The 137,398-nt window shown below is 47.5% G+C and overlaps 4 protein-coding genes and 1 long non-coding RNA gene across 15 annotated transcripts; 2 read left to right on the top strand and 3 right to left on the bottom strand.

Annotated features, from left to right (window-relative positions):
• Positions 1–25,172: 25,172 nt before the first annotated feature.
• Positions 25,173–31,691, bottom strand: SLC35B1 (solute carrier family 35 member B1). The gene is made up of 9 exons (XM_075911547.2): positions 31,462–31,691; positions 29,745–29,848; positions 28,950–29,080; positions 28,296–28,326; positions 27,914–28,074; positions 27,395–27,521; positions 26,339–26,445; positions 25,888–26,041; positions 25,173–25,516 (listed from the first exon to the last, which is right to left on the bottom strand). Exons 1-9 carry the CDS (start codon positions 31,647–31,649, stop codon positions 25,464–25,466), a joined length of 1,056 nt encoding a protein of 351 aa, XP_075767662.1. The 5' UTR covers positions 31,650–31,691; the 3' UTR covers positions 25,173–25,463.
• A 1,001-nt stretch (positions 31,692–32,692) lies between these two features.
• Positions 32,693–65,565, top strand: LOC106731804 (uncharacterized). Of its 2 annotated transcripts, XR_016348043.1 has the most exons (5): positions 32,693–33,068; positions 34,253–34,354; positions 42,839–47,676; positions 48,746–48,950; positions 61,134–65,565. It is a non-coding gene; the product is annotated as an uncharacterized LOC106731804 (long non-coding RNA). The 2 variants fall into 2 exon arrangements; XR_016348042.1 differs by having other exon boundaries at positions 34,253–47,676.
• FAM117A (family with sequence similarity 117 member A) lies at positions 37,261–95,071 on the bottom strand. 5 transcript variants are annotated; one of them, XM_089773979.1, is made up of 10 exons: positions 94,932–95,071; positions 88,825–88,911; positions 74,325–77,353; positions 48,244–48,407; positions 43,791–43,886; positions 43,130–43,234; positions 42,628–42,762; positions 40,252–40,477; positions 39,810–39,960; positions 37,261–38,936 (listed from the first exon to the last, which is right to left on the bottom strand). In XM_089773979.1, the coding sequence occupies exons 4-10, from the start codon at positions 48,262–48,264 to the stop codon at positions 38,594–38,596; spliced, it is 1,077 nt and encodes a 358-aa protein (XP_089630105.1). In that variant the 5' UTR covers positions 48,265–48,407; positions 74,325–77,353; positions 88,825–88,911; positions 94,932–95,071; the 3' UTR covers positions 37,261–38,593. The 5 variants fall into 5 exon arrangements, with proteins under 5 accessions (XP_089630105.1, XP_089630104.1, XP_075767436.2 ...); XM_089773978.1 differs by lacking the exon at positions 94,932–95,071 and adding an exon at positions 94,663–94,827; XM_075911321.2 differs by lacking the exons at positions 74,325–77,353; positions 88,825–88,911; positions 94,932–95,071 and adding an exon at positions 94,663–94,838.
• A 29-nt stretch (positions 95,072–95,100) lies between these two features.
• Positions 95,101–121,456, top strand: KAT7 (lysine acetyltransferase 7). Of its 4 annotated transcripts, none has more exons than XM_025183263.3 (15): positions 95,101–95,233; positions 97,563–97,710; positions 99,716–99,892; positions 100,127–100,366; positions 101,479–101,561; positions 102,015–102,104; positions 104,655–104,753; positions 104,915–105,025; positions 106,081–106,272; positions 107,195–107,284; positions 108,407–108,547; positions 110,991–111,084; positions 111,876–112,022; positions 115,744–115,850; positions 121,305–121,456. In XM_025183263.3, exons 1-15 carry the CDS (start codon positions 95,219–95,221, stop codon positions 121,308–121,310), a joined length of 1,740 nt encoding a protein of 579 aa, XP_025039048.3. In that variant the 5' UTR covers positions 95,101–95,218; the 3' UTR covers positions 121,311–121,456. The 4 variants fall into 4 exon arrangements, with proteins under 4 accessions (XP_025039048.3, XP_006120492.3, XP_025039047.3 ...); XM_006120430.3 differs by lacking the exon at positions 121,305–121,456 and adding an exon at positions 116,429–117,697; XM_025183262.3 differs by lacking the exons at positions 107,195–107,284; positions 121,305–121,456 and adding an exon at positions 116,429–117,697.
• Positions 120,237–130,762, bottom strand: TAC4 (tachykinin precursor 4). Of its 3 annotated transcripts, none has more exons than XM_006120429.5 (5): positions 130,555–130,762; positions 129,042–129,091; positions 127,051–127,150; positions 124,350–124,403; positions 120,237–121,661 (listed from the first exon to the last, which is right to left on the bottom strand). In XM_006120429.5, exons 2-5 carry the CDS (start codon positions 129,084–129,086, stop codon positions 121,609–121,611), a joined length of 252 nt encoding a protein of 83 aa, XP_006120491.1. In that variant the 5' UTR covers positions 129,087–129,091; positions 130,555–130,762; the 3' UTR covers positions 120,237–121,608. The 3 variants fall into 3 exon arrangements, with proteins under 3 accessions (XP_006120491.1, XP_075767442.1, XP_075767441.1); XM_075911327.2 differs by lacking the exon at positions 130,555–130,762 and adding an exon at positions 129,248–129,366; XM_075911326.2 differs by lacking the exon at positions 130,555–130,762 and having other exon boundaries at positions 129,042–129,344.
• Between the last annotated feature and the right edge of the window lie 6,636 nt (positions 130,763–137,398).

The raw sequence follows: 137,398 nt of genomic DNA, 5'->3' as shown, positions 1-137,398 counted from the left end.
AAGAAATAGCCCCTGAGGTTGATGTATTGGGCAGCTTGATGATGTGGTGCACGGATTTGGAATATGGGTTCCATCGATGGCCTCTTCGCAGTTGGGGAATCCCAGGGTGGCAAATCCAGTGACAATAGGGTCCAGGTCTCCAAGGTGGATGACCCTGTGCAGCAGGACAGAGTTGATGGCCCTCACCACCTGCAGAAGGAGACAAAGAAAGACACAAAACAGAGACTCAGAGGGAGACCCTGAGCTCTTGGGAAGTGCCCGCCCCCTTCCCTTCCCAAACACCCCAAGGGTCACCCCCTATGAGGCGGCCCCCACCCCACCCCGTGAGGGCGGGACGGTAGACGCCCCTGGGGATGGAGCTTCCACCCCACTCCTGTATCCCCCACTCCTCTTTCCCGAGGTCCCCCTTTCCAGGGCACTCCCCCACCCCTCCAGGGCCTGCAGCCCAAGAGTGCCTTACCTCCGTGAGGAGGGCCCCAACAGTGGACTTTCCCACGCCAAACTGGTTGCCCATGGGCTGGTAACTGTCTGGGGTGACCCACTTCTCCAGGGGGATGGCGGGGCCACGTCTGGGTGTCCCGTCATTGGAGGGCAGGGGCAAGCCAGGCACACAACGCCATAAAGGTGGCCTTCTACATTTGGAAGTTTTGGAGCCAGTGCTGGTCGTCCCACTGCTCCATCACCAGCCGGTCCCACCAGTTAGAACTGGTGTCCAGCCTCCAGAGCCGTCTCACCACTGTGGGGTGCAGTTGCAAGGGCCTTGCTCCCACACACAGGGAGAGGGGCTCAACGATGAGCTTGGTGTCAAGCTTGTGCAGGGCCATGAAGGCAGCCTGCAGAAACTGCAGCATGGCCGCGTGGGGCCATTGCACGCCCCCAGGCAGCTCCAACTCCAGGGCAAGGCGTATGCTGTGGAGTCCAAAAGCTGGGCAACCAGAGCACGCACTGCAAAAGCTTTGCTGTCCGTCTCAGAGGTAGGCAAGCACGCAGAAGAAGCAGAAAAATGGCTGTCCACGGGGATCTCTTTAAGCACGTGTCTCATCTAGCCTTAGGCAACAGCACCCAGAAGCAACTGCTGACCTAATGCCCTGCCTGAACTGGTTCCAGGTGGTCTTAAATGGAAGATAGTGTCCAATCAGTGTGGACGCTATCTTTTGAAAAAGCACATCGCTTTTTCGTTATGCTTTTGCCATCTGGAGGTTTTCTTTCAAAATAAGCTTTTCCAGAAGATCTCTTCTGGAAAAGCTTATTTTGAAAGAAGCTTGCAGCCTAGACGTAGCCTTAGGCTGCGACTAGACTGGCATGATTTTGCGCAAATACTTTTAATGGAAAAGTTTTTCCGTTAAAAGTATTTGCACAAGAGAGCGTCTATACTGGCATGTGCCTTTGCACAAAAGCATCTATGCCAGTGTAGATGCTCTCTTGCGCAAGAAAGCTCCGATGGCCATGTTAGCCATCGGGCTTTCTTGCGCAAGAAATTAATGTTGCTGTCTACACTGGCCTCTTGCACAAGAATACTTGCACAAGAGGGCTTATCCCTGAGCGGGAGCGTCAGAGTATTTGCGCAAGAACCACAGATTTTGTACATTACAAAGTCAGTGTTCTTGCACAAATACTCGCGGCCAGTGTAGACAGGTGGCAAGATTTTGTGCAAAAGCGACTGCTTTTGTGCAAAATCATGCCAGTTTAGATGCAGCCTTAGAGTTTAAGGCCAGAAGAAATCATTAGATCATCTAATCTGAGTTCCTGCATATTAAATACCCTCTAAATACCTATATAGGTCATTAAATATCCTCCAAATACCTCTATATTGAGCCTGGTGACTTTAATTAGACCAAAAGCATTTCAGTTCTGAAGAGACTAAGCTGTTTTGTGAGTTCCATGCAGTGAGCAGGAGAGACAAAACTGCTACCAGTGCCTGAGGCCCATGTACAGATAGGGAATTGATTAAGTGAGATGTGTTCAGATGATCCTAGCAGGTAAACAATAGCCCATGCTGCCAAGGAAGTTGAAGCCACTTTCCCCAGGGTCCCTGTCAGTTTTCTCTGGGAAAGGATTCCTTACAAACCCTAATTCTGGCAATCAGTATAATCTGGAGTATGTGACCAAGATGCATCTGCCAGGCATCTAAGAAAGGAGATTCAATGTATCACCGAAGAACACGCATCCTACTCATCAGGTGTCTTGTCCCCAGCTGCGGTCAGTATCAGATGCTTCAGAGGAAGGAGGGTGGAAAAAAAACAATGCATTTGTCCCAATACTGACAATTGTTCTTTTCTGATCCCTGTAGATGACTGACTGATGCATGAGATTTAATTATAGGTTATGTCTATGCTTCCATCAAAAGTGTGACTGCAGCCTGTGTAGAGCAAGCTAACTTTCATCTTGGTAGCTTGAAAACAATTGCAGTGAATATAGTTTTATCATATGCAAAGGACTGATACCTGACTTCTTTTTCCTCATATGTCCAGAAATGCTGGCTATCTAGTGTTGATCTCAATTTCTTGTAGTTGAAGTGCTGGAAAAACTAAAATATTAATTTTGGAGAATATTACTTCTTGGGCTCAGCATATTAGATAAGATGGATGAGATATCTTTTTTCAGAAGTAGCTGTGGTAGTCTGTTTCAACAAACACGAGGGCTGTGTCTACATTGGCAAGATTTTGCGCAAAAGCAAGCGCTTTTGCATAAAATCTTGCCACCTGTCTACACTGGCCGTGAGTATTTGCGCAAGAACACTGACATTGTAATGTACAAAATCAGTGCTTCTTGCGCAAATACTCTGACGCTCCCGCTCAGGGATAAGTTCTCTTGCGCAAGTGTTCTTGCGCAAGAGGCCAGTGTAGACAGGTAACATCAATTTCTTGCGCAAGAAAGCCCGATGGCTAACATGGCCATGGAGCTTTCTTGTGCAAGAGAGCATCTATGCTGGCACGGATGCTTTTGTGCAAAAGCAAATCTTTTGTGCAAAGGCACATGCCAGTATAGACGCTCTCTTGCGTAAATACTTTTAATGGAAAAACTCTTCCGTTAAAAGTATTTGCGCAAAATCATGCCAGTGTAGACGCAGCCTAAGGTGTTTGGTGGCACCGTAAACACTTAAAAATTGTTTGTCTTTCAGATGCTTCTAGACTTCTCGTTATAATATCCTTTATTAGACCAACTTCTGGTGATAAAAGAGACAAACTTTTCAAGCTTACACAGAGCCGAAGAAGAGCTCTGTGTAGGCTCAAAAATCTTGTCTTTCAATTCTAGTGGAAGCTAACAGAGATGTTCCTTTCGGTTTGCTAATTGAGCAGCTGCATTTGGATCTGAGGGTTTCTGGTTAGATCAAGCACAGATGGATTTCTTACACTTTCAAGATTATCCATATGTCATTGAGATAGATGTTCCTTTTTTATATTGCTTAAGAAATGTTTGACCATGTAAATCCATGTTTCCTAACACATTTGAAATACCAATTTTTTACAGTTGGAAATTAAATCTGGTCGAATTATGACTAGAAATGTAAAATCCTGTTTAATCAATCAACCAGTTATACATTATGTTTAACCAGTTAACTGTTTAAATGGGGGCAGGCAGTAGTCCTGGCCTGGCTGAAGCAGCCCCCACCTCCATGTTGGGCAGAGGGCTTATCCATCTCAGCTGGGCTGCCAGTTAACCATAACCAGTAAGCATCACCCATTAAGGGTGATGCTTACCAGTTAACCATTCACATCCCTAATCACGAAAAAGATGGAATTCCCTCTATCCTTCAAATGAAACGTAACTTGAGGTTAGTCCTTCCCTCTGCTGTGACTATACATGTGGAAGTGAAATGTACTGAGAATGCTGGACAATTCCCAGATGGAGGAAACTGCTCAGAGCTTGAGAAGTTGAACACTGGTACACTCACGTGAGTTTTGACAGTGTACACATGGGAGTACTGAACCCTTCAGAGAGCAAGTGTGAGGTATACATTCCCAATGATTGTCTGAATGATATGAAACAGATTGTTTATGTTTTCTGCATGAAAAGATGCAGCAAATGCTAATGTAGAAATGGCTTTGGAGGTGTTATTTCTATAGCCTTTGTGTAGATAGATGTTTGGTTTTATGTGAAGCTGATTAAACTGATGTCCTTGAAACAGTTGCATCTAAGAATTTTAAACAGCTTCGGCTTTTTAATATTCACTTCCTCTTTGGTTTTAATTATTGTGTTCCTATATTTTCCCTTTCAATTTACTAAAATGTAGAAATGTAATTAGAGAGAGGCTAGACTCAGAAAAAGCTGCCAGTGTTTCTACATCATGATTAAATAGATCTGCCATCCCTTTTGTGAGAGACTAAAAAACTGGATTCTCATAATTATCTGCATGTTATCCAGGAAAGAATCTGTAACACGTACAGATACAAACTTATTGAAAATGCAGCACTAATTAAACTCATATAGGCTCCTGATGATCAGAAGGGTATGAAAACAGTTATTTCCTCTATTTGCTGTCTTTGTTACAAAAACAAACAAAACCTATCTCCAGTCACTGGAGAGATTTAATGAGGCTTTTATCTATGCAACAGTCAAATACAATGGAAGTTATTTCATTCACTTCTCCTTATGCCGGGGGAAATCTGCACAATTTATTTTCCAAATGTAATCCCAAAGGAATGCTGCAGTGTATTCATGAGCAATAATGGACTCGTTCCTTGCTCTGAACATGCAGTTATTGTTTGCTTTTTATGGTAAAGATTTTTTTAAATGAATTTTGATATTACTAGTGTGTGGTTTCACCACAACATTTTGGTAATAGTAACAGAATCATAGCTTTTTAATGTAATATTCATGAGAGTGTCCACTTCTGAAAATGCAGGCTCCTTTCTTACACCTAGACAAAGAGCTTACACAATACAATTTTGAACAAGTAATTAGCTTTAGTGCACCAAGATGTGCAAATATTGGCACAATCTGTGATATAAGAAAGAGCAGCTGAGATTCTGGTTGTCCCAAGCAAGCCTGTAGCTTTTACAGACAAAATTTTCAAAAGAGAGTTAACTGGTGTAGTCTTTCTTCCATAGCCCTCCTTCCCCTAACTGAATGCATGCGAGTGTAGTTGATAGTGAGGTAGAAGGGTTCCTATATTCCAACATTTCCTTCATGGGAAGCTGAATAGTAATTAGCATTTGTATTTTCAGAATGCTGTGTAACTTTTAACTAATCCTCAGTGTTCCATGAAGCAGGGAGTTAAATATTACCATCTTTCTTTTAAAGTTGAACCACTGAAAGATTCAGAAGCTTATTCACGGCCAACAGCAAGTCATTAGCAGACTCAGGATAACTTTAGAATGTAGACAGTTTTGGTAGTTAGCTGTGTACACGGACCATTAGATTACATTTTATGGGTTATGGTCATCTGGGATTCTAGATGTACAAAGAAGAGGTTTGTGTGGTTTCATATGCATGAAGAGATAGTCAGCATTAGCGATTGTAGCTCCCGGTGTGGTGCTCAATTCTTAGGTTTTGTTGTCACGTCTTCTGCCAACTTGCTCTGTGATTTTGAGCAAGTCATTTAACCGCTCTCGTTTCAGTTTACTTATCTCTAATATGGGGTTATTAGCTGTCTTACAAGATTGTAGTGATTTATTAACTGATTCCAATATGCTTTGAAAGTATCTGATGAAAAGCATAATATAATGACAAAATATTATAGTATGTGGTGTATTGCAGCAGCTTACTTTGCAATAAACAGAACTGCTAATACCTCTGTTGCAAAAGATGCATTTAAAATATAAACCCAAAGGATTCTGATTCTGATGTATGACACAAACTGTAAAGCCAAGATTCATTCTCTTAGATCAGAGTGTAATACAGCCTCTCTCCGCCTTACAAACCGGTTACAGACCAAGCAATTTGTACTAACTCGGTTTGTTCATAAGTCGGACCCCATAGAGTTACCACGCGACCGCGCTGTTCATAAGCACAAATCGCGTTTGTAACTCGGGGTCATAAATGTTGTAAATGGCGGACCAACTGCAAATGGTCATAAGTCGACCATTCACGACTCGGGGACCGGCTGTAGTGGGATCCCTTTGTCAAATTCTGTGCCCAGATCTTAATGCACTAATGCTTCTCAGGATTCACCTTTCCAGCTGCAGGACACCACAGGGTATAGAAGCCAGTGGAAGAGTGTTATCTTTCCAAGCTGTAGCCTTATTTGTGAAAGGGCTAATCTTGTTAGACAGCGCTGGTCTCCTTTCGAGAAAAATCTGATTTGGGGATTTTAATTGCAGGCAGCCAGTTTCTGGTTCTATTTTTACACCTATTGGAAAAGTATCAAAGTTAATTTCTTAGTGGAGGAAATCATACTTTAAAATGTGCCATTATGAGGAAATGACTCCCTGATGTCTTTGAGTCAGTGCTTTGTTTCTTGTTAGAAGCATCTTCTGTCTTCCCTGATGAGCCTGGCTCTTGTTTTCAGCGACTGGTTTACTTTAAGATGCTTTTGATCCTGTATTCATTAAAACTTGATTCTGCTGCTTCCCACCAGCCCTAATGGTCTGTGAAATTATTTCTGTTTCTCTAAGCTGCTGTTAACTCTGCCATCACTACAGAGCAGAGGAACTCAAAACATTGTCAAAAGTCCTCCAATTTATTCAAACCCATTTCTCTCCACAAACAAAAATTAATCTTCAATGTTATCACAGCAATCAGTTTTAGTGGAGAAGTGGAACTGGGTGGAGAAAAGTCTAATAGGTTTTTATCTCTACTGTTTTCCCCTGTGCAGGTAGAGGAGGAGAATTGGACAAAGGACTAGGAAACAGAGAATGATTTAGCTGGGGCAGGAAGACTTGAATGAGAAAGAGAGAAGAGGGGCTTAAACGGAAAGCCATTAAACAGGATTAAAAACAGAAGAGGGTAAGAGAAAAAAAGTGAATGAAGAATGAGATGAGAAGGGAGTAGGGGACATTGAAGGGAGAGGATCTAGGAAAGTAATAATGTTTATTTAAAATTTCACCTGGGTTCAGGAGGAGGTGGAGGAGAGTGAAGGTAACTAAGGAAAGAGATAAGTATCAGAGGGGTAGCTGTGTTAGTCTGAATCTGCAAGAACAACAAGAAATCCTGTGGCACCTTATAGACTAATATTTATTGGAGCATAAGTTTTCATGGGCAAAGACCCACTTCGTCAGATGCATGGAGTGGAAATTCCAGATGCAGGTATAAATATATAGGCACAAGGAAAGAGTTCCAATCAAGAGCAAGGCTAGAGATAAGGATGTCAATTCAGTCAGGCAGCATGAGGCCCACTTCTTGCAGCTGATGTGGAGGTGTGAACACCAAGAGAGGAGAAACTGCTTTTGTAGTTAGCCAGCCATTCACAGTCTGGTTTTAATCCTAAAATGATAGTGTCAAATCGGTAGCTCTGCAGTTTCTCTTTGGAGTCTGTTTTTGAAGTTTTTTGTTGCAGAATGGCTACTTTTAAATCTGCTGCTGTGTGTCTAAGGAAAGAGAGAAATGAACTTGTCATCTTGCAGGGAAAGGGGGCAAAAAAGAGAAAGAACAAGGGGATGAAAAAAGACGACATGGATTCCACAACCTACTCAGCTTGGTTTTAAACTCCTAAACTGAAGGTGCTAAGGTACACGGGGGCGGCCCATGTGCCTAGGCAAACTAGGCAGTTGCCTAGGGAGTCGGTGGCCCGGGTGCCCCGTGATTACATCACGGCCATTGACGGCTGTGCAGGCGGGAGCGCTGATCATGCCTTCCGCCTGGGGCGCCAGCTGCCGCAGCCGGCCTCGGGCAGCTCCTGAAGGTACACAGCTTTGCAAGGAGCACAACTTAGTTAGGTCCCACTTTCTTTTTCACTAATGGAAAACCCTCATGTATGTAAATATACACCTTTTAAATAGAGAATAAAACAAAATTCATATCTGTTCCCACTTACACAGATTATAACGAGCATAGTGAATTCCAGCATCCATCTTAAAGAATTTGAAGAGGATTCTATTTTGTCCTTGTTCAGCTAATCAGTTGCTTTTTATTGTTTTGTTTCCTCAGTAACAATGTCTTACAATAGGTCAAGAATGGCATTGGGTTGTTCTAATCAAAAGCTGGCGATCTAACATTCAGATGCTTAGCTATATTTGATAAAGGTGACAAACTGTACCTTTAGGAAAGGGTAAGTTCCTGCAGTACAGAATGCAGTTCATTAATAGAGAGCTTGAGATATTTGGGATGTCATAGCATGCCATTTAATAATGATGTTAAAAGAAAATTAAGGTTGCAAAGTCAAGCACTCAAAAGATAGGAAATGCCAGAATTAAATTTCTCCAGGCAATTTCAGTTTGGCCGTTGTGCACATATACACTTTCATAGAAGATGTGAATGACTTTGAATGATAGTCTTTAATTACACAATCACATGTTATTTTGCCCCATGAGTACCCAATCTCTTTTAGTGAACTAGTAGTTGTTTAATACTTCTATTTAGCATTCACTTTGAATGTGTGCCTCTAGACTTTAACACATACCAGGCATACTTTTCACTGAATAAAAAATTAATTTCCTTCTGGGCATTTGTTTGGTGGGCTGACCACAGTGGCTGCGCTATTCACAAATATTAATGAGTTTATCTTCACAGTACCCACATGAGATGAGGTAATAATACTATTCCCAATTGACAGCTGGGAAATTTGAAGCACAGGGACAGATTACACGTTGAACAGTTTTTGGCTTTACACTAGTTTTGGGTAGCCAGTTTGAAACACAGAGCAGGGCTGGGCATGATGTGATCCGGGGCCAGATCCGGCTTGCGGACGGCATCTGGCCACTTTCTGTTTATACCCTGCTGCCTGTGCCACCAAATCGTACACAGCAGGATCCTATTTAAATGCTCCTGGCTCCTGGCCACAGCACTGCTCTGGCAGGGGCTAGAGCTGCCTGCCTTTTAAATTGCTGCAGCTGCCAGGCAACACATTGGTGGTGGGGCAGGAAGCCGTGAGCCCTTTGCTGTGTTTTTAATTCAAACCCTCCAGCCCCAGACAACTTGAGGGTGGGGGTATTGAGGCTACCGGGCCTGTGTCTACACTGGCAGGTTATTGCACAAGAGCATCGTGCGTAAGAACAGGTCCACACTGCCATGTGCGAAAAGTGCTTTTGCGCAAGAGCATCCATGGCAGTGTGGAACTGTTCTTACGCACGATGCTCTTGTGCAATAACCTCTCTTGCACAAGAAAGCTCTGATGGCCATGGTAGCCATAGGGCTTCCTTGCGCAAGAAACCCCTGTCGCGTGTCCACACTGCCCTCTTCGCAAGAGGACTTACACCTGTTAGAAAAGAGCGTAGCTCTTGCGCAGGAAGCCTCTCTTACCACGCTGTTCTGTAAATCTTCTTGCGCAAGAGCGAGTGGGCAGTGTGTACGCGTTGCAGAAGAATGGCTGTTCTTGTGCAATAACCCACCAGTACAGACATAGCCCAAGGGCTGCCAGGTGTCCGGTATTGGCCCAGACAGTCCAGTACTTTCGGCTTCTGTCTGGTAAAAAAACAGAAAATACCGACATGTAAAATGTCTGGTATTTTCTGTTTTTGTCAGATGGAAGGCCGTTTGGGACATTCTTCCCCTGCTGTATCTGGTGTGGTGGGGAGTGTGGGATTTAATGGTGCTGTGACATTTGGGGGGGGGGCATGGGGTTTTTTTGCTCAACAACTTTGGTCCCCACCATATTCAGTATTTTTTGTGAAACTATCTGGCAACCCTAGCTAGACCCAACCTCACCCCTTCCACCCCAGGGGGTGGAGCCAGCCCTTGACTATGTACCAAAATTCATTAAGTGGCCCCCTTGTGAAAATGATTGCCCACCTCTGATGAAGAGCCTTATTTTCAAGAATACAGATATTTCATACTTGGCTCCCATCGATTGCAGTTGCAAAAAATTCGGAATGTTCACAACTTCAGCTCTACACTAGGGGGTCTCTCAGGAGGCACCCATAAAATGAGCACACCCGTGAAAATTTTGGTTTAAAGTGATTTGTCCAGCATCTGAAGAACACCGTGGCACAAGCAGGAATCAAATCCAGTTCTCTAGGGTGGCTTTTGAATGCCTTGACTATGAGGCTCTGCCCTCTCTTCCTTGCCTTATTCATATAACAGGCTCTCTGAACCAGGATGAACCTCCATTCTGTGCACCAAATGAGGAAGGGTCAAATGGAACAAATAATATGAGCTCACGTAATTAAACGCCCATAACGCAGATTTCTATTCTACTAGAAGATTTACCTGGCGTTGCTCAGGCCCTTGACTCAATTTTTGTTTCATGTGAAACATTGCTGTGGAACTGGGCTAGGGATGAGGGGCTCAGGATGCAGGCTGCCCTGGGGGACTACCCCAGCCCTCTCTCATTGCAGCAGCTTGAGGGCCAGGTGAGAAGCACTTCTCCATAGTTGCTGCAGCATCATTGGGCACGGCTGGGGAGGGGTGCATATCTCTTGGCTGGGGCAGGTCCAGGTGAGGAATGCAGCTAACTGTGTACTTCCCCTTACTCCCTGACGATGGGGAACAGCCAGCAATGTTAGCTGGGGAGCTTCAGACCTTCCCTCCCTGAAGGGCATGTGGGGAGCGGGAAGCAGGGGCAGTCCTGGATGGAAGAGGAGGGCATACTCCCACCCAGCCCTTTTCACCTTTCTGGTGATTATACGGAAGAGAGACAGTTAAGAAAAGCAATCCGATTCCAGGCACATCCCATTTTTCTAGCACAACCAAACCCTTACCTTGCTCTGAGTTAGGCCAAGAGGAAACTGCAACCGAATTCAGTGGTCCTAGGTCTTACTGCTTAGGAGGACTTCTTGACTGAACAGACAGACCAGCTCTCTAAAATATATCGTAGAGATATGAGCTGCATCAGTTGACAGCAGAAGGCGTCCTATGCAGGAGTAGCTCAGGGGTCTCCAACCTTTTTAACCACAAGGTCACTTTTTTCAATTTAAGTGCAAATGTAACATCTCCCTCAAACCCAAATACCCTTGCGCTGCTTCCTTCTTGCCCTTTCTCCGAGGCCCCGCCCCTGCTCCGCCCCTTCTCCAAGGCCCCGCCCCGATCCACCCCATCTCCGAGGCCCCGCCCCTGGTCCGCTCCTTCTCCGAGGCCCCGCCCCGGTCCGCCCCTTCTCCGAGGCCCCGTCCCTGGTCCGCTCCTTCTCCGAGGCCCCGCCCCTAGTCCGCTCCTTCTCCGAGGCCTCACCCTGCTCACTCCAGCTCTCTTCCTCCCTCATAGGGTGGCAAGGTGTCCGGTAAAAAAAAAAACCCAGAAAATACCGGACATGTAAAATGTCTGGTATTTCCTTTTCCCCCACCTCAGATGAAAGGCCACTTGGCGGGGGCAGGGGGAGCATGGAGCATGGGGATTTAAAGGCACAGTGACTTTTCTTTTTGCGCGGAGGTTTGTTTATTTATTTTGCTCAACCAACTTTTTCCCACCACGTTTGGTATTTTTTGTGAAAGTATCTGGCAACCCTATGGGTACATCTAGACTACATGCCTTTGGCGACAGAGGCATGTAGATTAGGCTACCCGGCATAGGAAAATGAAGCGGCGATGTAAATAATCACCGCTTCATTTAAATTTAAATGGCTGCCACGCTGAGCTGATCAGCTGTTTGTCGGCTCAGGGCGCTAGTCTGGACACTCCGCGGTCGACATCACAGGCATTTTTCGACCTCCCAGGTAAACCTCATCCCAGGAGGAATACCTGGGAGGTCGACAAATGCCTTTGATGTCGACCACGGAGCGTCCAGACTACCGTGCTGAGCTGACAAGCAGCTGATCGGTTCAGTGCAGCAGCCATTTAAATCGCCGCTTCATTTTCCTATGCCGGGTAGCCTAATCTACGTGCCTCTGTCGCCAGAGGCATGTAGTCTAGACGAACCCTATGAGTCCCCCATCCTCACTCACTTGCACCAGACTGTGATAGGAGCTTGGGGTGCAGGCTCTGGTCTTGGGCCAAGGGATTTGGAGTTTGGGAGGGGCTCCGAGCTTAGCCCAGGGTGGGGGTACAAGCTCTGGGAAGGAGCGTGGATATAGGGAGACTCATATCTGGGGTAGGAAGTTGGGTGCCGGAGGGGGTTCAGGGCTGGGACGGGTTCAGGAAGCAGGCTCTGGCTGGGCATCATTGAACTGCGATGGCTTCCGGGTGCTGGAGCAGCGAGGTTAAGGCAGCTCACCCCTGTCCTGGCCCTGCACCGCTCTTGAAAGCGGCGGCCTTTCCAACAATGGCTCCATGTGCTGCCCCTCATCTACAGGCACTGAGCCCACAGCTTCTACTGGCCACGGTTCCCCATTACTGACAATGGGAGCTGCAGGAGCAGTATCTGCAGGCAAGGACAGCGTGTGGAGAGCCCCTGCTCCGCCTCTCTCAGGGGCTGCAGGGACACGCCAGCCACGGCCAGGAGCAGCGGTTACCACGGGGATGATTACTGCAGCCACGCCAGGTTAGGCACGTTAGAATGAAATGTAAGTGAGAGAGGAATGAAAATGATGAAATGCACAGGCCAGTCAAACACACCACCCTTTGCAAGCAGTCAAAGTAGTAACAACAACTCCTGTATGTGATGGGTCCGGAGATGTGAGTGAAGGACAGTGTGTGTTTGTGAGAATGGCGCGCACACACACACACACACACAGTGTGAGTGTGACACAGATTGGCATTGACAAGTTCCCTCCATCCCTTCTCGCTGTGTGGAGATAGGGTACAGAAGTGGGGGGAGAAGGGACACCCTGACATCAGTGCCCCCCTCCAACTCGCTGCAAGCCGGAGGCTCCGAGGAAGGCAGTTCCAAGGCAGAGGGCAGGGGCAGCATGACAGTAGGTGGAGGGCAACTGAAGTTCCAGCTCTTGATAACTTCCCTGGCCGAACCAGTCAGGATCACCTGTCAGAGGCTCCAAGATCGGCTGGTAGATCCCGATCTCGAGGTTGGTGACCACTGGACTAGCTTCTATCAAAGTTAGCCATTTGACAGCTCTCCTCTCACCTGCACGCCATATAGCTGAGTTCATCCCCCCCCCCCCCATTGTTCCACAGATGGGAAAAGTTAAATGACATGCTTTGACATCCAGAATAAATATGTTCAAAGAACGTTAGGGTTGCGAAGTCGAGCACTCAATGGGTAGGAAGTGGTAGAGTTAAATTTCTTCAGGCAACTTCAATTTGGCCTTTCAGTCTATTAGGGTGCTTGTATATGTGGCTATTTGTGCACTAGGAACTGAAGAGAAAACTTTTTCACGCAGGCCACCAAAGAGCAATTCAACAGCACTAGCCATTATCAGCCTGAGCAGGAACCATCACATTGCAGAACTCCTAGTGGCTAATACGGGGCATTACCCGGGAAGCACATTGTCTCCAAAAGCTCTAAACATTCGTAGAAGATTAGGGTTGGATGCGAAGGCTACACAATCACGCAAGTTCAGAGCCCAGTCTGTCTTTCTGCATTTCTGGAGTAGTAGGGTGAGGTAATGAACTCAGCTGTTAGGAGCGCAGGCGAGAGGATAAAGTGTAAGTGCATTGCTGCTAAATGACTAATGTAATAGATGTTAGTTCTGCATAGGATTGCTTTCTGCTGTCAGCTGGTGCTCCCACAGTCTGGCCCCAACTGCAAGACTGAGGCGAACCTCCATCAGAGAGATCTCCTCTTACAGCAGAACACACAAAATGAAAGTTGTGATTTTTAGAAAGACTTCCCAATGCAGGAGGACACCTGGGCTGTGTCTAGACTGGCCAGTTTTTCCCGGAAAATCAGCCGCTTTTCCGGAAAAACTTGCCAGCTGTCTACACTGGCCGCTTGAATTTCCGCAAAAGCACTGACTTCCTACTGTCTGAAATCCGTGCTTTTTGCGGAAATACTATGCTGCTCCCGTTCAGGCAAAAGTCCCTTTTGCGCAAAAGGGCCAGTGTAGACAGCTGAGATTTGCTTTCCACAAAAAAGCTCCGATCGCGAAAATGGCGATTGGGGCTTTTTTGCGCAAAAGCGCGTCTAGATTGGCCACGGACGCTTTTCTGCAAAAAGTTCTTTTGTGGAAAAGCATCCGTGCCAATCTAGATGCTCTGTTCCGAAAATGCTTTTAACGGAAAACTTTTCTGTTAAAAGCATTTCCGGAAAATCATGCCAGTCTAGACGTAGCCCTGGTTTCTATACAAAACCCTCCCTTTCCCCACAACTCTTCACTGTGACTGTTCTATAAACTCATCAGCACACTTATGGAAATCGGCTCTCGGCTTATTTTCCACAGACCTTGCCACCTTGACTAACCAACACATTTCTCTAATCATCACTCTCCAGTGAAGGAATGCCTCCCGCTAAGATGTGGTTGGACAGAGCTCATTATCAGTATTGCCGGCAGAACTGTCCCTGTGATGCATCTCATGTGAGACACTGTATTTTTGTACAGTGCTTAGCAAACTAGATTCTGGTCTATGACAGACGTCTAGGCACCAAGGGGAAATAAGTAATAAATAAGAATAGATGTGTTTTTCCCTGCAGACTATCTTATACCTTTGTTCTGGCTAAGGTGAATTGATATTAAAAAGTTATGTATATTTATACTGCATGTGGAAAACATACTGTAAAGTGTTCTTTTAAATGACCATTGTGAACCAAATACAACGTCCAACAAATTTCTATGAGAACATGTACATGTAGAAATAATTAAACTAGACTAAGAATAAAAACTACAGGATTGTATACACGTAGGTATACGCTTACAGTGAACCCTCCCCAGGACAGTGTGGGGAAAACAGAAAAAAGATGTTTTCTTAATTATGAGATGTTTCACATAGATTGATTTCACTTTTTACAATATTTATAACCTTTAATATCTCACCTGTGACATCCAGCTGTCTCCGTCTCAGTGTGATGTAATTTTCTTTGAGACACCTATTTTAAATGCTCATTATTTCTTATTTGAATCATATTTTAGTTTGCATTCTATAAATCCAGGCACAAAACCGCTCCAACTGAGTGTGTCTCCATCCCAGTAGTTGCTGAGAGTTGTCCAGGACTCCCTATCACAAGGAATAGGGACTCACAGTTTGAGGTTAGACTCTCAATCTTGCCTCCCCTGGGAACTAGTAGGGTTTTTAATTTATCCCTTTCCTTTTCGTGCTGTTTTGAAGTTCTCATCTACATCCTTATGACCTATGAGGAGAGGCTGAGGGACTTGGGTCTGTTTAGTCTGCAGAAGCGAAGAGTGAGGGGGGATTTGAGAGCAGCCTTCAACTTCCTAAAGGGAGGTTCCAAAGAGGCTGGAGAGAGGCTGTTCTCAGTAGTGACAGATGGCAGAACAAGGAGCAATGGTCTCAAGTTGAGGTGGGAGAGGTCCAGGTTGGATATTAGGAAAAACTATTTCACTAGGAGGGTAGTGAAGCACTGGGATGGGTTACCTAGGGAAGTAATGGAGTCTCCATCCCTAGAGGTGTTTAAGTCTCGGCTTGACAAAGCCCTGGCCGAGTTGATTTAGTTGGAATTGGTCCTGCCTAGAGCAGGGGCTGGACTTGACCTTCTGAGGTCTCTTCCGGTTCTATGGTTCTATGATTCTGTCCTGCATTTTGTGGAAATAAATAGGAATTTTTTAAACATACTCTGCTGTTCTGCAGAGCCATATGGGAGAACTAGCTTTGGTAGCAGTTCCCAGTCTCCTATTTCTTGGGTCAGCAATTCATTTACACCGTCTGAGGAAGAGGCACTTTGCATCACATTGCTCTTAAGCGTCAACACAGAGAGTCCAAAGGGAGTTGTTCCTTCCAGTCTCCCAGTAGCAAGGTAGTGAGGAAACTCATAGAACAATGGAACCAACACAAAACTTCAGTTGTTTAACTGTCAAGCCACTAGGCAGCTGCCTGCAAAGCCAACCTGAGATGGGGAAACCCTCCAGTCAGATATAAACCAGGCTTTTTAGCCTCTCGCTAGCAGTGTTCCCTCTAAGCTGCTCCGCGGCACAGCTTCCCAGGTGAGTAATCAGCCTTGCCCAGCCTGATTGACTAGGCAGGCTGATGAGCCACCTGTGAAGCTGCACTGCAGCGCAGCTTGGAGGGGACACTGCTCACTAAAACAAAAGGAGCTGAAATACATTCAAAAGAAACTTGGTAAGTTCTCTGCACCCTTGGTCTTGTGTGTCAGGTTTTTAGTCTCTCTCACTGCTGCTCCTCTTAGAGATGCAGAATTTTGCCCATGCTGGATGCCCCAAGGGTTGTGGAATAAGCCCCAGTGAAATTCAGATGTGATCTGTTGGGAATGGAAAGCGAGTGTGCACACCCCACTCCATTGCTACTAGAAAGGGAGATCGCGGATGACAAGGGCAGTCCCTCACCCGAAGTGCTGTGTCAAAGCTCCTGTTTAAATGAGGTGGATCCTGCACTTCCAGGCAGATTTGCTTGCCTCGGAGGCTCACAGCAGCCCTCAATTTTAGGCACCACACCTAGGGCATCTGTGAGGGGGCGTGAGGGGGTCACTCACCACCGTAGCGGGCGTCCGTCGTCTGTCCCCGGAATCAGTCCATTCCGTCTGGCCAGGCCTCCACTCACGGGCGTTTCCCCTCTGGACCCCTTCCAGTCACGTAGTTCTCTTTGCCACACTGCCCTCCGGCAGTGCCCAAGTCACTCGCTCTGAGCCCTCCTTCCGGGGGTTGGTGTCTCTCCAGCAGGCCTTGCCGCAGGCCTAGCAGGCTGGCCGGCTGGCCGAGCGCCCTGGCCCAGCCTGGCTCTCTAGCCCTGCCCTAGCTCCAGGGAGCATCCTGCTCCCTCGGCAGCCAGGCTCACACTGCCTGTGCTGAAGCAGCCCTTCCCCTTTATAGCTCCCAGCTGGGCCTTAATTGGCCAATGCCGCCCAGCTGGGCTGAATTCCCCGGGCCTGCTCCAGGCCAGGGTTTGGCTCTTAAAGGGCCAGTGCAGGGCAGCTGCCCTGTTACAGCATCAGTTTGTTGAGCTCTTTTCATCAGTGGCCAGCATATGATATAAGGGGAAAACAACCTCCACAGCCTCTTCCCCAAGTGGGTATTGTGAGAAACCCAGGCCCACCCTCTACTCTGGGTTCCGCCCCATGGTTCTGTAATAGCAGCTGCCTTGTGAGTCCCTAACACCTGCTGCAAGACCCCAGGCTAGTTCCCCAGACCTTCCTTTTCTCTGGTTTGTCCTCTTAGTGTTCACTTGCTGCCTGTCTTCCTCCTGTTCCTAGCAGTGCTTTCTTCCACCCTCTCAGCTATACACACCCACCAACTGCAGGAAAACTCCTTTTCAGCTGGGTCCCTAATTAGCCCCAGGTGTCCTAATCAGTCCAGGCTGCCTAATTCTGCAAGCCTGGTCAATTAGCCCCAGGTGTTCAACGGCCCCAGATTGCCTCTGCTGGTTCTAGACCGGCCCCTCCCTCTTACTCTGGGAACAGAGATCTCCTCAGTCTGAGGTGGCAAAGTCTGCAGACGCTATTAAACTGCTCAAGGAAGTTAAGACCAAAGCAGACTGTGAAGAACTTCAAAAAGATCTCACCAAACTAAGTGATTGGGCAACAAAATGGCAAATGAAATGTAATGTGGATAAATGTAAAGTAATGCACATCGGGAAAAATAACCCCAACTAGACATATAATATGATGGGGGCTAATTTAGCTACAACTAATCAGGAAAGAGATCTTGGAGTCATTGTGGATAGTTCTCTAAAGATGTCCAGGCAGTGTGCAGCAGCAGTCAAAAAAGCAAACAGGGTGTTAGGAATCATTAAAAAAAAGAGAGAGAGAATAAGACGGAGAATATCTTATTGCCCTTATATAAATCTATGGGACGCCCACATCTTGAATACTGTGTACTGATGTGGTCTCCTCATCTCAAAAAAGATATACTGGCATTAGAAAAGGTTCAGAGAAGGGCAACTAAAATGCTGAGAGGTTTGGAACGGATCCCATATGAGGAGAGATTAAAGAGACAGGGACTTTTCAGCTTGGAAAAGAGGATACTAAGGGGGGATAGGAGAGAGGTCTATAAAATCATGAGTGGTGTGGAGAAAGTGAATAAGGAAAAGTTATTTACTTGTTCCCATAATATAAGAACTAGGGGCCACCAAATGAAACTAATGGGCAGCAGGTTTAAAACAAATAAAAGGAAATTCTTCACACAGCACATAGTCAACCTGTGGAACTCCTTGCCTGAGGAGGTTGTGAAGGCTAGGACTGTAACAGGGTTTAAAAGAGAACTAGATAAATTCATGGCGGTTAAGTCCATCAATAGCTATTAGCCAGGATGAGTAAGGAGCGGTGTCCTTAGCCTCTGTTTGTCAGAGGGTAGAGATGGATGTCAGGAGAGAGATCGCTTGATCATTCCCTGTTTGATTCACTGCCTCTGGGACAGCTGACATTGGCCACTGTCTGCAGACGGGGTACTTGGCTGGATGGACCTTTGGTCTGACCCAGTCTGGCCGTTCTTCTGTTCTTAATATACCTCCCCTCCATTACTTTTTTGTAACCTGATCTGACCCTGTCACAGCACCTAAAATGGGTCCTGTTTATAGGTGGCCCAGCAGTAAGATTGTGGAGGCAAGGATTTCCTTTTTGTTTTGTGTTTGTATGTCACACAACACAATAGGCTCCTAGTCCACAACTGGGGATGTAAACACTGAGTCTCTTGAACGAGAAAGGGTTAAAAAGTCAGCTCCTTGGGGGCAAAAGATCGACAGTATAGGGACAGGATGAGAGTCCTACTATGGAAAGAACAATTTTAGCAGAGAATGCACAAGGCTCTAACCAGTGGGAGCCTCAATGGGTTGAAACTGCTGCTATGGACCACAAATAGTCTGATTTGAGTCCCAGCTGCTGTAGTTTGTGTGCACACTTGATGGGGAGGAGGGAGGAGTGCAGAGAAGGAACTCATCCAATTCTCTAAATTCACTATTTTGTCTGATCACCAAATGGCTCACAAAAGGAAATATGTTTGTGCACATGTAATCGATACAAGGACTCACACTAGCATTCTCTTCCACCTAGCCTATCTCCTAGAATTGGAAGGGACTGTGAGAGGTCATTGAGTCCAGTCCCCTGCCCTCACAGCAGGACTAAGTGCCTCCCTGACAGATTTGTCCCAGATCCCTAAATTACCCCCTCAAGGATCGAGCTCACAACCCTGGGTTTAGCCAGCCAATGCTAAACCCACTGAACTACCCTTGCCCTCACCTACTACAGAAGCCCTGAAAGGGCCACCCTGTCTGTGCTGGCCCTCTCGGTCACTACTAGTCTTGGCTCCATCTCAGCTTTATGTAATTTACTTGAATATGATTCCAAGTAGAAGCACATAAATCCCCAAATCATTAGTCACTTTTGAAAAATGGTGACCATAAATAATCAGTGGCAAAGATCACTTTGCTGTCCGTTCAAAAGTTGTCATTGGCTATCTAATGTACTGTATCATGCCTAGAAAAGGATCCATCCTATAAAGCCAGGTGTATCCTTCATTGACTGTATAGTCATACAATAGCACATTGTTTGGAGAGAGTTTAAAGCCATAACTATTTAAACACAAGGCTGATGGAGTTGCAGGGGGGACTAAAGAATAAAAGGATGAAAAGGAAAGCTGCCAAGCTGTTCCCCCTTGTGGATGCTATGTTTCAGTCAGCTTTAAAATAAAACTTCACCTTTCTTAGCTCACATCAACCAGTTCCTCCCAGAGGGACCATGCACACAAACACTCCAGCAATGTAACCGGCTGTTTATTCTGTGTATGTGCATGGCTCGTCTCAGCTCCCAAGAACTGACAAGGCTCCTAAGAGGATCCTGCTAGAAGTGCTTTTAAAAACAATGCCTGTGGCTTCTGCTGTGAATGAAGCCAGCTGATTACCTTATACAATGACAAGAGAATAGGCAGGTGTGTGTGTATATATATATATATATATATATATGCACACATACAACAGAATGGATCTCATCCTGGAAATATAGTGAAGAATCAGTATTTGGTCTTCATGACATTTTCACTAGTGCATCTCAGGGAGAGTCGAGACTATGTACACACAATAACGGAGGAAGACCTAGATTCCCAAATTTTAGTTCTCCTGTGAGCCCATAGACTTTAGAAATAAAAGTATATTAACCAGAGACCCTGGGTGCGTCTAGACTGGCAAGTTTTTCCGCAAAATCAGCTGCTTTTGCGGAAAAACTTGCCAGCTGTCTACACTGGCCGCTTGAATTTCCACAAGAGCACTGACTTCCTACTGTCTGAAATCAGTGCTTCTTGCGGAAATACTATGCTGCTCCCGTTCGGGCAAAAGTCCCTTTTGCGTAAAACTTTTGTGCAAAAGGGGCCAGTGTAGACAGCTGAGATTTATTTTGCACAAAAAAGCCCCGATTGAGAAAATGGTGATCAGGGCTTTTTTGTGGAAAAGCGCGTCTAGATTGGCATGGATGCTTTTTCGCAAAAAGCGTCCGTGCCAATCTAGATGCTCTTTTCCGAAAATGCTTTTAATGGAAAACTTTTCTGTTAAAAGCATTTGCGGAAAATCCTGCCAGTGTAGACACAGCCTGTGTGTTCATATGTAATACTGACATGCTTGAAAGAAGACTGCCCCTTACTGGTGATTTACTAGTTGTCCACAAAAAACCCACCTCTCAGGGATGGGCAAGAATACAGTGGCATTAGCGGTTCGCTGGGGTTAGCGCCTGCCGCTATATTTACATGCATGGCCGAAGGCACCGGTGATTGTAGCTTTCATTGGCTGTGGGTTGCCATTGATAACAGCAGGAAGTGGCACGGACTCAGCTACTGCTTCCCACGGCTCCCATTTGCTGGGAACAGTGATCTGTAGCCAACAGGCACTGCGGTCCCCAGAACCTGTGGCTGTGCAGGTAAATAGAACAGTGGGGTCTGACCTGGTGAACCGGGTTTAGCCTACAGGCCGGTATTTGCCCTCCACTACTCTAGAGGGGGCTCTTCGTGACCTACCGGATTGATTGGCAGGGATTGATCCAGCAGAGGTTGATTTATCATGTCCAGGATAGATATGAAATCAACTGCTGAGGACTCGCCCATCCACTCTGGTGTGCCCCGAAACGAGAAGAGTAGGCAGAGTCAGCGGGAGAGCGCGAGCTGGCGACTTACCGCTGTAGAGATGCCATGGTCAGCAGACCTAACTGTGTCAGCTTCCGCTGTGCTAGTCACATAGCTGAAGTTGAGAGTCAGGTCAATGACCCACCATAATATGGACAAAGCCTAGCATGATACTCAGAAGAGAGGGCAGTAAAATGGGGATTTGCTAACTTGTCATCTTGATAGCGAGAGCATCCAGTGTGCTCTGCACTTGCTGTTGGCTTCCAGTCTAAATCATGCACTTGTCAGCACCTCTGCCAACTCACTTATTAAAATCCATTTCCAGCCCCTTCCAGCTGTCTAGCTCCACACATATAGTGAAGGCAGCTGAGTTTAGGCACGTCTTCTGTGCCTCTCCTTCAGCAAACACAGTCACTCAACAGATAATACCTTACCTGTGACCAGACTCCACTGCCAAACCCTGCAGCCAGCCTACTGCTTATTGAAGGGTTGTTTTTAAAAGATATTCTGTTATCCCAACAACATAATGGTATCTAGTTGGCTAGTTTTCCTGGGAATTGCAGCGTGTACCTGGCAAACTCAACAGGAGCCTGAATCTTATGTACCTTAAAAATGTGCCAGTTTGTCTGATGGAGCAGCAGCCCTGGCTCTACGGAGCTTGTTGGCTGGGGAGCAAGCAACACTACAGTGTATGCTGTTGGGTAGGTGCTTGTACCGCTATTGGTGCCTGAACCCCCTGGCTACGTCTAGACTGGCAGGATTTTCCAGAAAAGTTTTCCCTTAAAAGCATTTGCGGAAAAGAGCATCTAGATTGGCAGGACGCTCTTCCGCAAAAGCACTTTTTGCAGAAAAGCGTCCGTGCCAATCTAGACGCGGTTTTGTGCAAGAAAGCGCCGATCGCCATTTTCGCCATTGGGGCTTTTTTGCACAAAATACCACGTTGTCTACACTGGCCCTCTTGTGCAAAAGCATTTGTGCAAAAGGGCGTTTGCCCGAATGGGAGCAGCATAGTATTTCCGCAAGAACAATGACAATCTTACATTAGATCGTCAGTGTTCTTGCGCAAATTCAAGCGGCGAGTGTAGACAGCTGGCAAGTTTTTCTGCAAAAGTTGCTTTTGCGGAAAAACTTGCCAGTCTAGATGCAGCCCCTGTGTAAACGGCTTATTCTCACAGAGCTCAAGGGCCAGTCTACACAACAGTAGTTTTAAAGGGAAAGTGCCAGAAACTGTAGCAGAACATGGAGCCAACCTAGAAAAATTTTACTGCTGCTCCAGGTTCCTCCAGCATAAATGTCTGGAGTCTTACCTCCATGTTTCTTCAAGGGGCATAGGCCTACTCCACCTCCCTCCACCTGTGTGAGTTTTTTTCCTTGAAAGGAGGAAGGATGTCCTTGTAATTAAGGGGGGACATGATAGCGGTTTCCAAATATCTTAAAGGGTGTTGCAAGGAGGAAGGAGAAAATTTGTTCCTCTTGGTTTCTGAGGACAGGACAAGGAGTAATGGGCTTAAAGTGCAGCAGGGGAGGTTTAGATTGGACATTAGGAAAAAATTCCTAACTGTCAGGGTGGTCAAATATTGGAATAAATTGCCAAGGGAGGTGGTGGAATCTTCCTCTCTGGAGATATTTAAGAACAGGTTAGATAGACATCTGTCAGGGATGGTGTAGACGGAGCTTGGTCCTGCCTTGAGGGCGGGGGGCTGGACTCGATGACCTCTCGAGGTCCCTTCCAGTCCTATGATTCTATGAAGTGATAGAAACATAGCCGTGTTAGTCTGGTGTAGCTGAAACAAAAAACTGCTACATAGTCCTGTTTCTTGTAATTAAGGTATTGGAATGGAAATCAAGAGAGCCAACTCCCGCTTTTTAGCTCTGGCATAGGCTCCTTATATGGGCTGAAAGTCGGTTTCTCTATGGCTCTCCTCATGAGCCGGTGTGGGCAATAATTTTTAATGGGGGCTGAGGGAGAGAAGAACACGCTCCAAGATTTTGGCAAGTGGTCATGGGCAGCATTTTTCTATGGGGGGTTGCAGGGTCTGGGATAGAGGCTGGGTGCAGAAGCAGCTCAGGGTAGTGGATTAGGATGCAGGAGAGGGTGTGAGCAGATAGATGAAGGAGAGGGTTGTGACTTGGGGCAGAGGATTGGAGTGCAGGGTCCTGGAGAGTTGGGGTGCAAGAGTGGAGTTTGACCTGGGGGAAGGGGCACAGGAGAGGGGGAAGGGTCTGGGAGCGAACTGGGGCAGGGTGTGTGTATGTGAGCAGAGTGCTTGGGGAGCAGAAGGTGGGGTACCAGAAGTCCAGGAAATGCTTACCATAGGCAGCTCTCAGCCACCAGCTTAACAGGGACCAAGGCAGGCTCCATTTGCCACAGCCTCAAGCTGTTCTAGAGCAGCTGGGGGCTCCCTCCTTGTGCCGCTCTGCACCACCTGCCCCTGGCTGTGGGGAGGAGGGGACCACTTCAGAAGCTACCTCTTTCACCAGGCTAATCACCACAGCTCCCATTGGCCAGTGCGGCACCGAGTGAGCAACCTGGGGCTGTAGCAGGCAGAGGAACCTGCCTTGGGGTCTTGTCAGAGCAGGTGACAAGGCTGGTGGCTGTATCTGCCCACCCCGTCCTGAGCTGTAGAAATGGGGTGTTGAGAGGATAAAGCTGTACTTCATGGGGGTATGCACAGAGGGACTTAGGACCAGACACCAGCATATCAAGTTCAGCAAAGCTACATTTCACGGTGAACACAAGACTGTGGCTATGTCTACACTACAAGGTTTTTGTGCAAAAACCTACGGAGTGTCCACACCTCAAGCGTGTTTTTGTGCAAAAAATACACCCCCCCCCCCCACAGTAAATGGGCAGGACAGAGGGCTTTTGTCGATAGTTACTCCTCTCCCCACACGCAATAACTCCTTTTTGACCTACAGCTCTTGTGCAAAAAGGCAGGTGTGGACTCTCTGAGGGGGTTTCTGTGAATGGCCATCAGAGCTTTCTTGCGCAAGTGTCCATGCAGTGTGGACGCCCTCTTGCTCAAGAGCACATCACGTTTGCCATGTGCTTTTGAGGTGTGGACGTGCTTTGGCGCAAGATGTTTTTGCGGACGATTTCTTCCGCGAAAAGCTTCTTGCGCAAAAACCCTGCAGTGTAGACAAAGCCTTGGAGTTAAACAGCAAGATTCTCCACTTCCGAGAACGTTTGCTCTTAATCAGTTGACAGTTGAGAAAATAGCGAGCCAGTGAGGAGGAGCTGGTGACAGAGAAAAATTGTCCAGATGAATTTTAATCTTTGCCTAAAAAGTTCAATTTTGAAAGAAACCGGCCCTTTGGGAAGAGCAGTGGGACATTAGAGAGATTAATGAAAGTCAATCTGGGGCCAGGACATGTGGGGAAGAGCAGCACTGCAGCAGTCGCTCAGGAAGGCGATCACGATCCCAGCTGGAGGGGCAAGAGGCCAAAGCCACAGAACAGATGGAGATGAAGCAACAGCTGGTGGAAACGCGCTTTCATGTGTAAAGTTTGCTCTTTGGAGAATTTTGCTCTCCAACTTTGAAGGGATCGTTATGCTAATAGCCCCTCCCCCTACAACACTGGGGAGACAGCCTGTGCACTCAAGGGCAGGCGTTCCACAGCTCTCAGAGATGCTGGTTAATTAACAAGGGCACTTTCAACATTTAGAAGCTTCTGTCACAAAACCTTGGCATGATTTTAGCAGCAGAGGGTCTTGTTTCTTCAACAGCAGAGGGGGTGGGATGAAAGAGAATTAATTTGGCCCCAAGTGGTTAAGCAGATGGGATGAAAACTGCAGAGCCCAGGACTTTGTTACAGATACCAAAGTTGCTCTATTTTAAATAGTGCTGATGGAGAGAAGATTACAAGCTGCGTAAGCTGAGTTTATGAACAAAAACTAGCTTCACCTGCCATATTGCAGAGACCCATTTTAGGAGGCAATGGGATTTCTCTTCAGCATTGTCTCTTGATCCTGGGGCTTTGCGACCCTGTGCCAACCTGAGACCCAAGCCTTTCTGAGACTGAGGAACCAAAGGCCAACCCTTTCCTTTGGAATATGGTGGAGGAGGAATGCTGCTTGTAGTACCTGTACACTCAGAACGCAACTTGCCAAGAGCAATCAAAAACTGCTTTGAAACCAAGGTCAGAAAAGTGATAGTTCTTCCTGTTCTTTAATAAAGTTCTGAAGTGTTTCTCCCATTAAGACTCTAATTGCTCCCTGCTATGGGGTCCCATGAATGCAGCTTTGATTACGGGAGGGGAAAGGCTAAACTCCTGATTAAAATGTACACTTTTAAAAACTTCATAATTAAAAAAAACCCAAGCCCATTCCCTTCCTCAGCCACCCATCCTGAGTCCAGGTTCATGACAGATGCTGAGGTACAAGACAATAAGTTAAGAGTTCATTCCAATTGTACAGAGTTCAAAAGTCTTTCTAATGTGTTGTCTTCTTTGATCCCTTTCCAAATTTCGCATCAAGTCCAAGACCTGCAGAAAAAGGAGAAAAATTATTATGTAAAAGCAAGCCCAAGGTCTTCCGTAAACAAGTGCAGTCAGGTCTTTCTATAGCAGTATGTTAAGGGTGCTAAATTATTTGAGAGACAGCGGCCACCTGTGAAACTTTTTCAAGAGCCTAAAAAGTCTCCCAAATCACTTGGATTTGCCTTCCATAGCAACTGCCTCAAAGAGCTCTCCATCCATCCCGCTTGCCTTCCCCAAAACACTGCAATAGAGGTTTTGCCAGCAAGCTGGTCTAAGAAACTCCATTCTCCAAAATCCTGTCAATCATCCCCCATTTATACTTCACCACTCTAATGGAGAAGAGAAAGGTTTCAAAATGCCAGGCTCCCAGGACTTACCCATGAATACCAGGACAGTTCCCACCCATTGCATCATGCTGATCGGGTTAGCAAACAGAATGACAGATGCTAAAATGGTGAAGAATTTGCGGGTTGTAGTGATGATTGAACAAGTCAAGGGTCCAAAGTACACCACAGTCATGAAGATAAAACTCTTGAGAGAGGGAGGGGGAGAGAGAGATTCAGTCTGGTTGAGAAGGCAAGATCTCCAACATGAAGATCCATTTTATACAGTTTAAGAGACTCTTTTGGCAAAGAACAAATCCCAGCCATAACCTGAAGACAACTCTTCACAACCATCGAGCTGAAAATGCTGACTGAACAGCGAGCAAAGAGCAATCAAATAAGGCAGGGAGACCAGACAACTTCTGTCCCACAGGTAAACAACGGCTGGGACATTAAGCGTTCCTTGGTCAAGTGCCTGAGGAAAAGGAAGCAGAGACGTACGTACCTGCCCCAGAGCACTTGTCAGGCCAAACAACAGGATGTTGTAGAGGATGCTGGGGTAGCGTTCAGCAAAACTCAGGAATTCCCAGAGCTCCCCAGTGAAGAAGACACCTGCAGAAAGTGCAAAGGAGCAGGATGAACTCAAGCCAGAGAGCCTGGGCAGCCAGAGCTGGAGCATTCATACTTCTAGCTTTTGTTCCCTATGGCCAGATAAGAGCCTAGGCTAAGCTCCACCCAGAGATACCACTGGCAGAGAACTTCCAGTCACTGCACCATGCAAGAGACCTTCCTTGGCAAGAGAAAACAGCAAGTTGGCTATCCCCTCAGGACTGAAACAAGTAACATCCAGGAGTCGAGGTCCCTTTGCTGCCTCAGTTTTGCAGCTCTGGGCACTCTTGCTGCCCTCCTGTACCCACTTAGCCTGAACTCGTTGAATCTGCAGCCCACAGAAGGGATGCCAGGAGGTCAACGAGAGGGATCAGGCGCTGCAGCAGGATGTAAGAATGTCATCTTTGCAAGGCGCAGGCCCTTCACATTCCAGCTCATCAACACTTTTGAACAGACTCGCCTCTGAATGGAACAGGGGTAACACGCCACGGCCAGTTTTACTCTCATGACAAGGCTACACCTTTCACTATGGATCCCAATTCTCAAAAGACAGCAGCCAACAATCTGTCTCCCACACACTCTGCAATCCCCCACCCCACCCCTTAAACAGAACAAGGAGGCTTTGGGTTAGAAGTCTGATGCGATCTCATTCTTCGCCAAAACAAGAGAGCCTAGGAAGCAACAACCTATGCTAGGGAGTCAGGCTGAAAAGCAAGAACTTTCCAGGCATGCGAATGCAGTATTAGCAATGGAGCTTTATGAAAAGCAGCGCCCCCTGGCGGACATTTAAGAAACTACAGTAAATGTTCCACAGATCGGGTTTAGACCCAAACAAACAGCTCTGCAACACACACTGGGCCCTTTTCAGAACAGGAGGCAAGGCTCCGGACTAGAGGGTCTTACAAATCAGTCCTCGTGCCAGGTTGCTCTGGCTTCCTCAGATGTTCCTTACCAGCCCCCAGGAACAAGGTGGACCACAGATTAACGTTTAGCATCATGTGATTGGAACCAGTTTGGTAATGAGCTCTCATGTGGTCCTGAGACACTCCTGTCAGGCCATCCAACGTCAGTGACAGCAGCTAAGGGGAAAGAAATAGAAGTTGGAGACTAGAAAATAACTCCAGTAGCTCTTCCCTCCCTGGAGCATGCATCTCAATGCTGTAGGCCTCTCACTTCCACCAGTTTAAATAAGCATTGGTCAGAGGGCATTGTGGGGAGGTGCCAGACATGGCTATGCCAGCGCTTCGTCCCACACCACCATGTGGTAGGAAACGTGTGAACACCGCTCTCTGAACCCGAGGGAAGATCACTACCCAAGCGTTCTTATTCTGGCTTTGTGAATCCCGAACGACGGGCAGATCCAGGCAGAAGCCTGCACCACTAAACTCCCCCCTCCCCCACCACCACCCTTTTTACCTCTCACCAACACAAAGCCTTGGAATTACTGATGCTTCAACAGCTCAGTACTCACCAGGAGGAGTTCTCCATAGCCAAAGATGTGGTCGTCAGCATCATCACCTCCCTTTTTAGGTTTGTACATGAACAGGGCCACGCCTGTGACTATCAGCAGGACACACAGATATTTGGCTAGTGGGTATTTCTTCCTCAGCATAGTCACCCCCAAGAGCATGACTGAAAAGAAAAGATGAGTTAAAGTGCTCTCAAAACCCTTCTGCTAAGAATCTAATGATACTGTGTCCAGTTCTGGATCTAACTGGGGAGTGCATAGATCATTCTCTGCACTAGTGGGAGCAGGGCTATTGCGAAAGCAGCTGAACTTTTTCTGGGAATGCAATCCACAGATTGCTCATGGCATGAGAAACACTCAAAGCTGTAAATTAGTAGCTGCTCACCTGGAATGGGCTTACAAGACTTCCCAAGGACCTGTAAAGAGAAAAACTACCTTAACTAGCTGCATGCTGCAGCCTTCCCCCACACCAGGCAAGACAACTACAGGAATTGCCAGACTGGATCAGACCCAAGGTCCATCTAATTCGATGTCCTGTCTGACAGTGGCCAGCACCAGATCCTTCAAAAGATCCAAGAAACCCTGCAGTAAGCAGATGGGGGATCATCCACCTCCCTCCCCCCAGTCCATGTTTCTGCCACTGGTTTAAACCCTGAAACATGAGGATTTTTTCTTCTTCCAGATTTGATTAAGCAGCATTTCATATTGTGACTGGATTGTGTTACCCATCCTGAGGGCTAATCCCCTTTAGAATTACTAACTTCATCACCACTTGCTTGTAGGGGACAGAGTGTAAAGAAAAGCAATGGAAGCCATTCTCCTCATTAACACTCTTAACGGCAGAAATGCAGCATCCTCCACAGTCAATCTTTTTCAGCAACTGACTCTACTTCCCATCATAGTGCCTGGATGGGTCATGTGAGCATCCCACATGGCAGAAATGAAATTTGCAAAACTCCTGAGTGGGGAAAGGGCAAATCTGTAAAGGGAATTTTTACAATGCAGCCTTCTCCCTAACAGACTGCCTGCTTTTCTTCACCTGAGTCGGATAGTTGACAAACTGTAATGCTGAGTTGCTGGAAACCATAGCACCCAGATAGGAAAGTGAGCAAGCTGCATACAACCAGTTCTGGGTCCGATCCACCCTGGCGGAATCAAAAAACTGGATCACTGTGGAAAAGACAAAATGTACAAGAAACACCCATGGGCTGATGTGACTGGGCACTTGCATCATAAGGGTATTTCTCCATGTCAGAGGTACAAAAGGCACATTCCTATCTACTGGAGAGGGGAGATAAGCTCTCTAGATCTCCAAGATCACTAGATCTTTCAAGCTCATGTGCTCGCTGAGGTAAAGAAGTTATACTGAATTCCTAGAGCACAAGGAAGATTTAAAACAAACAAAAAATACCACCAAGAAAAGACATACAGACCTCTTGTAGAAACTAAAAACTCAAGATAGCCTAGTCATCAACTCTTACCCTCCCCAACAATAAAACCAGCTTGAATGAAAAGAATTTAGAACCTGGTTTTATGCAGTGTCTTAATAAAGAATGCTATGAATGACAATCAGTTTAGCCAGCGTCTGTGCAGACAAACGGAAAGGTCACTGTGCTCAGCAAAAGCTCACAGTCCCTGGACGCTGTAACCGAGGCAAGCATTGGCATTGGGAGGGTGATCTGCAGTAGACGCGATCACTGCTCGGGCCCCACGCTTCAGGAGGCGTGTCACAGCCCAGCCCAGAGGAGAAGGAAGTGGCATAGCAGTAAGGTTCAAAGAGGTCCTGATGCGAAAAAGCAAGGGGTGACACAGTGGTTGGTTCTGGAACACTTACCTAGCCTGGCAAAGATGGCATTGATCACACACTGAATGAAGACCAAGGACAAAGCATATCTGAACTTTTCCTGCTTGGCACCTTCTCCATATTTACCTCTAGTTCTGTAAGAACAAATGGGATTGAAAGGTGAGGGGCACACGGGGAGACTGCAGCAAAAGTGTAGCTGTATCTGCTGGTCCCCCAACCCCACAACCTTCCAGTCAGCTGTGCTTGTGCCAAGCCTGCAATGGAATGAAGTTTCAGATCAGTCACACAGCTGGCAAACACCTCTCAGAGGATCCTGAGGGTTCTCCTGTGGAGATATTGAGCTTTCCTAGGATACCAGGAGAGGTGATGTGTCCAGGTTCTGCCATTCTGCAGAAAGTGGGGGAGGTCCCCAAACTGGAAGAGGGAGACTCCACATGGGAAGGGCGCAACTTACATGCCCTCCTGTATGACCCAGGGGATTGTGGGGCGGATGTGTCCATGGGAGGGGCCCGGGGCTGGGCGGTAGTGGTACGTGGGGTGGAGCGGGAACCAGCTTGGGGGAGGGTGGGTGGATGCGGGAGGGATGCGGGGGGGCTCGTGGCGTGGGAGGGACAATGCAGAGGGGAGCATGTAGGGTGGGGACTGGGTGGGGGCTGGCTCGTGGGGGTACGGGGCAGGGAGAGGCAGGAGGAACTGTGCGGGGGGGGAGGGGGGCTGTGGGAGCTCAGGGCAGGGCTTGTGGGGAGTTTGTGAGGGGGTGTCTGTGTGTGGGAGAGGATTGCCTGTGGGGGAGGTGCGGGGGAGCGCCCGTGCAGAAGGGCCCCCCCCCACGGGGGTTGCAGTGGGAGGGTTGCCCATGCGGGGAGGGATTCGGGGGGTGTTGTGCGGGGAGTTGCGGGGGGGGGGTGGCCTGTGGGGGGGTGCCCATGAGGGCTTGCGGGGAGGTGGCGGGGGGCACTGTCCGCGGGGGGAAGCAGTGGGGGGGGGGGTTGCCGGTGAGGGGTTGCAGGGGAGTGGTGGGGGGGCTGCCCGCGGGGAGGGTTGTGGGGGGGGGGCCTCGCGTGGTGGGTCTCAGGGGGAGCAGTTGGGGGTGGGGGGGTCCCGCAGGGGGTGGGGGGGCTCGCGGGGGGTGCAGTTGGGTGTCTCATGGGGGTCCCGGGGGGGGGGGGTCTCAGAGGGGCAGTAGGGTCCCCGGGGGGGTCCCGGGTGGCGGCGGGGGGTCTCAGGGGGAGCGGCGGGGGAGTCCCGGGGGGGGTCCCGTGGGGGGGTCTGGGGGGGTCCCGGGGGGGGTCTGGGGAGGGTCCCGGGGGGTCCCGGGGGGGGTCTGGGGAGGGTCCCAGGGGGTGTCTGGGGGGGGCCCCGGGGGGGTCTCAGGGGGGTCTGGGGAGGGTCCCGGGGGGGTCCAGGGGGGGGCGGGGGGGGGTCTCGGGGGGGGCCCCGGGGGTCTCAGGGGAGGGTCCCGGGGGGGGGGGGGTCTGGGGAGGGTCCCAGGGGGGTCTGGGGGGCCCCGGGGGGTCTCAGGGGGGTCTGGGGAGGGTCCCAGGGGGTGTCTGGGGGGGGCCCCGGGGGGTCTCAGGGGGGTCTGGGGAGGGTCCCAGGGGGTCCCGGGGGGTCCCGCGGGGGGTCTCAGGGGGGGGGCGGCGGGGGGGTCTCGGGGGGGGCCCCGGGGGTCTCAGGGGAGGTCCCGGGGGGGGTCTGGGGGGGGTCCCGGGGGGGGCGGCGGGGGGGTCCCGGGGGGGTCTCTCACATGCTCTCCTGCAGGAGCCCGTAGTAGAAGTAGCAGGCGAAGACGCCCAGGAAACAGACCGGCAGCCGGAGCCGCTCGGGCAGCGCCCCCCCCCCGCTCGCCCCCATGGCCGCGCTCGGGGCCGGCGGCAGCAGCAGGCGCACGTCGCGCAGCGGGGCCGGCGGCCGGGGCGGCGCGGGGGGCCTCATGAGCAGCCAGCGGCCGCCTCGCTGCCCTCACGCGCCGGGTCGGGGGCGGGGCTGCCCGCGGCGCTGCCGGAGCCGGCGCGGCGGGGGCGGGAGTCGCAGGGGCCGGGGGGGGCGCGGGCCGGGCCGAGCTCGTCCCACCGGGCCCCGCGGGCTGGGCCCGGCCCTCGCTGCCGCCTGCGCCCCGCGGCCGAGCCCCGACGCGGCGGGTCCCGGCTCAGGCACCGCCCGGGCCCCACAAAGCTCGGGGCCTCCCCTGGCGCGGGCGCTCTGTGGTGACGTAGCCCAATGTGGAGCGCGTGGGTTGGCCGCGCGGCCCGAAGGGGGAGCCAGGGCCTCGGTTTCCCGCTTGGTCCTAGCGCCCGTCGGCTTCGCGGCGCACAGAGCACTGCGTGCCCCGCCTCCGGCGCATGCGCCCAGTGGCTGCGTGGAAAGCTGTAGAAAGGGGAGGGGCGGGGCCAGGGGCGGGGGCAGCCCGGCTGCTGCAGCGACTCGGCCCCGCCCCGCCCCGCCCCCTGGCAAGGAGCCAAGCACCCGCCCCCTGCCTGCAGTATTGAGGGGCGGGGCCCTGCGCCCTCAGCCGGGGGGAGGGGCGCCGCTCTCTGCAGCCCCCCCCCCCCCCCATAGACAGTGCCCCGGGCCTGAGCCCCTCGCTCTGCAGCCGGCGGCAGCCCCGGGGGGTGGGTGTGTGGGGGGAGGGGTATGTATGTGTGTGTGTGTGGGGGGGGGTGAGGGGTGTGTGAGGGGGGGTATGTGTGTGGGGGGGGGGGGTGAGGGGTGTGGGGGGGTGAGGGGTGTATGTATGTGTGTGGGGGGGGTGAGGGGTGTATGTGTGTGTGGGGGGGGTGAGGGGTGTGGGGGGGTGAGGGGGGTATGTATGTGTGTGTGTGGGGGGGGTGAGGGGTGTGGGGGGGGTGAGGGGGGTATGTATGTGTGTGTGGGGGGGTGAGGGGGGTGTGGGGGGGGGTGAGGGGGGTATGTATGTGTGTGTGGGGGGGTGAGGGGTGTGGGGGGGGCGAGGGGGGTATGTATGTGTGTGTGGGGGGGAGTGCGCTTTGAGCCAGAAGTGGAAGCGCGTCAAGCCTGCGGCGTGAACCACCCCACACGGGGGGAGTCGGACCTTCCCCAGCCTGGCCCGCATGCCGGCTCTTCTGCAGCCAGAGCCCTGGCCCGTGAGAGAAGCCCCCGCCCAGAGCCCAGTGTTGCCCGTCGTTCTCCCCTTTCAGGAAGCTGCACGGAATAACGTAACCTGCTGAACTCAGTGAAGCGTCGCTGACGTTGGAACCGAACCCGGTCACGTGAAATTCAGTCCATGGCACAATCCTTGTGTTGCTAGGGCCACAGCCCACTTCTCCTCACACTGCTGGCACTAAAGGCAAATATTCAAGGTGGAAGCGGTCTGGCTGATTCCATCTAGCCGTGGTATGTATTAATAGAGCCCTGCAAATCCACAGCTAGCTGCAGCTCATTTTTGCAGATACAAATGTTGTATCTAGAACCCTGCGATTTGACAGATATCCACCGAGGTCAGTGCAGACACAGATGCAAATTTGGTACCCGTGTAGGCTCTACCTACTAACGTAGTCAACTCAAACCTTGTCCAGAAGCCAAAAGTGGCAAATCCTAACCCTGGGCTTTAAAGCCCTGCACATCTGAAGATCGATATCAAGCAGAAGGGATTTCCAGGGTCTGTGGTCACAAGACAGGCATAAGGCAGCCCTAGGAAACAGCCCTTGTAAAGATGAGCCTGATGTGGCCTATTCTGAACCCCTGTTCGTAGATGTGGCTGTTGGAGGCCTGCTCTCAGGAAAGGATTTACCAGACCTCTTCCCCAGCAGCTCATAGGGATAAATGCAGGGGCCGGGGGTACAAGTGAGCACAGCTCTGAAAGCTCCCTTAGAACATAAGAATGTCCAGACTGGGTCAGACCAAAGGTCCATCCAGCCCAGCATCCTGTCGGCCAACAGTGGTCAATGCCAGGTGTCCCAGAGGAGTGAATCGAACAGGTAATGATCAAGCGATCTCTCTCCTGCCATCCATCCCACCCTCTGACAGAGGCTGGGGACACCATTCCTTACCCATCCTGGCTAATAGCTATTGGAGGACTTAACCTCCATGAATTTATCTAGTTCTCTTTTAAACCCTGTTATAGTCCTAGCCTTCACAGTCTCCTCAGGCAAGGAGTTCCACAGATTGACTACGCACTGTGTGAAGAACTTCCTTTTGTTTTAAAGCTGCTGCCCATTAATTTCATTTGGTGGCCCCTAGTTCTTATATTTTGGGAACAAGTAAATAATTTTTCCTTATTCACTTTTTCCACACCACTCATGATTTTATAGACCTCTATCATATCCCTGCTTAGTCTTGTCCAAGCTGAAAAGTACTGGTCTATTTAATCTCTCCCCCATGGGACCCCCTTCCAAACCTCTAATCATTTAGTTGCCCTTCTCTAAATCTTTTCTAATGCCAGTATGTCTTTTTTGAGATGAGACCACATCTGCATGCAGTATTCCAGATGTGGGTGTATCATGGATTTGTATAAGGGCAATAAGATATTCTCCGTCCTATTCTCTTTTTAATGATTCCTAACATTGTTTGCTTTTTAGACTGTCACTGCACATGGCATGGACGTCTTCAGAGAACTATCCAGCGTGACTCCACGATCTCTTTCCTGATCAGTTGGGAGCTAAATTAGCCCCCACCATATTGTACGTACAGTTGGGGTTATTTTTTCTCTTGGCCTTTATGGGGATGTAGTTGCCCCAGGCTAGGCAAGCACAGCCACTTTCCCCACCCTGAGCCCTTGCATAAGGCTCAGCACATGCCCATCGCTGAATCACTTCTCTCCCACCACCCATACTCTACCACGAATGCACTACAATGCATGGCAGGTTCTCGGGCTGCTGGTTTTTAAAAAGGAGCATCTGCCTGTGGCTCAGCTCGCAGGCGCTAGCACAAGGAATGTTCTCTCCACCCAGCCGCCCTCTCCCTTTCATAAGAAAAATCTTTACTCCAGCAGGCACGTTTCCCCAGCCCTGGCGCCTGCATGGTGTTCAGTGTAGGGACCACACCCTGCACGGAGGAGCACAGGAAAGTCAGCTGGCTCATCTTCAAACTAAATCCAGCACTTTGGGCCATACCTATGTAGAAGCGCAGTGCACCTGTAGAAAGCAGGATGTGGGTGGGGTTCTGCAGAGATTCAGCTCCAAGATAAACATTCAGAAACCATTTCTGTTGAGATTAGCATTCTGCCAGCTTGCACAAACAGCTGGGCTGTGATTACCCTTGAGAAACCTCTAGTCTGCAGCTGTTCTTAGCACCTAGTGAGAATTGCTATCACCTGCCAACACCACCGCATCTGCAAAAGTCTTTATTTTTAAACAGCCTACAGCTGAGGACAGGTTTGACTTCAGACTAGTCACACCTGAGTGGGAGTGTGGACGTGGCATTGCCTCTGGCTGGTGCCACGTGTGGGAGAGGTACGGTACTTTCCTAGATTTACAAGTGTTAGAAGGGGCTCCCACAAAAAGCTCCTCTTTACACATTCCTGTCTTCCACCCATCAGTGTAGCACGGTGCTTCTAGCCAACAGCCAGCCAAACTGACTCACGTAGTGGCAGGATCTCAGCTGACTGGGGCAATAAGAGTGAGGGGAGGAATATTGATCAAGTTTATTTATTCCTCCCTGCATCTGGATCCGTGCAGTAGGGGGTCCCTAGTCAAATAAGCCCAGATTGACTGAACTGCTGACGGCCGGCCACGAGGAGTACGCTAGCAGGGCACTAGGCTCAAGCTGCAAGTGCCCAGGGGAGGAGAGGGCTGGTATGGCATTCAGGCTGCAGGGAAGTGAAAGCAGTAGCAAAGGGAGCAGCCTAGCGTTCCATGAGGCAGCCAGCTTTCCTTCCATCCTGCGTCTCCATGGCCTGGTCTTGTTGCACAATTCAAAGAGCTCGTTATGAGCCAAGTGCAGCAGGGCCCTTGTCATCTCTTGAAACCAGGGCACCACCTGATAGAGGTTACTATGAGCAGGACTACACCAGGCCCCACAGATTAACAAAACTGCTATTCCCAGGACAGCGCATCTGCAGCCAAGCTCCCTGAACACAGGGCTACGCAACACTGGAAGCCCCCCGAGCCACAGTGACACTCACAGTACATGCTGAGGGCTACAACTTAAGGATGGTTGCATGTATGTATGCAAATAGCTTTTCCCACAATGCCCCAGCGCTCCCGGCCCTGGGGGCTAGAAATGCCAACACCCTGTACCTATCTGTTCCAGCCTGCCTGTCTGCTCACGTCTTTCATGCTCACCCCACCCAGGAGACACCTTACCGTGTGTAGCATGTTCCCAATGGAGGCCCTGTCCACAGGATCCCTCCCCTGGGCTGAATGTTGAGTAGCCCTGCTCTAATCTTTTCCATCCATGCATGGAATAACTGTGCACCAAAGCATGTGAGAATGTGCACCACCAGTATAAACAAAGCCTGGCTGTGGAAGCTCTGCTAATCAGCAGGCTGTCATGGGAGTTGCTGGAGCAGCTGCACAGATGCATAACAGAGCACCGATGGCCAGGTGAGTCCCTGGTGCCCAGTTACTCTTCCCACACAGCTCAGCTTGGCTGACCCCCCTTCCTCCGGAGGCTGCAGCAGGGCAAGTGTGCAGCCGAGGGTGGTATGTGGGCAGGCTGCAGCTGGGGTCAGGCAGTGGTGGTGTGAATGCAGGTGTCTAAGCCAGCAGAAGTGCATGCTTAAGGCTACTTGGCACTTGAGTTTACAGATTGCCCCTCGGCCCCCCCAACACAGGGTTTTGGTATTGCCCCAGAAGACGCAGGAGCTGGAATTCATTGTGATGGTCCCCCCAATATTAATCCTGATGTAAGGAACAGCTGGGCTGAGGGGCTCAGGCGTCCCGGGAAGCATGGGGCCTTGTTCACTGCCCTTTCCACTAAAGTCTGACGCGCTCCGAGCTGAGGTACAGGAGCCTGCTTGGCTCCCAGGCTCTGCGCTCCCAGCTCACTGGGAAAATGGCTACCTGGCCTCCTGCGTGTCTGCTCCTGCTTTCAATAAGCTGAGCTGCCCCCAGCACCCAGGGAGCCACGACCAACTACAGGGAGTCCCCAGGAAGTAGGTTGTTGTGCAGCAGGATGAAGCAGAGTTTACGTACGTGGGCGTTTTCCTCCCAGCTGGCTGCACTTCCTCTCCACAGCCCGATTTAGAAGCTGGATTCAGATGGCTAAGATGAGCACACAACTAATATTAGAGAGAAGCAATTTTAACACTAGCAGCTGAAACAGCATGGCTAGAAACAGCACGTCCTAAGCCTCAAGGCACTGCAAGGACTACTTGAGGTGCAACACACTAGCCAGGCTCTGGCACAGCCTATGCTCAGACGTGGAGCTGTGGCACAGCTGGTTGAGTGTGGTAAATACCGAACCCCGCTTTGTGTGCCAGGATGGGGCCGGCCAACCCACATTCTAAGCTGAAGGTCCAAGTTTCAGCAGCTAGAAGCCAATAGCTGCAGAAAATGTAGTCTCAGCATCTGTTGATCCAAGCAGCCAGACACTCCGGATGAGTAGATACACTCAATCTGCACAGAAAGCAAGAAGGCGCTTTGGGTGCCTGGAATTATTATTATTTTACTGTCAACACCAAGATCTGCAAAAAACTCCGAACACAAGACAAGAAAACTCCAAAGCGAACACTCCTCCTTTAAGCTTCGCAACACATACATAAAATACAAACGTCAAACAGCTGCAAAAATAGTGTCTTTGGAAGAAAATAGAGTTTCTACATCAGATACAAGAAAATAGGGTTCTTCAGTACACCCCAGAGCCTTAGCAACAGAACAAGTCAAATACTTCCCTTTTCCAGAGCCATTACAGCTGGAGGTCTCCAGCTTCTAGTTTCACTTTATAAGGCTTTGTGCTGGGATAGCATTGCTGGGTCTCAGGATCTGACTCCTGCCCAGTTCTTACATCTATGAATAAAGTTTTTCTGCAGACACAAAAAATGGTTCTGATCCCCCAACTCCACCCCTGCACATGCAAAAATTACCAGATGCAGTCAGGTCATCCACGGCATTCGGCTGGAAAGCAGCATGTAACATCCCTACTAGCAGCAACCTTCCACAATCAGTGGAACCCTTTCATATGCAGCTCTGACTCCGATTGCCAACTCCTTCCCCTGCAAAGAGGCGGTGGTAGGAGAGGCCCTTCGCTACCTACCTACCACGCCTTGCAAACTGCTCTTCACAGCAGCTCCTCTCCCCATGGTCATCCTCGGCTGGGTAAGATGCTTCCCAGGACAGACCCTCTGCAAACAGAGGCCTCTAAAAAGGCCCGACAGGCATCAGATCTGCAGTCTAGCTTGGGACAGCAAGGCATCCCCAGGGGCTACTGAAAGCGCCACGTGGCTCTCTCAAAGGGTTACGATATCCTACGACTGGCCAGTTCCCTTCCTAACCCTCCCGTCTGGCTCATCGGTTCTGGGTGCTCCGAGCAGCTCAAGCTGCCAGCGACAGAGTGCAGATGCCTCGGCAGATGTGGCCCAGTACATTCGGGCAGCTGGAACCAGCTCTGCTGGCTTCTACCAGCTTCTCCAGGAGGCAGCCACGTGACTGGCCTCCCTCTCCCAGGAGCAGGAAGGCCACGTGGGGAGAAGTGTCCCCGGAATTCCCAGGGCAGAGCCAGGTGGCTGAGTCCCAGCTGCTGTTCGACAAACGATGACATTTCGACCCAGGAAAGTGCTGGGGCCCCGCAGGAAGGAGCCGCTCCAGCAGCAAGTCCCGTGGCACGTGGCGCTGAACGTTCTGGAGGAAACTGGCTGTGGGTTTCAATCCCAGGGCCGTCCATCCGGCCCTGAGGTCCCAAGTTACTCCAAGGCCCCACAAGCTGGGGAAGATGCACCCAAGATCCACAGATGCGCCGCCGTGCTGGGCCTCCCGCTGGCCTCAGACCACAAGGGAGCTGTGGAAGAGGACGGTCTCTTCTGTCTGGCTGCGCTTCCAGTGCTCAAAGGTCAGTGGAGGGGATTTAGAGCCCTCGCTGAAGCCGTCTACCGCCGAGTCTTTCCGCGGCCCAAGGAACGGGCCTGGGGCAGTGGACTGGCAGGAGGGGCATGTGCCCGGGGCCACAGGGCTTGGAGGAGCAGGGAAGTTCCTGAATAGGAAGCCCATGTTCGGAAAAAGGGGCTTTGCTAGACTGACTGGACAGAAGGCAGAGCCGGTCGGGTTGAAGTGGACTTTGTTCTTATCAGGACAGGAGGGCAGAAAATTCTGCTCAGAGCTGGGGGAGCTGACGGAGGGAGAGAGAAAGGAAACGGGTTAGAACAGCGCTCCGAGTTCAAGCAATTGCGGCTGTAGCAGCACATGCCGTGTGTTTGGGGGAGGCTGCCGACTGCTGGAACCCTTTGCAAGCTGACCACTGCCCGGCAGGAAAGACCTGGGACAGGCCGTTTCGTGTGCAGAAAGCCAAGGGAAGCACTCAGCCAGCAACGCCGGAGTGGCGAGGCCAGGCAGACAAGACTCTAGGGCAGGTCTATCAATAGAGATCGATTTCTCTGCATCACTCAGGGCTGCGAAAAACCCACGCCTGAGCACTGCCGTTCCGGCCTATCCCCTGGTGCAGGCAGCACTAGAAAGGGGTCTCCCCTCGACAGACTCCACTTCCACAGGAGGCGTCTGTGTAGCAGCAGCTCCACTGAGGTGTCACTGCGGTGCAGTGCTAAGCACAGGCCTGCCCCGAGAAAGGAGACCTGTGTCGCACTTGGCTTCCTGCTTGCCCTCCCTAGAGTTCTCACCTCAACCACTGAGCGGAGGCCGGCGGAAAGGAAGGAGGCTGACGGGGAACCAGCAGGCCCCCCTTCCTGCCCAGCCTGCTGGGCGTGGGGAGACTGTTTAACAGGTGTCCAGAGGGCCTGCTGGCTCCGTAAGCCAAGTGCGTGTGCGTGTGGTGGGAACCCGTCGCCCTCACAGCAGCATCCTGCCGGGCCAGCAGCATGCGGGTTCCCTGCTTCCGCACCCTTCCCAAGGGCCGCTGCCCCAGTCCCGGCCATGCTAGGTGCACTTCCTTGGCCTCCAAGCAAGGGGGCTTGAGTGGCAGCCACGCAGCTCCCCTTGCCCCGCACTGTCCCGCCACCCCTCAAGACACGGTCCTGCTCATACTTACGAAGCCTCTTCGAAGGCCCGGACTTTCTCGCAGCCCTCGGGGGGCTCCCGTTTGAACATGTAGCTGTGGTTGGGTCGAGGAGAGGAGGCAAAGGCCAGGACTGGAGAGGGGCTCCCGTCCTCTAGCAGGGCAGGAAGACTCTGAGCGTATTCTAGAAGAGCCCAACAAAGCCCCCGTAAACACAGCACAGGAGAAGCTCCCCGGGCCCAGCAGTCAGGCACCAGCAGGGAGAATTCCCTCGTGACTGAGCAAAGACCCGCCCAGCAGAGCCCTTGTAACTCCAATCGGCCCCAGCACCCACCCAGGGACACCCCTCCCCCCAGGTCCTGGGTACCTGCTGGACTCCCACAATCCCAATCCTGGAGGTGGCGGGAGCAGGGCGGCACTGACAGGGTCACTGTTCACATCGCCACCCACAGCTCCCTGGGGTGTTGCCATTTACCCTTCTCCTTGGGGTGCGGCACCGGCTCTTCCAGGGCAGAGGGCAGCTCCTCAGCAGCTGCTCTGGCCGGGGTGTGCGGAGACGAGCGGAGTGGCACCGAAGGGGACGGAGACAGAGACAGGCTGCTGCAGCTGCTACTGCCGGGCTCCAGAGTCAGCAGAGAAAGATCCTCAGAGCCTCCCTGGGGAGGGGCTGGTGCCCTGTGGCCATCTGGCACATCCAGGATCTAGAGGGAGGGACGCTCATGAGAACCCCTCGGCCCCAGCCCCCTCGCTCGCAGGCAGACATCACACCCGTGGCACTTAGATCCCAGTTGACTGACTCAACCCAACAGGCCGGGGCCGATCCTAGACCCGCTCAGAACACATGGCGGTGCCAAATTAGAGCCATTTCTCCACCAGCCTTCAGACTAGCTCCTCTTGGCCAGTTTTAAGGCCACACGCCTTAGGAAACCGTTCGCTATTTATGCTGAAGCAACATCCAGCTGTTTAGGAAGGAGCACTGCAGAAAGGAGCTGGGGGTCTTTGTTGACTCACATTTAGCTTGTGTCCAGTGAGTGACCCTGCTGCAAAAAAAGCAAACCTGTCTGAGGTGCATTGACTGGAGTGTTGCGAGCAAGACACCAGGAGTCATTCTTCCCCTCGGCTCCGCACTGATTAGGCCTCAGTGGGAGCATTGTGTCCGGTTCTGGGCATATTTCAGGAAAGACGTGGACAAGTCGGAGAGGGTCCAGAGAAGAGCAACAAGAACGATGAAAGGTCTAGAGAACACGAGCCATGTGGGAAGACAGAAAGAACTGGGCTTGTTTAGTTTGGAAGGGAGCAGACAGAGGGGACGTGATAGTGGTTTTCAAGTACCTGAAAGGGTGTTACAAGGAGGAAGGAGAAAAATTGTTCTCCCTGGCCTCTGAGTCTAGGCCAAGAAGCAATGGGCTTCAACTGCAGAAAAGGAGGTTGAGGCTGGACATTAGGAAAAACTTCCTAACTGTCAGGGTGGTTAAACACTGGAATAAATTGACAGAGGGGGGTTGTGGAATCTCCATCCCTGGAGACATTTAAGAGCAGGTTGGACAGACACCTGCCAGGGATGGCCTAGCTAGCTGATGCTTGGCCCTGCCATGAGGTCAGGGGACTGGATGCGATGACCTCTCGAGGTCCCTTCCAGCTCTAGTGTTCGAGGATTCTAATATCCTGATGGGGGCTTTGCTGGAAACAGAGCGCTGCTCTGAAGAGTTGATGTATTCTTAGACAAGCACCATGCAAATGGAGAGAGTCAGGGATGCACAGTCCCTTAGACTAGAATGGCAAATACAGTCCCTGTGATTTAAAGGGGACCAAAGAGGTCTCAATTACAGCGCTGTGCGTCTAACTTCCATGCTGAAAAGGTACTGGAACAAATTCTTACACTATCAGTTTGAGCGCCCCTAGAGGAGAAGGTTAAGAACAGAAGAGCAGCCAGACGGGGTCAGACCAAATGACATCCAGCCCGGTATCCTGTCTGCCCACAGTAGCCAATGTCAGGTGTCCCAGAGGCAGTGAATCAAACAGGGAATGATCAAGCGATCTCTCTCCTGCCATCCATCCCACCCTCTGACAAACAGGCTAGGGACACCATTCCTTACCCATACTAGCTAATAGCCATTTATGGACTTAGCCTCCATGAATTTATCTAGTTCCCTTTTAAACCCTGTTCTAGTTCTAGCATTCAGAACCTCCTCAGGCAAGGAGTTCCACAGGTTGACTATGCACTGTGTGAAGAAGAGCTTCCTTTTATTTGTTTTAAATCTGCTGCCCATTAGTTTCATTTGGTTAATGTTAAGGACCATTTGTCAAGTAAGCCAGTCTAGTTTCCTTCTGTCACAGGGTTACTGGCTCAGTGGATGGGGAGAACCTGTAGTCGTGATGTTATCTGGATTTTACAGCCCCATGTGGTGTCTCTTAAGCACACCAGGGCCATGTGCTCTGGACCTTACTGAACGTTGGGTGCATAACTGACACAGTCTGGAGTCAGAGCGGTTATCAACGCCTTGTGATCTGCTGTCAAGCTGGGAGGTTGCATGCAGTGGAGTCCCATGGGAGAGGGGCCTCAGTCCTGCACCTGGTACTAAATATTTTCATTAATAACGTGCACAGCACCAGGGGAGACACGGTTACAGAATCTGCAGGTGATGCCCTCGGATGCAGCTCCCACTGTGGAGGGTGGGTTAGAATCCCACGCCCCTCGGTGCTGGAGAGCTGGTCTAAGTAACAAGCCGGCTATTCTGCACTTGATGTTCCCCGTTTCCTTGGCCATTAGTGCAGGGGACTGCACTTCGATTCAAGTCCCTTCCAGCCCAACACTTCTGGCTCCCCCCCCCCCCCGAGGGACGTAGCTCACCCTGAGAAGCTCCTCATCTCCTTGTTCCTTCACAAACACCTCCTCCAGCTCCTGGTTTAGTCCTTCCAGGCTCTTGTGTAAGCAGGGGTTAAGCCTCAAAATGGGAGATCCAGGAGGGAGTCCAGGAGGGGAGTCCTGTGACAACACAGAGCGTGAGACTGAGGCAGTCGTCATCTGCAGCCTCACAAGCCCCCCATATCTCCCCGCACAGCTGCATCCAGCCCACAGCTCTGCACTTCCAGCCAGGATGTTCTAGGAAGCCAGCTGACAGGAGAAGGCCCGGACAGGACGGGGGATTTCAACCCCATTGACTGCAGTCCAAAGCCTTCAGAGGTGCGTGGGGAAGAAGGGGTTGGGGGGGGGAGAAGGAGGCTTAAATGCTGGGTAGTCGAATTTAAACATCCAGAGCCACTTGGAAACGGGATTTGCAATCCAGGAGCAGGGCTGGACTGTGCCCCCCGCCTCCTTAGGATACATTGCAACACGGCCTGGGAAAACATACCCTGACTGATCCCAGGAGAGCGTGGTCCCCTGGCAGCGGGGAGCTCCGGTCCTTCTCTTTGCCACTTAGCTTCGTTCTCTGGAGCTGCTGCTTCAGTTTGGCAATCTAGCAAAGGAAATCAACACGTGTTGAATTAGACGAGAAGAAAGAGCTCCCAAGCCAAAATCCGCCCTCCCCTCCCCTCCCCTCGTTCTCCCAGAGGAAGTTTCAAGACAGAGGGACAGTCAAGCTAGAACAAACCTTGGACATTTCAGAGGGCGGGGAGGAAATTACTCCTGAGGCGTAACCATGAACTCCCCCGTTCTAGAACACTGCAGACAGCTTCCCCCTGCTACAAGTCCTGGAGTATCAGCCTTCCTTTTACACCCGCAGCTTTGAACCAGAGCTCCAAGGCTGGTGCTACGGCCCGGCCGCTCCACGCCATGCACTGAGCTAGTCAGCCCTTGCACAACAGGAGCTGGCTGGAGGAGGGACTGGCAGCTGGGGTGGGAAGAGCAAGCTGACCTGCAGTTTAAGATTTATGGACACAGGAGGACTATTGACTTAGGCCATGCAGCCCTTCAAACTAAGGGATAGGGAGTGCACATGGGAGCTTAGTGTCTCAGCTTCAGCTACACCCTCTTCCCCCACCTCTGAGCCAGCCTCAGAAGGGCCTGTTTACCTCTCTGCGGTGATCCATGCTACCCCAAGACGCGGAACGCTTGTGAGTACTGGCACTGGCCTTCCCCACTTCCGCTTCGTGCCAGGACGTCGGCGTCTGAAGAGAAGAGATTTATTAGGGTTGCACCCCCAAATTTACTGTCTCCTAGGCTGGGAGAAGGCCTCCTAGAAAGAGAAGTCAGCAAGACCTGTCCAGCCACACTAGATTCCAGTGGGTCTCAGCTCTGGGTAGAGCAGTTTGGGTTACAGTACCAGGCATGGCAAGACAGATTAGAAAAGAGTTGCACTTTAAAATACTCTGACCAAGCCAATGTTTGTCTGAACTTGTGGCTCTTTCAACTCATCAGAACACAAGAGCGGCCGTACAGGGTCAGACCAAAGGTCCATCTAGCCCAGTAGCCTGTCTGCCTACAGTGGCCAGCACCAGGTGCCCCAGAGAGGGTGGACCGAAGACAATGATCAAGCGATTTGTCTCCTGCCATCCCTCTCCAGCCTCTGACAAACAGAGGCCAGGGACACCATTTCTATCCCCTGGCTAATAGCCTTTTATGGACCTAACCTCCATGAAATTATCTAGCTTCTCTTTAAACTCTGTTATAGTCCTAGCCTTCACAGCCTCCTCTGGCAAGGAGTTCCACAGGTTGACTACATGCTGTGTGAAGAAGAACTTTCTTTTATTAGTTTTAAACCTGCTACCCATTAATTTCATTTGGTGTCCTCTAGATTTTCTATTATGGGAACTAATAAATAACTTTTCTCAAGCCTTTGTCTTTATCTCCTTGTCACGTGCTTGGAGATCAGTGATGAGTAATAATGGTATGGATAGACAGAGAAAGCAGATTGTACAAACAATCTCTCCTGCCTTCCACATGGATACAGTCAGCTGTGATGATGGGAGGGATTTATTTTCCATCTCTTTCTCTAACCTACCAGCGTCAGCACAGCTCAGAGTAAATTGTTATGTCCAGATTGCTAGGCCAGATATTTCCCTCCCCAGCACACCCTCCAACTTCAATGAAGATCAAGTGGAAGTTCATGTGTGCAACCAAAAGCAGAAGTTGGCTGGAGTCTTGTATTGGTGCTGATGCATGAATGAGGCAAGAATCCAGCTGGACGCCGGTCCCTTTTGAGTCTGCAGGGTTGACAGGAAACTGAGCAAAGTTGAACTTATTGGGGGAGCAGAACTTCAGCACCATTTTACACAATGGGATTATCAAAGCAAGTCTGCCAGAAGCACAGAGGAGCCATTAGGATCAGAAAGGCGTCCCAAAGTACCTCATTTGAAATCCATCCCCAGTGGCTTTTCCCACCATCACATTAAACTCCTCATACGCTATCCATCCCAAGTCATTCCCCTCCCTGCCATCTCTGTAGGACGGTTGGATGTTACTTTCCTCCTCAGTCCTCACTGGACATGCTGCCAGGAGGTTCAAGGGCCTGAGAACAGTTGCTCTCCAAGCAACTCCACTGACCTCCCTGGAGAGGTCATTGCAAAAACAGCAGCTGTTTTAAACAGCCCCATTGAGTCACGGAGGCTGCAGAACGCTCGCTACAGAAAACTGCTTAGAAGTTGCAGTTCTAAACCAGGGAAAATGCACAAGCTATCCAGAAAGGTACCAGGTTTCCTCTGGCAGATTACGCCCCATAACTGGATGCAGCTGCTTTGCAGTACTGCTCCAACTCTCACAGACCAGCAGGAGTTGAACTGGAGCCCTCAGGACACAGTCCTCTGGCAGCTGAGCAGTCTGCTTTTCTATGGACAAGTCTGATTTCAGCCAGCTGCACCTCTTTGGGGAGGCTGCAGTCCTTCTGCCTGATGTGGCTGGCGGATAGGAAGAGCAGTCAATACACCTCAAACATAAGCAAAGTCGTCTTGTGCTGGCAGGCTGGCCCCCGCTGCCCATTTCAAATACGCAGAGTTCTCATCCCTGCAATGCCTGAAGTTTGCTGCTACTTAGTGGTTTCCACGAGTACTAGTGTCTGTCAGATCAAAGCCTGAACGGCCCTGGGCATGGGGCTGACCTAACCTCACATTCACCACCCAGGTCAGAGCAGCAGTAATTCAGCTTCTGGAAATGCCGGCCATCTCCTGTCCTCATGAACCCACGTGAGAAGCATTTTACAACCTCCACTATCCCATTGGCCTGCCGAGGTGGTGTGGGGGAGGACTCCATTCCAAAGCTGCATTTGGCTCCCTTTTTCTTCCAGTCACTGGACTTCGCTCAGGATCACCTTGGCATGCTCCAGAGATCTACCCTGTCTCTGCACTCCTAGGGCTAAAGAACCACAGCGCCAGACCATTCAGCACTGCTTAAAGGGCTCATACCAGAGGAACAGAGCCTAAAAAGGAAGAACTAACCCTGCAGGAGTGAATGCCTGAAGAAAGAGCCTGCATGTGCCTCCTACCTCTGAGACCAAGTCTGTCAGCAGAGAAGGAAATTACAGAACCTGTTGTACTAACTGTGGCCAAAACCACTTCCCCTCAAAATGAGTGGGGACAAAATGCTTTGTGCAGCAAGCAAGATGAAACCACAATCTCCAATCATGTATTTTGCTACCATCCTCGCCCCCACACTGAGCACCTGCAGCTGCATCTCACTTAACCACCTTATGCGAGCAGAGCCACGGAGTTTTGCAAACAGCTGATCTGTAGCTATTTAAAGAAAGGTGTGAACATAACCCTGTCCCCAGAAGTTCCAGGGAGTCAGCTTCATTGTGCCTCAAGACACTGAAAAATTCAGTGTGACACATTGCAGATCTGCAGCAGAGATTGTCCTGCATCTCAGCAGAAGTTTGAATGAGATGACAGATGGAAAAACATGATCTGGATAAGGCACAGGACTGGCAGCTATGAAGCTTGGGTCCCAGTTCTGCCTACGTGGGATGGTATTCACCAGAGGGGTTTTAAACAGGTAAAACTAGGATTTTTAACCACCGCACAAAAAACTAGTCAGTCCCTGTTTAAGGCATTTTCTATTTTAAATCCAGATTAATGCACCCCACCTGACACTTCATGTTAGTTACATATGCAAATTGTGGTTACCTCAGGCAGCAGATTTGTAGACTTAGAGCTGCACAAGAGAAGTCAAATGGCAGTGGGAAGAAGTTAAGTACGCAATTACAGCCCTGAGCTGCGGAACGTCTACATTTTTGTTGGGTATTTTCTCAAGGAAGTTCTACAGGTCAGGACTCATCCAGTTTTCAGTGTTTGTATAAAAACACGTTCTAAACGTTGGAGTCTGAAAAGAGCCATGCAGAGCAGTAGGCTTGACACATTAAGCAATCAGGTGCACAGAGTTGCAACCTACCAGCCCAGGCCCACTTAGCCACGCAATGTTCTGTTCCAGTTCCGAATGGACATTTCCTGAATTTAAAAAGATCCATTCTGTGCTTGCTGATCTCGCTGGACACGGATACTGCCAGCCCTGTCAGGTTCCCAACTACACAACAGAAGTGGTGATCACCTGTTTCCGGAGTGCTGGGAGCTGTGTTTACTACGGTTTGGGAAGAGCTGTACTGTTACCTCACTGCCATAACTTGCCCTAGAGACTGCACTGGTTAAATCCACACTGGGAGCAGGGGGTCAAATGACCCTACCAGCATTTCATACAGTGGAGAGGGGGGCCTGAAAGCAGATTAAATGCCTAAAAAGATTAAGCTTTTAGCTGCAGATCCTGAACACTGGAGTTAAGTTTTACTGGGGCCCATATGCGTCTCTCCTCTCCTCTCCCACCCCAAAGGGTCAAGGCAAAGGAACTCCTTCCCTGTATGTTCAGAATGCCAGCCAACCCCTGAGCTGCATGTGGCAGCAGACGCAGTGACAGGAGAGAATGCATCCGAATGTCAATGGAACTTGGAAACCAATTGAGAATTTCCTGCACAGCCCAGTAAGTAATACATTGCTGGAAAATGAACACTCCGTTAACAGACCGCTTTAATATGCTAATAAATGGCTGGTTAAGTGAATGGATGCTCTTATTCTAAATTCTTCCACCTCTCCACATGCAGAACCCGTATCTGTTGCCACACAGTAATATTTACAGGTTGCTAAGAGTTTCCTCAAAGCCTGGACCCTTTCCACACTCCGGCAGAGTGCTGTGTGGCTCACACTAAGCCAGTCCTTCTGTGGCAGCACCCTTGACTTCTTACTGTGTGGCACGGAGCCCATAAGTGTTATATAAGCATTTGGCCTAGAGCTGCAAACCAGCAAAACAAAACCAAACCCAACCCCTAACACGGAGCCAATATTGCAGCAAAAAGCCAGAGGCCATCTGCCTCCAAACAAGGCCGAGGGAATTTAATTCCATAGCCAGCCAGAGAGAAGTGAGACTGAGAAGTAAGAGGAGAAGGTCTTCCTAGAAAGTAACAGTGGAACAGCCAAAAGCTTTCTGTAAGGATCAGCAGCATTCTGTGACCCTCCCCTATTTCAGACCTTGCAAGGCTACAGTGCATACCTGGGTAGCTTTGTCATTCATGCATGAAGCAAGTGTCCCATCAGCATCCCTCGGCCACTGTCCTAGGAGGTACGATCCGAGGATGGTGTCTAGCGAAGAGGTGCGTCTCACTCGGGGGGCTCTGGTCCGGCAGGTCTTTTCACCAGCAGCACATGGAACACTCGCTAGAAGGAAAAGGTAGAAAAATTAAGTCTCTGTCCATAACTAAGTGCTTTAAATGTCTTCCATTTGATACCCTGCGACCAAGTGAAAACCCATTTCGGGGATGATTGAGCACAACCAGAATGTGCAGCTAGAGAAAGAGAAATCAGTTCAGTTACCGGAAGCAGCAAGAGAAGCCCTAATTAATCCACTGCACATACCCCATTATAGTAGCACAAATAGACTCAGACTTTAAGGTCAGAAGGGACCATTATGATCATCTAGTCTGACCCCCTGCACAGTGCAGGACACAGAATCTCACCCACCCACTGCTAGAATAATCCTCTCATCTATTTCTCAGATACTGAAGCCTTCAAATACTTTGAAGACCCCAAGATGCAGATAATCCTCCAGCTGTGATGTGATCTGTACCCCATGCTACAGAGGAAGGCGAAAAATGTTATGCTCTCCCTTGCCATCTCCCAGCCTGAATTGAGACCATGATGGAAGTCCTGTTAATCAACTGTCAGGAGTCCCAGGGTTGTTGGCTAGCTGGTCCAGAGAAGGTAAGCCTGCCTAAATGCCTCCACGATGCAGATCTATGCTAATGTTTACCAAAGTAAGATTCTTTTCCCCATGCAGGAACTTCTCTCAGTGCTGAATTAGCTACTTGAAGCTGTGGATTAGAAATGCCAATTGAATTTAAGAATTCAAGGTAGCCCCAGGTCAAGGGCATACTGAAATACTTGGCGCATCTACAATACTTTTGCATTAATGCTGTACTGTGCAAACAGCGAGTAAGCCTACATGGCAATGTTGCCTAATAGCCACAACACACAACTGAGTCAGAAAATCTGGGTTCTAATCTAAGATCGTGACACTGCACGCACGCTGGAGCCCATGCCTCAGTTTCTCTAAAGAGGAGCTAAATATTTACTTGCCTCACAGGAATGAATAGGGGCTTAATGAAAGCGGCAGGCAGCTTGGGTGAGTAATCACGAAAGGACTGAGTTCATGATTCCAAGGAATGGTAGAAAAGAGCACGGCAAAGTAAGGATGATGGATTTCAAGAAGGCAGACCGTAGTCAACTCAGAGCTGGTAGGTAAAGTCCCTTGGGAAGCAAGATTAAGTGGAAAAAAAAATCAAAGACAGTTAACAGTTTTCCCAAGGGACATTAAGGGCGTTTGAGTCCACTATTCCAGTGCAAAGGGAAGACAGGAAGTATGGCAAGAAGCCACATTGGCTTACCCAGGAGAACTCAAAGTCAAAGAGGAGTCCTACAAGAAGTGGAAACCAGGGCAAATGACAAAGGATGAATATAAACAAACACCGCAAGGATGTATGTGCAAAATTAGAAAGATGAAGGCACAAAAAGAGCTCCCTCTAGCTATAAACAAAGGGTAACAAGAAAACATTCTACAAATATATCAGAAGCGAGAGGAAGCCCAAAGACAGTATAGACCCATTACTCAATAAAGAGGGAAAAACAGAATATGTGAAAACGGAGGTGCCCAACGAGGGATGTTAAATATCAGTTAAGTAGTCGATCAACCTCATGAATTCTTATCGCCTACTTGACTATTCTACAGTCCCCAGGAGTGGGGGCAGCAGCCAGTGCGCTCCGGCCCCCCTCCCAAGGATCCCCCTTCCCCCCCCCCCCGCACACACTCCATGCTGCCACCAGAGGCAGCCGCATGGAGTGCCAAACCAGCTCCCTCTCACAGACCAGCTGCCTGTTGCCCCACAATGTTAACTGTGATCCAGACATAACAGCATGGGGTGGCAGCAGCCCCCGCCTAAGGGGACAGGTCTGAGCTCCCGGACCCGGCGTGAGCAGGAACTGAGCTAGGCTGACTGCCCACCTGGCTCCTCGTACACTTTAAAATGCAAAGGTAGGTCCCAGACCAGACACAAGCTGTGACTGAGCTGTGCTTCTGGCCAGCCTGCTAAAAAATTTACTGGTGGGAGAATGCGTGTAGTCTATAGCATTAATCTATAAGCTTTTGCTTATCAGTTAATTGACTACACAATTGCATCCCTATTAACAACATCCGTGTTTCAGTTTTCACCAAGAAGGTTGATAGCAATTAGATGCCTTAAGGGAATACTGGAGAAAGAGAGGTAGGTTCAGAAGGTAAAATAAGAAAAGTTAAATGAGTTCAAGTGACCAGGGCCTTATGAAATGCACTCTAGAAACTCAAGGAGCTGACAGTGGAATCTGAGCCTTTAGTGATCACCTTCGGGAAGTCAAGAGAGATTCCAGAAGACTGGAAAAGGGCAAATCTAGTGCCCATCTAGAGAAAGGAAATAAGAACCACTCAGGAAGCTACAGACCAGTTAGTTTAACTTCCATGCCCAGGAAGATAATGGAGCAAGCAATGAGGTAATCCATCTGCAAACACCTGGAAAATAGTAAGGTGATGGGTAACAGCCAGTATGGCTTTGGAAGGAACAAATCATGTCAAACCAACCTGAGAGCTTTCTTTGATAGGATAAGGAGCCTTGTGGATAAGGGGGAAGTGGAATATGTGGTACACCTAGACTTTAGTAAAACGTTTGATGCAGTCTCGCCCGACCTTTTCATAATTAAACTAGGGCAATACACCATGGATGGGACGACTATTCGGTGAATGCGTAACTGGCTGGATAACTCTCAGTCATGGTGGAAGGACCTAACAAGTGGGGTTCCGCAGGGATCAGTTTTGGAACCAGTTCCGTTCAGTATCTTCAGCAACGATTTAGATAACAGCACAGAGCAGAGGTGAGCGACCTGCAGCCCCCTAGGGTTCTGTACGAGGCCCATGAGACATTTTATCACTGCTCACTTGTAGGGTTGCTGGATGCTGCTGGGTTTCCTCCACAGTTTTTCCCTCCAGGTGTTACTACGGTGACACGCTTTAAGGATGTGTGAAATGCATGCTGACTGGACACGCTATAGTGAGCTGGACGCTCCCTCTGCATCCAATCGAAGCGCTGCTACAGTTCAAATGGCACATTGTGCAAATTCTAGGGACCCAAGCGCAGCGAGCACTTACCCTGGGAGGCATCATGGTTACGACAATCTTGTAGCCCACTGAGCTGGAGGAGGGCGACTCATGCGGCCCACTTGCTACCCTAGGTTGCCAGTCACTGGCAGAGAGGACACTTACAACGTTTGTGGACAATACCAAGCTGGGGGGCGTTGCAAGTGCTGTGGAGGATAGGATACCAAAAAGGGATCTAGACAAACTGGAGTAATGGCAAACAGGATGAAATTCATTAAGGACAAATGCAAAGTACTCCGCTTAGGAAGGAACAATCTGTTTCAGACAGACAAAATGAGAGGTGTCTGTCTAGGAAGGAGTACCGCACAAAGATCTAGGGGTCATAGTGGAACACAAGCTAAATGAGTCAACAGTGTGACACTTACAAAAAAAGTTCTGGGATGCATTAACAGGAGTGTTGTGAGCAAGACATGAGAAGTCATTCTTCCGCTCTACTCTGTGTGGATTAGGCCTCAACTGGAGCACTGCATTCGTTTTAGGAAATATGGAGAAACTGGAAAGGTCCAGAAAAGAGCAAACAAGTGATTTAAGTTCTAGAAAACATGCGCTATGAGGGAATTTGAAAGAACTGGGTTTGTTTAGTCAGAAAAAGACAACAGACGACATGAGGGCAGTTTTCAAGTATCTAAACAGGTCTTACAAGGAGGAGGGAGAAAAATTATTCTTCTTGACCTCTGAGGACAGGACAAGAAGCAATGGGCTTAAATTGCAGCCAGGGAGGTTTAGGTTGGACATTAGGAAAAACTTCCTGCCTGTCAGGGTGATTAAACACTGGAATAAATTGCCCAGGGAGGTTATGGAGTTCTGGAGATACTGACGAGCAGGTTGGACAGACACCTGTCAGGGATGTTCTAGCTGATGCTTGGCCCTGCCGTGAGGACAGGGGACTGGATGTGATGACCTCTCAAGGTCCTTTCCAGTTCTGGTGTTCTAGGATTGGAGGCACTTTGGTATCCTCCAATGGACGGTGTTCTGCAAGCACTAAAGGAGGTCAGTAAATACATCCCCCTATTTCGCAGACCCACTATGAAGCAGAGAGGATAAGTGATTTGGTGAGTGTCACAGGCAGAACACTCAGAAGAGCCTGGTGCTCGGTTTCATTGCTTAGCCCGCTGGAGGGCGATTCAGTATTTTCACAACTGCCGCTTTATGAACAGAAAAGCTTCTGTCAACACCAGTGCAAGTTCATGTCAGTAACTGTGTGGGCAGACGTGCTCCCATTGCGTGCCAAAAGCTACGAGGACCGAACGCCAGACTGCTCTTGGCAGTGCACTGAACAGGGGGCATGTTACAGACAACCCCACCCCCAAGCACGTTGTGTGGGTGCGCTCCATGCATTGCGTGACCAGCTAGCGTAGTCCCCCTTCTCCCTGGAACGGCAGGGCAATGACGAGCAGCAAGTGTTTACTGATGAAGGCAAACCAGCATTTTCTATTCTGTCAAGGAACATGCAAGCTCAAGCCAACGCTAGGGTTTGCTTGCAGTCAGTTTTGATTTGATTAAACATGTAAATTAATTTGCAAATTAAATTCAGCCCGAACGGCCTTGTGGCGGTGAGTCAATGAGGCCTTGGACAGCCCTCCATCAGGTGTTTTACATACCTAACTCTCCTCCTCCCCCATTCAGAACACCATGAGTAAGAAATCGTTTAGTGCTATTAGGTTTTAAAGTATAATTCAAGCCTATAAATATCTTTTAGAAACCACATGGTTCAATATACAAAGGCTTTGCTATCCTTGCCACATGGCAGTCTACGTGCTCTGAAATGGCTGCCCTCTGATTACTAGCCTTTTGGCTCCCATACAGCCGCCTATCAACTAGATTTGTATCACCTACAAATAGCTGAAGTAATAAATTGAGTTTCAGGTGAGGAGGAACGGAAACAAAAAGCAACTTGTCCTAGAGGCCGATAGTATGGCTGGAAACGATTATTTAATATTGGTGCTGCAGCCGGGCCTACAGGCGCCCCAGTGGGACTGGGGACAGCCCTGTAGAAATTTGAAGACACTGTCCTTGCTTGAAATAACTTTGTCTGAGAAAGCCATACCCTAGTTCTAGTTTAAAAACCTGCTCAAGTGGTAGCAGTTACTCTCAGGGAGAGGCTGCTAACGTGTATCTCAGCTGGTACCACACAACTGTCTCCTCTAGCCGTAGCAGAGGAGGGCTAAACACGCTACCATAACAGCCTCTTACCCCCACCCTCCACCATCCCAGATCACACTATAGCCCAGAAACTCCCTTTTACAGCACCACTGATGCCTTTCTATTTGCACACCCTCAAATGCATTGGTGGGGCTGGTCTGGCAAAGGCCAGTTCCTCTGCATGCTAATAGGAACACAAGCAATGAGCATGGGCATGAACACTTCTCTAAGATAAGATACCTCTAACACCTGTTGGAGGAATCACAAATGCACAGGCTGAAGTCATGAGGAGGGCCCGTGAGCAGCCCGACCTCCACTCCTCTCAGATGAAGCATCCTGCCACTGCAGGGGGTCAGATCTGCAAGAGGACACAGTAGTTCCCTTAGAGGCAACAGTATCCCAGATGGGGGAAGGGTGAGGGTCTGCAGGAAGTCAGAGGGCAGGGCGTGTTGGATGACAGCTGCCTCCCCTCCCCCTCCAGTTAAAGTGCCTAGGACTAAAAAAAAGCATTGGAGACAGTTAAACAACATTTCCGAGCCTGACAAAGAGGGTGCAGGAGAGAAGTCGAGGCAGGGTGGAGTGTCCTGTTTACAGCAGTTCTATTATCATCCTATTGCACTAAGTCCAAACAGCCCTGCCACCTGCCTGCAGGCTCTGGATTGGGTCCAAAGCTAATTGCACAGCTGACAAGAGTAAAGTCTGAGGGCTCGCCATTTTTATGCGACAGCAAAGCCACTCATGATAACAGAACCCTCGCTATCTCTCAGACCACTTGGTTGTCTCACTGCTGCATGAACAACTTCTGCATAAGTCCTTTTTATTCCATCAGTTCAAGTGCGACCTTAGAGGTAAGGTGTGTGCCTTTTCCATCCATTTTGTATACTGGATGTCTGGACTCTAGTCATTCGGTCACGTTAACATTGGGATCTCAGCTCATATAGCTTTCTAGGCAGATGTAGGGGAAAACCAAGTGCCCATCTCATCTGTATCTTTTGCAGAAAGATCAGATCCCAGGCAATCATTAAAATGATATCAATATGAAGAGACTCATTTGTAGCTGGAAATTTTGTATCCAGTATAGTTACAGGCAGTATCTAAGACAGAAACAGAAGTGAGCAAAATGTATTCCCAGTTTTGCATTTCATAATCCCCCCTAATTTCTCCCTTGCTGAATGAATCCTTATCAAAGGGGAGCAGAAAAATGTTTAAAAGTTCAAAGATCTACACAGTTTAATCAGGCACTGAAGTATTTCAAACATGTCAGCTCTTAAGACTAACTGTGATCCTTTAAGGGCCTAACTTAAACGAGCTTAAGATAAAAGTCAAAGTTAAGGCTGAACTATACTAAATTGATATAATTGTGCCTGGCTGTCACAGGTATATAGTAGAGACATTTCACCTGTGCGCTAGGCTATGTAGGCACATCAAGGAGTATGTTACAATTCTGAACTCACTAATTCGAGCAAGAGTATGAAAATCCACTGCAATGCATCTACATTTTAAGATGCTCATTTCATGAAAAAGAGACTCCAGTAGATAAGCAGCACCCAAGACACTCCCATTCATATGAGGATTACTAGGGTCAAGAACTAATTTATTAAATACCTTTCAGCCACACATCCCAAAGCATTCAACAGGCTTGACAAGCAACATCTGAAAAGTTCACTTGGCTCCCTTAGGCAGACCTTTTCCAAAGCATCCTGTGAACACTTTATCCAACTGAAGCTACAGGGGGAAGTTTAGGCAGACAGAAAATTCCAGCGGGGTTCTTGCATTCTAAGTGTTTTTGCAAACCACAGCACAACACTACAAGACCTCCCACAGCACTGTGAAGCCTGACATCTAGCTAAGCCATTGACTGAGTATCTAAAAAGAGTGACCCCTCTGGAGTCAGCAACAGTATCTCCATAACGGAGGTTCTTTGTGATCCCAGGAGCCATGTCCACACTGGAGATCAGTACTGCTTGAACTTGACTGGCAGACACCTGGTCAAACCTATAGGAAGGGGAATAAAAATTAGGCTTATACAGTGTTATCTGTAAGTGTGTCCACACCAGGGGTTGTGCCAATAACTATCCTGGTTAAACAAAACAAGCAAAAAATCCCACCTTCATCTACACAGTGGCACCACTAGAAAAACGGCATAAACTAGGTCTTAACAGCTCAGCTAGTAATCCGACAGGAGCCTATGGGTACAGCTGATAAATATGCTGGGATTTCTTTCAAGGAAGAGTCTACATGGAGTCTGTTTTCTGTTCTACCTACTTGCATTTTACTACAAGATACACGAAGGGTCCTAATGGACTACGTTTTAGAGAAAACATGGGAAGCCACAAATCACATTCGGGGAGAGACGTTTCATCTGACGTCACTTTAATTGAAGGCATCTGACCTCCAAATACCAGCAAGTAATATTCGCTGCCTTAGTCCTACAGAACATCAGCATCTGCCATAAAAGCACTATTTGTTTCCAGTATAACGATCAGCAGTGATAGCCTCAATTCTGACAATGGTGACCAGAGCTGAAGTTTCAGTGTTGTATCCTATTAAAGATTGTCCTCATGGAATTATTTCAGTGTCTTGCCAGACTCAGGACAACAGGGCATCAATGTAAACTGATAGAGGGCTTGGTCACTAACAAGGCTAGAACACAATAGTGAACACATGCCAGAGATTTATTCTCCATTTATATTTTTGCAGACTGGACAGGTACAAAAGAGATGCATTACCCCATTTCAAGTTCTACAGCAACACCAGTAAATTGCAGCATCTCTCAATCCTACTAGCATCATCTATCATCAGAACAAAGGCCAAACCAAACTCTCATGCCTAGATGTGCCTTCTATGACAAGGTAACTGGCTCTGGATATGGGGAAGGTGGAGGACGTGATATATCTTGACTTTAGCAAAGCTGTTGCTATCGTCTCCCACAGTATTCTTTCCAGCTAGTTAAGGAAGTAAGGATTGGGTACATGGATTGTAAGGTGGCTGGAAAGCTGGCTAGACTGTCAGGCTCAACAAGTAGTGATCAGCAGCTTGATGTCTGGCTGGCGGTCGGTTTCTAGCGGAGTGCCCCAGAGGTCGGTTCTGGGGTCTGTTTTGTTCAGCATCTTTATCAATGACCTGGATGAAGGGATGGATTGCACCCTCAGCAAGTTTGTGGGTGACACTAAGCTAGGGGGAGAGAGATACTTTGAAGGGTAGGGATAGGGTCCAGAGTGACCTAGACAAATTGGAGGACTGGACCAAATGAAATCTGATTAGGTTCAACAAGAAGTGCAGAATCCTGCACTTGGGATGGAAGAATCCCAAGCATTGTTACAGGCCAAGGACAGACTGGCTAGGCAGCAGTTTGGCAGAAAAGGACCTCGGGGTTACAGTGGATGAGAAGCTGGATATGAGTCAACAGCGTGCTCTTGTAGCAAAGAAGGCTAATGGCATATTAGGCTACGTTAGGAGCATTGCCAGCAGATTGAGAAGTGATTATTCCCCTTTATTTGGCACTGGGGAGGCCACATCTGGAGTACTGTGCCCAATTCTGGGTCCCCCATTACAGAAAGGATGTGGATGCATAGGAGAGAGTCCAGCAGATGCAATGAAAACGATTGAGGGCTGGGGCACATGATTTACATTACAAGGAGAGGCTGATGGATTTGGGCTTATTTAGTCTACAGGAGAGAAGAGCGAGGGGGGGATCTGAGAGCAACCTTCAACTTCCGGAAGGCGGTTTCCACAGAGGCTGGAGTGAGGCTGTTCTCAGTGGTGACAGATGACAGAACAAGGAGCAACTGTGTAAACTATTTTCCTAGGGGAAGGGTGAAGCACTGGAAGGCATCACTTAGGGAGGGGGTGGAATCTCCATCCCTAGAGGTTTTAGTCCCGGCCTGACAAAGCCCTGGCTGGGATGATTTACCTGGGGTTGGTCTACTCTGGGCAGGAGGTTGGACCTGATGACCTCCTGAGGTCTCTTCCAACCCATATGATTCTGAGGCTCTTTCATAATCTGGAAGTGACAGTCAGATCTACAAGAAGCTACGCTTTCCCTTAATGCCTCTCAGTAAGAATATTCCATCCTTTTCAAACCTTGCTGCCAAAGCATACCTTGAGGCCATCAAAAGCAATCATGCAATGGCTAGGTCTTTATCTGGGAGTCCTGCAAAGCAGCACATCCATTCTAACTTCGCCAGTCACAGCTACTATGAAGTCTGAAATCCTTGAGCAATACTCCTGTGTGTAGCACACAGCAAACGCTACAGAGAGGCCTAGACAACTGCACTCTGAAGCAATTAATAGGTCTTTAGGGCATAGTCAGAAGTGGAGAGTCAAGACTGGGATCAAGGCGAGATGTGCAGGCAGGCAGCATTCGGAATTAAAGCTTACGTGGATGGCCTAGAGACAGAGCGGTCTCTATGGAAGATGACAATAGGCAGGCCTGCAGAAGCGGAAGGGGCAAAAGGCAGATCTAAAACCCATACTGGAAATGAAAGGAGCATTTTTAATTGACACAAGAGAACACGATGCAGATGTTGGCATCTTGCTAAGTCACTGAAGGGCAAAGCTACTTAAGTACTAAGAAGCCCCTAATCAACACAGTATGAGAAGCCTTCAAGTACTGGAAAATAGAAATAAAAGCTGAATTGGGTATGAAGGGATCCAGAATGCAAGACAAGGAGCAGATTACCTACTGAGGAATTTCCTTGTCCCAAGAGCTGGAAACAGGAAGGCAGCACTGAATCTTTTCCCAGAATGTGTGTGTAGAAAAGGAAGACTGTATTCACCAAATATGGCGGAGGAGTCAAGTCAGGTGGCCAGGATAGCTCCTGCCAAACATACAGTAGACACGAGTACAAGAGAACAATTTGAGCGGGAAGAAAGTTCAGGTAGGAACCTTCTTCATGGTAGTGAAAGATGAAAACCCACCAAACTAAAGGGGGAGGTCGGAAGACAAGAACGCCCATGACCGATGACCCCAACAACTGGCATTAACATTTCGCTGCAGCAGAGTTACCGGAAAACTTTTACAGCTCTTGGCATACACCGTATTTTAAAATTGCGCCAAGTAAATGTCCTACACTGCCACCTTTAGCGTTATAATCCTTTACTTGTAAAGATTTACAACCAAGAGGGCAGATTCACATAGATGCAGGTTTCACATTTCAGAGCCCTTTGCTCTATTTCAGTAAACATATACAAACTGCACAGCCTTGGGAGAAATGAAACCCACGGCATCTTCCGGCGATGAGGCAGAAGCTGAGGTTAAACCATGATACTCGTCTGACTCTTGCATAATCTGCACGCACAGTTCCAAGACACCCAGCCAGCAAACCCTAACAGTTCCACGACATCCACCTCCAAAACGTAACCCTCTGGAAAACATGCAGAGCTTGTCCAGTTATCTAGCTTATTGGCTGAATTTGGAAATTAAGCCACCGTTTTGCACTGAAAGAGGTCACTCAATCACCTTCTGGAAAAAACCGTCCTTCACTCATAGCCAAAGGTAAGGGGGTTGTCCAGGACAAGAGCAGTTACCACGTTAGAGCGCTCTGGATTTGTGATGACGTAAATTAGCTTCTCCTGGGGCCACGGTTAAACTGGGCTGGAGCTTCCAGATGTGGCCTGCAAGCAAAACTAAACAAACTGGAGTCTTAGTAACCAGGTTCAAAACTTGATTAGAATGCAGCTGAGAAAAGCTGTCCGGAGGAGGGGGAGGAGGCATCTGCAAGAAGTAATGTAAGGAATTTATTCCATAAAGAATACTAAAGGTTGGACCCCTCATCTGGCCCCCTCAGTATCTGACCACTCCAGAAGGAGGGAATTTGCCAGATATGGGATGGTCCCTAGCCACCAGCCTCCCTGCAGCTGGCCCCACTCTGGCCCCAGTGCCACTGGCCTCCAGCCCGCTGGGGCTCCCCAGGGACAGATCCCCCCGCTTCGCCCCCGCCCGACCAGGAATCCCAGGAACAGGGCTTGCCAGATGCCCTTTCCCGTTGGGGCTCCCAGCAACAACCGTGGTTCCGGACCAGAGTCTGGATTTCAGAGGTGCAACCTGGAGAAGTTGAGGCTTTTTGGGGGCAACCACTCCAAGGACAATGCATTGAGGAGCAGGGTCACTGAACCCAACCGCAAATTATAGGAGCCAAAGCAGCAGCTCAGTACCCAGTTACTGGAGAAAACGAGCTGAACTTTTCACCTTTTAGCTTAATTCTCAAAAGCTCATTTTATAGTTAGAAAAACCCATCTGGAGGATTTCAGCCTCCAACTGAATCTTTGGCTTCAGTGGCCTGGTCTGAGAGTTCTCTTCAACAGGGCCTTCAAGCAAGAGGATCTCTTATCCCCAGCGCACACATGCAGCATTTCTGGGCTGGCTTTTATGCCTTGCAAGGGTAAGTAAGGGTGAGGTACAGTGACCAGGTGGGATACTGTCCCCTGGATGTACTATATAAAACAACAGGAAGTGTTACTTCAGAAACAGGTTTTTGCTTGTTTTTAACATTTGAAATGTAGGTCTTGTTTCCTTTTTTAACCTAATAGATTACAGATAACAGAAGAATTAGTAAGATTATGTCAAATACAAAGTGAAACCCTGAGTAATTGAGAGGAACCAATTTTATTCCTCATTAAAGACTCTGGTTTGTTTTTGCTAAACCTGTTTAAAAATAGAACGCCTGAGAGTGAGGAGTAGAGATCACCACCATATAACTGTCCTCAACCAAAGGATGGAGGAAACACCCACTCAACCCTCTGGGTCCTGGGGAAATATTTCAGTAAAAAAAACTGCCCAGATTTTATATTCCTAATATTTCTAACATTAAACACGGGGGGAGGGAGGGAGGAAGGGAGGGAGGGAAATATAAAAAAACCTTCCAAGCCTCAATTTGCTTCTATGTCCAAAATGAAGTATACAAGGTATAGCAGGACTCCAGTGCAAAAGCTTTTAAAAAGCAATAATTACCACATACAATGTTACCAAAATCTTATGGCTTTGCTAATTTGGAGAACAGTGTGGCCAATGAGCTCAGTTCACTGTTAAGCCTAAGTAGCTTAAACCAGGCCGATTTATTTTTGTACCCAGCAACTTGTCACAGGAAAAGTTATTTTATTACATAGGAGACACAGTGCTTAGAGGCCTCAACTGACATCAGAATACCAACAGACTAGGTGCGGTACAAATGAAAACTAAAACAATCTTTGGATTTAAGAGTTGATAGTCCCAGTCCCTGACAGATCGGAGTCTCCAGTGGTTCTGGATCTGTACCATACTCAGAGCAACATCACTGTACTACGTCGGTAGACCACCAGAAAATCCTTTGTTTAAATTCTGATGGAGAAGAAAGGATCCAGACACACAAATCCAGAAGTCCATCTCAAGGAAACTAGTGAGATAGCCCATAAAAGCCATCCCATGCCTTTAGGGCACGCTAATCTCAAATTTACCCAAGCAGCAGCATTTTAAAGAATATCTTGCATTTTTAAAGGAAGGAGCAGCTACTTTGATACAGAACTGTCAACACAAGTCAAAAATAACGACAGATGGATCACATCCCTTATTTTCCCCTTCCCAGACCTGTAAAGAGACCGGCAAGCTGAGGGCAGCCAGTTTCCAGTGAAGGTATGATCCACATTAAATGAAGACACCACTACTCTGAAGTGGCTCTGATTACCCTGCTCACGAGAAACTTGTTCTACATTAAACATTACACAGCCTGCATTTTGCATCTGGCCTCATGGCACAGCGTTATACCATATGCAGCCATATTTAATAGAAGAGAGAACTGACTGGATTGTATTTATCTAGAGCAGCAGCATGAGTATCAGCATGAGATCTTCCCATTTTCAGGCCAATCCATAAGGCATTTCCTTTCTGGACAGCTTCCTCCCAGTCCCCAACCCCTTGAATCCTGTCAATCCATACACGCTTCACAAGCCCCTAAGAGGGAAAAAACAGCAGCATGCCCCATGACTCTCAAGTTCAGTTTTATTCCTTCAGTTTGGCTGAGCAGAGTTTGTGTGCAAGTGACACAGCACAGCATAATCCAAGTTACGCTCTACTGTTGACCATTATTACCGAAGTTCATTCCATGAGCCGTGTGTCTTGAATTACCCCTCTCACAATTACCACAAAGCCATCTGACTTCCAGCTAACTGGCATTAAACTGACCAGACAACTGGCCACAGCTTATGTGAAAGAAAGAATGGCTGCAGCACACGGATTCCAGCATGCAACGCTTTATTTGCTCGAAGCAGTCACTTGTACGGAGCAAATCTTCACCAAAGTGCAGGGACATATTAAAGAGGAGTGGCAGGCTGTAGGCCGAACTCTGGCACCCCTGCATAAATGCAGCTGGGAAAGTTACAGGTGTTACTCAACAGAATAAAGGAAACCCAACAGCAGAAAAAACACCAACACCTGGGCCACTCTTTTGGTAATGAAAGCTTGTGTGTGCCCTCAGGGTGCACACTGGAACCCTGCAGCAAATATCCAGTTACTACATCAAACAGAGGCCTTCAAGTTCATGATAGAACTGCTGCGGCAGAGATAAGGAGGAAGGCAAGAAGGAGAAATATTAATGGATTCCCAGGCTCTGCTCTATCTTTACCATATAGACAAAGTACACAAGCGAATGCTTTCAAGTGGTACAGATTTTTCCTCCTATACAATGTTTTATTCTTAACTAGACTTAACTGCATATGAAACAGTACCCCAACCAGTTAAATCTACGATATTCACCAGCCATGGTTTCACACTGATACCAAATCAAGTTTTATCATGCCAATTCGCTCAGTTCTTCGCCATTTAGCGAGATCTATGCAGCCAGAAAATGATTCAGCAGCTCAACTAAGGCAAATTCAGAGAGCAAGCAACAAAATCCAGCTAGATAAGTCATATCAGTTAATAGAAATTTCCTGAAAAGTTAAAGAAACACTATCTAAATATATATTTGAGAGTGCAGTTGTCTGTTGGTAAGTCCATCTGTCTGTTAATTCAAGAACTCCTCCTAAACAGTACAAGCTAGGACCAAATTAGGTATGCAGCTGCTTCTTATCCTGACAAAGCAAGGTCAGGATATGGATGTAGCAGGACAATGGGAAATGCCTGGAATAAGACTGTCTTCCATAACATGGAAAGGGAGGGGGCTGTTCAGAGCATACCAGGAGGACAGCACTCCCACCTCGCTCCTGCCCCGAGCTTCCCACCCTCTGTTCTCACTCCAGCTCCCTCCATCCCTTTCACTATTCACCTTCACCCCTCTGCCCAGAGGCCTCCCGCACCTCCTGCCCTTTGCCCTGACTCCTGAACCTCAACCCCTTCTGAGCCCTACCCCACACCTACCAGCTTCCCTGCTTTGCACCGCCCCAAGCCCTTCCCCAATACAATCATGAAAATACAGCATGCACATTTTCCTTTTCACTTCCAAAAAACATCCCAACCATCAGTACAGTTAAGGACCCAAGCAATGCTGGGTACATCTGCTAGTAATTTTATAAGCTATAGGACAGAGGAAAGTTGTGCGTCCTGTAAAAAAAAGGGAATATTTACCAGTGAGTGATACTGTCTATAATTTCTCATGTTACCAATACTGGCTCTATTAAGCTGACAGGAGATGCGGAAACTGAAAAGTCATCCCTAATCAACGCTCTCCCTCAACCCTAGCTACATGCATGAGCAGGTTAAGACCCTCTGCATTTCTACACTATTCCCTCTCATGCACGACACTGCCACAAATACAGACTTACATTCCCACCTCTTATGCACATTGTCATACCACTCCCTATATGATAATCTCCCCTCCAGCGGGCCAATAAACACCCTCCCTTTCCTCCAAGACTCCCCTAAAAACAGTCTGTGGCCACCTGTGCACTGCTAACCAGTCATCCCTGACCTTAACAGTTTACATTACAGTACAAACAAAAACTTGTTATTTTTAACTAGAAGACTTACAGGGCACAGGGTGGGGAGGCCGGGGAGTGGCTGAGGGAGGCCACCGGCTTCTCCCTGGGGCAGTGGGAGTCATGCACCCCACCTGCTGGCTTCTCCCCAGAGCCAGGGAGAAAGGGGGGGAAGGAGACACAGACCTGCATGGCGTGCCTGTCAGTTTTCGCCGAGGGTGACAGAGGTCATGCTTGCCATCCCCCTGTGGTCATTCATGTCTCTGTGCTTGCTGCCCCCCCCCCCCCGTGATCGTGTATGAGTATAACTGTTCCTGCTATCACACCCCTCTCTCTTTCCCATTTGCTACAAAACAACTGCATACCATGCATATCCCACTACCCTGGCACAACCAAACCCTGACCTTACTTTACGTTATAAGATAAAGCTGCGGACTGAACTTGGTGGTCCTAGCTCTTACCTTTTGGAAACAGTTCCTGAACAAATGGACTCACACACGGACAGACAGACATTTCAAATACATATACAGGAAATATATCACTAGGACTACTAACATAACTATTAAGTTACTTTGTTTTTAGGGTGCCCTGCTCCATCCCCACCTTTTACCTGTGTGTTGTCTAAGGTAGACGGCAAGCTCAGCAGAAGGGTGGGTTGGTGCACTTACATGTATAAAGCACCAGGTACCCCAATGCTGCCACATACATTAAGATCCAAGCTTTCTTAAATAGTTGCCTTTGCCAATGGTCAGTCTGGCAAAGAGGAAGCTCAGAAGATCTCAACAATTTACTTTAGACAATTAGAAAGCCAAATTTAAGCCACCTGGTGCAAGATCTCCAGAAAGCCAGGACTGGCTGGTTCTCATCCCAGAAGACTGACAAGCATAAAGTATGTAGAAACGCATTCTTAGGTCCGTGTGGAGCTCAGAGTCTGGATACTGAGCAGAGACATTTTCCAGTGGGGAGCTTGGAACATACTTTGAAGGAAACAACTGGAGGGAGCTTCACACAGCGCAGCTTTGTCTACAGAGAACTGAAATAACCCTCAACATTTCCACAGCGCTGACTCCATCTTTGTGAGAACAGAGGCTCGTGACTTACTGTACCTATGGGATTTCGATAGCAACAGCTGTCTCCCAAGTCCTGTAAGCAGTGTAAAAGGAGAGAGTAGATGTGGGTCTGGCTCATATCTGAATAGGATCTTCAGACAGGGTAATAATTTACCGACCTTACCAGCATAAGCCACACCATTGAAGAGATAAGGGATAAACAAAACTACTATGGCTACCTTCACTGCCACACACTAGAAACTTCAAAGCACGAAGACTTCTAAACCCTAAACAACAAACCCTTCCCCTCTCAGAATTGTTTTCCTGGCTCCTGCACTGCAGAAGAGCTATGCAATTTAGCAGAAGCTTTTTAAGGGGCAGATTCAACAGCTGCTCCCTATTTTATTTCAGTGGGATTTTCTGTGAACAGAGCAGCTGCAGAATCAGCCTGGCTCACTAAGGTCTCTTCCCCAGCCCTACATATTGGATTGTAAATGCATCAAAGCCAAGGAAAGAGACAGCTAGGACTGGAGAAACTGCCAGGATTCAGCTTTTTAAGAGTGACCCACCTCAAAAGGCTAGCAGCCAAACCACTCATGAGCCATCCAATAAGCCAGGGCACAGGAAGGAGGAAAAAACTGATAGCAACAGATTCCAGCATGGAGATTCCAAGATTGCAGAGAGTTTTAGAATTAGGAACAGTAAAAGTTTGTAGTTAAACCACAGCCAGTAGCTCCCACACGTACGCATGGTAAACTGAGGCTTATTGCATAAACGGTGACTGGGGCATGGCAATGGAAATTTAAATGCATCTCAAATGTACATGAAATGGATTATGATCAAGAGGAAACATTCAAGCTGCTAGAGCCTGAGCTGTGAGGGCACAAAGCCAAGAAGAAATGAAGATCAGCAATTCCTGTTTTTGAACAGAATGTCAATGGATTTCCAGCCTTCTCACTTTCAGTAAACCTATCAGCATCTAATGCCATGTCACCCAGCAGTAAAGAGCCACAATGAGACTGCATAATGCATCCAGCAGCTATACCTGTCCTAACTTCCCAATAAAGTTTTGTTTTAATTTTCTATGTTTTCAGATTGCCGAATGATAAGTTGCGTATTCACAGCCGTTTCCTTTCAGTTTCAGGGTAGAGGTGGCATGGGGGGGGGATTAGTGCTCCAAGAAATGTGTCGTGTAATTCAAACTCGTTTCAAATGTAAATTGGGGAAAATACTCGAATGGCTTCTTTGATCAATAATAACAGTCACAGTGGCAGAAAAATAAATGATTGCTATAAGTCTCAAATAACGAAATGCATAACAAGTGAGGAACAATCACAAATTCTCACTTTACAGAAGTGATTGCTTCTCACCCACCCTAAAGTAGATTTAACTAGTGCATAAAACCAAATATAAAAGCATTTCAAATGGGTACTGTCTAGGTTAGTAGGCCAAAATGTGACCAATTTTCCTTGCTATTTGAAAAGTCCATGTAATCCTCTGTTTAGTCCAAAATAAGCATTATGCTGCTCATTCCATGTTCATCGAGGAAGGAAGATTCCAGCAGCAGCCCAGCATTCATGGGCAACCCTAGAAATAATCATGCAATCCAGCAATCATGAGGGAAATACATTTCCACACACTCTCAAACTCTCCAAGATTATACCAAGTGATTTTTTTAAAAAGAATGTAGAGATACCTCAGCAATGCAGCTTGGGATCTTATAATACAAATTAATTTAAATTATTGCTCCCGTATCAAGTCAAATGAACCCAGCAATAGGATGTACTGTGACTCCAGATGCATCTTTCCAGTTTAGCTTCTTTTAACTGTGATCTAAAGCCATCTTAAAAGAAGGCAACTTGTTATAATGCAAAAGTAAAGAACAAATTTCCCCTTCCTCAAACAGGCAAATGTGCAAAAAAGATCTGTTAGCCCCAAGACCCCCAAAATGAAAGCTCCTTATTTGTGCATGTAATTAGAATACCCACATGAAATTTTAAATTTACTGTATCTACCAAAATTGTTTTAATGCTGTTAAAAATACCTTCTGGATAATTTAGTTCTTGCTCTACTATACCTTTGCTTCTGGTCTCAAACCTCCCACTCCTTACACTTCAAGTGTTTTTTCCTCCATATCTCACCCATTCCAGGTTCTCATTACTCACTTCCACCCACTCAACTTGTATTTAAAAAGCATTCACAAGTAGGTTCTCATTTCATGTACTTTTCTTATATTGATAATCTGAACAGAGAACTTCCATTACTCAATCTAAATGTGCTTTACAAAGGCGAGTAAATATCCTTATTTTAGGAATATCCCTATTGTAGGAAACCATGTGATTCTCTCAAAGTCAGTTGCAGAAAACAAACCAAGTCTCAGAATGATCCCTAGCTCTAGCCAATGCTGCTTTCCCTAACACAGTACTTGGTAAGGATTCAAATTACTTCCCTTTTAAAAACAGCATGCCAAGTGCCAACATTATGTAGTGAATATCCAGGGCACAGGATAGTCGATACAAAAGACATGATATGCTATGGAAATAATGCACTTACAGGAGAAATGTCTAAAAATGTTAATCATCCCCATTGTTAATCAGTCCCAGGAACCTGCAACATCCACAAATATAGAACTTCAGTTTAAACCTGAATCAGCATCAGCCATTTGAACACTATGTTCTTGTGGATAGAGCCAAAGCCACTCTCTGCTCAGGTTGAGGATCTGGATAGAATAAAGAGACTGTAGCTGCAAGTTTCATCAGCTGTTTACACTAAGATGTGGCACTTTCTACCCATCCCTTCAGGAAAGCAGCTGATATGGTTCCGATTTAAATCTGAAACGAACTCTGAAGCTGAGAATGGAGGTTCTAGCCAAGATCACAGGAGTTTTTAATCCCTATGCTGGTGGGATCATTGTCAGTTTGTTCTCCATCTTGCCAAGTTGATAATAGCACACTTTGTAGGGTTTGCATTCTCTTTACAAACATTAAGCAACCCTACTAACCATTCCTGTAAGGGAAAGTACCTTGTTTCCTTTTTAAAGATGGGAAATTCAAGGCAAATAATTGGAGACCCCTGTAGAGTTATGTCACCATAACCAAGCCAGTGCCAGATGATAAATACAGATTAAGTATTTTATCACCGATCGCTGCCATGTTATCTAGCCACTAGAAATAAGCTAAGTATCAGAGGGGTCGCCGTGTTAGTCTGAATCTGCAAAAGCGATGAGGAGTCCTGTGGCACCTTATAGACTAACTGAAGTGTAGGAGCATAAGCTTTCATGGGCAAAGACCCACTTCACATGCATCTGACGAGTGGGTCTTTGCCCACGAAAGCTTATGCTCCTACACTTCAGTGAGTCTCTAAGGTGCCACAGGACTCCTCGCCGCTTTTGCAGAAATAAGCTACTTTCCCAGCATTACAAACCAGCTCACCTACAACTCTGTAGAACACCGTGCAAAACTCAACCTAAGCAAGCAGAGTAGAAGCCTCCGCATCCAACCTTCCGGCTAGAACTTGGGTCAACGGCGGCGGCGCTTTGCATCGCCCTGCAGGCCCGAGGGGAAGGGCTCTGCTGCCGCCTCTCGTGCACGGCTCGGCAAACGGAGCCCGCGCTGCCCGGGCTGGATTCAGCCCCACGCCCTGCGCCGCGGCCCGAAGGAAACGTCGCCCCTTGGCAAAAGCAGCGAGGAGCCCCCGGGACTCAGACCCGGCTCCCGCAGGCCCCGCCTGACCCCGGCGCGGCCCGGCTACGGGGGGGCGGGACCCCGGGCACGTGGCAGGGGGGGCGCGGACGGGCCCCCGCGGACACAGCTGGGTGGGGGGAGGGGCGGGGTCTGTCGAGCGGCGGGGCCCCCCCTCACCTGCCCCTCCCCCCCCCAGTACCTGCCCCCCCCTCACCTGCCCCTCCCCCCAGTACCTGCCCGGCCGCCGTCTCCGCCCGCCCCGCGCCGCGGCTGCAGCTGGAAGGGGACCGTGGCCCGCAGCGGCTGCAGCCCCCCCGCGCCGCCCCGGCAGCAGGAGGCCCCGGCCGCCCCCGCCATCGCCGGCCCCGCTCCGCCCGCGCGAACCAGCGCACCCCGCCTCGCGCGGCCACTTATCAGCGCTTCGGGGGCCGGCCGGCCCGACGCACCCCGCTGCCATTGGGCCGCGCCGCCGGCCGGCCCCGCCCCCGGCCAATGGCAGCCGGGCATTGGCTGCGAGGGCGGAGACCGGCGGAACGTCCCGCCCCTTGCGCACGGCCCAATCAGGAGAGAGGAAGAAATGATAACATCCCGCTCTCCGCCTATCCGCGCCGGAAAACACTTAAAGCAGCACCAGATTGGCTACCCGCCCTCCCCAGCGACCAATCCCAAACAGCGATGCCTACGGAAGGCCCGCCTCTGTTCCGAATCCAATCGGAATCTCTATAGAGCGTCCCGCCCCTCACGGCAGGCGCCAATCAGAAACGCAGCACATGTTGCCCAGTAAGCAATCAAGAACGTAGGCGATACTAAGGCCCCGCCCCCAGCCCGTGCAGCGCCAGGTGAGTCTGTAGCGTCGGGTCCCAGCCCCGGGCTCGTGCAGGGCTGAGCAGCAGCACGAGGGCAAACCACCCCTACAGCGTGCACAGCCAGGGATGATCAGCGGGGTGGGGGCTCCTGGCTTTCCTGCAGTCGAACAGCACTTCCTCAGCTGCATTAGTTCATGTACCACCACCTTAAAAAGTGTGGACAGAGGGACCAGCAAGGGCTGCGAGCTCCTGAGAGGAGTGAGAGTTTAATCACTGGTCATTTATGGCAGGACAAAGTAACAGATCTGCCAAACTGCACCCCTCACAAAAAGTTTTGGGTCTGTCTGCAAAGTAATGTAAAAGGTTTGAGCACATTTGATGCTACATGTAGTGGATTATCTTCTCTAAGTATTTAATAGAAACACCATCTGATTAGGAATTTGGGGGTATTAGACTTCTATTTTTAGTGCAACAAAATCTTTACTTGCAGTGATCCTCTTTTACAAAGAAAACATTTCATTATAAGAAGGTTGCAGTTAAAACAATCCTTTATTAGTAGTTCTTGCATGACCTTGAATAAGGAACAAAGATTGGCATAGGAAAAAGTTAATTCTGGAGTACTGTACTTTATTCACAGTACAGTTATAGCAAGCATCCCCATATACTTCCCTGCCTGTGAGCCTCACTGCCTAGCTGTCAGAAAGTACTGTCAGTCATTGCTAGGTCAAGTCTGAACACTTTGACTTAGGCTTTCATTTCTTCTACAAAGCCTCTAAATCACTCGTTCCCCAGCTACTGAGTTACCACAAAACGAAAGAGGGAAGGGTAGCTTAACAGGTTCCACTGTTAGCATGCTATTCTTAGGGGTCTTTAAAAATGAAACAAGTCTCATCAAACAATTAGAAATAACTAAATCCATTTTTCTTAATATTCCATATAACATATTGTACTTCATAGAGAAAATGCTTCAAGGAGAGCATGTTTTATACTGCTAGCACTGTGATGGAGCTGGAGAAACAACACAGTGCTGGAAGGTCCTGAACATATAGGCTGTGTCTACACTGGGCCACTTATTCCGGAAAATCAGCTGCTTTTCCGGAATAAGCTGCGAGCTGTCTACACTGGCCCTTGAATTTCCGGAAAAGCAACAATGCTCTACTGTACAAAATCAGCCGCTATTCCGGAAAAACTATTCTGCTCCCGCTCGGGCATAAGTCCTTATTCCAGAACACTGTTCCGGAAAAGGGCCAGTGTAGACAGCCCAGTAGTCCTTTCCGGAAAAAAGCCCCGATCGTGAAAATGGCGATCGGGGCTCTTTTCCGGAAAAGTGTGTCTACATTGGCCACAGACGCTTTTCCGGAAAAAGGGCTTGGCCGGAAAAGCAGCCTGCCAATGTAGACGCTCCTTTTCCGGAAAAACTGAAAACGGAATAGTATTCCGTTTTAAGCAGTTCCAGAAATTCATGCCAGTGTAGACGTAGCCATATTGTTTGATAATTAAGTAAAAGCTGTCCCAACATCAGAAATTCTAGAATAAAAGCTATCAAGGTGGGGTAGGAAAGTATTGTCTGCTAAGGAAAATATTTGAAAATTTTAGGCTATTACGTAGAAGCAGGTGATGGGTTGTTTAAAAGATACTACTTATAGGGAAAATAATTATGCAAGAACAGAAATTAAAAGGACACCCTTTCAGTCGCCTCTCAAGCAATTCTAATTGCCCTAATAATGACTGGTAAAGTAGAGAGGAGGCGGGAGTATACTAAAATACTGCTGTAGAATTTCATAACTGCATGAAATCTGCTTGGAAGAGGGTATTTTTGTATCCACTTAGGGTAACATGGTTTTTAACTGAATGGTCCATTAATAATAAACTTATGCCATCATCCATGTCAAATAACTTAGCTATTTCTAATACCAATTTCCTGAAGCGCTTACAGTATTTTCTTTGAATTGATGTGATTTGTGTGAAGAAGGCTGGACTCTTGGTGACTACAAAGCTGTTTATGAACAAATCAGTAATGAAAATACTTAGCAATTATAGTTTCAAAGCTGTGTATAAATATTTATCGTTCCAATCTCCGAGAGACACTTTCAAGGTTCTCTAACTGCAAAAGAAAAGGTAATACTTAAACCAGGAAGGAGTTTAAATGACTTGCTTGTGACCATGCAAGTTAGCAGGCAGGATTAGAACTCAGGATTCCTAATGGCTGACCTCATGTTCAGGCCATTGACCTGCAATGCATTTCAGCCTTTGAAGTGTAAGGCTGGGATTTTAAAAAGCACCCAGTTTTAGCCAAACTCTGTTCCCATTCTAGTCAGTGAAATGTGCATTCTCTGTCTTTAAACTAGCAAAAATGGATAAGGAGAGAGTTTTATTTATAACTCGAGGGATTAAAGCTTTTGCCTTCTTCCAGGTGAAATCCAGGAGTGTTCTCTCAGTGTAGCTCCTCCCTCAAATTTTTTTTAGATGTGGTGGGTTAATAACAAGGGAAAGAAAGAAAATAAAGCAGAAAAGCCAATACACTTCTGTAAATTTATTCAGCTACCACCATGATAAACACAAGTCAGAAACGCACGATAGGCAAAACCATGTTGGTTTAAGTGATAGATTAGGGTTTGTCTACATTAGCAATTTTTGCACTAGTAGATAGCACCTCTGCCTTGGGGCTTTGCAGCAGTGCAGATGCCAGCATATGGTAGGGCTTGCACTACTAGTGCAATGTTAACTGATTTTTAACATCCCTAACTGAACAGTTGTTTAATCTATAAGAATTCATGAGATTACTCTACTATTCTGTAGTCCCTGGGGATGAGTCTAGCAGTCCGTGCGCTCTGGCCCCACTCCAAATAAGCCTCCTGCCACTCTGTGCTGCTGTCTCTGGGGTGTCAGATGAGAACTAGTTTAAAAACCGTGGGATGGCAGCAGCCTGTCTGGGATGGAGCTGAACTCCCAAACCCAGCATGAGCTGGACCTGAGCTAGGCTGTCAGCTTGCCTGGCTCCTAATACACTTTAAATGCAGAGCTGCAGGGGGTAGGTCCTGGACCTGGCGCAGGCTGGGCTGCTGGCCAGCTTGCTTTAAAAAAAAAAAATATATATACTGCCAAGGGGGGGTGGGGAGAAATGCGTATAGTTTATACCATTAACAATCTTTTGCTTACTGGTTAATCGACTACACTATTACATCCCTATGCAACATGTGCTGCTTTCAAACCAGAGTAACTCATGCTTATGCTAAGTATACAAGCCTTTAGTGATGATGTTCTGTACATTCAGGATTTGAGTCCCAGTCCGGGTTTTAGGGTCTAATCCAGCTCCTGTTGCCAAAAGTTATCAGACCCTTTTTCTCTAGATCCCAATTTTCCAATCTGCAATCCCCTCAACTCAAATGGACTTTAATGGCTGCAATCTGTATTTCTGGGAGATACTGTGCTACTTCCTAATTAGATGCCTAAGAATGCATATACAGGCAGTCCCCGGGTTACGTACAAGATAGGGACTGTAGGTTTGTTCTTAAGTTGAATCTGTATGTAAGTCGGAACTCCAGATTCAGCCGCTGCTGGACAGTTTCAACAGTGGCTGAATCTGGACGCCAGTTCTGACTTACATACAGATTCAACTTAAGAACCCCAGGCATCCCCAAGTCAGCTGCTGCTGAAACTGATCAGCGGCTGATTCCAGGAAGCCCGGGGCAGGGGCTTCCTGTAGTCAGCCACTGGTCATTTTCAGCAGCTGCTGACTAGGGGACACCTGGGGCAGAGCTGCTGGGGTGCTGCTGGGTTGGTCCAGTGGCATCCAGAGCGGCGCTACGGGACCAACCGGCAGCGCCCCAGCTGCTGTACCACAGGCGTCCGGAGCAAAGCCGCGGAGCACGGGGGCAGCGGGACAGCCCAGACGCGCCGTGGCTGTTCTGCTGCCCTCCGGCTCCGTGGCTTTGCTCTGCTTTGCTCCCCGTCCCCCTGGTCTGCAGACCAGGGGGACGGGGAGCAAAGCGGCGGAACACGCGGGCAGCGGGACAGCCCAGACGCGCCGTGGCTATCCTGCTGCCCTCGGGCTCCGCGGCTTTGCTCTGCTCTGCTCCCCGTCCCCCAGGTCTGCAGACCAGGGAGAGGGGGAGCAGAGTAGAGCAGAGTAGAGCAGAGCGGCGGAACGCGCAGCCAGCTGACAGCCCAGACGCGTCTGGGCTGTCAACTGGCCGCGTGCTCCGCTCTGCTTCTCCCCCCCCCCATGGTTTGCAGACCAGGGGGAGGGGAAGCAGAGCGGAGCAGAGCAGAGCGGCAGAACGCGTGGCCAGCTGACAGCCCAGACGCATCTGGGCTGTCAGCTGGCCGCGTGCTCCGCTCTGCTCCCCCTCCCCCTGGTCGGCAGAGGGGGGGGGGGGGAGCAGAGCGGAGCCCGCGGCCAGCTGACAGCCCAGACACGTCTGGGCTGTCAGCTGGCCGCGCGTTCCGCCGCCGCTTTGCTTCCTCTCCCTGGTCTGATCGAGACCAGGGAGAGGAAGTGCCCCGTTCGTAACTGCGGATCCGACATAAGTCGGATCCGCGTAACTCGGGGACTGCCTGTACTGAAATGGCTCTAAATAAATGATGGAGCAGGTTCCAAAGACTGTCCCATCCAGTGCCCCAGTCCCTCTCTGAAGGGAAATCACTGTAGTACAGGGCTTTATTAATAATGGAGGGATTAAACATTAGGAGAAAAAACAGGAACATTAGGCTGCCTGTACAAAATAAGAGAAAATCCAAGAGGATCCAGTATGTCAGTCCATCATGTGAATACATGGTGATAATACACATAGGTCAAATCCTACTAAATAAAAAGAGACTTCAAGGTTAGGCCCCATATTATTAATATATTTTATTTTGCTATCACCTACCTGCCACAGCATTCCAAACACCTCAAAATCTACCGTTTTAAAAGAAATCACACAAAAGTCAAAAATCACATGAAATATTTAAAAGCTGTATCACAGGAACATGACGAAAGCGCTTAAATGCACTGGGTCAAATTCAGACCTAGTTTTAACTGTCAACTGCAGTGGATGAATTTGGTTCCATTCTGCTTTATACTCCCAGCTTACTCTCTTTGGATCCTCTAAGAAAAGACAGAGACAAATACACACAGGAAGTTAAGCTACATTTTAAATACATTCAATCATCATTAATGATTTGGATGAACCTCGCAAATGCCAGGAAATGCAGATGCCCCACCCCTTAATGACCATGTACAGGGGTACTACCAGAGCCAGGCAGTGAACAAACTAACACACTATTGGTACCACAAGGCAGGTTAATTACTTTATACAGTCATAGGTCAGATATGCAACACTTACATATAGTCTTGGTTTTGTGCCTGGTGCATCTTTTCTGACAAACTCTGTGTACTGCAAAACACCATCAAATGATGGCATGACAGCTTCGGCATGGGTTCTTCTGTATTTGGAGAGTTTAAGTGGAACCCTGAATATTTTAAAATAGGGAATAAGGAATTGAGACAAACAGCACATCAGCATAAACTTCTTATTAATTATACTTGATAGTTTCTTTCTCTGCTGTTAGCCTCACTTATTGTTTTAAGATTATTCATATACGCCTTCACACCAGTTTTCTACAATTTACACCATTTACAGTAATAGCTGAAATTAGCTAACTTCAAGAGTTTGGGGATATCATTTTCTTTGAAAAGACTCTATTCAGCACAAAAGTAAGTCCCAATCCTGCAAATCAGATCCATGGACAGACTTCCTGTACTCACAGGTAAATTTAAAAGGTCTGCATGGATGCAAGGGTCTGCCCACAGAAATCAGAATGCAGAAGTGATATTTAGAATGGTATTTTATTTCTGCACAACACTTGTCTGCTTCTATTCCCCTCCTTACCTCTTCCACTCAAGTAGGCCAGAGTTTTAAAGAGAACTCAGAATTCATCAGAGCCAAATTTTCACCGCTGCCCTGGATTTTGCTATATAGACTACATGCATTTCCCCCTTGCCAGTAAATGTTTTATCAGGCTGGTCAGCAGTATGGCTCAGTCCTGGTTCATGTGGCTGTGGCTCTGCATTTAAAGTGTATTAGGAGCCAGGCAGCCCAGCTCAGTTCTGACTCATGCTGGGTCTGGGAGCTCAGACCCACGTCCCCGCCCCTCGCCTCTGTATCAGTGGCAGCAGCCAGGGTATGTCTACACTACCACCCTAGTTCGAACTAGGGAGAGGTGGTTTGTTACAGAGGCACCAATGTGGAATGGCAAGGGGCTCCTCAGGAGTGAGGCCAGAGCACACTGGCTGCTGGCCCCATCGCCGGGGGACTACAGAATAGTCAAGTAACCGATAAGAATTCATGAGGTTAATCAACTGTTCAATTAATCAATATTTAACATCCTTAATCACAGCGTGAGCGATTGTGTGCTGAAAATCTAGCCCTCCAATAAGGCTGAACATGTGGAAATCTCCTGAGACATTTTGAAAATATGACTCCTAGAACTAATATACTTTCCATTTCTTCATCCCTTCAAGTGCAAGGACTTTCTTTGTCCTTTGCTTCTCCCACAATCTCAAAGAGCCTTTGACTATCTGTCTCACTCCTCCAATTTCCAATCATCATTTGAGAGCATCTCTTCTGCTCTTGCTTTCATTTGAACTTCATAGCTATATTGACTCATTTTATATAAAGCTACTAAAATATTTTTGTGTCCTAGTCTGAACTGAAAGGTATGGGATCAACCTTCAAGCTAGCAGCCAATTTGTTACAAACACTTTCCCTGCCTGTCCCACCCTGGGATCAGATTATGCCTTATGGTTTCAGATATAATTTTTCTGCTTCCCAATGGGTGCAAACAGGAGGGGATGGTTCATGAGCAGAGAGACGGGTGTGGTATACATATCTCATGCAGACGCAGCAGAAACTGGGAAGCTATGGCTTAACTAGATAAGAGAAGAGGGGAAAGAAGTGAAGTAGCAAAGTAGCCAGCGCTCCACTGCAGCCTTTCTGGAGGCAAGAAAATTTGATCTGTGGGTCGTGAATAGTTGAACTTCATTAGCAGATATCACAACAGAATAATGTTCCACAGCCTCTTCCTTGGTCTACCTAGTCACAAGGCTGACTGCTTTCATTTGCACGGGGAACACTCTGAACATCAGACTCTTGCATTGAACATAAACATCCTGTTATTTCAAGAAGAACTCTCTACAGAGAGTATGCATGTGTGCTTTGCAATACTTCAAGTTAATGAAGGAATGAGAGACACACAGAATGACTAATTAAACCACACATGAAATATCAGCTACAATTTTGTTACTAAAGTTTTTAAAATAAAAATATATCCACCCACTGCTATCCCTCTAAAACCTATGAGTCCAATCACTCCTAACTACGGGTATTATAGAATCAGACACTGTATGGGAGCTCAGATACCCTAGGCCTAGCCTCTCCTAGCACTTCATACTATAAAGAAAAGATGCAAGAGTACTGATTGTGTGGGAGCTCACATCTAGGCAGGAATGATTTAGGATCTCCATCGGCGGAAGTTCAAATCTGCCACCTTTTTGCTGTATTTGTAAAACAACTACCACTATGGGGTTGTGGTCCATCATTGAGGTTTGTAGGGGCTAGAGTAAACACAAGATAATTCATAGATAATAATACTCTCCTGTCCTCTCCTAGAGAGGACATACTATTGACCTTATTCACTGCACCATTATCTTGAAGGCAGAGGAAAAATTATATTACATATTCCTAAATGGCTCTTTTCTGCTGTATGCCGTTTCTACAGGTACTCCTCAGTTCATTGGAGATCTCAGTACCATAACTTCCTGTTATAGAGTCCAGAGCCTTTGTCAGACCACACAGAATCCTGGTCCACACCTCCAAAACATGAGTATGAAATTGAAAAAAAAAAAAAAAGTTAGAAATGGTCTCATCTGAGTTGTTTCTGCTTCTTTTGTACACAAAGCCCTTTAAGAGCAAACCATTGGCCCTGGAAATAACTACACTTTACTATCAAGTTCCATAGGGAATAGTGTTAAAGAACTGAAGATGCATGTAAGTCCGCTGGGAGTGCCAAGATACAAGAAAGAATGGAGCAGGAGCTGACGAGGGCATGTGGGTAAGAGAACAGCTCCATAATAAGACTACAGTGAAGAATGGAATTGAGAATGCTGAACAGAGGCCAACTGTGACTTGCATTCTCTTGTCACACATTTTGACTGGTAGCTTTATCCTTCTATTAATCCCTTATCATTTAATCATTCCACACCTTGTGAAAGCTCAATCTCACCTTTAAAACAGTTTTCAATTTGTGTCCAGTTGTAGAAATTATCATACTTCATGCCACTTCAGCACTGGCTTTTTTGCCCTGTCGTTTCACTCTGGCAGAATAGATGTAATACAGATGTGTCCCAGGACTTGAGGTAACCAGATCATGTGTTATAAATACAGCTGAGGTATTTGCAGACTGCAGAGGGGATGCAGTTTAATTTTGCTACTTTCAGGGGAAGCACTACCCCAGGATAGTTTCCCAATCTGATCCAGCCACCCAACCTCCCCCCCCCCCCCCAAAAAAAAAGCCCAAACAAAAAAAACACCACACACACAAAACTTGTTTCTTCCTCTCCTAGCTTCTGAGGCCTGGTCTTCACTTTAAAAAGTTAGGCTGTGCTGCTACAGCACTCAGGGATGGAAAAATCCACACCCTTGGGCACTGTAGCTACAATGAGCTAATCCCCAGTGTAGATGCAGTTAGGATGATGGAAGGCAGTTTCCTTTGACCTAGCTACTATCACTCAAGGAAATGAAGTTCCTACAGTAACAGAAAAAAATCCTTCCATCACTGTAAAGAGAGATTATACTATGAGATTATAGTGACACAGCCATAGTGCCTTACACATAAGGGTCTCCTGGAGCCATGATTTACCTTTTTTCCATCAACACCCTATGACATGTAAGGCTTTTAAGGCAGAGCTCCCCAAGAAGAGAAAAGACCTGGAAGGAAGGAAGGATGGTTAGGAAAGGGATTGAGATGATCATTAACAAGGCTGATAGTTGCAGTACTTGGCATCTTCCTAAAGCCAGGGGGTTGCAAATTACCTCATAATGGGAAAACAACTTGCTATTATCCATCAAGAGGGCGACAGCTATATTAAAATCTCTCCTCAATCTGATTGACCATCCCAGGATTGAAGTTCTGTCTCTATTGTCATAGGAGCCAACATCTACATGTTGTGCATTTTGGACAACATGTAGCCCTCTTCGAAGGCTGCTGTACTTCCAGAAGTCACTGCCACAGCTGAGTATGGCAGAGGCAAAGCAGTTATGTTTCTGATGTGCTAGATCCTGGAGGCTGCACCTAAATATAGCTAAGCAATGCAGTCATTTCTCATAAGAATGCTGTGCTATGAAACAGCAGCAGACATGATGCAGTCTTATTGTAAGTGCTGAAGGGCCATAGGTTAAGAACCCAAGTTTTGTATCTCTTGGTTTCTATTAATCCTGATGTTTCTTTAACCTTCCAATCCTTAACAGTCAAGAAGCAGAACTAATCTACTGCAGAGATCTCATACAGTCAGCCAACTGCCATTCCCCCAATTTTTCTTTTTGAAGAACCCCAGAATGCCAGCTACTTCATCAGGAAGAGCAAATGCTGCATCAGAATCTATCGAATCTGTCTGATGGTATCTGAGGCAAAGTGCTGATCTAGTCAATATTGTCTCAAAGAAAGCACCCAGTCTGTTCAGCACTATGTTCAGTATTTATAGTCCATATGTGTAGGAGTGTCTGTTTGTGTGTAACAGGTTTGTCTCCTCTCATTGCTCTGAGTCACACCCTAAAAAAAACAACTCAACATTTCCCCCTCCTTGACTCTGAGTTGGCCAGCTTCACTTGAGGGACTGACAAGCAATCTCAGACAGAACAGATCCAGCTAAAGTACCACCCTTCTTGTCTAGCACAGAAGTCCTGAGTGAGATTAAGTAAATTCCTTGTTGTTTACTATAGGTGGGAGGGAGACAAATCATAGTTTAATGTCTTGATCTGCTGAGCATAGAAGTGCAACTTCAAAGTTCATGGTTCTGTATGAACCAGGATTTTTCCTTCAGTGTCCTTGAACAGAATTCTTCTCACCCACTGTAAATTATTACATAAAATGGCTACCTGCCTACCAGCTCCATCTTCCAAAGATGGCTGCTTTTCTCTAGTTTGTACATTCACATGGTTTGAAATGAAAACCTCTATAGAATGTAAAACAGTATTACTGATGTCATTTTTTAAAATTAGAGACTTTGACAGATTATTCACCACACACCTAAGATACTTCAGTCTGATCTGGCTCATGTTGAATTTAGAGGAACCTTTGCCGTTAAGCCCTAATAAAAATGAGGTATTCTGAAACAGGTAATACACAACGTAGTACATGTTATTACATAGCAGAAAGGAAAAGAGTTAATTTAAGACAGTGGTGGGCAAGATATGGCCCATAGGCCGAATCCAGCCTGCTAAGCTGCCAGATCCAGTCTGTGAACTGTTCTGCCAGGGCCCTCAAGGTCAGGGCGAGGGGGAGACAGCTTTGTGCACTGCCACTGCTCCCAGCAAAATCTCTCAGCTCCCATTGGCCAGTTTCCAGCCAATAGGAGCTAAGAATTGTACTGGGCACAGGTGCAGCATGCAAAGCATCACCCCCTCAACCCTACTTGGGTGGCCAAACCAGAGAGCCACGAGGAACAGTCCGCCACTTTGAGCGGTCTGGGGCTGCTGGCAGTCAGGGAGCCTGTCTCAGCATCCTACAGGACTGCTGACCAGGTGCCACCTAGGCAAGCACCTCCCTACCAGTGCCTGCCTCTGGTACTACATCCCCTCCCTATACTCACTCCCTGCCCCAGGTCACCACTTAAATCCTCTGCACCCCACTCTTCTCCAGGTCACAACACCCTCCCATACCCTCCCCAACCCAGAATCCTCTCCTGCACCCATACTCTCTCCTGGAACCTGTACCCATTCCCCTGCCCCAGATGACAACTCCCTCCTTCAACCAACCAAACTCCCTCTCCTGCACCCCAGTCCCATACTCTGAGCTCCCTTCTGCATCCATCCTCTGTCCCAGATACCCCCCCCCCCATAGAAAAGCATGGCATTTGACCACTTACCAAAATCTTGGAGTAGCCCCCCCCCCCATCAAAAATTATTGCCCACTGCAGATTTAAGAGGAATCAATGTCAAACATTGCCAATTCAATAAGGGCAGCCTGTAAATGAATAAAGAATGCATCAGTGAGAAGAAGCCGGTCAAGTACTGTTGAATCAATGCCAGATGATGCATGGATTCAGAAAATAGAGGGCCTGGTTAAGGAAAAAAGTGAGGAATGCTATCCAGAGGATGAACAAGACACTAACCCAACCCAACCCGCGCCCCCCTCCACCCCCCACCTTTAGGTTCTGTTCTATGTTCTGCCACTGAATCAGAGAGAAAGTTACTGCACAATAAAATGGATACAAAAAATGACACTACCTCAGAGGCTTAACTAATGCTTTTAAAAATGCTTTGATATCCCCATGTTAGTAGTCACACAATAACGGCTTACTTAGGAGAATGAATTAAAGACAGTGTGAATAAGCATTATATTCCTGGAGTGTGCGTTTGTGGGGAGGGGAGAACATGGCTTCTGAACTAGACCCTCTGTAATAAGAGCTCTATGGACCAGTTGCAATCCACAGAGCATTAGCTGGTGGCCTGCAGACAGCTGGCTGGCCACTTGGTATTGAATTGCTTTGTTTCCAACTACTAAATTGCATTAGAATAAGTTAAACATGCATTAAATATTTTCCTAATGTTACTTTTCCCATGTAAACTGCTATATTTGGCAGGGGAGTGCTGTTTGATCACAGAGGCAAAGTAGTTCTAAGGACAGTTTTTCTATTAAGATGAGTTTCTCATTTTGAAAGAGCTTAAGACACCATGAATCAGGAAACAGATTACATAGAGATCTGAATATAGGAAGAAAAAGCAGATGCTGAAGGAAAACAACCCATTTGACTCGGTGTAACAGTCTAGGAGTTCCCATGGAAAGCAGGTTGAGGGTTGTGTTTTAGTATGAATAAACTGAAGACAGGAGTTTTCAGAGGAACTTTGAATTCAAGCAGGCATTCTGAATTCTCTCCTAAGGCAGCCATCTTGTTGAACAGGGATTCTGGCAGAGCACAAGCCCACTGGCAAGGAACTGTCATCTTGTTTCCCCATATGCTTTGTAAATAGTTTGACATAGGACATGTTATTGGCCCAACTCACCACTGCACTGGTGTAATGCATGGTAAAGTGGGCACACAACGTAAGCAGCCTTATTTGGTAACATTTTACACATACTGGTCAAGCAAAAGGCACAGAATAATGAAGAACTGGGGTCACTGTTTCAATACTGCAAACCAGATTCTGCCACCAGTTCACCCACTGACTCCAGGGAAATTGACCAGCTGTAACCAAGGGCATAATCATAAGCTTTTCTTCTTATTTTGGTGAAATTATTATCCAGATTGGTAAGAAACTAAGTCTGTGCTACTCATTATCCATATTGCCTTGCTCAATTTTAGGGGAAAATGACTGCCCACAGGACAGGGTCAGAAATGCCAAATGGGATAAACATGTTCATCGCCCTTCTCACATGTGTCAAGAGTTTCATTCCTGGTGATAAATGTTTCTTACCCATGTGAATGTTTGGACCATAGATCTTAATAAAATGAGCAGAGTTTTCCTTTAAGGAAGTGTGCAGAGGACTTGAATGATTGGGAAGCAAGTCATTAACATCAGTGCCAGGCAGTTGGAGAGCACTGCCTAGACTGGAAGGAATGTATTAAAGGAACAGATCACGAATTCTAAAGCAGCCAAGAGACTACAAAACACCCAAAGTCGGTGGGGGTGGAGTAGGAAAGGCATAAAACATCTGGCCCATCATGAAGAGTTTTGATTCTGCTTAGCAAAACATTACTTGTATTACGGGCCTACTCAAATTCAGTTATAACGCAAGAATCTGAGGTGCAGGGGGGGAAGAACCAGGAAACCTAGCTGCATGCAGCGTTCGTTGAGTGAAAACTTTGCTTTGCTGAAAGTGGAAAAGACCGAATGGCTTTCCGTTCATACTAGAAGTCAGTTAGGCCAAACTGGCCTGGACCTTGTTCCTGGATGCCAGAAAATGCTGGCTCCAAAGAACTGCCTGAATGCCAGAGCCACAGCAGAAAAAGTGATTGCAAGGGTTCTGTTGGAGTTTCCTGCAGTATCTTTGTCTACTAAAAACTATTTGTGCCCTGTAAAACTTTGAACTCAGTGAGTGGCAGATGGCCAAGACTGTCTCTTGAGTTTGAAGATTTTTTGTATCTATTGCTCACCCTACAATCCATATCCTTGCTGCATTCAAATTGGCTTGGAAAAGGCACTCCGGGTTGCCAGACAAAAGGATGCTGAGCTGCCCTCTGCTCCATGGGAGATCAGAGCAGAAAGGGAATGAAGAGACGGCATCCCGCCCATCTTCCAGCTGTTTGCTGGAAGAACTGTAGGCACACTCAGAACTAGAGCCCCCTTTGTATGCAACAGATGCTGAATATTTTAACGGCTAAATCCATGAATAAGCACGCTGTGCCAACACGGAAAGGAGTCCAACATCCTAGACTATCTTCAGGACTGCTACAGTCTGGACTATTCATAAGTGCACTCAAACTGAGGCTAGCCCTGGAAAGTGCCAAGGGCCTCTAGTGCTTGGCACTCTCAACACCAACTGGGAGGCTCAACAGCTTGCAGGCCTATTGCTGTGAAATCGCAGGTATGAATAACTAATCATAGAACCTAGGGCTGGAAGAGACCTCAGGAGGTTGCCGACACAAGGTTCAAGACAGTAGAGTATCAGGCCTAAGACTGCTAACCAGTGACATCCAGTTGGCAGCACCTAGACACCATCAGCCCCTAAAGAGAGACACCTTAGAGAAAGACAGTGACAATTTGAAGATTTCTCCAGGGACAATAAAGGAGAGTACGGAAATTGTCCTAGCATTTTATGCTTGGGGAAGAGCAGCATCAGAAAAGATGCTCAATTGACTACAACTGTTAAACTGAGACAACAGAGAGGTGGATTTAGGAGAACTCTGTGAAGTTAGAAAGAGAACTGATTGAAACCATTTGGTAAACACGGAGGAGTCTGTTAATGGGAGAAGTGGGAAGTCAGCCATCCACAGCATTAACCAAGTACCTTAAAAAGGTATTAAATAGAGATGTTAATTGGTAACTGGTTAAATGGTTACCCAGTACCTGGAAGCAGTCCTCTGTCTGCAGCCTAGCTGTGGGCTGAGGGTTACTTCAGCCCACTGGGCCCGCTGCATGGGGAGGTCATGAGCCGCAGCAGCAACCCCCACAGGGTGGGGGGAGAGTAGGGGAGCAGGAGCTGCTCTAGCCCAACCCAGTGCCCATTCCCCTTTAATGGGTTAAACAGTGAAACACAGTAGTAGCAGTGTGTTCAACCAATTAAACAGGATTTTACATCCCTAGTACTAAAATCGCTAACTTTGTTCTTGCTAAATGGTGTTACATCTCTACTGTAATCTGTTAGAGCTTGGCACCTGAATCCATAGAATCCTAGAACACTAGAACTGGAAGGGACCTCGAGAGGTCATCGAGTCCAGTCCCCTGACCTCACGGCAGGACCAAGCACCGTCTAGACCAGGGCTACTCAACTTTGGAAGCCCCAGGGGCCACAATGATACTCACAGCATATGCAGAGGGCCACAATTTAAGTGTGGTTGTATATACATGCAAATATATATGCAAATAGCATCTGTCAGACTGGCATGAACACAAAGATTAAGACAAGACTAACCACGCAGACCCCATTTAAGTCAATTCTGCTGATATTAATAAAATGCAACATTTACCTGATTTCCACCCACATGACAGCACTTTGAATGAGCAATGACAGTCCAGGAATGTAACTACTAAAACATGTATCAACAGAAGACCATTATATTGACTTGCCCTTGTGGAGCATGTTCCCAGTGGAGGCCATGTTCAAAGGATCTCACCCACGGGCCGCGTGTTGAGCCCCACGTAAACCCAAACCGCACCACAAGCCACAAACAAATGGGCCGCAGGCCACATGTTGAGTAGCCTTGGTCTAGACCAGGGGTCTCCAAACTACGGCCCGCGGGCCGGATGCGGCCCGCGAGGCCCTCTCATCCGGCCCGTGGAGACCTTTTTGTCTGGCCCCGCCTTCTTCCGCGTGCACCAACCGGAGCCAATCAGGCGGAGGGTGGCTGCGGCGGTGGAAGGAGAGAGCTTGAGTCCGAGCATTGGTGTCAGCGGGAGAAACGGATTCGCAGGCGGCTGCGCGAGGCCCCAGCGCGCGCACGGGACAGCAGGTAGCCCAGGTCAGGGACGGCTCCGCGTGCCGCTTGGCCGGGCGGGCGAAAAAGGGGAGTCTCGAAGGCGGGCTCCGGATCAGACCCGGCGGCAGAGGATCGCGGGAGGCTGGACGGAGGGGAGGAAACCCGACGGTGGTTTCTCAGGGGCTAGGAGCGAGGGGCTACTTCTCCGGGGGCGGGGCTGAGGAGCTGGTGCCCATTGCAGGAGGCGGTCTGGTTGCTGTGGCACAGCCTCTGGCTGAACATATTGCCAGGATTATGTTGCTTACAATTTTCATCACATTGCGCAGGTGGAAATGAGTTCTCAGCAGTTTCCCCGTTCTGGAGCCCCTCCTGCAGGACTAGGACAAGCACCACCCCCAATTTCAAACAGTGATTTCTAAAGCCAGAAATGTCTGCTATTTTGGCATCCAGGAAACAATTTCACCATTCACACTAATACAGGTGTTCATGTGTAGTGTATCAATGTGTTATTAAATAATAACTGAATAAAATAATATTAAATAAATAATTAAAAACAACATCCATGTTTTGATTGTTTTTTATTTGGACCTCAAGTGTGTAGTCGGCCCCCGAACTGCTGTTTGATAGTTAATGCGGCCCTCGGGCAGAAAAGTTTGGAGACCCCTGGTCTAGACCATAGGTTCCCAAACTGCCGTCCCCCTCCCCCCTCCATCATCTTCCTCTTACCGGACAGACTCCAACGTAGAAGGAAACAAGGGGAAGCTGAGGTATGGACATGTGCAACACACCTCCAAGAATAGCTACAGAACAGGTTGACAACTGTTTTTCCATCTTCCATTCCACTTCAGGCAACTCGCAATCAGTCCAATCTAGAGACTGCCCACTGAAGACCTACCTAGTCAAGCTTGGCATCATCTCTGGAATACTGAGATATAACATGAAGAATTTGTAAAGGGTGTGTATGGATGACTAAGTGGCAGTTCTAGAAGTGCGTTATGGGTACCTGAGCCCAAAAAAAAAAAAAAAAAAAAAAAAGTGCAGTGGAAGCTGTTTGAGATCTTTTAGAGTGTGCTCCAACCCTGTCTGAAGGGGGATGTTGGAGTGTCATATATCACACATATGCAGGAGGAAATCCATGACAAAATCCTCTGCATCAAGACTGGAAAGCTTTTCATCCTGACAACTGACATGAATAGCTGAGAGGATAATCTAAAACAGTGGTTCCCAACCTTTTTGATACCGGAGACTGGCAAACCCATTCACAAACTTTTGGCAGACCAGTAATGCTTTATTTGCATATTCATCATGCAAATTATGAATATGCAAATAAAACATTACCAGTCCACCAAAAGCCCAGGCCCCAGAGCCCTCAATACCAGCCCTAACCCCTTGAGCCCCCCCACCTCTCTAGTGCCAGCTACTGACCCAGAGTCCCCTGCACCCAACTCATCCAGTGCTAGCCCTCTGCCCCTTAAGAGTCCCCCACCACCAGACCCCCCCCAGCACGTGCCTCCTGTTTCCAGAGCCCCACTTTACCCAACCCTCCTAGAGCCCTCCAGTGCCAGCCCTGCCCCCATAGCCTCCCCATTACTAGCTCAGCCTCCAGAGCTCCCCCCCAGAAGTAGCTCCACCTCTGGAGCCCCCAGTGCCTGCCCCACCACCCTCACCTAGCCCTGCGCTGCTGCCTACATTGTGGCAGCTCTGGGAGCCAGAGTACACCACCCAGCGCCTCCCCTCCCACCATGGCTATTGGGAAAGGCATGTCCTGCTCCGCCTCTTGGCCAACCAGCGCTGGGCAGGGGCGGGGTCTCCTCCTAGCCACAGAGGAGCGTTTCCCTGTGTGGCAAGAGGACTTTGTGGAGGGAAGTGCTTTTCTGCAGCTGGAGGAGACACCACCCTCGCCCAGCAGTGGTTGGCTGACAGGCAGGGCAGGTCATACCTCTCTCAACAGCCACGGCGAGAGTGGCACACCTTAGCCCTGGCCCCCAGAGCCACTGCTGCCTGGCAGCGGGCCACGGCCTGGCAGCTGGAACTGCTGATCTAAAAGGCCTCATTCTGTTTAACTAAAAAGTCAATATCCTAACATCCAAGGTATGGAGCCGCTCTTCATCCTTATGAAAATTATGTTTAGGAAAGAAAGCACGTTTATTGAGGTAGAATTCTGAGAGTCAAGAATGCTGGATGCAGATGTAGGTATTAGGGATGTTAAATATCGGTTAACTGAATAGCTGAGTAACCTCCTGAAATTTTATTGGATAGTCGACTATTCTATAGTCCCCAGGGCGGGGCCAGCAGCCACTGTATCAGAGGCAGCAACACGGGGTGCCAGGCAGGAGCTGGTCCACAAGATGATCCAGTTTAAAAATCAGCTCCTCTCATGGACAGGATGCCTGTCCCCTTGTGCTGCTGCTTCTGAGAAAGAGGTAGCAGCTGGGGGTGGCAGCAGTCCCTGTATGGGTTGGGAGGTGTTATGAGCTCCTGGACCCAGCACGAGCCAGAACTGAGCTGCACTGCCCACCTGCCTGGCTCTTAATACGCTTTAAAGGTAGAGTTGCAGCCAGGGTAGGTCCCAGACCTGTCGCAAGCCAGGACTGAGCCAGGATGCTGGCCAGCCTGCTAAAAAAATGTACCAGCAGGAAGAGGGAAATACGTGTAGTCCATAGCATTAATCTATAAGTTTTTGCTTATTGGTTAATCAACTACACTATTACATCCCTATTAGGTATACCTTGTCCTTATAGGAAAAACCCCACACAGCTGTGTAAGGAAGGTTAGCTACCAATGCTTGCAACTGTCATTTTCTCATGCATGTAATAGTTACCAAAAATAGTACTTCCATAGACCGTAGCCCTGAGAGATCAGGTCCAGTTACAGTGCTCATGACTCTCTGTAGAATTCCTTTGATAAGGACGGTGGAGAATCAGTGCTGGAGAGGCCAGACAGTACTGTGAGGATCATGCAAGAATGACCCTGCTTGTGCCTGAACCACACCATGGAAAGAAGCAGAGTGAGAAAGTAGTCACACAGCAGCTTGTCTTCCCTATTTTCTTGGAAAGTCTCTGTCACCAAGCCCTGACTGTGACCTGCGCTGGAACAAAATATTGTCACTTTCTGTTGTGATAAGTAGCCAACAGGCCTTAACCAAACAGTCTCCCAGGACATGGTAATTTTGATAACTGTGCTTGCTCTCACAGAATTTGTGGTGTGTGTTAACTGAACTGTAACAGTGCTTTGACTGGATGCTGAGGGAGCACACAGCTCTCACAAAGTTGGGTGCAATCAGCACACACTGCACTTCACATGCCCTTGCTTTATTTGTGGGTCATCTTAATAATATTGGTGGGGGAAAACTATGTGGCCAGAAACCAGCAGAATCTGGAAGCCCTGTGTGTAGGCAATAGCAAGCTCTTAAGTCAGTGGTGGGCAACCTGTGGTCCATGGGCTGCTGGGTTCTGTGTGTGGCCTGAGTTTGCCATCCTCTTTTAGAGCTAGAAGGGTGACTAAGTCTCTTCATACAGTGACATCTAGTGGCAATACTAAGTCAGTGTAGAAATGACATTTCTGTAAAAGCCTTATTCCAAACTGAGGTGATGAAAGTAACTCCAGACACAGAAAGAAGGATCTTCTTTCCTAACACAGCCCACTCCACTGCATGCAAAGGAATTTATTTAAAAACACAATGACCAAAGTAGAAAAGGAAATAAACAAAGGTCCTCCTCATAGCCTCTCCCTACTAGATCTTTAAAGGTTCACTCAGGTCTGAACTAGTGAAAGAGACTGTGCTAGAATTTAAACCAAGCATAACCTGCACTGACAACAATATACAGCTCTGCCAACACTCTTCAGTACTGATTGACAATTCCCTGGATCTTGCGCCTCCCCCCCAATAAATACTTTACTAATTAGAACCAGTGATAGTAGAATATTTGAGTAGAGTTGAACAGGGACCTTGAACACAAAAGTCACCGAATAGCCATCAGATTTTACCATTTGCAAGACACTCCCAACTTGAACTGGATTTTGAATCACCAGGGAAACGGCAAAAGTCTATGTATCCTATTACCAATCCCCTGAGCCACCCAGTCCCTAAAATTAGCTCCATCATAGATTAATCTGTGTAAGGCCATGTCCTCACTAAATGGAAGATCAGCACTGCCACGATCAACTTTCTGGAGTTTGATTTACTGGGGCTAGTTAAGACCCACTACATCATCGAACTCAAAGCCCCCCCTCCCTCCCCAGTTGACAGTACTCCTGCTTCTGCAAGGATGAAGGGAAGCCAAAGGGCGCATTTGCTCATGTTGACCTCCCACTGTCGGGATTTGGGGGGGGGGGAGGGGGAGGGGGAAGGACAAGACCCAAAACAAGGTACATCGACTCCAGCAATATAATTAAATTCAAGATGTGCAACTTCAGTTATGTTACATTCCCCTTTAGCGTAGACCTGGCCTAAGAAAAGTTCTAGAAAGCTGCAGTATAACAGTCATTACCTGGTCCCTTCCAACAGAAAAGCTCAGCAATGAAGGCCTCTATCTTCCTTTCCCATCAGGCACCTGAGCTAAACAGATTTGCAGACTCTATAAAGATGTTAAAAAAAAAAAAAAAAAAAAAAAAAAAAAAAAGCACACAGTTAATCATCCCCATGCTGCTTATTCTTGTGGTGGAAGTGTGCAAGGATGGATGAGGAGGAGAAGTGGGGGTGCAGGAACAGATGGGGTTAGTGAGAAGGGTTCACTGAATGGGAGTGCATTGACATATAGTTGCAGGGGATCACGGGAGGAGTGGTGACTGGGGAGTGCAGGGGACACACAGGAACAGGGCACACGTGCCTGAATCAATGGGAAAAGCTAGGGATCAGACAGGGTCTGCAAAGGGGAGGCTCCCCAATCCCCTTCCCAAATAACAGTTCCATAATTCTCCCACCCAAATCCAACAACACTCCAAATTCACTCCCAGGTTTCTTCCCAGCAATTACTTCCCTTTCCCTCAGCTCCTCCATTACCCATGATTCCCACAAACCTTTGCACAGCTTTGGGGTGGGGGTGGGGAAAACATTTATGTATTGTATTTTAAATGAATTATTACTCAAAGTTCTGTCTTAATATGCCTAGTAGGAACCTATTTGTAACATAAAATAAAAATAAATCCTGAATTGTTTTATTGTCTGTATTGTTACAGACGTATTTGTTGACAGGTATTTTGAAATAAGTTACCAAAATAATTGAAACTGGTGTGCTTATATTGTGGGGGTTTTTTTGTTTTTTAAACATGAAGAATTTTAAAATATTGTCCACAGATTTTTTGGCACAGAATTGCTGTATAAGTAACTATTTTAAGAATTAAGTGAGCCAGTGTTGCTTTAGAAGCCTGGGAGACTGGAGGTCTAGGTTCCACGTTCTGTAAAGCTTGAGCAAACTGCTAAACTTCAGCGTCTCAGTTTCACCATCTGTACAATGTAGTCAAATATTTACCCACTTCCGTGAAATGCTTTGTGGTGCCCAACTGAAAAAGTATGGCTAAGTGTAGAATATTACACATTGTAGCACTGGAAATAAAGACTCCTCAAAACAGACTTTTCATTACTTGAAGAGTGTTGAGCTTGCATAGCATGTCACAGAATCCTGACTCTTACTTCTAAATGAATATTGACTCTGGAGATAGAATAGGAACTAGAAATGTTAAGTATTGTATAACTGAATAGTGGTGTAATCGCATAAAATATTATCCTTTACATGACTATTCGATAGTCCCCCGGAGTGAGGCCAGTATCCAGTGTGCTTCAGACCCACTTCCAGGAAACCCTGTGCTATCTTCCACTGCTGCCTATCAGAGGTAGCAGCGTGAGGCAAAGGTAGGAGCTGGTCTGCGAGGGGAGCCAGTTTCAAAACCAGCTCCCCTCGTGGACTGGTGCTTGTGGGAAGCCTGCCTAAAGCCAACTCCTCACAGGCACTGGCTCCCACTTCCCCTGCCTTGCTTCCTCTGATACAGAGGCAGCAAAGGGTGGGGGGGGGGGGGAGGAGGCGTGTGGGTAGTTGATAGGCTTAAGCCATGAACCTAGGCTTATTGGGTTAATTATTTACTCACCTATAGCTAAAATCCCAAGCAGGATCAGCCCAATAAACTGGCTGTAATCATCATGGTTATGCATGTTGCATACAGAGCTCTGCTGCCATAACAACAAGATGCAACTATAACCACAATAAAATCCTGGCCATGTTAAATATGAAAAATTAATGTCTGATTGGTTATGAAATGCCCTTTGTTCTCCAGTCTACCACTTGTCTCTTGGGAGCAACAAGCAAATATAATACAGCCACTCCCCGACTTACAAACACACCGACTTACGACCAACATCCCATTAACCATATTATAATATTTTCGAGTTGAGAACCAAGTACGTCAGATTTTTCGAATAGCGCAGGCAGCATGTTTAAAGATATTTTCAACTTATTACCAAATCGAGTTACAAACGGGTTACAACCAGGTGTTCGGAATGTAAGTCGGGAAATGCCTGTATCAGGATCACAAAGCAATTTCCTAAGTAGTTTTAAAAATGCTGTTTAGCTTCACTGGCTATTAGCTTCTGCAAAGCAACTTAAAACAAGTCTTGTCACAGCATGATTGTCTATCCCATTTAGCCAATAGTTTGCTATCAGCACTGGTACTTCTACAGACCTATGTAATTTGACAAGATTTGCACATTTGCAAGAATTTAACTTAACATTCTACAAAAATCTTAAGTGTGCATCTTACAACTATGACTTAATAGAATTTCAGTCAGTTGTTACAGAACTTTTTAGCCAGACTCATCTCAAAACACATTACAAACTATAACTGATGTACAAGCTGTACAGAGAAATCCATCACCCACCAGTGAAATACAGCTACCACTGGGTGGGAAGTGGTAGTATTGATTAATGTGCAGAAACACTATTCAACAGTTTAGCAACAGCTTCTTTATCAGTTTGAATCTGAAAAAGGATTTGAGCAAGGTAGAATAACACTGCTCACATTAGACCAAAACACTAGTTCACACTTTAGCAAAAGTGAAAAGTACAATTCTTAAATTTCTAAAAATGATGATCAAAACGTTCTTTTAGACTCCATAATCCATCTTCAAATACATCAAATCTCAATATTACAAAAGGGCATCCAGCTAAAGCCAGATGAGTACCCAGGAGTCATGTGTACTCAGGAAAGACCCAACAAGGAAAACAACAGAACACCACTGGTTGTCACCAATAGCCCCCACTAAAACCCCTCAAACACATCATTGATCATTTACAACCTATCCTTAAAAAACAACAACAACAACAAAAACCATTCCTCACTCTCACAGACCTTGGGAGACAGGCCTGACCTCACCTACAGACAGCCCCCCCAACCTGAAACAAATACTCACCAGCAGCCACACACCACAGAAACACTTACCCAAGAACCTATCCCTGCAACAAACCCCATTGCCAACTTTGCCCACATATCTATACAAGCGACACCATCACAGGACTTAACCACATCATCAGGAGCTCATCCATCGGCACATCCACTTATGGGATCAATGCCATCATGTGCTAGCAATGCCCCTCTGCTGTGTATATTGACCAAACCGGACAGGCTCTGTGCCAAAGAATAAATGAACACAAAACAAATATCAAAAGTTAACATATATAAACCTCTAGTAGGAGAACACTTCAACCTCCCTGGACAGTCAGTAATGAGTTTTAAAGTAGCCATCCTTCTAAAAAAAGCTTCCAAATGAGATTACAAAGAGAAACAGCAGAACTGCTATTCATTTGCAAATTCAAAACAGTCAAATTAGGACTGAATAAGGATTTAAATTGCCTTTGTAATATGTAGTGAGGTAACCAATTTTCCTTCTTGGTAATTCACACCTCCTCCTCAGCTTCTATGCGTGAACCACATCCACCCTGACATAATTGGCCTCATTAACACTATTCCTACACTTGATAAGTAACTTCCTTCATACATATATCTCTATCCCTACCTCTGTTATTTCCACTCCAATTCATCTGATGAAGTGGGTTTTACTAACAAAAGCTTATGCTCAGATAAATCTGTTAGTCTAAGGTGCCACGGAATGCCACACTATTTTTAAGATTGTAAAACCCTCCAAACATCAGCCATCATGATTCATTTGGGGTGGAAGAGGTCATAGAACACTAGAACTGGAAGGGACCTCGAGAGATCTTCAAGTCCAGTCCCCTGCCCTCACAGCAGGATCCAGTACCATCTAGACCATCCCTGATAGGTGTCTTTCTAACCTGCTCTTCAATATCTCCAGAGATGAAGATTCCACAACCTCACAAGGCAACTCATTCAAGTGTTTAACTACCCTGACAGTTAGGAAGTTTTTCCTAATGTCCAACCTAAATCTTCCTCCCTTGCTGCAGTTTAAGCCAATTGCTTCTTGTCCTATCCTCAGAGGCCAAGGAGAACAATTTTTCCTCCCTGCTCCTTGTGACAGATACCTGAAAATTGCTATCATGTCCCCTCTTAGTCTTCTCCATTCCAAACTAAAGAAGCCCAATTCTTTCAGTCTTCCTTTATAGCTCATGTTCTCTAGACCTTTAATCATTCTTGTTGCTCTTCTTTAGACCTTCTCTAATTTCTCCACATCTTTCTTGAAATGTGGTACCCAGAACTGGACACAATACTCCAATTGAGGCCTAATCAGCGCAAAGTATAGCAGAAACAACCTTAAATTTTGTAAGGTTTAGGATTTGAAGTAGATAGGTAACTCATCAGCACTAGAACAGGGAAAGCATTTAGGTCTTGTCTATGCTAGAAAGTATTTTCTATTACAGTTATACCAGCATGACCTGCAGTGGAGGTGTAATGCACATAGCTCATACCATAGGTTCCCCCAAAAATGAGCTAAACAAGTAATATGACCTTTTTTACCCTTACATAACTGTCTACAGTAAGGCTTTGGCTTTATTGACATCTCATAACACTGTGGGAGGTTTTTTAAAAGAACTTTGAGTTCTTTGTACCCCTATATGATGCTAATGAAATCTCACCTCCAGATCAGCTACCAGAAGTGGGCCTCATCCTCCTTGATTGGATCCACCTCATCATCTCCAGCCTGATTCTGGCCTGCATATTTATATCTGCCTCTGGAAATTTACACTACATGCATCTGACGAAGTGGGTCTTTGCCCACGAAAGCTTATGCTCCAACACTTCAGTTAGTCTATAAGGTGCCACAGGACTCCTCGCCTCATGTGCAACAGTGTTATCAAGTATTATTACAGGGATAATCAGCTAAAAAGACATTGCAAGTTTTATCTGTTTTCCCATACCTATTAGAAATCTGTTGAACTGAGTGGGAAATGAAGAAATTACAATTTTTTAAAAATCTAACTCCTCCTCTCCCCCTATTTCTTTTACTCTCGTTATTCATGGCAGGCACTCATTCACTGCTTCTCAGGTTTGCAACATAATAAAGTAATAAATGAATAATTGTTCATATCGATTTTACTTACTCCATTAGGCATATTATAAAAATTAATAGGTTATACCTAAAATCCATAGAGGATGTTTATTACCCTCATTTGAAAGATGGGGAAACAGAGAGGTAGAATGCTCAAGGGACTGTCTCACAGAATCTCAAGGGCAGAGTAAGGAACAGCAGTGTGTGAAAGTAATCGCGGAGAGAGCAGGATTCTGTTCATTTGTTGAAGTGTAGGAGCATAAGCTTTCGTGGGCAAAGAAAGCTTATGCTCCTACACTTCAGTTAGTCTATAAGGTGCCACAGGACTCCTCGTCGCTTTTGCAGATTCAGACTAACACGGCTACCCCTGTGATACTTGTTCATTTGTTGTTTCACAATTAAATTAATGGAGATTGCCTATCTCCTAGAACTGGAAGGGACCTTGCAAGGTCATTGAGTCCAGCTCCCTTCCTTCACAGCAGGACCAAGTACCATCCCTGACAAACTTTTGCCTCAAATCCCTAAGTGGCCTCCGCAAGGATTGAACTCACAGCCCTGGGTTTAGCAGGCCAAAGCTCAAGCCAGGAGCTATCCCTGCCCCACAATGGTGCCCTAAACCGTCGTGACGGGTCCCATTCTCCCCAGCGACTTCCCCGCCCCTGCCCGGGCGGAGCCTAGGGAGCGGTGTATTGGGGCAGTGGGTGCTGCTGTGGGGCGCTCAGGGCCCCCCGCCCCCAGCGAGGCGCACGCACAAACCACCCCCCCACGCCACGCTCGCCAGGCGCCTGCCCCGGGCCGGCCTGCAGCAGCCAGGGAGGAATCCCCACGGGCCGGCTCGAGAGCGGTACCCGAGCCCCGCCTGCCCGATACTCACCAGCCAGGGGCTCTACTGACAGCATCCAAGATGGCGGGCCCCGGCCTCAGAGGCCGGCCCCGACCCATCCCAGCCCTCAGGCCTCCTAGGGAAACGGCGCCTCCGCCTCCCCCGGGCCCTTCCCACGCTTTGACGCTACGGAGGTGTCCCCCTCCCCACCTCCTTCGCGCCCTGAACCAAGATGGCGGGCCGCCCCCCCGGGCAATGCCAGCGCCCACATCCAAGATGGCCGCCGCCAACTTCGTCGCCCACCGCGCCTGGCTCCCTACCTGTCCGAATCCAAGATGGCGGCGGCCGCTGGCGTGAGGCGCGATCCGAGTCACGTGACGAGGGGGGGTGTGGAGCGTGTCCCGGCGGAAGCGTGAGGGACCAAGCTGGGAACGGGCTCTGCTGGCGGCGCAGGAGCGGCCTGGCGCGCGGCGACCGTCAGCGGGGTAGAGCGAGAGACACGGCTGTCACCACGGAGCCCAGCGGTGCGAACGCGGCGGCCACCGCCGCGTCCCGGGCCGGGGGCACTGGAGACCAAGCGCCTTCGCTGCCCCCGCCCCCACCGCGGATGCCGCGCAGGAAGGTGAGTGCCGGGCGGGGCAGGGGGGTAGGTCTGCTTTGTCCTTGTCTCCCTCCCCTCCCCCAACAGGCCCCCACAGCCGTGAAAACCGAGTGAAAATAGCGGCCTTCTGCCCCCTGCTCCCGCCCATCTTGCTACCTGAATGGTTCCCCAGTAGGGACTGCTGAGCACCGATTGGTTACGGCGGCTATCACTCATCGCCTCAACGGTTGCCTTCTCCCCCTCCCCCTCATCTGGGGCATGGTCAACCTTCTTGACTTTCTGATTGGACACCGATTTGGAGCTCTGGTCGTTGATTGGCTGAGCCTTGCGGTACTGCTGGGCGGTGATTGGACATGCTGTCTGCCCGTCTCCGCCCCCTGCGGTCGCCTCCCCACGCGTGCCTTGTTTCCCCAGTTCGCTCTCCCTTCCCTCCCATTCAGGCTGCCCTCCCTGAGTGGCTGTTTCTGGTGCCGCCAGGGGCACGCTGATAGGCCGGCGTCTCCCATCAGTCACGCCCTGGGGCCGGGCCTCTTTTCTCACGGACGTTTCTATTGGAGAAGCTTCCGGTCCGCCCCGCCTCTCTTCGGCCGCGATTGGTTGGACCAGGCGGGGGCGCGCGCCGGAGCGAGCGGTAGTAACGCGGCGGGTGCAAAACAGAACGGGCCGCCGGGTGCGGAGGGGCGCGTCGCTGCTCTGCTGGGGGCGGGGCGCGCGCCCGATTTCTCACCGCCCCCCCCCAGCCGGGATTGTCCCGTCAGCGCCCCCCTTTGCCTCCCTCCCCCCCCCGGTCCCTGGTGTCCAAACGGTGCTGGAGCAGCAGCTGCTGAATCTCACTAGCCAGGCTCCACTGGCCAAATCGCCACATGTAGCTAGTGGCTGGAGCACCCCGACCCTGGACCGCCTCGCCCTCCCCACGCGGGACCGCCTCGCCCTCCCCCCGCCCTCCCCACGCGGGACCGCCTCGCCCTCCCCCCGCCCTCCCCACGCGGGACTGCCTTGCTCTTCCCCCAGACTCTTCTCTCTAGTGTCCCGTTGTGTTGGGCTGCATTAACCCTCCCACGCCCCCCCCCCCATGCCTCAGCTCTCCCGCTACATGTCTCTCTGCCATCTTCCTTCAGGCTGCCTTATTTCTCCTCAAATATTTCCTGATAACGCCACACCACACAACACACACACTGTGGGCTGCTTTAGTGTTCCTGCTATACCACTTGCCTCGGACTGTGTTAGTTCACCCCTCTCCCTAATGCCCCTCTAGATCACACAACTATGGACTGCCAAACTCGCCCTTGATGGATTTCCTCAGGTGTCCCTTATCCCCTCAAATTCCCCTGGGCTCCCTCACCTTCCTCCTCTCCAAACTCGCTGGCTACGTCTAGACTGGCATGATTTTCTGCAAATGCTTTTAATGGAAAAGTTTTTTGCAGAAAAGCAACCATGCCAATCTAGACGGTTTTGTGCAAGAAAGCCCCGATCACCATTTTTGTGATCAGGGCTCTTTTGCTCAAAACAATACTGCGTTGTCTACACTGGCCCTCTTGCGCAAAAGCATTTGCGCAAGAGGGCTTTTGCCCGAATGGGAGCAACATAGTATTTCCGCAAGAACACTGACAATCTTACATGAGATCGTCAGTGTTCTTGCACAAATTCAAGCAGCCAGTGTAGTCAGCTGGCAAGTTAGCTGCTTTTGCGGAAAAACTTGCCAGTCTAGACGCAGCTGCTGTGTATAGGAGCATCTAGAAGATTCAGGATGATGCACTTGTATTTGTGAACCTGCCATCGCATGAAATCCTGCAGATTCAATCAATCCAACTCTGGAACACAAACCCTGCCCCAGTGGGATAAGGGAATGGTCATTTGATCATGGCATGTGTAGACCTGGGCTCCTGTCTTCCCTGCTGCTAACTCTGCTAGTGCTTGCACATCACTAGTATGTATTGGGTCTTGGCTCTGCTTTTTCACTTTCTTTCAAGAGCATCCTTTCAGAGGTAAAAGGGAAGCTCTGCTACGTATGTGTAGTGGTTTAGTGAGCACTCTGGAATGAGAGTAGTCTGTGTGGTACCTTTTGTGTTAAATTAGCAAGTGTCGGAATTGCTTGAAACTTCAGGTATGATCTTCATAAATGAAATTGGTGCTATCTGTAGATTTTCTAGATTTTGACCAGTTTGCAAAAATTCTGAATTGTGGATGGTGCTGTCTGATATCTCATGTTTATTGTATTAAAGCAAGTTCCAAAGCAAACTACCTGAGTGTCATTAGTTTTTTGGGGGTGGGAGAGGAGGGAGTATTGAATATTTAGTATTATAAGAATGGAAGTGCTCCTGTGCTAATGTTTGGGTCTGTGGTGTTACAGAGGAATGCAGGCAGTAGTTCAGATGGAACCGAAGACTCCGATTTCTCTACAGATCCTGAGCACACGGACAGCTCTGAAAGCGATGGCACATCTCGACGATCCGCCCGCGTGACCCGTTCCTCAGCCAGGCTCAGTCAGAGCTCTCAGGGTAAATACCTTTCTTCCTAGCCTCACCAGACACAACTGGCTGGCCAGTCACAATATCCTTGGCTTGTTAATACTTAAAGGAATTTTAGTGAATCTATACCTTTAGTTTAGTTAATCTCATTCATTATTTTCTCTCATTGAACACAAATGTGCCAGGGAAAGAAACAAAGGCATTGCAAGGATGCATTGCATAAAATAGGTTGTTCAGTCTAATGATTAAAGAGGGGGTTGGAAGTATTTTCTATTCCCTGGTATGAAAGCTAGCGGTGCCTAGTAGTTAAAGCCACTGGCAGTTGGAACAATTGGATTCTATTCTTAGCTTTGCCTCTGATTTTCTAATATCTTCAGAAAGTCAGTTGATTTCTCTTACTCAGTTTCCTTATGTGTATAATGAATGTTACTTACTTAATAACAACTTTTGTGTTGCTCATTTCAGTGTTTTTGATGCACTTAAAAATCACTACAGTGGATAGTTATATAGATATGTGTCGTTAAAACAAAGGACATTTGGGAACATTCAAAGTCACAGTAGTTATTTCAAGGAACAGCTGTTTATATTGCAAGAAATCTGAAAAACATGCCTTTGAATATAAAGGCCTAGCACACCTAGAATTCACTCTTCTATTAAGACTTCATTGTAGCCACTTTCCTGAAACTGGATTTCAAGGCTTTTTCTCCTGAATGTTAGCATATTACTAAGCTCTCGGATACCATGATAATGAGACCAGCATATAAATAACTAGGCAGAAAGAGAAAAGTTGGTATTTGGAGACTTTAGGCTGCTTGGAGGTATTCAGAAATGGAAGTTGAATTCTGTTCTGTGAGAGGAGGTGTATTTTCAGATTTGTTGAAAGCCTGTATTATGGAATGTAATCAATATATTGTGGTGTTTGCAGATATTTTGCATGTTTCTACATTTTGGCATCTAAACTTAAGAGTATGTTTTACTTTTCCATTCTCTCATAGTTGATTTAAGGACTTTTGTTCTTGGCTGATAGTAATTAAAAGGAAAAAAAAATTCTGGAAGACTTGCTGCATGAGAATATTAAGGGTGATAATGCTGGAAGGTTACATTCAGGGTTCCAACTTTACTGCTTTGCACCAAAAGCAGTTGTGGTATACAGAGGGCTCATCTAATTAGTAATGATTCTCATATTCACAGGCAGCTTTTTCTCTCTCTGTGAGAGGTGGTTTGTAACCATTGGATAAATAATGGCATACAGAGTATGTTGATTCTGTGCCTGGTTCCTCAGATTGTCGGTGGTTCATAAGTACTGTAAAACTGTGAAAGAGGGCAGCTCAGAAAAATAGAAGAGATCCTGATGACAGTAGAATCACGGGTAGTCAATTATTTTTGGTCAACGTCCAAATTTCTTGGTCAAAGGTATAATCAAGGTCCAGACTCTTGAGAAAATAATAATTTAAAAAAATGAAAATAAGTAACTGAAAAGATTTCAGGGTCCATTCAAAAGTATCTGACGGTTCATCTTTAGCCCATGGTCTGCGTAGTGACCTAGGGATGTGAAAGTGTAACTGTGTACATGGTTAACCAATATGCTTGGACTCATCGGTTAACCTTCACGTTTACATGCAAGTTGTCTGCATGCCTCCCCCTAATCCTGCACTGCTGCTTCTAGATCAGAGGCAGCAGCAGTGGGAGGGGGCAGGCAGGAGTTTCCTTTCCCCCCGCGTGTAACTGCTGAAATTTTCAGCAATTACACGTTAACTTCATTAAACACATTTTAACATCCCTAGGGTGTGTCTAGACTCCGTCGACAGAGCCATGTAGTCCAGACACACCCCTAGTGCTACCGCTAGTTGCATCAGTGGCAGAGGAGGAGAGACTCTACTCTTGGGGTCAAGTTGTCAGATGATGTTGAACCTGTAGTTTGGGTTAAGAGTAAAATCAGAGGTAAATTGACCCTGACTTTTCGGTGAAGCAGGAAGCAAGTTAGTGATCAGCAGTGGCTGCCCTCAATTAAATTTTGTTTTTTTAATTGAACTAGATTCCAGCCCAGTTCGTAATCCACCATCCTTTGGCACAGAGGAGCCTGCCTATTCTACGAGGAGGGTGACCCGCAGTCAACAACAGCCCACTCCTGTGACTCCAAAAAAATACCCTCTCCGACAGACCCGCTCATCTGGCTCGGAAACAGAGCAAGTGGTTGACTTCTCTGATAGAGGTACGGCTGTGAGGATCGGCTTTGAGTGCTTGCAGGATGGTGTGAGCCAGGTGATGTGCTCTCTCTTGGAGACCACATGAGACTGAGGGTTTAACGCAGGGCCCTAAGAATGAAGGTTTGCAGCAAGTGTCTGTACGTTCTGTGAAGTCACTTAATTCTTTTTTTTTTTTTTTTTTTTTTTTTTTTTGTAAGCTTCCCTTCTTGCAAATCTGTAATGTCTCAACTCTTATTCAGATACTAAAAATGCAGTGGATCATGACGAGTCTCCACCACGCACCCCAACTGGGAACGCCCCTTCTTCAGAGTCTGACATAGATATATCCAGTCCAAATGTGTCCCATGATGAGAGCATTGCCAAGGACATGTCCATGAAGGATTCGGGAAGTGACCTGTCTCACCGTCCCAAGCGCCGCCGTTTCCATGAAAGCTACAACTTCAACATGAAGTGTCCCACTCCTGGTTGCAACTCCCTAGGTAAAGCCAGCTCCAAGATTAGTTCATCTCCCTTCCATTTCTGACACTAGGCTCAGTGACCCGCATTTTACAGGTTGAGAACCCCACTGGGTAGAGTTGCATATCTCAGCAACGTGCTCTTTATTGGGATCAGGGTATTTATTGAGTGGTTGAAGCAGAAAGCCACTTTGGGGGAATGGAAGATGCCAGCAGTACATACTTTCCAGGGCTGTCTATCCACCAATGGTTGAGCATGGTGTGGAGAACAAATGTCTGAGAATGGATTGTTATAGTGCTGATTTTTCCAAGCCCTCTGTCTGCACCCAGATGTGTTGAGTTCTTGATGCACAAAAAGCTCTGAGCTTACTGCTAAACTCTCTTCAGCATAGGTCCTGGAAAGTCATAGAAAATCAAGTCTTTAACTTCCAAGTGAGTAGTTTAGATCCAGTCTGTTAGTAGTGACTAGATGCTATGCCACTAGTGGGTTATTTGGCATTTGTTGAAATACTGAATAGCCCATGGAGTTTTAAATACAATTTCTCGCTCGAGGTGGTCGATGTGTGCCAGTGTTGAGACAGTAGTGTAAAGGAAGGTTAGCCTGCTGCTGTCTGAACTTTGCCTATTCTGTGCGCAAATGCAATCAGCGCTACTTTCACTTTAAAACCAAACGAAAAAGCCTTGTTTGTCTGCTGTCTTCTGGATGGTACATCAGTGAAGTTTGATGGTTCTAATCCTAATAAATCCTGTTGGGATTCTTGCACCCTGCAGTGGAAGGGTGAGAGTACAAGGGGAACGGATGTAATGTGAAGGGGAAGTGATCTGTCAGAAAGAAGATGTGCCATCAATATAGATGCTTGGGGAAAAATTTAAGGTCTTTGAGATAAGACTCTTGTTACTGCAAGAAGCAGGATACTTGGAAGAAATATGATCTAACATAACGTGGTGTCGCGTAAATATTTGGGTTTCATTTTTGTCCTCTACAGCTTCTCTCGAATAATTAGATTTGTTCATCTTGGCTTACTTGTAATAATTTACTTAACTCCTCTAAACCAGCAGATCTAGAGATATTTTAATTATTGGCTTTTTTACTTACTGGCTGTAAGGTTGGGGTTTTTTTCCATGCTTCTCCACAGGGCACCTTACAGGAAAGCATGAGAGACACTTCTCCATCTCAGGATGTCCTCTATATCATAATCTGTCAGCAGATGAGTGCAAGGTAATTTTCTTTCCTCCTCTGTTTTCATTCTGCTTTTACAGTACGAGATGTCAAGGCCTGTCATTAACACTCTAGGGTAAAACTGATGGTTGTTATGCTTCCAGTGTAGTCTCACTTCAGACATGAAACAGCAGTGCATGTTTGTGTCACAATGTACATTCTAGGGATGTAAAATCATGTTTAGTCAGTTAACCAGTTGTTATGTTTAACCGGTTAACCGCTTAAATGGGGATAGGAAGGGGGCTGCTCCAACCGAGCTGGAGCACTGGCGGCACAGCGGGTTGCTCAGCCTGGGTCCACCAGCGTCATGGCGGGCTACTCCAGCCAGACTGGAGTGCCCCCTGCCCGCAGCATGGCAGGCTGCTTCAGTTCAGTCAGGCCACCAGTTAATCGTAACCAGAAAGTATCACCCGGTAAAGATGACGTTTACTTGAGGGGTGTTTGGATTTCCAGGTGAGAGCACAGAGCCGAGATAAACAGATCGAGGAGAGGATGCTGTCCCACAGACAGGACGACAACAACAGGCATGCCACCAGACATCAGGTACGCATTCCCTGCATAAGCAGTGTTTCCTGATTATAGGTATGCATCACAGGATGGGTAGCCTATCCCCTCGGGAGGCCGGGCAGGGTGCCTCACCCTGTCTTCTGGCCCTGGCTATAGCCTCTGTTGACTGGGCATCATGGCTCAGTGACCTAGTCTGTAGTGCCCTCAGTCAGTAAGGCCCAGCGGCCAAGTCTTTAATAAACCCCATCAGCAGGACTGTAAGGCCCAGCAGCCAAGTCTATGGGACCCCAGTCAGTGGGGCAGTAAGGCCCAGTGGCCAAGTCTCTATTATCAGGGGTCGACAAATTATGAAAAACCCTACTCACCAGACAAAAAAGGGACTCGCCACCCTCCCCCACAAAAAGTGTTTTTTTTTTTAATGGCATAAATTCCTAATAAGAATAAGAATAGTAATTACTAATAAGTTATTAATAAATATCACCCAAGTTATTAATAAATAAACCTCTACCTTTTCTCTCTGGTGCCATGTCTCCTCCCCTTGTTCCATCAGCTCCCCTGGTGCCTGCTGCCCCCCAAGCCCTTACCCTCCTCTGCTGTTCTGACTCCTGCCCTTCTCACTGCCCTCAGCCTTCCTGAGACCTGCCCCCCTCTGCCAGCCCTTCTCTCCCCCCTGTGCCCACTCCGATCAAGTGAGCTACCCCATCTCATCCCCTCTTCTAACACCTCCCTGTACACACCTGCCCTGCCTTTCTCTGGTGCTGGTCCCTCCCCTGCAGGTGTCTGCCCTTCTGCTTCACCCCCAGAATCCCCTGGCACCTGCACCTTCCCTTAGCCCTGCACCCTCCTGGTGCCTCCCCCTTCCCTCACTGCCCCTGCCTCCTTTGCCCTCTTTTTCCCTGGTGCCCACCCCCTCACCACCCTCTGCCCCCCCATTTCCCTCATGCTCCTGTGCCCTCACAGATACTTTGCTGCATCCCCGCCTTCCTCATGCCCACTGCTTCTTTCAAGCCTTCTCCCAGAATCTCCCCCTCCCCACTGTAGCCCCCAATGTCCTTCCCCTCTCCTCTCCCAGCATCACCCTGTCCCTCCTCCTACTGACACCTCCCCTCCTGCCCTTTTCCTCATTGTCTGCACTTGGCCCCCTGACATTTGTCTCTTCTGCACCCCTGTCCCTTGTTGCCTTCCCCTTTCTTCTACTTCTTCTCCTGACCTCCTCCCCTCCTCTCCTCTCTCCTCAGCACAAGCCCCTTCCTCATATTTTTCCCCTCCCCTCCGCCCAGCCCAGCCCAGCCCAGCCCCTTCCCCTCCCCCAGGGCCAGCACTAGGTTTTTTGCTGCCCCAAGCAAAAGATTTCTCCCCCCCCCCCCTTTTTTTGTTGTCTGTTACACAGGTTTGCATTTTTCAATGGGTTTTTTATTTGGTTTGTTTTTGTCACAGCTTTTTAGCCCTATAAATAGCAAATAGCATTTTCATTCGTTTTTTCCAAAAAGGCATAGGCGCTTCAAGTGAACTCCCCCTTTCACTCGCTGCTGGGTCACAGCAGCCTCTTCCCTGCCCTGTCCAGCCCCTCCCTATGGACAAGCACCCCTCACTCCCAACCCACAGGGGGAGCAGGGTGCTGAGACAGCACAGAGCCAGAGGGGTGCAGGGAACAGTGGGGAGGGTATGGGTGTGGCGCGGGGAACGGGAGACGCAGAGCCAGAGGGATCGGGGGGGAGCAGGGTGCGGTGGAGGCACGGAGACTGGGACACAGGGAATGGGAGGGGCAGAGGGATCGGGGTCTAGGGGCAGTGCAGGGAATGGGCAACACAGAGCTGGGGGGGCAGGGATCAGGGGGAGCAGGGTGCGGGATGCAAGGGTGGTGTAGAGTCAGAGCGTCACAGGGAAGAAGGGGAGCAGGGACTCCGGGGTGCAGGGGAGTAGAGGCAGCGTGGGAAACAGGCGGCACTGGGGCTGTGGCAGGACTGGAGCCGGCGGGGCGGGTCCTGGCTGCACCATGTGCCGCAGCCAGCTCCCGGGGACACGTGGCCAGAGCCAAGCTACCGCTGCTCTTTAAAATCAGCGGGACTATGTCACGGTGTCCTGGCATCCCGCCCCGCCTCCTTGCGCCGGAGCTGCACGCAGGTAGCCTGGTGGCAAGAATCGCCGCACTTCCCCCTTCCCGGCGGCGCTCTGCTCCTCTACTGGCCAGTGGATCGGATGGGCGAGTGCAGTCTTCGGCCAGCCCATCACAACGGCCCACTGGGCCAGTCCGCTCCTGCACTCGCTAGCTGGTACACTCGCCCGTGGAGAGTAGATTTTATTTGTCAAGCCCTGGAAATGTGTATAACTCATTAAAGACCTTTTTATGGAAGATGCAGCTAGCACACATTATCAACGCATTGCTCACATAGCATGCTTTATATTTCTTTATGTTGCCCTCCTTAACTATTGGTGATGAGCAGTCAGCTGAGCATATACCCTTCAGGAAGAAAGACTTCTTGGAGGGGAGAACACATGAAGTGTTGAGTCACTAAAAACTGAAAGGTGATGGGTAGTGTCTGAAGTAAGCAAAGTGCATTGACTCTCTCAACTTCTCTCTTTCAGGCACCAACAGAGAGACAGCTGCGGTACAAAGAGAAAGTAGCAGAGCTGAGGAAGAAAAGGAATGCGGGATTAACCAAGGAACAGAAAGAAAAGTACATGGTATGGCAGCAGTTTTTTTCTTTAGTTCTTTTCTACAGTATACCACAAGTATATGGAGACTTGACTTTCCATTTGTTCTGCTGAATGCTGAGTTAACAACCTGGGGCACTTGGCAGGCCAGGGTTGGCATGGATTAATCTCCTAATATTTAATCGTTCCAGGAACACCGACAAACCTATGGCAACACTAGGGAACCCCTATTGGAAAACCTTACTAGCGAGTATGACCTAGAGCTTTTCCGAAGAGCACAAGCACGGGCCTCTGAAGACCTGGTGAGACTCTTAATCTTTAACATGTCTGATAGCAGCTGCCTTTGCTTTTCCAAGAGCGGGACGTCTCTAGTTTGTAGGGTTTCTGCTGATAAGTGAGTGAGACGAACCTCTGAACCGTGGATGTGAAAATGGCAATAGAATGCTGGGTGAAACATCTTCAGAATAAGAGCCAAGTCTGTGGAGTTTCTCCAAGTCGGGCTGTCTCCCCATATTCGTATCTTAATATACAGGGCTCGGCGAACCGCGGCGAGCCCCGCTCTCCAGCCGCGCTGTCCGGTGATCGCATGAACCCAGCTCTTCCGGGTTGCAATCTATTCGCCACGGGCGAGTAGATTGCATTATTTGTCGAGCCCCTGTTAATATATCAGGACATAGAGGTGTCCGACAGCAATGAATTTGCCCGCAGTACAGTGGGAGGTGTGCATTTCCAGTCTTGGGCACTGTAAGAGCTCTGAGACGAGTTCAGTCCCATTTATCTAGTGTTTCTGCAGCTTTCCTCCTGTGAGAGAATCAACGAGCCCCGGGCCAGAAAGGGCAACAGCATCACATACTGAAAGAGTAGCTGAGGAATGCTGGAATTGAGAGTGTAAAATGCTTTCCGAGGCCAGCCTGTCAGTGCACTGCCATCCTGGAGTTCAAAACTGTCTTAAGCTAGACTGATAAGGGCTTCTGGAGATGCCACTTCCCATCTCCCAAAGCTGATCCAAAGCAGTTTTCATGGTCTCTGATCATAGCTTGGGATCACTGTGATCAGAATAGTCAGTTGCCCTTTTCCCCTTGTGGGAGGGAGAAAATACAAAGCCGCATGGAGGGGAATTTTGCTTTGAAGTTAACAATATAAGGAAAGGTAGGCTGAGTGATACGAGGTCCTAAAGATCACAGGCCACCATGGCGTGACAAAAAATTTGCTAATATATACTAGGCTGGAGAGTGCACATGAAATGCCCATCTGCCTTTTTAAGATGGGTCTGGGAAGAGTCTCATGGAAGGCACATAAATGTTTATTTCTCCCTTTCCTTTTTTATTACGTTCCCTTTATTTTTTTCCGCTGATAGGAGAAGTTGCGGCTTCAGGGCCAGATCACAGAAGGCAGCAACATGATTAAAACAATTGCCTTTGGCCGCTATGAGCTGGACACCTGGTATCATTCTCCCTACCCAGAAGAGTATGCTCGGTTGGGGCGCCTCTACATGTGTGAGTTCTGTCTCAAGTACATGAAGAGTCAGACAATACTACGCAGACACATGGTAAGTTTTTTGTGGTAGTTGCCCAGTTCTTTCGGTTTAGAGATTGAAATTATGATGAAAACACATCAAAACACAAGAGCTGTTTTGGTCTCTACTACTCCATTTTGGAGCCTGCCTGACTAAATGCTGAGTGAAAATACAGCTGTGCACAGCTATGAAAGGAAGACAGGTTTTCTCAGATTGTCTTAATCCCCAGGCCAGCTGAATGGACTCCAGTGGAATAGGGGCTGGTGGGAATCCATCTTATCATTGTAGCTGAACCGGAATGCATTTTTCCCTACTGGGAACACTTGCTCTGTAACCAAGAGGACACAGCTCTTTTGGCCCTCAGAGCAGCTGCTAAACCACGATTATTACCCTAACTTTTACTTCAGGGGGTAGCCGAGTTAGTCTGTACAGAAAAAAACAACAAATGATCTGGTAGCACTTTAGAGACTAACAAAATGTAGAAGTTATCATGAGCTTTCGTGGGCACAGCCCACTTCTTCAGATGACCAGAGTTTTGAGTTTAGGATGTGCAGACCCAAAATAAATAGGAGAGAAGGGAGGGGGAGACAGGGAGCAGAGGGTATAGAAAATTCAGGAAGGTAGAGGGAATCAGTAAGTATCTGAAGATTGGGTAGTTAAAACGAAGCAGCTTTGATTCTTATCTGCTTCGTTTTAACTACCTAATCTTCAGATACTTACTGATTCCCTCTACCTTCCTGAATTTTCTATACCCTCTGCTCCCTGTCTCCCCCTCCCTTCTCTCCTATTTATTTTGGGTCTGCACATCCTAAACTCAAAACTCTGGTCATCTGAAGAAGTGGGCTGTGCCCACGAAAGCTCATGATACCATCTACATGTTTTATTAGTCTATAAAGTGCTACCAGACCATTGGTTGATTTTTTTCCCCCTAACTTTTACTGTTATTTTCTTGTAGGCAAAATGTGTCTGGAAACATCCGCCAGGGGATGAAATTTACCGCAAAGGCTCTATTTCTGTGTTTGAAGTAGATGGGAAAAAGAATAAGGTAATCAGATTTGCAGCGGTGGCATAGTCCTGCTTCTGGAGTTCCCCTTTCTACTGCACTTTATGGGTGCGTCTAGACTGGCAAGATTTTGCGCAAAAGCGGCCACTTTTCCGCAAAAACTTGCCAGCTGTCTACACAGGCCGCTTGAATTTGCGCAAGAGCACTGACTTTGTAAGAATACTTGCACAAGAGGGCCAATGTAGACAGGCACCTTAATTTTTTGCGCAAGAAAGCCCGATGGCTAAAATGGTGAGCGGGGCTTTCTTGCGCAAAAGCGCGTCTAGCCTGGCCACAGATGCTTTTGCGCCAAAGCATCCGTGCCAATCTAGACGCTCTTTTGCGGAAATACTTTTAACGGAAAAACTTTTCCGTTAAAAGTATTTCTGCAAAATCATGCCAGTCTAGATGCAGCCTATATGTCGTCCACCGTACACTGTAGAGAAGCAGGAGATGTTGGTGTCTTTCCCTCTGATTCCAAAGGGGGCACTGGGGCCTACTTTCCCTCTTCTCACAGTGCTAGCAGGTATCTTGTATGCACTGGATGGGTCTTGCAACAGAGCACCTGAATAAGGTCTATCTGCATCTTCCTTCTGGCTGTGTCTTAGTCCTTCTGCACACCTATGATTTCATGTGCTTGTTCAGATACAAATACTGGTGCAATAGCCTCTAGCAACTATTTGTCCAGTTCCCCTCTGGAACCCTAATGAGGGTTCCTATTTCCTGCCACCATGGCGTGTCTCCCATTCAGTGACGAATGGTCTAAACTGCAGTGGAGCAGCCTAGTGCTGTTGCTGCTTAGAGCATTCACAGTTGACTGGCACAGAGTGAAGACCGGCAGGGACAACTGAGGCCTTAGTCTCATGAAGTGGTATTGTTGTCTCCAAATGGCCAGAGCCATTGCTATAGGGATGGCCCTTTGAAGCCCTGTTAGATACTTATATTGAGGGGTGGTGTTGCCATGGTTAAAATTGAAGCTGTTTGGAAAAAGGCATTTTGGGGAAGAACAAACTAATCTAATCTGTATTTTGTTAGTTCCCATCCTTTCGAAAGTGGAAGGGATTCTCTTTCAGGGGATGTTGCATCATAGTAATCAGGTGTGTCATATTATCCTTCTGCTTCCAGATCTACTGCCAAAATCTGTGCCTGCTGGCAAAGCTTTTCTTGGACCATAAGACTCTGTATTATGATGTCGAGCCTTTCCTCTTCTACGTCATGACTGAAGCTGACAACACTGGCTGCCACCTGATAGGGTATTTCTCCAAGGTCAGTAGAAATCATCCTCCGATACACTTCAATCCGGTACTTACGCTGTAGTTAGAGATGGATATCATTTGTGCAGGCCCTGTCTCCTCGGTTTCCTGCAAGTCCCAACATCTAAGTAGCAAAAAAGTGTCGAGGAAGAGCTAAAATTTCAAAGCAAAGCAAGAAAAGCTTGTCAGATGCATTGTTTTTGTAGCTTTCCTAATTGCTAGCAAAATCAAATTTGCTAAGAGACATTGTTATATTAAACAACAAGGAGTCCTGTGGCACCCTGGAGGCTAACAGATTTATTTGGGAAAAAGCTTTCGTGAGTAAAAACCACTTCCTCACATGTATGAAGTAGAGTATGGCTATCCTTCCAAGACTTGTATTAAATAGCAATTCGTAACCATTTGTGTGCAAGTTAACGGGGATCTCATTGGCTCAAATGGAGATGAAGTTAGAATCATTTTCTAGTAATAATCTTTTTATGCCTAGAGCTTTATAGAGCACTTTGAGATGGGACCATATATTCATTTTATAGATAGGGTAACCGAGGAACAAAGGTGAAGTGACTTTCCCAAGGCCACACCACCTGTCTGTGTCAGACTTTAGGGTAGAAGACTGGTCTCATGGCTCCTAGTCCTGTGCCTTGTCTGCGCAACCATGTTCCCTCTTTAATAGAAGTATCTCTAGTCTTTTTACTGAATGTGTTTTACATCTTTGTGAAGCACATTTCCTAGCTGTCTTTACTTAAATGCATTGTCTATAGTGTAGTTGTCCTATGAGAGTAAACATTGCTGCAAATGAGAGCCATTAGACAGTAGAATAAATAGCCTTCCAAGGGGAGTGTTGGAAGCTCTTTCTCTTAAGCTACCTGAATTATGACTGGGTAAAGCTGTAAAGAAAAGTCCTGCATTGGCCTGTGGATAATGTTGTCCTAATGATCTCTTCCCTCACTAAGGTAATGGGCTATGTCTACACTGGCCCCTTTTTCGAAAGGGGCATGCTAATTTTAAACTTTGTAATAGGGAAATCCGCGGGGGATTTAAATATCCCCCGCGGGATTTAAATAAAGATGTCCGCCGCTTTTTTCCGGCTTGGGGAAAAGCCGGAAAAAAGCGTCTAGATTGGCCCGATCCTCCGGAATAAAGCCATATTCCAGAGGATCTCTTCAAAGTAGGAATAAGAGATCCTCCGGAAAAGGGCTTTATTCCGGAGGATCGGGCCAGTCTAGACGCTTTTTTCCGGCTTTTCCCCAAGCCGGAAAAAAGGGGCGGACATCTTTATTTAAATCCCGCGGGGGATATTTAAATCCCCCGCAGATTTCCCTATTACAAAGTTTAAAATTAGCATGCCCCTTTCGTAAAAGGGGCCAGTGTAGACGTAGCCATGGTGCAGAGTGCATATTGTTCTGACTTTATTGGCACGTGCAGTTAAGTCAGCTGTTGGATTCAGAACAAAGATTGGCGTGACAGTTCTACCCTCATGTCCTTGCTGCTGTTCTAAATCAGCACTCTTTCACGACAGGGCTCTCTTTGTCTTTTTTCTTACTAGCAATCATAAGAACATAAGAGCGGCCAGACTGGGTCAGCCCAAAGGTCCATCTAGCCCAGTGTCTTGTCAGCCAACAGTGGCCAGCACCAGATGCCCCAGAGGGAGGGATCACAACAAGTAATCTTCACACGATCCCTCCCTGTCTCCCACTTCCAGACAAACAGAGGCTAAGGACACCATTCCTACTCATCGGCTACGTCTAGACTGGCATGATTTTCCGCAAATGCTTTCAACAGAAAAGTTTTTCCGTTAAAAGCATTTACGGAAAAGAGCATCTAGATTGGTACGGACACTTTTCCGCAAAAGCACTTTTTGTGGAAAAGTGTCCATGCCAATCTAGACGCGGTTTTGCGCAAGAAAGCCCCGATCGCCATTTTCGCGATCGGGGCTTTTTTGCGCAAAACAATACCGCGTTGTCTACATTGGCCCTCTTACGCAAAAGCATTTGCGCAAGAGGGCTTTTGACCGAATGGGAGCAGCATAGTATTTCCGCAAGAACAATGACAATCTTACATTAGATCGTCAGTGTTCTTGCGGAAATTCAAGCAGCCAGTGTAGACAGCTGGCAAGTTTTTCCGCAAAAGCAGCTGCTTTTGCGGAAAAACTTGCCAGTCTAGACGCAGCCACCCTGGTTAATAGCCATTGATGGTCCTAACCTCCATGAATCTGTCTAGCTCTTCTTTGTTCTTGTTCAAAAGAGTGGCTGATGCAGTAATAAACTCTTAAGCCAGCACAGGTGGGTGGAGGAAGCTTACACTGAAAAGTTTAGTTGTCAGACTGGCTATACAGCGCTGTGTCACTCAACTTCTCTTGTCTCAGTTGGGCTGCCTTGTCCTTTTGCAATAGTGATGTACTTAGTGTTTGTGCAGATTGAGTTCTGCTGATCCAGTTCCCCTCTTCTTTCTTTCAGGAGAAGAATTCTTTCCTCAACTACAATGTGTCTTGTATCCTGACTATGCCCCAGTACATGAGGCAGGGTTATGGCAAAATGCTCATTGACTTCAGTAAGTATATGGAAAAGTTACGGCAAAATTTTTCAGTTGTGCTTGTGAAATGAGGCAAATCTTATTCAAAGGTTCAGATATTGTCTCTTCTTGCCTTGACCTTTTGAGGAGGAGAGCAATGCACAGCTGAATCGGACAAGGTGCCTTCAAACCACACTTATCCATAGTGTATCTGTGCCCTTGACTCTCAGAAGAGCTGCTGAGCACACACTCCTGTATGTGCGTGCCAGTGAGACCGTTCAGGGCAGGAATGTAAGGGAGATGGGGGTATAGAAGCAGCCAGTCGAGAGAAGAGCCTTTAGCATCGTTCCCATCCAGATATTGGTACTCACTTGTAGGGAAACTTACACCAACAAAATCTCCACAGTTGTCTCTTTGGTTCTGTTCAAGTGCGTCTCAGATAATACTGATTAGGGATGTAAAATCCCATTTAATTGGTTAGCCAGTTAAACGTAGCGGTAAGGGTGCTGCTTATTGGTTAACGATTCTCATCCCTAATATGATGCAAGTTAGCAGGATTTCCTGGGCTGAATTAGAATTGCTCACCACCTAACAAGCTATAGTTGGTCTGTCTGCATGGGAAAAGACTTCTGAGCTGCTTCTCCAGTGCTGCACATAAGGTGTTTTTCAGGAGGCATTGGCTGCCCTAGATTAACTATTTCTTGGTGAATTTATGCAACACGTGTGTTGCTTTTTGAGCATCCGCACTGACAAATCCCTGTAGTTCGCTGTAGTCAGTGGACAGGAGTGAGCCTGGTATACGATGAGTAAATACGTTCTCTTACTTACAGGTTATTTACTCTCCAAAGTGGAAGAAAAAGTCGGTTCTCCAGAACGGCCATTGTCTGACTTGGGTCTTATCAGCTATCGTAGTTACTGGAAGGAAGTTCTTCTTCGTTATCTGCATAATTTCCAAGGCAAAGAGATCTCTATCAAAGGTGTGTTCTAGTGCTAAATAAGCTTGTAGGGAATTTGTTCAGGAATGTTTCTGTGTTCTTTGTTCTGCACCTCTTTTCCCAAATGTGCTGTGACTGATGTTTGGTTTTTCCCTCATGGGTCCATTACTTTCTCTTACTTGTGGTTATTCTAGAACAGGGGTTGGCAACCTACAGCACGTGAGCCGATTTTCAGTGGCATGTGGAGTCTACGGTGGGAGCCTGTGCAGCCACTAGGCTTGGAGCACCAGCTCCGGGTGCACGGGAGGAGGAGAGGTGATGAAAGCCCCAACTCACGTCCACTCCTGGTGTCCCCAAGAGCTGCCCTGGCTCCCTGCCCGCTTCTGCCAGGTTGCACAGGGATTCTGCAGAGCCAGGAGCTCCTCTCCTCCTTCCCCTCCTCTCCCTTCCCCCCGCCCCCCTCCCCGTGGGAGAGGGAAGCGGGATTCGGGGTGAGGATGTAATGGGATTGGGGTGTGATGGGGACAGGCTCAGAGGGTTGGGGTTTTTGGAGTAGTTTTTTTGCTTTTCACTTGCGTGGTCTCCAACTTGATAGTTCACCATCCCTGCCATAAATAAAGAAAATACTGAAACCTTTTGTTTTGGACATAAATTAATATTTTACTTTATTTAAAATGAAGTTTGATAAACTAACATGAAAGAGTTAAAACGCTTAATCTGTTTAATAATTTAAATTAAACCGTTCTCCCTAGCTGCAGCCCTAGCAAAATGGCTTGGGTGTAATTATATAATTAACAGTGAGTTTCCATTAGTCACTTATGGTCTATGGAAAGGTTTGCATTGAGCCAGGTGGTCCACAGACCAAAAAGTTTGAGAACCACTGTGCTAGAGGGTGAGAGTTGCCTGAGCTGCAGCTCTGGGGCTGGGTGGCGGCAGGGGCTACTGAAAGGAGAGGAAAATGCGTGGGGAAGAAGGGGTGTCCTCCTTCCCCGGGTGCCTGGGTCCCTGGCAGAAAGGTGAGGGCAACATGGACCAGACCCCCATGGGACCCTGCCCACAGCAGTGCTGGACACTCCAGGGTCACCCATTTGCCCCCACTTTACCCATTTCCCTGAACCTCCCACCCCCTAAGTCATCCTGACCTCAGCCTGTGTTAACAATCTAGCATCGCACCCCTTCAAGATTGGAACCAGTGCTGACTTCCTGCGGGCGGGGGGAGGAGTCCCGAGGCGCCATGCCACATCCACTTTCCAGGAAAGTGCACGCACGCTGCTCCTCCCCTCCCCTCCCCACGAGAAAAGCCGAAGTGGAGCCCAGGGCAGGAGACCAAGTGGGGTGGGTGGTAGAGAGAACCCCCCCCCCCCCCCCCGGAAAGAAGCGCGACCCAAGATAGGAGGGTAAATCTTTGCACTTGACTTCGGAAAGGTTGACAACCCCTGTTCTAGACTTGAGTAGGTGGGTTTTTGTCTTGCGCAACTAGTTTTAAAATGAAGCTAGGTTGCTAGGCTTTGAAGATTCCCAAAGCACCCATATGTCTGCCCTTAGTTAACTGTCTATTTTAAAAAAAAATAAAGTGAGCAATAGGGATCAAGATAGCAAGTTGAAAGGCAGCTCCATTCTGCTCTCCAGCACAACTGTCTCCAGAGAAGCAAGAACAAATAGAACACAAAATTAGGTGACTGGGCATGAAAGTGGCAGGTGAATTTTAATGCACATTGGCAAACATCATTCCAACTGTACATATAAAATGATAGGAACTAAATTAGCTGTTGCCACCCAAGAGCGAGATCTTGGAGTCATTGTGGATAGTTCTCTGAAAATGTCCACTCAGTGTGCAGCGGCAGTCAAAAAAGCAAATAGAATGTTAGAAACCATTAAGAAAGGAATAGAGAATAAGACGGAGAATAGCTTATTGCCTCTGTATAAATCCATGGAACACCCATATCTTGAATATTGCATGCATATGTCACCTCAAAAAAGATGTCATAGACTCATAGACTTTAAGGTCAGAAGGGACCATTATGATCATCTAGTCTGACCCCCTGCACAATGCAGGCTACAGAAGCTCACCCACCCCCTCCTAAAATAGTCCTCTCACCTATATCTCAGATATTGAAGCCTTCAAATAGTTTGAAGACCCCAGGATGCAGAGAATCCTCCAGCTGTGATCTGTACCCCATGCTACAGAGGAAGGCGAAAAACCTCCAGGGTCTCTGCCAATCTGCCCTGGAGGAAAATTCCTTCCTGACCCCAAATATGGCGATCAGCTAAACTCTGAGCATGTGAGCGAGACTCACCAGCCAGACACCCAGAAAGTCCTCTATAGTAACTCCTATCATCCCTCCATTACCTATTTACCACTGATAATGAATGGTCAATTAGGGTACGTCTAGACTACATAGCTCCGTCAATGGAGCCATGTACATTTGTTTGTTTGGCAAAGGGAAATGAAGCCGCGATTTAAATAATCGCAGCTTCATTTAAATTTAAATGGCTGCCCCGCTTTTCCGATCAGCTGTTTGACGGCAGATCGGGGCAGTCTGGATGCTCCCCTGCTGACATGAAAGCCCTTTATCAACCTCCCTGGTAAACCTCATCCTACGAGGCATAACGGGGAGGTCGATAAAGGGCTTTCAGGTCGGCGTGGGAGCGTCCAGACTAGCGCGGTGAGCCGATAAACAGCTGATCAGCTGTTTGTCGGCTCAGCGTGGCAGCCATTTAAATTTAAATGAAACCGTGATTATTTAAATCGCGGCTTCATTTCCCTCTGCCGATCAGCCTAATCTACATGGCTCCATCGATGGAGCCATGTAGTTTAGACACATCCTTAGTTACCAAGATCATGTTATCTCATCAAACTTGAATATTGCATGCATATATCACCTCAAAAAAGATGTCTTTGCATTGGAAAAGGTTCAGAAAAGGGTAACAAAAATTAGGGGTATGAAACAACTGCCATATGAGTAGAGATTAAAAAGACTGGGACTTTTCAGTTTGGAAAAGCGATGACTAGGGAGGGATATGATAGAGGTCCATGAAATTATGTATTATTTATGTGTTTCTATACCACAAGAATGAGAGGTCACCAAATGAAATTAAAGGTAGCGGGCTTAAAACAAATAAAAGGAAGTTTTTCTTCAAAGAACACAGAGTCAACCTGTGGAACCATTGCGTTTGCAGACTGGCTACAGAGTGTACCAGAAGGTGGATGATGGTTTTGTGTAGAGGATGAAATGCGTTGCTAATTTAGAATATTAATTTCAAAATGGAAAAATTGGCCAAGGAGAGAATGCTAAAAATACATTAAGTATATGCAGTAATAGCTCTGTTGACTTCATTACTGGCAGCTTGTATAGAGTCTAAGGTGTAATCCAAAGTGCTTTCAATTAATTAAGCCACACAGCCACCGCTTGGGTGATAACAGTTATCCCCCTTTCACAAATGAGGAAATTTGATGATGACTTGCCAAGGTCACACAGCAAGTCAGTGACACAGCTGGGGATGAATTCCAGGCTCCCGATACTGCTCTTAGCACTAGATAACACTGCTGCCCTAAGGTTGACCAAACTGAAGCAGAGGAATGAGTGTTGGAATTCCAATTCACAAGGCATCTTGTGCGTATAATTATGAGGGGTGGATACAGCATAACACGGAGTTATATTTGAGAACGAAACCAATACAACAGCTGCAATCTTGAGAGAATTCCTTGGTGGTCTGGCCTGCTGCCTGCTATCTAATTGTGCACTGTGATCTTGTTTTTCAGAAATCAGCCAGGAGACTGCAGTGAACCCTGTTGATATTGTTAGTACTCTGCAGGCACTTCAGATGCTCAAGTACTGGAAGGGAAAACACCTGGTCTTAAAGAGACAGGTAAGAGTTCTGATGAATACACCTGCACTTTTGAATTCTTACAGTCCAGCTTTGTGTGCTAGACGTGTAGGATAATATTCTGTTTTAACCTACATTCCTTATGCATTGTATTGAGTTTTCATCCATTTTGATTCTGAGGAGGGAGCTTTCTAAACTTATAAACAAACTATCTTCAGGAGGATTTGCAGTCTGATTTTTTTTCCCCCGTCCTAGCTCAACTAGTGTAGAAATCCTCTACTTTTCAACTACTTTCTGTGCTGTTTTTTGACATAGGGGAATTCTATTGCTAGTCTTAAGACATTTAAATCACCAAAACCAGTTCCCCTCTTGGTTGCTTTTTTATTTCCCCTTCCTGGGGCTTTCACTTATAGATGAAGGTCTGCCTGACCTATACTGTCTGTGGAGATCTAGAAAGTAATATGGGCTGTTCTGTTCACAATGTGTCATTTCTCTGGTACCAAACAGGTAGTGGGCAGGTCACCTTCAAAGTGCTGGATTCATATGTGGGTTTTCCAATGGATAATTCACATTGGTTACTCTCTTTGGTTTAATGTGCCCTTTCATGCTCTCTTTCTCAGGATCTGATTGACGAATGGATAGCCAAAGAGGCAAAAAGATCAAACACCAATAAGACAATGGATCCCAGTTGTTTGAAATGGACCCCTCCCAAGGGAACTTAACTGGCCATCACCCCTGAAGCCAGTGAAGAACCCCAGCAGTAGGAAGTACCCTAGGGATCTCTGTTGTATCTGTTGCTGTTGTGATTGGCTGGTACAGTACCCTCCAGGAAGATCAGTTCCCCTTGGTACTGTTCTGGCCCAGATCTTTTGCGCACACCACAGACGCTGGTTCTGAGGAACTTTATGTTTCGGCCTCAATGAGGTTGCAAGGATTGGATCTGTATAGGACCCAAATGAAGCTCCTAGCAGCACTGGCCCAAGGAGTTCTGATATCTGGTACTGTACCTGTCCAGTCACTGGTCCTACCTTCATGTTCTTACTCCAATGAGGTTGTGTTGTGTCCTATAATCTGTTCGTGTTCCTTTCTACAGGCACTCTGCTTTCTAAGTCACAGACGGGACAGCTTCTGTGGCCTTTGAACGAGGTCTATTAGTCTGTTCTCCAAATTCTGTTCATGTTTTGTTTGGGAGAAGCATTGTAATTCTACACCTAAGCAGGTTCCCAGCGTGTTGCCAGTATATTGTCTTTAGCATTGTTATAACTAACCTGTGTATCAATTAGTTTCAGTAAGACCGCATGACATCTCTTTAAAGAGCGCACATAATATACCAGGTCTCCGTGTAACAAAAACTGACTGCTAATATTGTACGCTCAGACTTGCACCTGTCAGTGAGTGGTGTGGTCACTGGTGTTACTCTGGAAGAGTCAAGATTAATAGTGTGGGTGCATTTGATATACTGTTAAAAAATAACCCTTTTGGGTGCAGCAGGCTCTCCTGAGGTTACTACAAAGGCATGGCAGCTAGACAGGCCTCTTAAGTCAGATGTCATTGGTTCCCTCTTGCTGGAGTTGGTGGTTTCCTTTACACATACACTAAACTTGTTCCTGTATTTCAGCTTAGTTGGTTTCCTAAAATAATTTTCAATTGTAGCTCTTTGGAAGGATTCTATATTAAAGGAATACTATTACTGATTTCAAGTGAATTTGATAACCTTGTCCAAACAGCCACAGAAACTCTATAAAGCAATATCAATAGTTGTTAGATTGTCGAAAGCATACATTCTGCACATCAGCAGCGGCTCCAGCTAGCTGGGTGGATGGTTGCTTCTCTGTTGACAGAACTTCCTGTCTGTTCTTGTAGCACAACAGTGACCCACGCACATGTCCCTCTACTACCAAACAAAACCTCCATAAAATGGCTTTCATATATAACCACTGTCCTTGTGCTGTGAGTTTCCTGTTTCTCTCATACCAGGGGAGAAGTATGAGGTGAGTGATAGCTGCAGTTAGATCTTTCCTATGGCTTCCTGTTGTGTGGTGTCTGAAATGAAGCTCTTACCATGCACTGGTAAGGAAGGGCAATTTCTTGTTAATCACTGACCATTCCCAGTATGGAGAAGTTCTCTGTGGGCCCTTTCATGGTGGGTTGTGTCTTTTTCTTTGCCTCCCTAAATAAATGGATCTCAGATCAAGATGTATATCCTTGTGGGCATTACTAAGGATTGCTGTCAAGTGCCCTTGGATCTTGTGTTGTAGCTGAAGATAAAATCTTGGAACCATCTGGCAGGGTGGAAACTCTTGGGAATGGGGAAGAAGGCCAGTCATGTACAAAAACTAAACCCTGTTTCCCTTGATGTGGTAGAATGTGCTATTCCTGTATCTACTTCTCAATAAAGCATGTTCTCTGCTCAAGTCGTCAATTCCTTTCTTTTAGTTCTCCTGAGCAGTGGGGATTTAAGGTGGCTCTTCAGTCGAGCGAGACTGCTCTTCCATTCCTGATGTCAGATACTTCCATTTTGAACCTGCCTTTAAGCTGTCAGGGTAATGGGGCTAGAGATTGAAGCAGACCTCAGGTTGGCTGTGATTAAAAATGTCCTAGATCCTGTGTTAGCTTTTAGAAAAGGCTTATAAGAACGGCCACACTGGGTCAGACCAAAGGTCCTTCTAGCCCAGTAGCCTGTCTGCCGACAGTGGCCAGCACCAGGTGCCCCAGAGAGGGTGGATCGAAGACAATGATCAAGCCATTTGTCTCCTGCCATCTCTCTCCAGCCTCTGACAAACAGGCCAAGGACACCATTTTATCCCCTGGCTAATAGCCTTTTATGGACCTAACCTCCATGAAATTATCTAGCTTCTCCTTAAACTCTGTTATAGTCCTAGCCTTCACAGCCTCCTCTGGCAAGGAGTTCCACAGGATGACTACACGCTGTGTGAAGAAGAACTTTCTTTTATTAGTTTTAAACCTGCTACCCATTAATTTCATTTGGTGTCCTCTAGTTCTTCTATCTAGGGAACTAATAAATAACTTTTCTTTATCGGCCCTCTCCACACCACTCATGATTTTATAGACCTCTATCATATCCCCCCTCAGTCTCCTCTTTTCTAAACTGGAAAGTCCCAGTCGCTTTAACCTCTTCTCATATGGGACCCGTTCCAAACCCCTAATCATTTTAGTTGCCCTTTTCTGAACCCTTTCCAAAGCCAAAATATCTTTTTTGAGGTGAGGAGACCACATCTGTACACAGTACTCAAGATGTGGGCGGACCATAGTTTTATACAGGGGCAGTAAGATATTCTGGGTCTTATTTTCTATCCCTTTCCTAATAATTCCTAGCATCCTATTTGTCTTTTTGACTGCTGCTGCACATTGCGTGGAAGTTTTCAGAGAACTGTCCATGATAACTCCAAGATCTCTTTCCTGATTTGTCGTAGCCAAATTAGCCCCCATCATACTGTACGTATAGTTGGGGTTATTTTTCCCGATGTGCATTACTTTACACTTATCCACATTAAATTTCATTTGCCATTTTGTTGCCCAATCACTCAGTTTGCTGAGATCTTCTTGGAGTCCCTCACAGTCTGCTTCTGTCTTGATTATCCTAAACAGTTTTGTATCCTCTGCAAACTTTACTACCTCACTGCTTACCCCTTTCTCCAGATCATTTATGAATAAATTGAAAAGGATTGGTCCCAGGACTGACCCTTGGGGGACACCACTAGTTACCCCTCTCCAATCTGAAAATTTACCATTTATTCCTACCCTTTGTTTTCTGTCTTTTAACCAGTTCTTAATCCATGAAAGAATCTTCCCTCTTATCCCATGGCCATGTAGTTTACACAAGAGCCTTTGGTGATGGACCTTGTCAAAGGCTTTCTGAAAATCCAAGTATACTATATCTACTGGATCCTCCTTATCCGCATGTTTAATCCCTTCAAAGAACTCTAATAGATTAGCTCTCAGCAGTGGATGGTGCTGTTGGGAACATATAACTCTACTCTAGCCCTAAGAGTGTACTTCCACTTTTCCTCATTCACACAATGCTGACTGTAGTGGCCACCTGACATTGTTTGAGAAGGGAGGCGCTTTCAAGGACTGGTGGTCCCGAGCTGTTCTGCCATGATCAAGGCACCTTTTAGTTTCCTGTTCTCTGCTGGTGTCATGCAATTTAATCTTCTGAGGACTGGAATGCTTTAGTTTCACTGAAGTCTTTAAGGTTAATAGAGGGGTATCTGACAATTCATGGGCTGGGCTACATAGGAAGTAAGATTTGGGTGATCTGATATTCCCTTCTGACCTTAAACTCTTTGAAACCAGACCTATTGCTCCCATTTCTCTCCTCCTCTTCCCCCCCCCCCCCCGGAGAGTTTTTTGAAGAATTATATCCTGACTTGAAGATCAAAAGTTTGAAGTTCCAGGCAGACCTCAAAGATTTTGAGCCTTTGCTACACTTTGATTTAAATTAGAAGCTAATCAAACTGCTCTGGTCACATCTCTCACTAGAGAGTCACTGTGGGAAGCAACTCAGCCTGGGTTCCTCTTTTTTCTACCACACTGTCTTACACGATCAGTGGTATGAGAATCTGTGTGCCTACCTGTGTTACCATCTGGAACTGGAAGCTTTTCATCTCTCCCTCCATAAAGAAGGCAGAGCCTTTGATTGGCAAGGAGAATATATGAAACCTCTGATCCATGCACTGCCAAATAGTTTTGTTGGGATCATTCCCCTACTCTTCTTGAGCAGAACGGTTGGAGATTAGAAATAAGGGAAAGTCGCACCCCAGTGAAGTCTGATACTCTTGCTGCAGGGAGCAATTGATCTTTGTAGCTGTACCAGTAGGTTACTGCCCCATTTATTAGATTACAGGGACAAGAGGAAATAAACTGCTGCACAATGCTTTTGTGAGGATGGCAAAGTGTTTGGGGAGGGGTGTTTCTTCTCTAGCTCGGCCACTGTAGGGGTCTTGAGATGAAGCTAGTGCTGAGTTTGTTCTGAGGCTACTAGTGATCATGCTCTTAAGGGCAAGTTTACTGAATGCAGTAGCCACTTTGCTGCATTCTCCATTTGAGGCTCCAGTTCATCATGCCCATACCTACTCGCGGGATGTCCCTGACCATTACACTGCGGAGCAATCGGTCTGTGTCCAAATAGAAAACAATCGCCAGGCCTGCTCACGATGAGTTGACTGCAAGCTTTTCAGGTGCTGGTTTGTGCTCACTGCACAATGGGTGCTTATTAGATAATGAAGTGAAATGGGAGAGGGAGACAAAATAAAGCTTTGTCGTAAACTATACCCATCAGCCTCTCCTCACTTGAATTACACAACTTGTATGTCCCCAGTTGCTCCCTGCAGTCAGCTTATTAACTGAAAACACAGAAAGAAAGAAAGAAAGAAAGAAAGAAAGAAAGAAAGAAAGAAAGAAAGAAAGAGCAGCTTCTCCTTCCTCTGTTTTGATTTTTAAGAACTTAAATTTCCGGCTTTATCACCTCATCAGAAATAACGCAATAAGGAAACCCAAGTGTGTGTCTGTACAGGAGTACGAAGGCATCTAACGCTCATTGACTGTGATATGAAGAAAGCACCAGCTCTTCCCAGCAACAGCAATGAATTTATGCATCAGAGCAGTCTGATTGAAGGAGACAGTAGTGAAATAAAAGATCCAAATGTGCTTATCTGGTTCTGGAAAAGCCCCATGAGCGGAGTAACAAAGTGCATGAATAGAAATGAGCATACAGCACAGCTACCGTAATCTAATGTGAAATAAAGGAGCAGATGTTGGCCTCTGATGGAGGGTCATGCTATGGCTCCCATGCGAGAATTGGCTGGCTGTTGTCCCCATCTGCTGTTGACTCTGTAGGAGGAGAAAAAACATCTGCATGAGGGAAGTTGATTTGGATTGGTTAATATAGTGGGGAGGGCTCATCTACACTTGAAATACTACAGCAGCACAATTGTAGCACTATAGCTGCACCACTGATGTTCTTCAGTGTGTGTAGATGCTACCTGTGCCAAGGGGAGGGATTCTCCATAGATAATCCACTTCCCTGAGTGGCAGAGAGACTTTTCTGTCAACCTACCACTGTCCACACCAGGGTTAGTTAAGCAAACGTCTATCACTCAGGGAGGAGGAATTTTACACATAGCCAGGTCCACCTAACTTCTTAGTGGGATCAGGTCTGAGACCTTCCTTCCTGATTGGGCTGAGGAGTCCTAGCCTGATCTCTTTTCTTGGCTCTGCCATATACTTCCTGTATGACCTTGGGCAGGTTACTCAATCTCTCTGGGCTGTTTCCTCATCTGCAAACTTGGGATCATTTCTCCCGCCCCTTTTTGATCTTATCTGTTGAAAATGTAAGCTCTTTGGGTCAAGGACTGTTTCTTACTGTGTGTCTGCATAGGGTACACTGGGGCCCAGATCTTAGTTGCAGCTTTTAGGTGCCACCCTAATACAGATAATCCCAGAGCAGAAAATAGATGCAAGGTGGAGAAGTGTAAGAAGAAATCTGTGCTTCAGTAAGTTTTAGCTTCCTTCAGAATCACAAACTGGAGCTACAAATTATTTGATGGATTATTATTTGAGGGGGAGGGTTAGCTCAGTGGTTTGAGCATTGGCCTGCTAAACCCAGGGTTGTGAGTTCAATCCTTGTGGAGGCCATTTAGGGATTTGGGGCAAAAATTTGTCAGGGATGGTACTTGGTCCTGCTGTGAAGGAAGGGAGCTGGACTCAATGACCTTTCAAGGTCCCTTCCAGTTCTAGGAGATAGGCAATCTCCATTAATTTATTTAAGAAAAATGGCTACTTGGAATAACTGCACAGAGGGAATGACTCATGTTATGGCAGTAGTTATCCCTAGCTCATAGGCTGTGGACTCAAAGATGGGAAATGCCCTCTGCCAAACCTCAGTACAGTAAAGCTCCAATAGTCCGGCATCGAGTTGTCCAGTACTCATAGTCCGGCATCAGCTGGCACCCGGAACTGCTCAGGTCAGCTGCTCTCACGGCCAGGCCACTGTGAGCTGCATGCGCGCTCATGGCCCACACCGTTCCGCTTACAGTCCCCAGCACACACAGCGTCCAGCCTGCACGTGCTAGCAGCCAGCTGTTGAGCACAGGCAGCTGCTTCGGGACCCAGACATAAGGTTGGGTGAGAAGGGGGATTGCAGGGAGGGGAGGGGAGGTGTTTGGCTCTGGGAAAGGGAAGGGGAGGAGAGAGGGGGATTGGGTTGCGCACGGTGTGACAGCGAGTTGGGGTCCCCCGCCTCCTGCATCCCCATAGTGGCACAAACAGACTCCACCAGCTGGTAGAACAGAGGGAGTTTATTGCCTCTCCAGAATACAGCACAGATGTCACAGAGTTACAGGGCAGGCCTAGGATGCCTCAGCCCCCCCTTGATATGGGGTAGGGGGTCCAGCTTCTAAACCCCCCAGCCTGTTGCTGAGGCTGCTTCCTCCATGCTCCCAGACAGAAACTAACTCCCTCTCCTCCAGCCCTGCCCCCCGGCCAGGGCAGCATTCCCCTTCCTTTGTTCCTCTCCATGGGGGGTAGCTGGTTGGACAGTTTAGACCCTCTGCATAATGTCTCACTCCCTGTCGTTCTGGGTTGTGGTACCGGCAGCAGCCAGTGGGGGTTACCACAGAGCCAGCATAGAAAGCAGCCCAATACGCCCACTGCGTCACACACGGCCTCCCAGCCAGTTCATTGAAAAGCCAGCCACTAAGCGCATGAGCTCCAGCGCCTGGAGGAAAACGCATGGCTGTATGGGTGGCTCCGGGACCCGAGCATAAGGTGGTAGGGGGGAGGGGCGCTGGATTGGGAGGATGCCCCATTATAGTACCTCCTGGTACTCCGCCATATCTGATAATCTGGCACCACCTAGGTCCCAAAGGTGCCAGATTATCAGAAGTCTACCGTAAATCAGCAGAATGTAGTACAGATTGAACCTCTAGTTCAGCACCCTCAGGACCTGACCGGTGCTAAAGCAGAGAATTTGCCGGACCACGGGAGGTCAATATTATCTAGCAGCATTACCAACACTGTCACTGCTTTCTGCACTCTAAGACATGGAGGGGTAAATTAGAGCTAAATAACAGCACAGAACACAGAGCCAGGCCTGGTGCCTGTAAACAAACTATGAGACCATGGGAAACTTGGCCACACCCATGAAAAGTGGACATTGAGCTAGCTAAGATCCTGCCCGACCAGAGAGTGCCAGACTAGAGAGGTTCAACCTGTATATAGGATGGCTAAATGCCAAGAGGGTAATTCCTTAGTGAAGAGATTGTGGGAGGGGGTAATAAAAACCCAGTGCTGCATGACTAACAACTGTAAAGGCACAAATGCCAGAGGGACTTGAACCAGTGAGGATGTGTGCGCATCAGGCAAGTTTCTTGCAGCTGCCAGCAGTGATAGAGGATTCCTATCAATAAGTGGGTGGAGAAGGAGGACAGGTAAAAAATTAGCTGATAGCAGCCTGTCAGAATAGCTTGGCAGGGGAGGGAATGATCTCCAAAGGAGCATCAAGTTAGGCAGCTCACCCACCTCCTCTGGAGTATCGTCGTCCCATGAGTCCTATGAATTTCTCTCCTGGATGCCCTGGCATGGCAAAGAAATGCAAAGGTCGGCAACGAGACTTATAAAAATTAAATGCAGCCTCTTACGAGGAGGGAAAATAGATGGGGAGCCAAACCAATAGCGCATCTACAGTGCAAATGAGATTCAGTCATTTCGGCTTCCTTTTAGGCCTGGTTTACACACAGTTTTTGTACCAGTTAAACTCTTGGCGAGTGTGGTTATTTTTCTATGAAAATAGTTTCGAGCAGTAAAACCCATAGCCTGGTTGCAGTTTACTGATACAAGGCACCTTTATACTTGTATTATTGCATCCGCACTAGGGGAGGAGGTACAGCTTTATATGGATTTCAAACAGAGATTAGCTCTATCACTGAGACTATGTGTCTCAGACTGCAAGCTTCTTTCAGAAGAATCTTTTCCAGAAGAGATCTTCCGAAAAAACTTAGGCTACGTCTGAACTGCAGGCTTTTTGCACAACAACTGTTTTGCGCAAGAGTTCTTGCGCAAAAAGTCTTACGCAAGAGCTTCCATGGCTGTGTGGACGCTGTCTTGCGCAAGAAAGCTCTGAGTGTCTATACAGCAAAAGCACATCACAAAAAGTGATCTGCTTTTTCAAAAGATAGTGTCCATTCAGTGTGGATGCTATCTCACATTTAAGCTGTGATTACTATGGACGGAGTGGCCACCAGGGCACCTGTGCTTTTTCCTCTTTACCGTTCTTTTGAAAGAACTCCCTCTTCCCCGTCCACACATGCCTTTTTCCAAAAGAGCTCTTTCGCAAAAAGGCTTCTTCCTCATAGAAAGAGGTTTACCAATGTTGGGAAAAAAAACCCTGTTCTTTCGATTTTCTTTCGAAAGAAAGTGATTGCAGTGTGGACGTAATTCAAGTTTTTTTTCAGAAAAACAGATGTTTTTCTAAAAAAAACCCTCTCTGGTGTAGACATAGCATGAGACGCTGCCCATTGCCGAACAGCTGTACCCCAGAAGTGTGAAGAGCCTTGGGTCTCTCTGGTGCAGGCCCAGAGCTGAGCGAGGACAGTACTCTCCCTAGGGGACTTTGGTTAAAGAATCTATGATTTAAAGTTATGAAGGGGAAAAAAAAGCTTGGATAAAGTGAGCTTATCTGGATTGCTCTGACCTCGAGCAAGCCCAGGACTAGGTGTTGTGTTGACCTTTGCAGATAAGAATCCTTTGAGTGTAGGATGGTTCTGGTAGAGGATTGAAGCTTCCCCCTGCCCCTTGTTGTTATGAAAGAGAGTTGAATTCTGAGGGTGAGACTGACTCAGGGCCACCTGACCCCTACTCCTGCTGCTTTTCCAGTGGCCATGGACAAGTCACTTCACCTCCCTGCCTTTGTTTCTCCATCTGACGCGGGAGTGATATTATTTACCTGCCTTTGTGGGGGTGGGAGTCAGCATAATCATGTTTCAAGATTGCTGTTGCAGTCCTCTCTCTTCCCTCTGGCACAGAAGGGAGCACAGCAGCATAGCACAGCAATCTCATGAGTGACATTTCTCCTCCTCTTAGCAACAGATCAAGGTACCACTTATATTCCCTTAAGGATCTGGTGGTGATACAAAGGCAGGTGACTCAATGTGCCTGCCTCTCTGGGGTGTGGGTGGAGGTGAGCATGCACCACTGGCTTCTCAAGCAGAAAGACAGGTGGGTAAAAGAAACACTCACTTGTATGCCCCCACTAGTGAAATATGTGGCAGTCCTGAGGTGGGTGACGGGAGGGATCCCGTGAGGATTCCCTGTTGTGATCCCTCCCTCTGGGGTATCTGGTTTTGCCCACTGTGGGCCGACAGGACACCGGGCTGGATGGTCCTTTGGTCCGACCCAGCTGGCTGCTCTTATGCCAAAGAAAGCAAGCAAAAGAAATGAAGGTTGAGAGTGAACACCTCATCCTTTTCCACTGAACGGCTCCCAAGTGATCCATGTAAAGTCAGGTGTGTATTTGCTTATTGCACTGCCCACATTTGAGAGAGAGGGAGAAGATCAAGTGCTATAATTGTAATGGGATTCTCTCTTAGTGGATATTGAATGTTGGAGAGGAAGAGGTGGTGGATTAATTCCATCCTGCATTGCCAGGTTCTTGGGTCTACTCTCAGCCTCGTGCAGAGGAGACCAGCACGGACTGGTTTTGCTGCTTAGACAGCAATCTGAGCCAAGGGAAGGCTTGTTCCTCAGAGTCTAATGATTTGATCAAGGGATTGGGAGAGGCTAGATCAATGTTCTGCTAACTCTGCTACTGACTCACTCTGACTGTAGTCATGTCACTATGCCTCTCTGAGCCTCAGTTTCCCCATCTCTAAAATGGGAATAATGTTGGTAGCCTTTGGCTCCTCTGGTAAGTGGTATTGTTATGAAAATATGGTCCCTTTTATTATGAGGGAGCCACTAATAAGTTCAGAATGAAATCTCTTCAAGTAGAAATGATAGTGATTGTCAGCAAGGATCAGAGAAGTGAGGGGAAAATAGAAAACCATTAGAGCTGCAGGATGAAAGCAGCTGACCTTCCCTTCACCAAAGGAAAAGCCCAACAATTCTCCTCTTGAGCAAGGGAAAGCACCAAGTCCTTGCAGTCAGTGGCAGTTGGTATGCATTGGTCTGATGGGCTCAGCAAGGGAGGACTCCTGTTTGCATTTCCAATAAGCATTGAACTTACCACTCGTCCGTTTTCCCATCAGGCCGTAGAACTGCTGGAACTTCCCCCTTTTCACCAGCTCCGCAAAGCGCTGGAGTGAGGGGCTCTGCAAGCCTGCAGCCTAGAAAGCAAAAGCGAGAGCCATGGGCAGTAGCTGAAATCCCCTCCTCACTCTTGGTAACGAGCAAAGCAAGAGCTGAGTGTCTGGGAACAAAACCTTCCTTTCAAGCAGCAGCTTGGAGCACTGAGGGTGAAATAGTCAAGGGGTGGCAAATTGGTCAAGCTGTTGTGTTAGCTTCTGACATATGGAAATGGTGGTTTCTACAGAGATTCAATAGGACTTCATTGCAACATATTGGTATTAATTGCCATAATGCTGCTTAGCTTGGGCTGGTGCCTCTGTTCATCCCGCCACTGAAATTAATCCAAGTGGTCCAATCCTTGTAGCTAGATAGTCCAAGTGATGACATTTCTGCTCAGAGCTAGATCATTTTAACCCTTGTGAACATGAATGATAACAACACATGTAATGGCAAAGAGTGAGGTTGATCTTGGCTCTTGTAAATTCTCAGGAGACAAAGCAGCAGCCTTGCTGTAGGTACTTTGCAAATGAAGAGGTAACGCAGTCCCCACTGTGTGGGCCCAGTGCTCCATTGCAACAGAGAATCAGACTCAGTGTGTGGAGGGATGTGTGTGGTTCTGTTTTGTTTTAAACAAACTCACAATTTCACTTTTTCTTTGGTGCCCAATTTCTAATTAGACACTGAGGTTTCGCACATAACTAATGTGTGTTACTGTTAGCGTGAAGATACTCTGACATGTTAACACATCACAAACCTGGATTTTTTAATTCTAACCTCATGCCCTGGAACTCCATGAGCCAACATTTAATGGAGGGGAGTCACAAGGAAAACTTCCTGTGCTGCAGGGTTCTTGCACTTTCCTCTAGCAGGTGGGACTGGCTACTGTCAGGGACAGGATAGGGTCTTGTCTGAGCCAGTCTAGCAATTCCTGTGTATCATTAAGGCATTAGGGGGGGGTCCACCTGTCTCTGTGAACAATTTCACAGTCAGTTTTACAGCTTACAGATTGTAAGAGGAGTTTGCAGACTACCAGGGCTCAGACCTGAAATGCCAAGCCCTGCTGGGACAGTGGTGTGGTCCAGTGGCAAGGGCACAAGAGGGTGAATCAGGAGTTCTGCATTCTTTTCTCAGCTCTGCCGCTGACGTGCTATGTGACCTGGGGCACATCATAGCCTCACTCTGTGACTCAGTTTCCCCACATGTACATTGCCTTCTGCACAGTGCTTGGAGAGCTACGAATGAAACCTCACGTGTACCAGCTAAATACCGTGGTTATTTTTTCCCTATAAAAAAAATGACTCAGTATAAGCTTGCATGCCAATTTAGTTGCGGATACCTGTGGCAGAATATATTTTAGCTTGCTGTCTCTTCGCTAAGATGGCTAACAGTTTCTAACGAGAGAGAACAGCTGTTAGTACTTGAAGCAGATGCTATATCTAACACAGCCCCTTTTCTGTATGCAACTGCACATCAAAGCAGATAAGTTGTCTAGAAATGCACCATATGAAGCATTCCTTCCAAGTACCTTATTTCTGATGTACCCATTGCTGTGATGTTTAGGCACCAAACAGGATTGCTGGTAGATATTTTCCCCTTCTTAGAAATCATTCATTTGAAAATGTTACATGCTTTTCCTTTTTAACCAGAGAACTTGAGTTGAAATCACTTTACAAATCAGAAAACTGAGATCCAGACAGGTTAAGTGGAGATAATAAATACCTCCCTCCCTCTCGCATCTTCTTGGGGTGTTGTGAGCATAGTTTGGAAAGGACTTTGAAGAGCTCAAGTTTTGCATAAGTGCAAAACATCACTACTGGCTCTTTGTGGTCCTCCTTTGCAGGAGATTATAGTGAAATCAGGCTGTGCTAAGATACTGAGAGAATAAATTCCCCAAGCTATAGTCAAAGACACGAAGAATAAGCCATTTACCTTCAGAGATGGGGCTTTCTGATGGTCTTCCTCCAAACTGAGCATATCATCTTCAAAACAGGAAACCAGTGAACACATTAAAATCAGCAGGAAAAAAACTCGAAAGCTTCCCATAGTTCTTGACAAAGATCCTTGCCTAAATCTCTACTTTCAACTAACTAAATAGTTGAGGGAGTTTAGAAATGAGATGCTGGGTTTTTTCCTACCTCTTTTTATTTCTTTCTTTCTTATAGCTGCACTTGTCAGTTTCATAAGATATTCGCTCCCGAATTCAGTGCCTGTTTCTTTCTAGTCTTTCTCTGTCCTGTCAAAGTCCTAGATTTGCTTTTTATCTCTTCTCCAAAGCTGAGCTCTGCTGCCTCTATTTATCCAGTTTTCTCAAAGGGATTTACTTTCCCCAGTCCAATCAATGAGCAGCTACTCCTGTGACTTCACAAATTACCCAATGGTTCTCTGAGGAGGAGGGAGGGATGCCCTCTGCTCCCTTGTCCTCCTATCACTGATTTCCTCTCTCCATCACTCAGACCTCAAAGCAGGTTGACTACACTATGGCAAAGGCATTTCTTTATCCTTTGTAAAGATTTCTGATAATTCATTCCAATTTGGAAAGGCACATTCGCCTAGCTTCCTCCCCAGCCTTGAAGTTCATGTTACTGATCCTACCACATACACACTCCATGAAAGGGGGCACTCACAGAAGTCCTCTGGGGAGCCCCATTGCCCTGTTCTGCTGGGCCAGATCCTCTGGTCTCCCTCAGACAAAGCACAGAGGTTACCGCCTCTCTGCAGAGCAGTGCACACACTGAACAACTTCAGCTCTGGGAGGACGCAGTCCGAAGGGCTCAGCATCCAGGAAACCCACCCACCCAAAGTGATCAAAACTCCAAATAAATCCAGCTTTCTCCATGGAAAAGTTGTACACAGGGAAAGCTTATAAGAATGTCTACCCTCTGTCAATGAAAGAGAAAAGTGCACAGCAGCTGCTCCCCCTCCCAGGTAACAATTATTTACACTGGGCCTGATACTAAAAGTGTTTTTATTAATTACAAAAAATAGGATTAAGTGGTTGCAAGTGAAAACAGACAGGTCAAAGTAAGTTAGTACATTAACATGAATTGAGAAGGCATAGCTAGTTCTAATTCACCAAGGCTATGTCTAGACTGCAAGCCTCTTTCGAAAAAGAGCGTCTAGACTGCAAGCGGAACTTTCGAAAAAGCAAGCTGCTTTTTCGAAAGAGAGCACCCAGGCAGTCTGGATGCTCTCTTTCGAAAAACCCCTGTTTGCATTCAAGAATGCCTTTTTTCGAAAGAGCACTTTCGAAAAAAGGCGTTCTTTCTCGTGAAATTAGGTTCACTGCCATCGAAAGAAAAGCCACATTCTTTCGATTTAATTTCGAAAGAACGCGGCTGCAGTCTAGACGCAGGTGAAGTTTTTTCGAAAAAAGGCTACTTTTTTTGAAAAACCCCCTGAGTCTGGACACAGCCCAAGAAACTTATTACATTCAAGTTCTTACCCAAAACAGCAGTTCTTATTTCAGGTCTAAGCTTCAAATCAGAGTCAAAATCCTTTACTCTGACTTGGGTCTCCAGCTGTCTTCAAAGTTCTTTGTCTCATCTCAGGGTGTGCCAGGCAGTTTCAAAACTAAGCTAAAGACAAAAGGCTGATAGTGTCCCATTGCTCAAATAGACTTAGCCCCAGTGTGGAGATCTTTTGCTTGGCATCCCCCCCGCATGGAGAAACACCAGGTTCCAAATAGATTCCCTTGCCAGATGGCATGGTCACATGTCTTCCTAGGTCAGCCTCCCTTTGAACTTACAAGACAAACAGGGCTCTTTACAGATCATTGAGCTGATCACCAAGGCATTAGGTTTCCTGGATGCCAGCAATGGCTCTCAGCACATTTAAAACTATTAACAGATTCACACGTCCTATATCAGACAAGAATAACACATGCACCAGAACAGGGGATGCAGATCCAGCAAATTGTAACTGTAAAATGGATGTTACATATGACCCATTTTGCATAAAGCAGCTTTGAGTTACACCAATTGTGACAGACCCAGACTAGCTGGCTGCCACACACTAATGGAGGGAAGACATGCTGGGGCTTGGGTGAACGACTTTCTGTTCCCTGCATAAAGGAAAGCCCAAAACCTAAGGGCAGCATAATCAGGCAGGCACCTGGGGTCAGTTACAGCTTGCTAGGTGCTACAGGCTAATTAGACACCTGCAGCCAATTAAGGCCTGCAGTGCCGCTTTAAAAGGGCTCCCCAGTCAGGGAAGAGTTTAAGGAATAGACTGAGGGGCAGGAAGGAGGAAGTGGGTGGGTGTGAGGGAGGGAGACTGAGGCGTGGGAATGAAAGGAAAGGTGTTGGGAGGATTGTTTGGGGGAAGCAACCCAGGGAAAAACTGCTAGATTGTGAGAGGCAGTAGCTCTGCCTGTTGCTGCTGCCTTTAGGGTTCCTGGGGTGGAACCTGGAGCAGTGGGCAGGCCTGGGTTCCCCCAACATCTCAACCTGCCTCAAGAAGGGAGATCAGGACTCCAGAGGGGATTTTACCCCAGACATAGGCAGCAGCCTGTGATGAGCTTGGCTCAGCAGGCTGTGGTTCCTGCCTGTAGTAGAGACAGAGGCTGTGTGGAGGCTGCAGCAAGCCTCTGAGGCTAACACTGTCCACCAGCAGCACCTGACCCACAGGGAATAACTGGAGCTTGCCACAATATTAATCTTCCTAAACCAATTTTCATAAGTCATGGAGGGGGGCATTGTGTGTGCTCGCATGTGCACCCACACACACATTTGTATGTACATGTCAGGTGTTTAGGGCTTCATTTTCCACTGCCAAGTGTCATTTTTATCCCTCTTCCTGCCGTCCATTTCATGCACATCAGAAGGCCTGTTCCCTTGTCTGAGCCAGGAAACGGCATGTTAGGCCTCCCTGCACTGCAGTCACACACAACACAGCTAGTCACCATGGTAAGAGAGATTTTGATTCTACAGCTCAGCTGCAGAAAAAGCACTCAGTTACAGCCATCAGTTACACGGGGTAACCAAGCAGGCACAAGCCGATTGCTGAAGGGTTCTGAAAGGAATACTCCTGCACCCCGCATGCAGCAACGGGTGCGTGCCAGGGAAAGAGTGCCGAAGGCAGGGTACTGGACGAGGTGGACCCTTTTCTGACCCATTTCTTTGCATCCTGCATGTCCTTATCAGCTCATTTCACAGTACATTTTCCTCCCAGTCTGACTCAGCCTGTACCTCTGTGCACCCACTCTGAGAGCATCTTGTCACAGTTAAACCCTGGAACGGACAGTGACTAATGGAACAAGAACTTAATTAAAACGTCTCCATCATCTTCTTGTAGATTTTAGGGATCTCACTGCAATCCTTCTGCCTTGCTAGCTGTATCCTCCCACTGCTGCCTTGTTTATAGACACTGCTGCTAAATTCCCTGCCAGCTGGGGGAGAGAATGAGCTGGAAAGCCAGAGCTTTGCCCCGTATGCTCCTGGACTGACTTCTTATGCGCAGTAGGGGGGCGGGGGTTGTAAACTCTCATTTGAAACAATACCATTTTGAAATAGAGTTTAGACTAGGAAAAATGTGATTGATATTCAGTGCAAATTCACAACCTCCCTTGGTGTTGTAGAGTGCACTCTAGCAGAAAAGAACCTGCCAGGTTGGGGATATGAAAGCCAGGACTCCTGTGTAACCTTAAAGAATACATGGTGCCTCAGTTTACCCATCTGCAAAGGGGTTTAATTACTGAATACTTACAGAGATCTTTAAGATTCTCTGGACTTGTCTACATGGGCAAACTTTAGCAATATAGGCTAAGGAAGTGGTTTCTCAACCACGGGCCATGACCCAGCACTGGGGTGTGGAAGGTCAGGCACTGGGTTGCTTTGCGGGAGGGCGCCAAGGCAGCTCCGTGCCTGTTCTGGCACCACGGACTGTTGTTCTCCAGAAGCGGCCGGCAGCAGGTCCGGTTCCTATGGCATTGCACGCACTCTGTCCAGCCCGGCACTGGTTCCCAGGCAGTGCCCGCAGGAGAGAGCAGCAGGCAGAGCCACTTTTGTGCCTCTGCCTAAGAGCCGGGCCTCCTGCTGGTGGCTGCCGGGGCATGGTGTGATCTGATCCAGAGAATAGAAGGGTGTGCTGTCTGCCAGGTGCTAAGATACGGGATGTGGAACTGAGGTTGAAGAGGATTATTAAGGGAGCAGGAAGGAATCCATTGATCATCCTTCATGTAGGAACAAATGATATGGCTAGATTCTCGCTGGAACGAATTAAGGGAGACTATGCTAGGCTGGGGAGGACGCTCAAGGAAATTGAGGCTCAGGTGATCTTTAGTGGGATTCTGCCTGTTCCTAGAGAAGGGCAACTAAGATGTGACAGGATTATGATGATCAATAGATGGCTTAGGCCAGGGGTGTCCAAACTTTTTTCAAAGAGGGCCAGATTTGATGAAGTGAACATGCGTGAGGGCCGACCATTTTGCCTGACATTCTTTGAACCATTAAAATTAAATGCAAATTAACTATTTTATGCAAAGTTTATTGCAAACGGCATACTTTTCATTTCGTCACATGGATGAAAAATCTAAACAAGTGTTAAATCACTCTGCCTTTCATATCTGAAGGCCAGATGAAAAAAAAATCCAGGAAGCTGAAATATATGTCAGGAACATTGTAAAGTACATTACATATTATTGGTAATAAAGGTTGTCTGTCAACTTTTAAGTTAAAAAAATATGAACAGGAACATAACACCAAGTATACATGTTGTGTCCAAATATATTTATAACTGATTTAGACCAACTGACGTTAACTGAGATTTTACAATGTATTCATCTCAATACATATGGATTCGTTGGAGGCCATAAAAGATAGATATTGCCAAATTACCTGTGGGGCCGTATTAAACCGGAACACGGGCTGCAATTGGCCCGCGGGCCGGACTTTGGACATGCCTGGCTTAGGCAGTGGTGTTATAAGGAGGGCTTTGGGATGTATGGTCACTGGGAGGCATTTATGGACAGAGGACTGTTCTCTCGGGATGGACTTCACCTAAGTAGGGAGGGAAATAGACTTCTAGGATGGAGGCTGGCTCAACTGATTAAGAGAGCTTTAAACTAGGAATTTGGGGGAGATGGTTGGGAGATGTCCAGGTAATCTCTACGCCGGATTTTAACACTGAGAGGGAGGAAAACGAAGTTAGAAAGGATATACCTGGGGGTAGGAGAATGAACATGAGGAAGGGTAGGGTGGATACTAGTCTAATAGGTCATATTGGAGGTACAACATCCGTGCCAAATTGGGTAAAGAATGTGAGTGAGGCCAAACAGCAAAAATTAAGATGTTTGTACACCAATGCGAGGAGCCTAGGTAACAAAATGGAGGAACTAGAGCTATTGGTCCAGGAAGTGAAATCAGATATTATAGGAATAACAGAAACATGGTGGAATACTAGGCATGACTGGAGTACAGGTATTGAAGGGTATGTGCTGTTTAGGAAAGACAGAAATAAGGGTAAAGGTGGTGGAGTCGCATTGTATATCAAAGATGAGGTAGATTGTAAAGAAATAAAAAATGATGGAATAGAGAAGACAGAGTCTGTTTGGGCAAAAATCACATTGGGGAAGAAAACTATCAGATCCTCCCCTGGAATAGTGCATGGGGTGTGCTATAGACCACCAGGATCCAATTTGGATATGGATAGAGACCTCTTTAATGTTTTTAATGAAGTAAATACTCATGGAAACTGCGTAATCATGGGAGATTTCAACTTTCCAGATATAGACTGGAGAACACGTGCTAGTAATAATAATAGGGCTCAGATTTTCCTAGATGCGATAGCTGATAAATTCCTTCATCAAGTAGTTGCTGAACCAATAAGGGGGGATGCTATTTTAGATTTGGTTTTGGTGAGTAGCGAGGACCTCATAGATGAAATGGTTGTAGGGGACAACCTTGGCTTGAGTGATCATGAGCTAATTCAGTTCAAATTAAATGGAAGGATAAACAAAAATAAATCTGAGACTAGGGTTTTTGATTTCAAAAGGGCTAACTTTAATAAATTAAAGAAATTAGCTAGGGAAGTTGATTGGACTAAAGAAATTATGGATCTTGAGGTGGAGGAGGCCTGGAATTATTTTAAGTTAAAGTTGCAGAAGCTATCAGAAGCCTGTATCCCAAGAAAAGGGAAAAAATTTATAGGCAGGTGTGTTAGACCAAGCTGGATGAGCAAGTATCTTAGAGAGGAGATTAAGAAAAACCAGAAAACATATAAGGAGTGGAAAATGAGAGGGATCAGTAAAGAAAGCTACCTTATTGAGGTTAGAGCATGTAGGGACAAAGTGAGAAAGGCTAAAAGTCAGGTAGAGTTGGACCTTGCAAAGGGAATTAAAACCATTAGTAAAAGGTTTTATAGCCATATAAATAGGAAAAAAACAAAAAAAGAAGTAGGACCGCTAATTACTAAGGATGGAGTGGAGGTTAAGGATAATCTAGGAATGGCCCAATATCTAAACAAATACTTTGCTTCAGTCTTTAATGAGGCTAATGAAGAGCTCAGGGATAATAGTAACATAACAAATAGGACTAAGCACATGGAGGTAGATATTACCATATCCGAGGTAAAAGCCAAACTTGAGCAGCTTAATGGGAGTAAATCGGGGGGCCCAGATAATCTTCATCCAAGAATATTAAAGGAACTGGCACATGAAATTGCAAGTCCATTAGCAAAATTTTTTAATAAATCTCTAAACTCAGGGGTTGTACCATTTGACTGGAGAATTGCTAATATAGTTCCTATTTTTAAGAAAGGGAAAAAAAGCGACCCGGGTAACTATGGGCCTGTTAGTTTGACATCTGTAGTATGCAAGATCTTGGAAAAAATTTTGAAGGAGAAAGTAGTTAGAGACATTGAGGCTAATGGCAATTGGGACAAATTACAACATGGTTTTACAAAAAGTAGATCGTGCCAAACCAACCTGATCTCCTTTTTTGAGAAAGTAACAGATTTTTTAGATAAAGGAAATGCAGTGGATCTAATCTACCTCGACTTTAGTAAGGCATTTGATACAGTACCACATGGGGAATTATTGGTTAAATTGGAAAAGATAGGGATTACTATGTAAGTTGAGAGGTGGATAAGCAACGGGTTAAAGGGGAGACTACAGCAGGTCATATTGAAAGGCGAACTGTCAGGTTGGAGGAAGGTTACTAGTGGAGTTCCTCAGGGATCAGTTTTGGGGCCAATTTTATTGAATCTTTTTATCGCTGACCTTGGCACCAAAAGTGGAAGTGTCCTGATAAAATTTGCTGATGACACAAAGTTGGGAGCTATTGCCAATTCAGAAAAGGATCGGGATATCATGCATGAAGATCTGGATGATCTTGTAAATTGGAGTGATAGCAATAGGATGAAATTTAATAGTGAGAATTGTAAGGTTATGCATTTAGGGATTAATAACAAGAATTTTAGTTATAAGCTGGGGACACATCAGTTGGAAGTAACGGAAGAGGAGAAGGACCTCGGAGTCCTGGTTGATTATAGGATGACTATGAGCCGCCATTGTGACATGGCCGTGAAAAAGGCTAATACGGTCTTGGGAAGTATTAGGTGAGGTATTTCCAGTAGGGATAAGGAGGTGGTAGTGCCATTATACAAGGCATTGGTGAGACCCCATTTGGAATACTGTGTGCAGTTCTGGTCTCCCATGTTTAAGAAGGATGAATTCAAACTGGAACAGGTACAAAGAAGGGCCACTAGGATGATCCGAGGAATGGAAAACCTGTCTTATGAAAGGAGACTCAAGGAGCTTGGCTTGTTTACCTTAACCAAAAGAAGGCTGAGGGGGGACATGATTGCACTATTTAAATATATTAGAGGGATAAATACCAGGGAGGGAGAGGAATTATTTAAGCTTAATACCAATGTGGACACAAGAACAAATGGATATAAGCTGGCTAGTAGGAAGTTTAGACTTGAGATTAGACGAAGGTTTCTAACCATTAGAGGAGTGAGGTTCTGGAACGGCCTTCCAAGGGAAGTAGTGGGGACTAAAGATCTATCTGGCTTCAAGATTAAACTAGATGGCTACGTCTACACTGGCCCCTTCTTCGGAAGAGGCATGCTAATTTCTAACTTTGGAATAGGGAAATCCGCGGGGGATTTAAATATCCCCTGCGGGATTTAAATAAACATGTCCTCCACTTTTTTTCCGGCTTGGGGAAAAGCCGGAAAAGAGCGTCCAGACTGGCGCGATCCTCCGGAATAAAGCCCTTTTCCGGAGGATTTCTTATCCTATTTGCAATAAGAGAATAAGAGATCCTCCGGAAAAGGGCTTTATTCCG

This window comes from Pelodiscus sinensis, chromosome 29 (genome assembly GCF_052426305.1).
Source record: "Pelodiscus sinensis isolate ZL-2025 chromosome 29, ASM5242630v1, whole genome shotgun sequence".
Lineage (NCBI taxonomy): Eukaryota > Metazoa > Chordata > Testudines > Trionychidae > Pelodiscus > Pelodiscus sinensis.
This window is presented reverse-complemented; position numbering and strand designations above follow the sequence as displayed.

Excerpts from the sequence above, each read along its gene's own strand:
- SLC35B1 (XM_075911547.2), bottom strand. The coding sequence starts at position 31,649 with ATGAGGCCCCCCGCGCCGCCCCGGCCGCCGGCCCCGCTGCGCGACGTG. Across the intron at positions 29,081-29,744 it reads TGCCATCTTTGCCAGGCTAG|TGATCCAGTTTTTTGATTCC; the intron begins GTAAGTGTTCCA and ends TCTTTTCCACAG. Across the intron at positions 27,522-27,913 it reads GCTATGGAGAACTCCTCCTG|CTGCTGTCACTGACGTTGGA; the intron begins GTGAGTACTGAG and ends CTTTCCCCTTAG.
- FAM117A (XM_075911320.2), bottom strand. The coding sequence starts at position 68,548 with ATGGCGGGGGCGGCCGGGGCCTCCTGCTGCCGGGGCGGCGCGGGGGGG. Across the intron at positions 43,235-43,790 it reads GCATGGATCACCGCAGAGAG|ATTGCCAAACTGAAGCAGCA; the intron begins GTAAACAGGCCC and ends TTCCTTTGCTAG. Across the intron at positions 39,961-40,251 it reads GCCGCACCCCAAGGAGAAGG|AATACGCTCAGAGTCTTCCT; the intron begins GTAAATGGCAAC and ends GGGCTCTTCTAG.
- KAT7 (XM_089773977.1), top strand. The coding sequence starts at position 97,539 with ATGTTTGGGTCTGTGGTGTTACAGAGGAATGCAGGCAGTAGTTCAGAT. Across the intron at positions 102,105-104,654 it reads GGCATGCCACCAGACATCAG|GCACCAACAGAGAGACAGCT; the intron begins GTACGCATTCCC and ends TCTCTCTTTCAG. Across the intron at positions 106,273-107,194 it reads CAATACTACGCAGACACATG|GCAAAATGTGTCTGGAAACA; the intron begins GTAAGTTTTTTG and ends ATTTTCTTGTAG.
- TAC4 (XM_075911326.2), bottom strand. The coding sequence starts at position 129,155 with ATGGGAAGCTTTCGAGTTTTTTTCCTGCTGATTTTAATGTGTTCACTG. Across the intron at positions 127,151-129,041 it reads AGAAAGCCCCATCTCTGAAG|GCTGCAGGCTTGCAGAGCCC; the intron begins GTAAATGGCTTA and ends TTTGCTTTCTAG. Across the intron at positions 121,662-124,349 it reads ACGACGATACTCCAGAGGAG|AGTCAACAGCAGATGGGGAC; the intron begins GTGGGTGAGCTG and ends CTCCTCCTACAG.